The sequence below is a fragment of the Choristoneura fumiferana genome, chromosome 3 (genome assembly GCF_025370935.1).
Source record: "Choristoneura fumiferana chromosome 3, NRCan_CFum_1, whole genome shotgun sequence".
Taxonomy (NCBI): domain Eukaryota; kingdom Metazoa; phylum Arthropoda; class Insecta; order Lepidoptera; family Tortricidae; genus Choristoneura; species Choristoneura fumiferana.
The window spans coordinates 3,751,147-3,895,325 of NC_133474.1; the positions used below are offsets into that span (position 1 = coordinate 3,751,147).

Below are 144,179 nucleotides of genomic sequence, written 5' to 3' on the forward strand. Positions count from 1 at the left end.
ATCCAAAAACAATGCAATGTTTTGTCTCCGTCACAAACTACGTTTTGAAGTTTGATTATTGTTGGTGTTATGTCGCTGTATGGAATTTAAATGTAAGGAAATCGCTTTATCTATATCTGTTTCTCTACATTTTGTAGAGATCAAAATTATTTGGGTCTTTTATCTAATTACACTAAACGTGTCTAGTGCCTTTATTATTTTGTCTTTAAATTACCCTTTTGATGTCGTGAAATAATAAACATTCTCTTGGGAAATTCACATTCACCATATCAACGCATCTGACTCTACATGTACCTGCTCGCGATAACTAATTTCACAACGTGCCGCTAGATGCCACTCTCAAACTTAGTCCCCATCCTACATCGCGCTGTTAAGATTTTTCTTGATTCAATGACTTCTTTTCGAGACTCTACCTAGGTTATCGCTTCTCGGCCTTTTGGCTAAGATCAAAGTGTAGTATCTGTTCTTTTCAGCTTAATATCTGAAAGTTCCCTCACTGAGGGACCAGTATATTAAACTGATTTTTGTATCTCGACGGGATGTTCGGGGCTCGCTCCACTCCCGTCACGGGTCGGCCCGGCATTGCAGTGCCGCCGGGATCGGCCCACATAATAACTTGAAAATAGTTCACAGAGTATAAGTTCTATGTAAGCGATTAACCGAATCGTATTTCACCTCGATCGTATATATTTTAATGTATTTTAACCTTCAACATCAATTAATTAGAGTAGAGTTCCAAGCAATAAGCAAACATCGATCGCGGCGGAATGCGTCTGTCTAAGGTAAAAAACTACGCGAAAAATGGCGTCAAGTACATGATTCTATTGATGTTAGTTCGAGGTGAAATGCCATTCAGTGAATCGCTACGAAGTACAAGGAATTTATGTTTTTAAGGTAAAGAACTAACAATGCAAAATTATGGTTAAAGTTGACATGATTTTAAAAACAAAAGTTCATACATAAATATATACTACAACGTGTCTCTAGTTTCTGGAGAATGAGCAAAATCCCGAGTAGATTACCTTCTCGGGAATGTTTTATTATCATAAAATATTTTGATTAGATAAACATGTAAATATATATTTTCAGAATAAAATTAACGTACCTATGTCCCGAAGTATTAAATCGTAAATCAATCATTTCTTCTTGTACATAGGTTAGAAATAAATAACTAATCAACACGTTCTATTCATCTTTGTCCAGACGGTAGAGACACGTTGCATGTAGAAACGTGGTTATTAATAATTATAAAAAGGACCATTGCCCGGCTAACACTAACTTTTCGAACTGAGCTCCTCTTCTACTTAAATACTGAGGGGAGGCTCCAATATTCAATGTCTCTCCAGGCAGCTGTTATGTTTGTATGAATAATACGAATGTTTGTTCTCGGGTCTTGGATGTTTAATATGTATTTAAGTATGTATTTATCTATATAGGTATGTTTCCGTTGCCTAGTATCCATAGTACAAGTTTTGCTTAGCTTGGGACTAGGTCAATTTGGTGTCAAGTGTCCCATGATATTATTTATTTATTATAACATGAGTCCGAGCTTCCGAGTTGTGAAACTTCGATAGCGCAATGTAGCACATTACTCCTAGATGGCGCTAGGTGTCGCTACAATACCATTGTGTGGTTTACAAGTTAAGATAACAAGCTCGTAGTTTTACCGCCTTGGTTAAGGTTAATATCGATTATCAACATCAAGATACAAATTACACTAACAGAGTTGGTTCACGCTTACGGAGAACCATAGCAGATTTTATGATTTAAATTCCGGTTTTGTTCCGCATACCTTGATTTTAGAGAAGCTCGATATTTAGGCACAGTTGTATGCGCCATGATGATAAGGATTGTAAAGATTTAATGATATTATGATCGCAGGTAAGAGGATAAACAATCTGTTTCCTTGACTTTGACTGTACTCTACTCTAATAACGATTTTAACCAGTTTTTAATATGATGTCAGTCAATACCAGTAGTAGTATTAAATTATCAGTAGTATCAGTAGTAGTAGCCAGTATTAAATTATCGAAATAGTATGCAACCTCACTAAAATATTAATTGGCGCATGTTATACAGTCAAGCTTTTAGACTGGGTACAATAGAAAAGGGGTTTAAAACCCAGACCAGACCAGACCAGATGGCCTAGTGGTTAGAGCACCTGCCTACGAAGCTTGAGGTCCCGGGTTCGATTCCCGTGTCGGGGCAGATATTTGTATGAAAAATACGAATGTTTGTTCTCGGGTCTTGGGTGTTTAATATGTATTTAAGTATGTATCCATATCTATATAATTATATTTATCCGTTGCTTAGTACCCATAACACAAGCTTTGCTAAGCTTACTTTGGGACTAGGTCAATTGGTGTAAATTGTCCCGTGATATTTATTATTTATTTATTTATTTAATACGAAAGCTTTAACATACAACTTGAGTAAATATTTATTGTTATATACAATTGTTAAAAAAAATCTGGGATGTATTGAAAAACTAAACGCACAAACTTGATTTTGGTTTTGACTGTCAAAATGTTAAAAGTTGGTCTAACCTACTAAGGACCACCATCCCACTAAACGATAGACTAATTCTACGCGGACGGAGTCGCGGGCAATAGCTGTACGTGTATTCAAATATTTATTCTCAAACGATATGAAATATTGACGTTGTGTTACAAATAATAAGCCGAGAAGTCTCGCGCTGCAGGCGCTGGGGCCCAGCTGCGTGCGCGCGGTCACTCTAGCCGCCTGCAAAGAGATTTCATACAACTTTGCAGGCTGCTGGCCGGCAATGCGACCGTCTTTTGTTTCAACGCGCGCTCTGCGACACGCACGCGGCCCACGCACAGCAACACCGCCCGCAGCCGCCCGCCGCCAGCAGCCAGCGCGACACGCGCACACACAACAAGAACAGGGCGACCACACTAGCGTCCCTTTTGTTTTTTTTTTTTTATTTCATGTAATGTTTGAGAAAAGCACTATACATGCCTCGGCCGGAACCTGGGGTTGCCGGCCTCGCATTCCTATCCGTATGTCTATATCTACTTGGCCGGCAACCCCCTACTTCCCGGCCTCTACAGTAATGTACTATTCCATCACACTTGCTCGTCAATGATGTTATTCCAGGCGGGAGTTTTGGATTTACGTAGTTTTCCCCCCAAGGGAGTTATGACTTTAGTTTTGAAAAGTTAGTGGGTACGTCATTTTAGACTAGAGGTTTCAAGTCAGCCAACGTTTTATTTACATCTTTGAAACTTAGCTATAACCCAATTTTACAACTTAAAAATTTGCCACGCTTCATGAAACTTCGTTATTGTCATATTTAAAATTTATATCAAATGGTGATTCTCATAGCAGCCAATGTGTTAATATTGTTATTATACTACAATCAAAGTCTAAGACCAAAATGTAAGTAAGGTACATATAATTTCCATAATAGCATTCATAGATGTCGCTGCCATGCCCCCCTTACAATCCTACATCGCGCTGTTAAGATTTCTCCTGCAGGAGTTGGGTCGCCGTCCGGCGCTGAGACAGTCACTCTGGTTTCCCTTCATAACGAACAAATCTTTCGCCTTTTACTAAAGATTTCCGTGGAGGGGAACACTCAAATGAGTCTTACCCAATTTTTGATGCTCTACAATAGTAGAGCTTATCAGCACTAATATTAATATTATATTATAAATGTGATGCGGGAATTACACTTTCGCCTGCTTCGTGCCTCACGGTGCCTCGCCGCGCGCCCCGTCTCGTATCTCGGCCCGCGGCTCGCGTGATCGATGGTAAACGAGCTTTCTGTTTACACTCTCGTGGCGAACTTGTCTTTGAACTTACAACCTGCGCAGCACAAGGTTCAAACTTGAATGAAGCGAGAGCGCGAATGTAAACACCAAGCTCGCGTTCGTCGCATAATTTATTTTTTGCATTTTTTTCCTCGCAAAGTTTCACGGCACACCAGTAAGAAATAGCCAAGTGCGAGTTAGACTGGCGCGTAGAGGGTTCCGTACAGTATACCCATAATATGTATACATGATTTCACTGCGGTATACAATCGCGGCACACCTGAAAATATACACGGCACACCGGTTGACAACGTGAGAGATAGGACAACAATATATAACCTATAATTTTTTAACACGTTGGCTGCCCACCATACTTCACTTAAAGTTGCTCCCACGTCACATACTCGTACAAAAGTGATCCCAGCTGTGATGCTCACAGCATTGCCCTGTTACTGAGGTAGAAATGATAATTCCCGAAACAATACTCGGAACTGAGCTGAACTGAAATATGAGCTTTTCATCCCATATTTAGAGAAGATTACGTGATCCCGCTGGTGATGCTAATAGCAGCCAATGTGTTAATATTGTTATTATACTACTGTCTTTCACAAATCAAAGAGTAAGACCAAAATGTAAGTAAGGTACATATAATTTCCATAATAGCATTCATAGATGTCGCTGCCATGCCCCCCTTACAATCCTACATCGCGCTGTTAAGATTTCTCCTGCAGGAGTTGGGTCGCCGCCCGGCGCTGGGACCGTCACTCTGGTTTCCCTTCAAAACGAACAAATCTTTCGCCTTTTACTAAAGATTTCCGTGGAGGGGAACACTCAAATGAGTCTTACCCAATTTTTGATGCTCTACAATAGTAGAGCTTATCAACACTAATATTAATATTATATTATAAATGTGATGCGGGAATTACACTTTCGCCTGCCTCGTGCCTCACGGTGCCTCGTCTCGCGCCCCGTCTCGTACCTCGGCCCGCGGCTCGCGTGATCGATGGTAAACGAGCTTTCTGTTTACACTCTCGTGGCGAACTTGTCTTTGAACTTACAACCTGCGCAGCACAAGGTTCAAACTCGAATGAAGCGAGAGCGCGAATGTAAACACCAAGCTCGCGTTTGTCGCGAGGTCCTTTCACTCGTCTGGTCACATTCTCACTTCGTACACCTCGCCTCGCGCCTGGTCTCGCGATCGCGACTCGTACGCGGGTGTAAATGCGACAGTGTGTGTGTATGTTTGTCCGTCATTCACGTCGAAACGGAGCAACAGATTGACGTGAATTTTGGCATAGAGATAGTTTATCGGCCAGAGAGTGACATAAGCTACTTTTTATCCCGCATAAGTGCACTGTTCCCGAGGGAATAGCGCGCGATACCCAAATCCACGCAGACGAAGACGCGGGCAAAAGCTAGTAATTTATAAATTTGTCGACGCTTGATGAATTATTTCAATCGTTCTAATTCATTTTGCGAATATCATCTGAAATAAAACTTACCACAATTTAATTGGAAATGATTAATTATTAATTACATCAATTTAATCACCAACCCCCGAAAGGAGTAAAGATTTTTTGCCGCTCAGTAATTAAAATCAAAATTACAGATCTTTGAAGTCCTTATCGTCTATTTTATGATAAAAATCTGGAACTTCGTGCAGAATTCGTTTATTGCTATCTCATGGGATATAACTTGATACATACCGGGTGTGGCCTGTAATATGAGCAAATAATTAAAACATAGATCGTACTCGTCAAGCTGAACAACATTATTTCAGCGACTTTTGAAAATAACTAGTTTTTTTTTTATTCGAAGAAGCAATGTAAAGCAAAATGCTTCATGTTTGTAGTGTGACAGGCGACGTCAGTTGTGTTTTGAGATGGCCAAAGATGGCGTACATTGATAGCAGTATTTAATTTGTATGAAAAAAGGAAAATTCAAAGACTACATTATTTTTAAATGTAGCTGAACTAATGTTGTACAGTTTTACGAGGACTATCTACGTTTTAATTTGTTGCTCGTGTTACAGGCCACACCCGGTATAAGCAATTACCGGGAGAACAATAGCCTTTATTTAAATCCAAATAAACTATTTGTGTGCCAATAATTACGTCAAAATTCGTTAAGAAGTCTTTCAAAAACTCTGTCTTCAAAAACATAACTGAGATTTTATTGGTGTTAAGTCATTTGTCTAATAATACCATACCAATATAATCATAATTTAACCCCACGGCGTTCTATAGCAGAGCAGCACAGCATTCCTCATTTTTGGCGCTTTACATCTTGTAAAATTTTAAATTATTTTAGTTTCTTATGCTTATGTGATGACGGTACCTTGGCTTTCTTAATAATTTAGCTTATAATAGTAGATTATTGTCGTGGCCTGGAAGTAGGCAATTGCTGGCTGAGTATGAGTATTAAACGGACGAGCTTGCGAGTCCGTTTAACTAATACGAAGCCAGCAATTGCTATTCCAGCCGAGACTAATATAAAGCTTTTCTCAAAAATGGTGAATAATTCTGAAATAGAATAAACTTTTTCTCAAAATATATACATTTAATTTTATTCCAATATTTTTCTTATGCTTTCCCGCCTTTTTTCATTAAAAATAAACTGCAGTTTAAAAATAAACACCACTAGCTGTTTCAGACCCAATAGAAAAAGTCCGGAGTTCCAACAAAATATCTGATACCGGCCATTAGACATGGCTGTATACGACTTGTGCCAAAATTTCCATGGCCTTTTTAACTTAAAAAAAAAATGTGACTGATTGCAGGCGCGCTAATTCATTATTGTCGAGCTAGCGCGCCTGCAATCTTTTTAACTTTTTAATTTTTCGCTGACCATAAACTATGCACTTCACCTTCTGATATGTAAAGAATAATGTCAACTTTTACGGACATTTTTGAGAAAATTACACTTTCGATGTTACTTAATGTCGCGAAATAATATCAGCGCAGTAGCGCCACCTAGCTCTACATGTACTTAGAGGTAACTACCTAGTTTTACAACGTGCCGTGAGATGTCACTATCAAAATCAGTCCCCGTCCTACATCGCGCTGTTAAGATTTTTCTTGGTTTAATGACAACTTTTCGAGACACTGCCTTGGTTATCGCTTCTCGGCCTTTTGGCTAAGATCAAAGTGTAGTATCTGTTCTTTTCAGCTTAATATCTGAAAGTTCCCTCACTGAGGGACCAGTATATTAAACTGATTTTTGTATCTCGACGGGATGTTCGGGGCTCGCTCCACTCCCGTCACGGGTCGGCCCGGCATTGCAGTGCCGCCGGGATCGGCCCACAAAGTACTTTGAAAACTCTGCCTTCGAGTCAGCGGCAAGTGCCATTTTTATATGCTTGGTAGATAGAGTTGACTTTGAGCCTTATAAGACCCCCCCTTATCCAAACAGTCTGTTGACGTTGGTCGACATACCCCGTAAATAGATTCAGTTGCATTTTTTTACGCTATAAAATTACAAAAACTGTAACTATTTTTCACATTGACAAAATTTTAATTTCGTTATTGATAATTATAATTATAATTTTATTGAAAGTTATTCCATTAAATCCATTAAATAGTAAGGGCGGTTAAAAAGAATCAGTCTGTTGTGGTACATGGCGGAATGAAAAGGTTGACCAGTTTTAAAATAAATTCGTTTACACGTTGCAAGCACATATAATATACCTTTTATCAAACATGACGTGTTACAAATAATAGGCTGAGAAGTGTCGCGCTGCAGGCGCTGTGACTCGCCTGCCTGCGCGCGGTCACTAGCGGCCTGCAAAGAGATTTCATATAACTTTGCAGGCTGCTGGCCGGCAATGCGACCGTCTTTTGTTTCAACGCGCGCTCTGTGAGACGCACTCGGCCCACGCCCAGCAACACCGCCCGCAGCCGCCCGCCGCCAGCAGCCAGCGCGACACGCGCGTACACAACCAGCCTGGCGACCAGACTAGCGTCCCGCCAGCTTCATTTCTTGTTTTATTTTATTTTATTTCATGTAATGTTTGAGAAAAGCACTATACAAGTTGCCGGCCTCGCATCCCTATCTGTCTGTCCTGTCTATATCCTGCTTGGCCGGCAACCCCCTACTTCCCGAGCTCTACAGTAATGTACTATTTTGAATGACATTGTGACGGAATGACATACTCGGTCGATAAAGCACTTATACCGAGCAAGCAAAAACAGGTGGTCAACCTTTTCACTCCGCGACTGTACCATTGACTACATTTATTGTGCGATTGAGTTGTAAAAGGGCAAAACGTTAATCAAAAACACAAATCATTGGAATATACAATTATAATCTGTTCAGATAACCAAAAAGTGAAGCCATAGCAAGTTCAACTATTGGTAACAATAACAACTAAGTATTTCTTCAGCTCTTATTCCCATAGGTTATTTATTAAGTAATACAAAATTCACACAGCATTACAACCCAATTCACTGTAAAATTCAATTAATGTAAGTAACTAAATACTTACCCCACTTCCATCCATCCAGGCGCGGTCCGAATGGGGGGGGATCACAGGGAACATGACCCCCCAAAATCGTAATACGACAAATTGAAAAATCTTCAAAAAAATTTACCCCTAGCCGCGACGTAACGCTAAAATTTGCCAACGCTTTTAAATGAAACAATGAAACTATATAAAATTATAATAAAAAACATAATAAATACCACTATTAAATGTACATGTAGGTATTTTTAGTCCATTTGTGTTCAAAAGACCGTTAAACGTGTGTTACAATTCGACCGTTAATTCAAACCTTAAATTAAACGGAGTATAGTGACCCCCTCCAAAATTTCAGGCTGCGACCGCCTCTGCATCCATCGTCTCAGAAAAACTCAGACATTAGCTACAAAGTTCGACCCATCGACTTGAAAAAAGGTCAGATTCGGGTGCTGATGACAGAAGGGAGTTAAGACACTTTTAGTGCCCGAGTAAAAGATGTCGCTGTCATGCCCCCCTCACAGTCCTACATCGCGTTGTTAAGATTTTACCTGTTTGGGTTGGGTCAGCCACCCGGCAGTGATTTTGTCACTCTGGTTTCCCTTCAAAACGAATAAATCTTTCGCCTTTTACTAAAGATTTCCGTGGAGGGGAACACTCAAATGAGTCTTACTCAATTTTTAGCGCTCTACTGTGAGTGGAGCTTATATAATGTAAAAATTAACTATGGTTGCCTTAACATTTGAGTCGTTTTTACTCGTCTTAATATAAAGAAAGAGGTAAAGTTTGTGAGGATGTAGGGGACTAAACAGATTTAGATGAAATGTATACAGATAGATTGAGTCCCGGGGAAGGACATTTTTATTCCGGGAAATTGCATATTTCCCGCGGGATAGCGATAAACGAAGTACTTATACGCGGGCGGAGCCGCGGGCAAGAGCTAGTCTCAAATATAAAGAAATACATTATACAGTTAAAATTACAGATAAGAATGTTGACTATTTTCTGATGCTATAATGCCCATGAAGCAAGTTTTTATTTAGTCCTTAATTGTTTGTTATGTCGTACTTTTAACCCGGAACTTTGGGCAGAATCAGTTTATTGCTATTCCGTGGGAATTTAGCAATTACTGGGTGAAAAAATATCCTTTGTGTTAATCCAAGCAAACTATCTGTGAGGATTTTGCTGGTGTTTTATAATGAATGCGTATACCTACCAATATGATCATAATTTGATCTCACAGCGCTTCATAGTAGCACAATAAACCCACACATTTGGCGCTCTACATCTTTTAAGACAAAAAAATATTTTAGATTCTTGTTTACTCACGGTATGTGTCGCTTCCTTGATAATTTAGCCTATAAATTATATCAGCTCAGTAGCGCTACCTAGCTCTACATGTACTTACTTGTAACTAACTAATTTTGCAACGTGCCGTGAGATGTCACTCTCAAACTCAGTCCCCATCCTACATCGCGCTGTTAAGATTTTTCTTGATTCAATGACTACTTTTCGCGACTCTGCCTTGGTTATCGCTTCTCGGCCTTTTGGCTAAGATCAAAGTGTAGTATCTGTTCTTTTCAGCTTAATATCTGAAAGTTCCCTCACTGAGGGACCAGTATATTAAACTGATTTTTGTATCTCGACGGGATGTTCGGGGCTCGCTCCACTCCCGTCACGGGTCGGCCCGGCATTGCAGTGCCGCCGGGATCGGCCCACAAAGTACATTGAAAACTCTGCCTTCGAGTCAGCGGCAAGTGCCATTTTTATATGCTTGGTAGATAGAGTTGAGGCCCACAAAGTACATTGAAAATTCTTTTATTATGTCGGCACAAGTTTTGGAACTCTTCTAAGTTTACGATAGAGCCAGGTCCTATACTACGAAGTACAAAATTTGAAGTTCGTATCTTGTAGACATGGGTAATCTTAACGCGAAGTGATCTGACTCACTAGATCCAGCTCCGGTGTCGGTACCGAATCCGCTTATTGAATCCGACTCCTTTAATGACTCCGGTTCTTTCGAGCGATTATTAGTTTATCTATGGCCGATCCGGCCCGGCTCGGTTCGGTCGGTACCAAGATCAAGGTACAGAACTGAAGTACCGATTCCTTTCGTCCTTTTGATGTTGAAAAATTCTAAATTGTGTAAGCCTGCTAATATTATTTAATACGAGAGTGAGAGGGACGGTACGATGCGAGCTTCGAATTTCGAAGTAGCCCCCCAAATCTTATAGTCGCAGGTAGGTATTGAACTACGACAGCTTAAAGCATCGATTGTCAGTGTCTAAGAGTACGGACGAACCCTGCTATCGACCACTTGGTACAGTCAAGGGCAAAGATATCGTCGCGGTAAGTTACAAAAATATGTATATGTCGGCGGCCGATCGTAAAATCCGCCAGATCACGAAATTCCTAGGCATATCGTGAAATGCCGCCATTTCATGAATTGGCTAAGGGACATCCGCCATATCGTTCAAAACTCACCGTTTACCGATTTGCCTAGTGACGTTTAGGCAGATCATGAAATTCCTAGGCATATCATGAAGCGCCGCCATTTCATGATTTGGCCAGTTTAGGCAGATCATGAAATTCCTAGGCGTATCATGAACCGCCGGCATATCGGTTCTGGCACTTCGCCGGCCGCTGCCGCGGCACGCTCGCTTCGCTCGCTCGGCTCGTGCGTCGTGATCACAACTAATACTAACCACTCCTCGCTTCGCTCGTCGTACCTAAATTTTTCTATATAATTAAATAGCAACTAGTGAATACTTTATTTATCAACAAAATACTAACCTCTAAAATACAGAATCCGTTTGATTCACATAAAAAGAACGGAGCTGATGTTCAAAAGCTTCTTTTGCACTTCTATTTTGAATTCAATCACTATTTTCGGTTTAAAGATCATTTTGTTGCGACGCCGACATTTTTCATGCGCTAAACAAACACGGCCGGTCAGCTGGTCACGGCCGCCATTGCATACGCAGCGCCACCAGTGGCCAAAAAAGAAACTATTTTACGATGTGCCCGGTATAGAGCTAGGAATATCGACGAATGCGTTGCTCTAATCGATCTGCCGTATTATTTCTCAGGCACATCGTGATATGCCTGGCCAACGTTTAGGCATATCATGAAATGGCGGCGTTTCACGATATGCCTAGGAATTTCGTGATCTGGCGGATTTTACGATCGGCCGCCGACATATACACGACTTTATGCACTTAACATTAAGGCCGTGTATACATATTTTTGCAACTTTGCCCGTGTCGATATCTTTGCCCTTGACTGTACTTGGTGATGTCCTTACATGAAAAAAAGAGCGACGTGTTTCGATTTTCAACAGTAAAATACTTAGATGAGAAATAATTCGACACTAGCCTGTTGCTCGCGACTCCGTCTGCGTAGAATTCGATAATCGCTATCCCGCGGAAACTATGCAATTTTCCAAACTCAAACTATATGGATACCGAATTTCATCACAATCGGTTCAACGGTTTAGACGTGAATGAGGTAATAAACAAACAGACTTACAAACTTTCGCATTTATATGCGTTAGTTATACGACATACTTAAATCTGCATAATGGAAGTTGATCGCAATTATAGTATCGAGAAGTGGTTCGGAGCTGAACGATGGCTCTTATTTTTATTTATAGATTAAAGTACACGATGGTTAAGAATAAAATTCATTATATCCATCCATTTTACAACAGAAACTAAAACAGTGTTGAACATGAGTTTGGCACAGAAATCAGTTCACAGAAAACTATCTTTTAACTAAGCATGCTTTAGAGGTATTTCATTATTTTATGGTAAGGCTATTTCTTTTTAAGTTTTTTTCGGTACACTGACGAAGTCTATGTTCCAAAAACAAGCTTTTTATGAACTCTACCAGACCTGACTATAGTACCTGCCTTAGCTAGCGCACTCGTGTTTGTCCCGTTACAAGCATTTGACGCTAGATGGCTTTAGTAGCAGCTGCTACCGCTGTGTTATGCTAGTTTTAATATTTCAAATTTACATGTAATTATAAGAATTTTGATGCGGGTTATTATGCTAATAAAATTTATGTTCCTTTTTTATTAATAGTTCTAGTATTTATATAAGATACAAGGTTAAAATATGAATTGCAAGAACGTAATTTTTAATCGTCTCTACATTTTTGTATTGTCTAAATTTTTGAAGCTTAATCATGATACTGTTTCCTTTTTTTATATGCAATACCTATCGTTTACAATCTTAATCTGATCATCATCAATATCAACATTAACAATGTGACCCACAAATTCAGTTACAAATAAAGATGATGGATAATAGTACCATTAAAAAACTGAACTATTTTGTGTAAGAATTGTATGAATGCTAGCCTGTGCAGATATTTAGTATACGTAGATTGTTGTCATAAAAAAACACTTAGTACCCCGCATTTCTAATAGATGTCGCTGTTCCGCCTCCCTCACAGTCCTACATCGCGCTGTTAAGATTTTTCCTAGTTTGGTTGGGTCGGACGCCCAATCCTATTAACGTTACTCTGGTTTCCCTTCATTACGAATAAATCTTTCGCCTTTTACTAAAGATTTCCGTGGAGGGGAACACTCAAATGAGTCTTACCCAATTTTTGATGCTCTGCTATAAGTAGAGCTTTTAAAACTTGAAAATAATATGCGCATGAAATTTATTTAATTATGTAGCAATACTAAGGTTAATCAAATTCAATGTCATTTCAAGCAGTAGTGAGTAACATGTCGCCGTAAAAACAAACTCTATTCCTCGATGCTTTTTTCCTCCATTGGGTTACCTCTTGGTTACCTTTTTTACGTGACGTCAGTAGTGATGATGAGTCACAAAGGTTACACGAACTGCGAGATACTCGTAGCAAAAATATACAGTCAGCAGCAGAAGTAGACAAGCAAGCTGTTTATGGTGCTTGAAATGATCTAAACACTTTCGTATTGCAGAGCCGTTTGAAGATTATTTCTGAGCACCGTAACCGCTCATCCACTTCTGCTGCTGATTGTACCTAACTCAGACCTCTCTCTCCGAGTTGTTTCACTAAAACGTTCACTTCACGCCACTGAGCATACAATACATCTATAGATTACCACGTTCTCCTTTTTTCAAAATGGGTCATCTTTACTTTAATTTTTTTTTTAACTTCTGATGCTTTTGGCCAAAAACGCTTCAAGTAAAGTTTACTACTTCTTAATTCTATCACACTTATCACAAAAAAAGCACGACTGCCCTAAAAAAACTTTTAATAAAAGAAAAGAAAAAAACAACTCAGGTAGTCTTGAACTCTGTTGAACTTTAAGTTACTAAGAGAGTTCTAGACTACTAGACTTGTTTTGTTCTTTATAGTTTTTGTTAAAAGTTATTTTAAGGCAGTTATTTAGATTTTTTAAATTTATTATTTATGTCATACTTTTTGATGTTTGCTGTAAAATGGTAAGATTGGTTTTTGGAATCTTTTTGTATTTTTTATTTCAATTCCAAATTTCGAGGACCTGGGTTCGATTCCCAGTGATGGTCTTATTTTTCTGTTTTTTCTGTGCATCTATATTTCAGTTTGTATTTTCAATTTGTAAAATGGTAGCTTAAAAGTATTTTAACATGTACCTACATATTTGTATGTGCTAATTATTAGCTTTCATTTAATAGACATATTATTTTTTCGGACGCCATATTGACCCTATATGACTCCGACAGTATGACTCTTATGACTAATCTAATACTGATATGTTGCAATCCATCCAGCCGTTTAGACTACAGAAAACCAAAAGAAATATACATATAAACATACATACATAATACCGACATACATAATTATTATGGTCGAAATACATAGCCCTCCTTGCAGCCGGCTAAAAATCCCCCCCAAGCCTCGCATGAGGTCACGCATTGCATCGCATAAAAATAACCCTCATGCATCCGCCTGCACGGCGCATGCGTAATGAACACGATGCGCTCGAACGAACAACTTTTTCCTCAAAGACGATTCATGACTAGAAACTTCTGCGAAGATTCTTAATGCTACTTGAGGTATGTCTGTTTAAACCGTGGAGAAACATATATTAGGTAGCTGCCTGCTCTGCTCTACCTTTGTACATAGATGATTGTTTTGCCCAAATTCATCTTTTAGCAGATTTTAAAAAACAGTATTACAATAATTCATAAAAACTTTGTCCTTAAAGTATTAGCCAAATAAGTGCAGTGTTCGTGATAAACTTGTTTTCACGCTACCTCACTAGATGGCGTGAATAATACGAACCGAATATTAATATAATATTATAAATGCGAAAGTGTGTTTCTGTGTTTGTGTGTTTGTCCGTTTGTCCGTTGGTCCGTCTTTCACGCCGTAATGGAGCGACGGATCGACATCGACGTGATTTTTGGCATAGAGATCCGACAGCGGACGTCCTCCTGGATATGATGATGGTTTAATAGAAGTAAATAACACAATGGCTTAAAACATTGTACCAGTGTTTCCTTTAAGAAATCTATATCTTTTCTAAAACACTTTTCTTTGTGGTATGTACGCCGATTTTATGGCTCGAAACGCAGTTGAGATTTCCAGATACGATGCTGATGCCGTGTGTTTACATGCCAAATTTCATCTAAATACGTCCAGCCGTGAAGGAGTAACAAATCATTAGTAGGTTTAATAATATTGTCGAATACCGTATTAAATAACGGCAATTTATGCGCCCGCGCATGCCCATCGCCCGGCAATATGCTAAATTTATACAATGTATGGTGTAGTAGTACCCGTAACCGCGTTTCCTCAACACGCCCACTGCGTACGCGCATAGGGTGTGGTCGAAATTGACAAATGAAAGTGATATTTTCTTCGTCATTGCGTGAAGATTCTCTTGGGGTGTTCCGGCAATGTACCTTACCTGAGGATATGTTAAAATATGTTTGCAGGGCCGTCTTAGGCCATGCGGACCTTTGGGGCACACAAGAACATGGGGCACTTTTGGAAATTAAGGAAAGTGAATGACACATTTTTTTTCGGCTGTAACACATTCACAGTACACAAAATCAAATATACACAAGTTCTTCTCATCGGCAATAGATGGCGCTAGTAAGCATATTCTGCAGATTTTAATGAACATTTTAAATTATTATCTCTTAATTATATACAAATTGAATGCATTTTCAATCAACGAAATGTATTATTAACGTTGTAAATAGGTTTCAGTTGAACAGTTTTGCTGCCAACTAGCGCCATCTAGTAAATATTTAAAACAACATTTTAGTTCACAAGTTGTCCGTGTAGACGCTCTTCGGTAGCAAGTAGTAGCATGAACTCGTAGTCACTACTACAGTCAATATTAGACCTTCACTTCATTCATTAAAGTATATACTTTACCATTAATCGACTTGTAATTTCCACCTAGCTAACGGGAATATTAATTTCGTCTGTGTTTGATAAGGATCAGTACCGAATTTAAGGGTACCTATCCGTTTATTTCGCAACTAACGTTTGGCAACCTGATTCATTTCGCAACTCTTCATTTCGCAAACTCTAAAACTATAAATGTGTTTTATTTCCTCACAGTGGTCGTGAAAAGCGCAGTGTTTAGTATCGGCCAAAAGTGCAATAGATGAACTCGTATATCGAAGGCCACCCCTTCGGGAACTCGTTCATCTATTGCTTACTTTCCAGCCTCTACAACAATGAACTTATAAACAATTAGGCATTTATGAAAGTCGTCTCCGTCGCCACCCTACGACGGAAAACCACACCCTCCGGCCAGAAGTCGGAGCGCAGGAACTGCTGCTGGTGATCTGTTATAAACATCGGTATATCACCGTATGGTCGGCAGAAGAAAAAACTCAAAAAAATACACTTAGTATTTTATTTTTAACCTTTATTTTGTATAAATAAAAAAGGACTAAAAATGTTTTAAGGGTTAGAATAGATTACTAAAATTTGTTCCATGGATTTTGCTGTCAATCTTTGACGTCTGCAAGAATATATCCATTTTAAATGAACCTTTTCACACTGACTGAGGTTTCGATAAACTATTATTTGACTACAGATTATTTTGCATGACAGTTAAATTAACATTCGTTGGGAAATTTAGCATAATGTATTATTTTTCGAATGCGAATTGAGTAGATAGATTTCGTTACGTATTTAGAATATAAACCTCTTTATGTAGAATTTACCGCAGTATAATTGAGCATAAAAACAAAAAATAACTTATTAAAAGTTATCATTCAAATATTCGAATGTATTGATTTATTTTGCTACCCTTACCGAGTGCCACAAAATTCGAACGTTAATGACTGATGCGCAGACGACCTTTGACCAAGCTCAGCTCATGCGTGTTTTGTTTAGTTGAACAGTACTGCAACTTCCGGCAACGTGTCGTATTGCTTTAATTAACTAATCGACATTGCGTCGGCCCCAGAAATGCACTATTATTGCGATATTTCAATTACATCACGGAATTCACGGAGTCACTTCAAAATAATGTACTTCATCTTTCATATTTAAATTTACACCCAATTTTTACTACAGTAAAGTTGGAGTTTGAATAGCAGTGGCAATGGACATGGGGCTTTTGTAAAAAGTTTTACGGTGAAGTGAAAGTTGTGTAATTTAGTTGTTTGCTTGCTCGGTAATAATGTGGTTCTTGTTATTTGGTTCGTATTCGGTCGAATCCTTAAATAAATAAATAAAAAATAAAATAAAAAAGCCTTTTATTTCTTTGCAGTAGATTGAAAATATTATTCTAAATATTATTCTAAAGTCTATGTTAGTACCTATTTTATTTATTTACTTTTGTTAGTATTTAGTTAAAGTAATATTTCAAAAAAATTATTTATATAATATTGTGTTTATTTATTTATCTGCAAGAACCCCTCTGCAGGTAAAGGCCTCCTCCAAAGATAGCCAGTCTTCTCTAGATTGCGCTATATGAACCCAGTCAGGGCCAGCTGTTTTTTTAAGCTCATCTTCCCATCTAGCTAAAGGTCTACCTCTGTTCCTTTTGCCTTGAGGGCCTAACCATGTGGTAACCCTTTTGGTCCATCTCTGGTCTTGTAGGCGCGCTACATGTCCGGCCCACTTCCATTTTAGTGATTGCGCGTGTGTTAATCCGTCTATTCGAATCCTTACTAATACTATAAATGCAATGCCATATTTCTATCATAAACAGTTATTTTAGTTGATCTGTGATGTTTTACTTTAACTATGTATTTATAAAATACAATTAGAAAACTAAAATTGAATATAAGCTAAACTAAAACTACAAATTAGAAATGTCAAGATTTTCTCATAGTCAAAATACGACAAACGGGACTTATCACGCTATTATTACACAAGTAATAAAAGTGACCAAGTGCGGGTAGTTCGTGATACGAGTGCCGGCACTATTAGTGATCAAGTGCGGGTAGTTCGAAGAACTCGCGCTGCTAGGCAGACTTGACACCCCACACTTCAGTCTACTCGTGACCACGGCAACTGTAACGTTGCCGAAACGTCGAGGTAAATATTACTTGTGTAATAATAGCGTGATAAGTCCCGTTTGTGGTATTTTGACTATGAGTGAGAATCACGAAAGTTTAAAACGTTATGTCAAGATTTTCTGCCACAGGCATTGACCCCAAGACACTGGCCGCATTACCTCTCTGAACTATTCGATCGGTGGTATTTGGTATTTTCCCCTTATTACGTTATGAGGTTGGTGGACTGACATCGTGAGAGTTTCGGGCAACCGGTGTGTGCAAGTGGCGTGTTATCGTTAATTGTGGCGTTCTAAGGGCGAGGCCTTTGTTCAGCAGTGGACGTCTGCCGGCTGATGATGATTGTGAAACTTTATTTTATACTTTCTAAATTACATAAACTTGATTGATACAATTTGCGGGCTCCTAAGAAAAGTTGTCACGACAGACAGACAGACTTATACAACATAATTATTCAATCACTCTTTATCTTTAGAGGTGCGAAACCCTTTAAAATATTAACTAGCTACCTATATTTTGTAGCAGGGTTAATAAGTAGGTATGTGATATTAGGTTCATCATCTCAGCCTATATATGTCCCACTGCTGGGCACAGGCCTCCTCTCAGAACAAGAGGGCTTGGGCCATAGTTCCCACGCGGGCCCAGTGCGGATTGGGAACTTCACACGCACCATTGAATTGCTTCGCAGGTTTGTGCAGGTTTCCTCAAGATGTTTTCCTTCACCGCCAAGCTCGTGGTAAATTTCAAATGTAATTCCGCACATGAATTTCGAAAAACTCAGAGGTGCGAGCCGGGGTTTGAACCCACGACCCTCTGCTTGAGAGGCGATAGGTCAAACCACTAGGCCACCACGGCTTCGGATATTAGGTTCGATAGTGCAATTTATAGTGCGATCGATCCAGTTGGTATACCCAAAGTTTAAAAACTCATAGACATATTAAACTTTTAACGTGTTCTAATCTAATAGTCTGTTAGTGTAAAATAAATGTTTTAAAATGTGTATCAACCCGTATATTTACTCTACGAACCGTGTTAATTAGTAATAGTAATTAAATTAGTAAGCAAACATCAAACAAATGATACGGACTGTATGCACATCGGCTATCTAATCACACTAATCACCCCCTGTGAGAATTCCCACATTTGTTGTTATTTTTATCTCTTATCTTTAATCTAGAAGATTTTAACCCACCCTTGAATTTTGGATTTGAAGCTCTCGCTTCGCTCGGGGGAGGGGGAAATTAAATGACACCTGGACATGGGGTCATTGACTGTCAGAAATGGTGGTCCGTTGCAGCGCGGCGTCATTGATGCAAGCGCGCGACCTTGCGCCGCCGCCCGCGCCCCCACGCGTCACCGGGGGCGCGCCGGTGACGTCACGCGGCCTCGCCGCCGTCACTCCGTGTTCACGTGAACGCCACGCGCCGGCACGCATTCGTTGCGTGATCACTCGCCCCTGATTGGCTCCCGCGGCCGCGCCGACCGCTCTCATTGGCTCCCGCCGCCCCGCGCCCCGCAACTGACAGTGCCTCGTACGGCGACAGCTCGCGAAGCGGTTTATTCGTCTGCCGCTCGCTGACAGAACCGCACGGCTCCCAAGCCCCCAAGCGCGCAACGATAACTCAGTTTTGTGAATTAAAAAAGAAAGTTCCACCGCCTCGGATGTTCTTATTCTGATCACAATGTCTACTTTTATGGAAGTTTGTGGTCCTCTCTCACCGCCTTCAACGCCGCCGTTGATGGAAAATAAAGTGAGTGTCTGCGAAAACGTATTTAAACTTACCGAAAAAACTTTTACAACATTAAGTAATTTAATTTTAAAGAATTGTGTGGCGAAAAAAAATACGATGGTAATTTTGGTTGTGCCATTTGTGCAATCGAAAGTATGGTAGCGGGGCCGCGGCCACGGCGCGGTCACGCCAGCCGCGCGTGTTCGCTGCGAGTAGCGACCGTTCACTTATGTTTCTGTCTTTGTCCCACAGGTCGAGTTGCCTTTGAAGAAGGCTGCGTTGAAGCGTGCCCGCGAGTCTCCCCTGCCCGGGGGGCTGGTGACGCCTCAGCCCTCAGACTCCGAAGGAGAAGACGAGTGCAGCAAACGCTCCCGCTGCGAACTAGCCCGTCTCCTGCTGACCACGCCGCCTCCAGAGCCCTGCAGCCGGCCCTCGGTCATCATGCGCGCCCACAAAGACGGCACCTGCAGCCCCGAGCCGCTCCCGCCGCCACCCGAAGACGTTAACATATTAAAAACCCTCAAGTTCAAAATGAATCGCGGCCATAGTTATTCCTATGCTAAATATATCGCGAGTCAGTCCCAAAGTCCGCCTCCTCAACCTCTGACCCCGCCGACACCTGTGCAAGAGCCCCGTGTTCCCTCCCCGCAAGTGGAGAGCCCGAAGCGCGAGGAGCCCCGCGTGCCCGTGACGCCGACGGCCGCCACGCCTGGCTGGGTGCCGCTGGCCCCGCGGCCGACTTCGGCAGTACTAGTCCCAGGGGCTCTGCTACCGACCACGGCGCTGTGGCTGGTCGCACCGGCCCCGGCCGCCAGGCGACGCCTCTACGAGTGTTCTTACCAAGGCTGCGGGAAGAACTACTTCAAATCATCCCACCTGAAAGCCCATGCTCGTACGCACACCGGCGAGCGCCCGTTTAAATGTGCATGGCCCGGATGCGAGCGGAGATTCTCCCGGTCCGATGAGCTCTCCAGACACAAGCGCACCCACACGGGGGAGAAAAAGTTCGGGTGTCGCGTCTGTAACCGCCGCTTCATGCGCTCAGACCACCTCGCTAAGCACGTCAAACGCCACGCCAAGGAGCGCGCGCCGCCCGCGCCGGTCCTGCGGCTGCTCCCCTCGCCGACGATGGCGGTGTCAGTACCCGCCCCCGCTCACTAAAACGCGCAGCAATAATTCTGTGATTCAGATCTCATGATCGTTACCTAGTTGTAGTCCTACTCATCTTTAAGACTGTCCCGACTACTTAAGTAGTTCCTAGTTTTAAGAATGTATATGTTATAGCTGAGAAGCTTGAAGACTAATTAAAAAAAGTTTTTTACATATACTTTGTTGTTTCCTTTGAGTCCACAACACGGCACGAACTTACACAACTATTTACGATCACAACACCTGTACGATTCCGCACTTGATAAATTTAGACGCAGCTGTTTCCGAACTTTGCAATCCCACACTGTCGTACACTGCAATCCAGTGCTTTAAAGTCGGTAACTTTGTTCCCTATGTACCCTGAGCCACAAATATAGCGTGCCATGGTACCTTATGTTCTGAGTAACTTGGGTACCATAGTACCCTGAGTACCGAGTACTCCGTAGCCGCCAGCGGAGCCCGGAGGCGCGCCCGGAGGCCGACTGTCGGAGGCGGCAGCGCCGACTCGCGCCGCGGCCCCGCGCTGATAACATAACACTCACAAAACCCTTATCTCTACGACACACCTAAACTAAACACAAGTGTCTGTGTGTCCAAAATACAAATTAACATTTAATGATTAATAACGAGCAAGGCTGATTGTGTTCATTTAGTGTTATCATAAATATTAAAACGCTTGCTAATTTGGATTAATATGTTTCTTGAATTCTAGATAAATAGTACTCAAAGTTCTTGAACCAGAAGCAAGCGCAAGCGTGGCGAAAGGCGTGGTAAAAATATTGCAGTTCATTGATATGGATTTTCGTAAAGCAACACCTGAATTAATCAATACATATTTCTTTAATTTATACCTAAGTGGGTAAAATAATGGATGCAAGTGGCGAGTTGTCGTTCATTGTGGCGTTCTAAGGGGGTTCTTTGTTCGTTGATTTGGTCAGTTTAGGCATTGCAGATCATCAAATTCCTAGGCATAGGTATCATGAAACACCGCCATATCGGTTCTGGCGCTTCGCTCGCTCGGCTCGTGCGTTATGGTCACAATTCATACTAACCACTCCTCGCTTCGCTCGTCGTACCTAAATTTCTCTCTTCTTCGGCATATCACGATGTGCCCAGTATAAAGCTAGGAATACCGACGAATGCATTGCTCTAATCGATCTGCAGTATTCTTTCTCAGGCATATCGTGATATTTAACATTTCATGATATGCCTAGAAATTTCGTGATCTGGCGGATTTTACGACCAGCCACCGAAATTTTTACGTACTCATGGGTAACGTAAACGGGGCGAATATAAACTACGAAGCGACATTAAAAAGTAATTAGACGATACACACTTTTCACGTTTCCTTCCCTCTAGTCGATGTATTTTGTTTTCCTTTCATTTCGTTTTCTTTAGCTTTATGTATGTCAATTCACTTCATACACAAAATATCGATTTCAATCCAATTGAAAAACTATCAACGCAGCCCCAATTTGATGAAAGCACTCGGTACAATGATACCGGCCGGAGAAACGGCTGTTATAATGGAAATTCTAATTAAATCCCGTAATTGCATAGCCATTACATCTGATGTAATGCAAGTCTCTTGTTGCGTTGAATGTTATATGAAAAGTTATTCCAAAACTGGTGACCGGAACTCACTTGACCTTTGATACCTTAAATTACGAAAGGTCAAGCTGATATATGAAAGGGTTCATTCCTGAATAAAATACGTTATCTCCGCCATTCGTTGCTAAGCTAGAAAGTTGCTAAGTCAAGGGCTAAAATCTACGTACATACTAGCTTTTACCCGCGGCTTCGTGTAAACCGTTAGATCAGAGGGGCTACTACGAGACTCAAAAATCGAAGTTCGTATCGCACCATTGCACTTCGTAATTAGGGCCAGGTGAATTTAAATTCCGAGATTATAGGTACAAAGTTCCACGGGAATTTCCAAAAATTACATGGTAAACTCCCAGCCGTGGTAATGGCATAGATACGAAATGTTTGAAGGAATTGTCTTAATTTGACTGCTTATAATAATTAATCATCATCATCGTCATCATCCTCATCAATACACGTCTTCTTGGGCACAGTTCTCCTCTCAGAATGAGAGGGCTTGAACCATAGTTCTCAGACGGGCCCAATAAAACCTCAATCGATTCTGGGGTATAAAACTGTTGAAAAATGTGAAAGACAGTCAATTCCTATAATTATATTGCTCAAAATTGAATTAATTAATCTACTCGTATAGAAGTAGGTATGCTTATCCGTTGTCTAGTATATATAGTACAAGCTTTGCTTAGTTTGGGACTTTACTTAGCTTGGTGTCAAGTGTCCCAAGATATTTATATGTATCGTAACTGACATTGGCCCAAGCCTTAAGGCCGCCATTAAGGCGAATAATAGGATGTGAAGGGTGTCTATGGAAGTAACAAAATAAAAATAAAGACTTGTCATTAGAATGTCAAGTAATACGATAGTTAGCACTGGGGTTTAATTTTTTTAGTCTACATTTATTTATTTATTTAACATTAAAATATAAAAAATCGAATCCTATCCTCCTATAAACGTCCTATTTTGCATGCCGCAGTGGTCATGACGCCGTCACGTGACGTCGACTGTCACACCTCAGGCACGACGTTGTCACGCTCGCCGCCCGTGCTAGCAAGCAACGTCACGCTGAAAAATACCACTTTCGAGGCGATAACGTTAATCGCCGTCTTCCTAGCGTGTGCCAAACTATGCCCCACCCAATGGTGACATGCTAAACGCGATTAAATTATAAAGCAAACATATGTCGTTTCATAAAAAAATATACACAATTTAAATATGTGAAGTACCTTACGTAATAATGTTAACCATTATTAAAACAAAATAGTGCAAGTCGGCCTCCAAGCAGAGGTCACAGCAGGCAGGCAGGGCAGGGGGTTGAGAGGTCTATCGCCTCTCAAGCAGAGGGTCGTGGGTTCAAACCCCGGCTCGCACCTCTGAGATTTTCCAAATTCATGTGCGGAATTACATTTGAAATTTACCACGAGCTTTGCGGTGAAGGAAAACATCGTGAGGAAACCTGCACTAACCTGCGAAGCAATTCAATGGTGCGTGTGAAGTTCCCAATCCGCACTGGGCCCGCGTGGGAACTATGGCCCAAGCCCTCCTGTTCTGAGAGGAGGCCTGTGCCCAGCAGTGGGACGTATATAGGCTGGGATGCAAGTTGGACTCGCATACCAAGGGTTCCGTACTCGTACAAATTCGTAGCTAAGAATAGGTATCTAATCACAGACCTATAGACCTCCAAATGTTAGCAGAGCACTAGGATCAGAATGTTTGTAGTGTGGGGTCCTTGTAGATTGGTTACTGAAATAGAAAGTGACATAAATAATTAAAAGTTTTCACTTAAGTATTTTATTGGTAGTGCTACAAGAATACGTTCATACCAAATCTCAAGTTTCTAGGACAAATGGAAGCACCTTATAAGGCAGGGTTTTTTAAACTTTTTGAAGTCACGGACCACTTTCGCAATTTAAACAATTCCAGACTCCTGTCGAAAAATATTTTTGGAAATTTCCTAATAAATATGCTCACAGGCTGACCTACTGCGGACCCCTGATATACATACAACTGGATCGATGGATCCCACTTTAAGAAACGCTGCTATAAGGTTTTTTTACATCATGTTTTCTAATGACTGTATATTTTGATTATGTTGTCTTAGAAGTGTAATTTTTCACCAGAGCAATTATTTTTGTTACTTAAAATTAAAACCAAAAAACAATTAAGTACTTAAATAAATCCGCTTAGGCATGGTTCGTAAAATAATGGTATCGTTTGCTCAGTTTATTTTGATCCGAGGAAACTGTTTTATAATTAATCCGATTTATTTTGGAAAATGATTGAGTTAACCTTCAGTAAACATTCCTGTATAAGTTTTCTTATTATTTGAGATTTCATCACGCCGTGACACCGTATTGGCTCTGTGCACGACATCAGCGCCACCTATCGCCCTCAACTTTGCTGGCTCTGAGGCACGACGTTTTGAAATTTCATCGCGACATTGTGACAAAAATTTATTTTTATGTTTTTAAAGTCACACGATATATGAATTTTATAAACTATAAAACTGCAAATTAATTGTAATTGTAAACTACAAATTATCTATTTATTTATGTAGTCTTATGTAGTTAATGGTGTGTAGTATGTCTTTATAACGGCCCGAGGGTTGCCGACGTTGCTGGCTGAAAATCAGCGCTGGGGTGTTTTTAACGCTTCAGCATTATGCTGAGCCAGTGTTCGATTCACAACCGCAATGACACATACCTTTGTGTTGTTTTTTTTTACCTAATAATATTGTTGTCTTGTGTTGTGAATAAATGTATTTTCTTTCTTTCTTCTTTCTTTCAAAATCAAACCTATCACGTATTAATTTATAATACAAAATTACTGTGTGTTTGAGTGAACAAGGGGTTGTGAATTCATTTTAGTTCATTAAAATTGAACGAGGTAAGTAAAATTTATTCAAAAGGTGTGTTTTATTTTGGTTGTTGTACTTTTACTGTATAACAAAAAGATAAAGCCTCGATAAAGCTACTTTTTTATTTTATTTTTCAAATGATAGTGAACATATATAATTGTTTTTTTTTCAATCTCTTATAAAATATAAGGGTATTTTTTGACTTCTTCTGCTAACTGGGGTTGATATATAGAGATGACGAAGAAAGGGTGTATACGACCGCAACCGCCCGGCGTTAGCCTATGGTAAAGTACACGTCCGACAGCTCGACACGCTAATGCCCAATAGACGACACCCTGCTGTCATCTCTATTGCTAGTGACATAAGATTAAAGATGCCAACTACTGGGACAGCGACGAGCACTCGTGCGTTTACCTTCGTATTGCTAAAGGTGGTCAAAAATATTTGAGCACGCACTAACACGTTTGACCATATGTCGTGTGCAGATACTTTTGAACACTTGGACAGCTCTGGTTTTTATACCCCCGATCCAAAAAGAGGGGTGTTATAAGTTTGACCGCTATGTGTTTGTGTGTCTATATGTCTGTCTGTGGCACCGTAGCTCTTAAATGGGTGAACCGATTTGAATGCGTTTTTTAATTGAAAGCAGGTTTTCTGGCGATGGTTCTTAGACATGGTTTATCAAAATCGGTTCAGCCGTTTTTGAGATATTGAACTTTGAAGTGGCAAAGTCGGGTGTTTTCAACTTTTTGCTGGTTAGGTTATATGATTGTGACTTTAAAGCAAAAGTATAATATATGGTAAACGTACGAGTGCTCGTCACTTTCTAAATAGTTGGCATCTTTAATCTTACATATATGTCATTAGGAATAGAGATAATATCCCAAACTAAGCAAAGCTTGTACTATGGATACTAGGCAACGGATAAACATGCTTACATAAATAAATACATACTTAAATACATATTAAACATCCAAGACCCGAGAGCAAACATCCGTATTATTCATACAAATACCTGCCCCGGCCGGGAATCGAACCCGGGACCTTAAGCTTCGTAGTCAGGTTCTCTAACCACTTGGCCATTCGAAAATACAAATCGAAACATAACACTAACACTTGTTAAACAGTTAATTAGTTACGTGCGTAATACTTGTTTTTTATGTCTGTAACCCATAGATAACACCATATGATAGCCTGTCTTTTGTCCATGGGTTATGTTATCAATAATTAAAGTTATCAAACATTGTATATAAGGAATTTATCAATGCAAATGCTTCCCAGGTCCTTCGACGATAAAAAGCAAAAACCTCATAAACTTAAAAGATAATGGTTCCTCAAGTTCGTTCGATATTTTATAATTACGACGAAACAATATACGTGCGCGGTTCTCTGTATAAGGTAAACGTCCCAGTGCTCGACACGCTAATGCCCAATAGACGACACATGCTGTCATGACGACCGGATGGCCAAGTGGTTAGAAAACCTGACTACGAAGCTTGAGGTCCTGGGTTCGATTCCCGGCCTGGGCAGATATTTGTATGAATAAACGAATGTTTGTTCTCGGGTCTTGGATGTTTAGTATGTATTTATCTATAAAAGTATATTGTTTATCCGTTGCCTAATAGGTATCCAACTATACAAGCTTTGCTTAGTTTGGTACTAGGTCAAGTGGTGTCAAGTGTCCCATGATATATATTTATTTATTTATTTATCAGTTTGACGCCAATGTCAGTTAGTTCTTATTGTTTGTAGGCCATCGTAGCCCACAAACGAATGGACCGATTACGATACTTTTTTAGGGTTCCGGAGCCAAAATGGCAAAAACGTAACCCTTATAGTTTCGACATGTCTGTCTGTCTGTCTGGCTTTGCTCAGGGACTATCAATGCTAGAAAGCTGTAATTTTACACGAATATGCATTTTATTTCTTCTATATACCATGTTTCATAGTAACATTTAGTGCTTATGACCTACACTACCGATATCCAAATTGAAATAAGTAACGCACTTATGTTTTCTTTTTCAAAAGGATTCCCGAACTGAGTAAGTTTTTTTTTAATGTATGAATGCAGTTTTTCTTGTTACTAAAACGATGACATGGTCCCTAAGAGCAGATCTTCGTATGTCTTATACTTTCAGACTTTCCCACCCTGGCCGATCTTAATGAGCCACCCTGTATATATTGCTTAACCTAAACAAATTGGAAAAGTTTAAAAATCCCCTGATATTGTGGTTTCAAAGTTCAATATCCCATTTTTTTCAACTCGAAGCACGTGCGCCCATTTAGATATATGAGCGCGTATTTTTGATACTACCTCAAACTTTAAGGGTAGTTAGTGAAGGCATTTTATTATGTTTGAGCACAAGTTTGAGTAAAAAAAATGTACTCAAACAAAATTAATTACAAAATTAATTAGCACGCAATGTATCACTACCTGATACTGCTTTGTTGACGCGACAGCTGTCACAGAAAGTTTCTCTCTCGTATCAAATTATTGTACGCATTACATTGCTGCTCGAAAATATTTAAAAAAATAATTACGCCCAGGTGGTCACGGCACTTAAATCTTCGTCTGGTTACAGTTTGAGGTAGTATCAAAAATACACGCTGTATAGCTCGTAGGTATCTAACTTCTATTCCTATTTATTTATGTTGTCACTAACATCAACAATCCGCCCTATTTCGATCGCGGTGTTTTGCCGGCGCGCGCGCAGGGCGGGCAAAGTCCGCGGGTCACCGCGCACCGGGATCTATCAATAGATCCGTATATCTGTACGTACTTGTGGGTAATTGCTGAGTGGAGACCATTTCGGCTTCACATCATTATTTGTTTGTTCTTGTGTTCTCTATCATTTTGTAAATATGACTCGATTTAAGACGTGAGTTATCCGGGTCAATATATTTAATATGCGCACAAGGTAATTTTGAATGACGCCATTATTTTTACCTTATTTAAGACTTAAAGTTTTTTTTTAAAGCGGTCGAGCTATTGATTTTTTACTCACGATGACGGAACGGAGAAGGTATATGCGTTTTGGGTGAGATATTGTTTGAAGTGTTCGCCTTTATCTCCAGAACACGAACAGTTAGACCGAATTTCACGCGGTTTTCTGGAAAAGGCTTTTTTATACATGTCGGCGGCCAATCCTGAAATCCGCCAGATCACGAAATTCCTGGGTACATATATCATGAAAAGGCGCCATTTCATGATATGTCTAAAAGTTCGCCAGGCATATCTCGATGTGCCTGAGAAACAATACGGCAGATCGATTAGAGCAACGCATTCGTCGATATTCCTAGCTTTATCCCGGGCACATCGTGATATGCCGAAAAAAAGAAAAAAATAGGTACGATGAGCGAAGTGAGGAGTGGTTAGTATGAATTGTGACCACTGTGTGATATGGCGGCGTTTCGTGATATGCCTAGGAATTTCATGATCGGCCTAAACTGGCCAAATCATGAAAGGGCGCCGTTTCATGTTATGCCTAGGAACTTCATGATCTGCCTAAACGTCACTAGGCAAATCGTTAAACGGTGAGTTTTTAACAATATGGCGGATATCCCTTGGCCAATTTATGAAATGGCGACATTTCACGATATGCCTAGGAATTTCGTGATCTGGCGGATTTTACGATCGGCCGCCGACATACCATACCAGCCGCGGTATCTCAAATTTGCTGCTTTTTGTAGGTACGCGGCATTAGACATTATTAGTTACGCGTTGGAGTTCACGATATGTCAAACCGCTGAGCTGCCATGGCTTACACAACCCTATACAACTAAGAAAGGACTCAATCAACTCTAGATATACTTAGTTTGATACTGGACTTTTCTCTCACAACGAGCGTGTACTGGCCAAAGTCCGTAGACGTGGGCGGCGGCACTTCGCCAACATTCCTCGATACTGCCCTTTGGAAATATTAATAAAAGGTTAATAAAACGTTAGATAAACGACTGAAACACTAAGATATTATTGGATTTAAGCTATAATACATGTCGGTTAATAAATAGAATGAAGGAAACGAATCTATTTTGGAGGACGTAGGTACGCATAAAGTCCGCTATTGTTGCTAACACAGAACAAAAATATTCACTGAAACACGTATTTACTGAAAATTTAGTAATGTCAGTAACAATTCAATTTTTATTTAAACTGGGGTATACCTTAGTGAGATACGGGCTCGTCAAAGTTAAACAGACATTCGTATTGATTACTAATATTAATCATTCGATATACAATGTGTTATTTTTCACTGTCGTTACCTTCCTTTTCTGGTATAATATAAGTTTATATAAGTCACATAAATATTTACTTAAATACCCAAAAACGTTGAATTCAAAAAAATTTAAGCTCGAGCCAAAACACGTCAAAAACGTCAGCGCTAGAAACCGAAGTGTTGAGGCCCTCACGAGGAAAACGGAACCCGGTATGAAAGTAACTGGCTTACGCGGCTAAAGTATATTATTACGGACAATGTGACTACGTGTTTCTAGCCTCTGGACAAGGATCGTTTTCATTAGGGTATTTCTGGTGTACAATAAAGAGTCATTGTATTGTATTTCAAAATTATTTATGTAGCGTAGATTTTTTTATTAATGGGCCGTAAAATTTTTGACGTTTTAGATTGTTTCTAAACGTCCTGTACTACTAGATAACCTGGAAACTGTAACAGAATATTCTACCATGGCAACACAAAAACCGGCCAAGAGCGTGTCGGACACGCCCAAAATAGGGTTCCGTAGCCATTACAAAAAAATAAGTACTTAATATTTTTCTAAGGATTTCGTATTTTATAGAGAATCTTCCAAGTTTAGGTATATTTTATACCTTAGGCTACTATTTACTCATAAACTACTAATAATATACAAGCAAACTTAGCCGTTATAGTTTTCCTTGAAAGTTTGATATATCTACTACCATCCTGAATTTTTTCAAATGTTTCCACCCACCGGTTTAGATTTTAGAGGGGGGAGACGCTCGATTTTAATGAAAATTTGCACTTTAAAGTTGAATATTTCGCAAGCATATCACTGAATCGAAAAATCGTCTTAGCAAACCCCTTATGGTTTTAAAAGACCAATCTAACGATACCCCACACTATAGGGTTAGATGAGAAAAAAAAACACCCCCACTTTACGTCTATGGTACCCTAAAAAAAAAATTTTTATTTTTTATTGGATCATTTTGTAGGCATACTTTATATATAATATCCGTGCAAAATTACAGCTTTCTAGCATTGATAGTCCCTGAGCAAAGCCGCGGACGGACAGACAGACAGACATGGCGAAATTATAAGGGTTCCGTTTTTGCCATTTTGGCTCCGGAACCCTAAAAATCCCAGGGAAATAAAAAAGTAAACGCTATAGCTGCATTAATATCTGCCACAGCGGAGCGAGCAACAATACTTATGTCTTACCGCGGCCCTAGAAATAGAGTCGTATCAGATATTTAACAACCCTTTATTGTACAGGATATTGGTGCGATAACTGTACAAAGCTTCATACCAAACGCCACAGTATTAACGGAGAAATGACTGGTTTACGATTTAATACTTACTTCGGAACATACCATTTTTGTATTCATCTAATAAAATACTTTATAATATTTTGTAGAACATTCCTTAGAAGTAAGTACATAACTTTACTCGGGATATTGGTCGTTGTACAGAGAGACAGAAACGTTGTGGGGATAATAATAATAATCTTTATAACAAAGACAAAACACAAAAGACAAAAGACAAAATTGCACAAGAGAGGAAATAAACAATTACAAAGAAAAAAAACATAGGTTAAGCTTAAGCACAATTAAATAAGTTGAATCCTGACTCACAACTCACAAACTAGGCAATTAAGGAAACTTTCCGTGTTGTTGAATCGACGGGCGAAAGTTAAATTTAGTTAAAATTGTTGTTAAGTTGTTTTTGTTTTCGTCTGCGAAAAATTTGTTTATTGTTTTTCCGCGGGAACTACGCAATATTTCGGATTAAAGTCAAAGTCAAAATGTAATCCAATTTCGGCAAAAATCACTTAAAAATTTCAAAAATAAATCTACTACTCGGTTGACATTAATCAATTAAAGATTCACGCGTCTTCAAATTATAGATTGCTTTAGTTGCCCTCTTTTGTAAGATAAAAATTGAGTCGATGTCTGCAGCAGATCCCCATAAAATAAAGCCGTATAAAATGTTCCCATTAAAGTAAGCAAGTACACCAAAGCGTGCCATCGCCACATCTCCGCTGTATTTTAGAATCGAGCGTAAAAATATTGAAATCAAAACGATTTTAGATCAATTAGCTTCACAACCATTGTAATTTTTTTTTTGTTTTTGTATTAATCTGCAATCAGTCGCCAGACTATAATCAGATGAGGTGTATGAAGAATGGCGTTGTGTAAATTTAGAGACCAGTGCCTCTTGCATTACTTAAATAATGTGGTTACGTTTTAATCTTTTAACCACACTGGCATTTTGGAGCAATCCTGAAGCTAGAGGATTGGAGCGATGGGTGACTTGTAATGGTTATGTTTATGTAAGCGATGTCGCGAACAAAGGCCTACAGACAGATACAAGTATTCAAAGCGCTATGAGACGTTCGCAAAAATACTCGTAGCTTTATTTAATATTGTTAGGGCCTGTTTCACCACCTGGTGACTAACTTTAAGTGTCAGATAAAAGTAATGCCGTCTTTGTTTATTCGGACAAAACAAACAGAGACGGCATCACTGATATCCGTCACTTAAAGTTAGTCGACAAGTGGTGAAACTGCCTCTTAGTAAACAAAATCAACGTTAATCAAAAGCTACGTCTGCAAACAATTTGGGATCAAATTATGAATACGTCAAAGAAATTTTACACCCTTATTAAGCGAAATGTTGTAAATAATATGTCGTCATGTAAATAATTGACGAAACTATAATGGTTCCGTTTTTGCCATTTTGCCTCCGCAACCCTAAAAAATAAGGGGCGCTACAAAATATCTGATTTACAAAATGAGCGTTAGACGAAATAAGTTTGGGAATCTCTGATCTAAAATGACACCACACTGCATACATTTTGCTTAGGAGAGGCACAGAAAGGTCAAAGGTGGTAGGACCTTGTGCAAGGTCCGCCCGGATTGCTACCACCATCTTGCTCGCTAATCCTGCCGTGCAGCAGCAGTGTTTGCACTGTTACGTTTCGGCATGGAGAGTAAGACAGCCGGTGAAATTACTGGCACTTGAGCTATCCCATCCTAGGCCTCTAGGTTGGCAACGCATCTGCAATCCCCCTGGTATTGCAGGTGTCTATGGACGGTGGTGATCTCTTACCATCAGGAGACCACTTGCTCGTTTGCCATCCAGTCGAATAAAAAGAAACAGAAACGGAGACCTACTTTGTACGGAACCCTCTGGGGGGCTACTACGAAATTCGAAAATCAAAGTTCGTTTCGTACCGCCCTCTCACTTTCGTATAAAATAATATAAGCGTCAGCAGGAAGGCATAGTTCAAATTTCGCACTTCTAAAAGACCTGTGCACACCGACTCACACTTAGCCGGTTTTTTTAAACGAGCCTTTCGCCTTAGGGGCCTCTAATCTTTTGTAGCGCATAAGCCTCCACAACTCTGTAGCCGGCCCTCTATATCATGATCATGCAACTATGTATAGTTATATTATTTGAAACACTCATGTCTTGTGCAAGTAGCCGCGCCTCTGCACGGGGCACAGTATACCTACGTATAGCAGCGGTGAGTGCGCGCACGCAGCCGGCGCGTGGCGAGTGACGCAGCGCGCTATTCTCGATGTAAACAGTGGCAGTGGCCGTGCTACTAGCGCCATTATTAAATTAATTCATGGGTGTGTAAAGTGGATGTCACAGGTGTGATAACTTGCTTAGAATATGACGTTGGTACGAAGAGATAACATTGAAAATCATGAGCAGTGTAGGTTTGTAGGGTGCTGTTATGCAAACTCTGTACATGCTTTACGCTTATGTCTGGCAACGTAATTTAAATTTGAAAATTCAAATTAAAAGGCGATTCTTTGTATTGGGTCTCCCTATACCCAATACAAGGATTCGCATTCAAAAACTGTTATTTGATTGCAATCGCGAGCGTCAGAAGCGTTACGCAATATGGCCTCTGAATACACTAGCACAATTTTTGCTTTTTTCAGTTTTGCCTGACTAGGCTTGAGTTTTTTCCGTATCCGTTTCCATATTCAGATCCGAAATTTTGTATCATAGCAGCATTGGTTGAAACATTTCCTTATTAGCAAATTTTGGATCACAGTTCTTAGAAATCTCAAGCATCGCTCTCATCTCACAATAAGGAAGGAAGATAATATACACTTACTCCGCTGGCCACTTGTAGTGGATGTAGACGCCAAGCCTACTTATATCTTGTGCGATCTCCTTCCAGTTTTCTGCGTGTACGGGTTTCTCAAGTGGCGACCACGAATCGAAAAACAAAGCGTAGGCAGGCTTCCCACTAGGTGGACTGACGACATCGTGAGAGTTATGGACAACCGGTGGATGCAAGTGGCAAGTTGTCGTTCATGTGATGATGATGATAAGGGCACGGAGGTCCACACATCTATTCAGAGTCGTACTTGGATGAAGGAAAGAAGATACTTTGGTCATTCTTTGTTTATGGTAAAAGATATAAATTTAAACGTAAGTGTTAAGGAAAACAATTTAGTTCAAGGTAATCATTAAGACGAACTAGCATGACTGGATGACTCACAGGTTCCGAGTATCCAGCACGTTCACCGGTTACTGGTAGCTCGATTTATTTATTATGCTTTGTGGGGTAATGCATTGTTTTAGCAATGGGGAAATGTGTGCTGAATATCGGATGTTAGGATGTTCCCTTAGACCCAGTCAACGCTTTAAATAATTAATTGAGTCAGATATTACCTTGCTTATGTGCATTAAATAATGAACTACAGCGTATTATAACCAAATTTGGGTTTGCTAGTCACGCTCGCGCCCATGCAGGGGCCATAGGCGTATATAGAAGGGGGGGCCGGGTGGGCCGTGCCCACCCCAGGATGTTAACCTACCGATGCAAAATTCTATAATACTGACATCTTCACACAAAAATTCAGGCCAGTCCCCCCTGAAAAATAATCCTAGATACGTCAATGGCAGGGGCCGAGACTAACACATCTTGACTGTTGTCGCCGGCGACGTCTGTGAGAACATCAAATCAAATTATAACCACCCGCTCCACCCGCTCGAGTCTCACAGGGCAAACAATTTCAGCTCATTTAGACTCCAGTGCCTGCCAAGCACCAGCAGATGTTCCTGCCCTCCGACTTCTGGCCGGAGGGTGTGGAGTGCCGTCGTTTTAGCGAAGCCACAACGACTACATTAAAAAAAATCCAAAGTAATTTTATAAGTACTGACGTTTACATTACATGATACTGAAATCATTGGATTACTATTCCATAGTAAAACTGTTCCCCCTCCACCCTATTCAGACAGCTACACTTATTCAACCACCATTAATTTTCTTTGCCCAACTTTTACCCCTTATATAGTAGGGCAAACAAATTTTCTCACGAGGTCACCCTCTGAGGATTTGGTCGGGCAACCCCAATCCTCGACCTACATTAAGTCTCGAGTTTGGTAGTGAAATATAATATAAAGTTTTTTTTTATACATCAATCATTTATTAATACAATAACACAGTACAAATCAAAATAAAAGTAACTAAAACTACATACAAACTAAACTTATAAATAAAAAAGTTGCCAAAAACCACTGCCAGGTGGTAAGGTGCCCAGAAAGCTGGCAGCATTACCACGCTGTATGGCAATGCTTATTCTTTGTGCTAAGAAAACGCCAGCCCTCTGGTCACCCGAAGCCGCAATTAATTTGGACGACAGTAATATAAAAATTTTAGATGCACTCAAACCTCAAGGACCCATGGTTTCTACCCCAAACGGTTTAAAAATGTAGGCACTATTGATGCCTAAGTACATATTTGCGCCGCTTGAGGCATTCCGCAGAGTCTGCAGCGGCACCGGCCCTGTTGGCTGTAGATGGAAGGTGGGACGGCGCGAGTGTGTCGATGCAAGTGGCGTCCCAAACCAACGGCCGTCCCATTTTCCATGGCATGAGCGTCATGCCGTCGGGCCTCTTGCCGTCGTCGCGGACCAAGCCGGCTGGTGCTCCGGCACTGACCAAGGCCCGGCGGATGACGTCGTTAAGGGCTGCTTGCCGCGGGATGCGTCCCGTACTGCTGCGACAGGAGTCATTGGTGGCCGAGGCAGTCGACCTGCATACCGCAATGCCAGCGATGTGGGAAAAGTAATAAAAAAGTATAAAGTAATAAAAAACAAATAAACTACTACACAAAAAATAAATAAACTACTGTATATGTACCATAATATAAGACAAAGGCATGTTCTTAAATATTTAAGGAGAAGGTGTGAGCCACGTCTTTCTCAAGCTTTCCCTGAAAGATCCCACGGTGGGAGATTGCCTGATGGAGATCGGTAGCCGATTCCACAGCCTAGCTATGCTATGTTTTGGAAGAAGTAGGAGGGCAGGCTAAAAGGAGATTGGTACTCGACTATCCTATGTTTTTGACTGTAGGCGAAAAAATAAAGGTTTGTAAATCATTTGAAGAAAACAATATACGAAACAGTGCCTACTAGCTGTTGCCCGTGACTCCATCTACGAAGAATTAGTTTATCGCTATCCCGCGGGATCTATGCAATTTTCCGGGATAAAAACCATTCTCTGACCTTTCCAGGGTCTGAACTAACTTTATACCGAATTTCTTCTCAATTGGTTCAGCGGTTTAAAAGTTAACAGGTAACAGACAAACATACAGACAGTAGTAGTAAGGATAAGTAAGGATAGATTGCAGAAAACCTAAAAAAGTCAATGGTATCTAAAGTAACATAGGAAATTTCCATAATATCTGGTATAGGAAAGTATGCAACCTATCCAGGCGAGTAACTTGAGGAAAATTAATCATGTACCAAGGTGGAACCTTTTCATAATCAATTTCGTTATGATTTCTTTGGCAAAAAAAGAGACTAGCCCGCAAACTATCTGTATCTATACAAAATTTCGTTTAAATCGGTTATGCGGTTTAGACGTGTCTATGTAGACAGACTTACAAACTTTCGCATTTATAATACGAATAGGACAGGATATCAACATGGCATGTAGTACAAGGTGCCACCCTTGTGGTACAGTCCAAGAAATATTGTTTGCTATGTAATGTACAGTCAAGGAAATTAAATTACTATACCCAGGGTGGAATCTTTGTGCTACTAATGTCATATTGACATTCCATACATCTGCTAAAGAAATCATGACATAAGATTATGAAAGGTTCCACCATGGGCACAGACCATGGGACTTAAATTAATTTCCTTGCCTTGACTGTACTTAGTGAAACTTACAGATGGTCAATTCATATCATAATATTTCCTGCTATGCGTGATTCAGTTTCATCGACTGTACTTGTCTAGTTATGGTTCCGTAGCCAAAATGGCAAAAACTGAACCCTTATAGTTTCGCCATGTCTGTCTGTCTGTCTGTCCGTCCGTCCGCGGCTTTGCTCCGAGACAATCAATGCTAGAAAGCTTAATTTGCACAGATATAATGTAGTACTTAACTATAAAATCTACTATTGGGTACATTACATTACATTAAATAAATCAGGATGGTAGTAAGTGTATCAAATTTATAAAAGGAAAACTATAACGGCTAAGGTTGCTTGAGAATTATTAGTGGTTTAAGAGTAAATAGCGGCCTAAGGTATAAAATATACCTAAACTTGGAAAATTCCGTACACAATACGAAATCCTTAGTAATATATTACTTGTTTTTAAATCGTCCTAATGTTGTTGTGTTGCTCAAATCCACATTGCAACGTTAGGTACCTATTTTAACACTAATTTATTTCGCACCGCGCCTGCGCGTGCAGGATGCGATAATGCTATCAACTTACGAATGCAGAAAAACATACCCTTTGTTTACACGGAATGTTTTGTGCTAATACTTTTGTTATTGCCATTTTTTTCGTTTATTATTGTCGTAACAGTTCGTATTTATTATGCCTTGTAGCATAATCTGAAGCTCGCGATCGCAATCAAATGACAGTTTTTGTTTGCGAAATCTGTCATTTGGTTGCAATCGCGAGCTTCAGGAACGTTAGACAATCAAAGTCAAAGTCAAAATATCTTTATTCAATTTAGGCTATAACAAGCACTTATGAATGTCAAAAAAAATCTACCACCGCTTCGGAAAAACCTCTGCTGAGAAGAATCCGGCAAGAAACTCAACGAGGTATAAGTATATATATTTTTTAAAACAGATTTACAATATTATTAAATGATATGTATACATCACAAGTATTTAACACAACTTTATTTTTAACACAACTTTATTTTTAACCTACTGTGTTCGCTATTTGAAGGGATCGCTAATGCGGATCGGAACTATTTCCAAATATCCCTGTCCATGATATAATCATTAACTTTATAATACGCCTTTGATATTAATGTCTTCTTGACAATAGATCTGAATTTTGTATCCGTTTCATTTATAATATTTTTTGGAATTTTATTATAAAAACGTATGCAATTTCCCACAAAAGACTTTTTGGTTTTAGCCAGTCTGTAAGATGGAACTTTAAGCTTCCCTGTGTTTCTAGTAGCCTTTGGCTTATCGACGTTAGTGGGAAAATCACATATGTTCTTCTTAACATACATGATTATTTCAAAAACATAAAGCGACAATAGGTACGTTCCCGGTGATTGCTGGCCGCTTCCAACCGTAGTTACTGCGGGGCTACTCCGAAATTCGAAAATCGAAGTTCGCGTCGTTCCGGCCCCTTGGAGTAGGCCCTCCGGTGGTCTATTACTTTGTCCAATAGTGGATGCCCTATGCCTGATGTGATGATGTAGATACTTCTTAAAATCTTCCTCTTAGAACGAGGCATTTAGACGCTAACAGCAACAAACGATAGAAATAAAATAAGTTTATTTTTTACGAGCTTTTATTTAGTTTCACTAGTCCCGTTGTCTGTCTATCTGCCCGTAATCAAATCTTGCAAGTTAAATTCGACCAACTTACAGTAGTTGGATTGACTTAAAAATTGGTATAAGTACTTATCTATATAAGTTGCGTGATAGTACAATAATCTAGTAGTGACAGTCCAGCCAGGATCGTCTCCACACACAGGAGGACGGAACTCTTCAAAGATTAATGGCATCGACTTGAAATTTGGTAAGCAAATGTAGTTTGGGTGACAATATAAGTCAAGTAACTAAAAGTACAGTCAGCAAAAAGTCTTGTATTAAAAATATTTTTTTACCAAAAACTTATTTATTAATAATCTTTAGAATAGCGTTAAATAAATTGTTCGCAGAAAGTCCCGGGCAACAGCTAGTAAAGTGTATGTTAATAATTCAAATTTTAATATGAGCTTTTTCACTGACTGTACCTACTAACATTGTCATCCAAGCTACATGTGTACCAAATTTCAAGTCAACCCACCCCTGGAAGTGGATCAAAATTAACTTGTCAGATTTGAAGCTAACAAAAAAAAATGACAATCAAGTTTTAAGTGTAGCTAGCGGCCATGACTGATTAACGCATTCACTGCCACCGACGCATATATGCGTTTTCGGAACTTCGCCCAGTGCCGCAGTCATAATTATTCATACATTTTGAACGCAAATGTGCGTCGGTGGCACCTGTGGAAGTCAGGTGGCAGTGACTGCGTTAAAAGTATGATCTATACCTATCTATCTATCCTGTACGCCTATACCTATGTATCTATCTATGTATCTGTAGTATAATGTATGTACCCCAGTACAGATCCACCAAAGGTACTTGAGGTAGATAAGGAATATGCCAATATTCTAGTTCAGTCCGCCTTTGTACTTAGCACTTTCTTTTTTATGTTACATTTTTCTATTTCCTTTTTGTACAATAAAGAGTACTTATAAACAAACATTCTAAGAAATTCCCATCGGATACGCAGTTCTATCACGAGAATGAATCTATTGGAGCAATTAAGTTAGTATTAACACTAAACAACGATTCATAATCCTATATTGTCAACCTATTTCTATTTACCTACATTGTATTATCTAAGCTGGGCGGAACGCCTGACGAGGCCATGTTGCATTTATTGTGTAATATTTCTGCTTTAACAGTTTTGTTTACGTCTTTCATGTGATAATGGCAGAAACAGTTAGTGTTATAATATAAATGTTTATTAAATTACCGTTGACGCATGCAGTTGTAATAATTTGACCTGCCTACACATTGCCCGGAAGCAGTTATTCTACTAATCCTATCCTACGTAATATATCCTACTAATATTATAAATGTGAAAGTTTGTGAGTGAGTGAGTGGGTGAGTATGTTTGTTACTTCTTCACGCTGAAACGGCTGGACGGATTTGAATGAAATTTGGCGAAAAGTTAGTTTATAACCGGATTAAAACATAGGATACTTTTTATCCCGATGTTCCCAAGGGATAGGGATAAAATCTCGAACTACTAACCGCTGGGCTTAGAGTCATGCAATTTGGTATGTAGATATCTGGAATAATCCACAGGCTACTTTTTATATCGATATTTTCACGGGATAGGGATAAAATCTCGAAATAACAACCGCTGGGTTTAGTCATGGAATTTGGCATGGGTGTTTTAATTTAAGATCAATGAAAACCACGATCTAATTTTAGGGAATTCCCACGAGAATTTAATAAAATCCCGGAATTTCAATTCAACTGCTGTATCCAATGATATACGCGTGCGAAGCCGCGGGTAAACGCTAGTACCAGTGTATTTTAAGTCAGATGTGTAGAGAATAACCTAACTAGAACCTATAACTAACAAGAAGTTGGAAAACACAACTTTGTTGACTAGACTCAAATGGTTCCAACGGAAGATTAGCGTCGGATGCAAGGTTGACAACACCCAGACAGATACAGTTTGTCTGCAGGATACAATCTGTATAAGAACATAAGGAACCTACCTAATATAATGGGTAATTAAAATTGCATAAATGCTTGTATACTGGGCTATGTTTAATTAGCATATAGATCAACGGTTTTATACTAATGCGCCAGAGCATCGCAATAGTGCGTAATTCCAATTTACTTTGGACAAATATATTTACCCACTCAAGCTCTATGGAAAATTTGATTATTTATCATGTAGAATTGTAGAGGTACAAACATACATAGTTTATTTGTGGACTTTGCCACTGAGTTTATTTTCTGTTTACCATATGTGTGAATCACTTTTCAAAAATGCTACTGTTTTATGTACATTTAAGACTATAGTCTTTATGCAATGTAATTTAAGTATTATCTATCTATCTATTTTAATACCTTTAAACAAGCTATTCTTGTTTATACATATATATATTTCGGGGATCTCGGAAACGGCTCCAACGATTTCGATGAAATTTGGTATGTAGGGGTTTTCGGGGATGACAAATCGATCTAGCTTGGTCTTATCTCTGGGAAAACGCTTGCTAACGAGTTTTATCCCGAGCGAAGCTCGGTCGCTCAGGTACTATAATTCTAAAACCGTATAGGTACATCCCTTTGCCTTTGTTTTAAAAAGCCATGGTGGCTCTTAAGCAGATGATTGTGGGTTCAAACCCGGACTTGCACCTCTGAATTTTCCAAATTCATGTTCGAAATTACATTTGAAAGGACCATGCGTCAAAATGGACCGAGAACCAACAGAGCTGAGAGTTAGGTCATTAAAAAGGTCTGCTTATCTACTTTATGTCGTTCTATGGGCATAAAGCTGAATTCCATTGCATAACTGAGATATACATATTTTAGTCAGAGTAAATATCTGTGAGAAACTGTTTTTCTTCTTGCTTGTATGAAATCTTGGAGAACAATGTTAAGGCTACAAACATATTTTTATTTTACACCACTTGTACACGAGCAAATCTGTCTTAATTACCCTCCAGGATTTCCAGGTAAAACATAGGTTCTCATAGATATTTACTCTGAATAAAACTTGAATATCTCAGCTTTGCAATGGACGTAAAGACCTATTTAATGACATAATTCTCAGCTCTGTTGGTTTTTGGTACACTTCCCATACAAAGTTGCTCACGGTCCTTTACAGCGAAAGAAAACACCAGAACACAAGAAGAAACAGCCTATAGCACGGGCTTCTTCTCAGAATAATAAGGCTTGGGCCGAGTTCCCACGCTGGCCCAGTGCGGATTTCCAACTTCACACACACCATGATCGCCTCGTAGGTGATGCTGGTTCTTTATCATACGAGTAAAGCTAGTGGTTTTCGAATGTACCTAATTTCGCTTATGAATTTCAAGAAAATTCAAACTCCAAAAAATTCAGACTCCAAAAAAATAACAAAAAATGGAACCGACTAAAAAACGTTTGAAAACATTTTTCTAGGTACGTACTAGCTCGAAGTCGGTGCTTCAGCACGAGCCAGCAGGAGGGATTGAAACCCATAGTATGTAGTCGGTTCCATTTTTTGTTATTTTTAATTTTTTTGGAGTCGGTTTTACTTTTTTGTTACAAAATTTCTTTATATTTATCATTTTTTAGTGATTCGTAGCCAAACTACATCTCACAACGATTCCACTAAGCCCAAACACGGCTTAGTTACGTTGTTTTATAACAGAGTTCCGTTGCCTACCTTCCGGCTTCAGCATCAGATCAGTTTGTAAGACTCATTAACTTAAAGCTTACTAATTACTTAGCTTTGACGAGTTCCATTCGTCATCTACGGTCTTCTTCATCAGGTCCAGTTTACCAAATGATTTTGTGAATGATTTTTTTACTTTCTGAATGTAAATAATCGCCATAGGTGTGCCTTTAAAATTTAAAGTTTGCCCTCGATTTCCCTAGGATATCATCATCAGATCTTATCTTGGTGACAATGGAACCACTTCAGAAGAGTACTTTTTCGAATAAAAAAAGAATTTTGAAAATCGGTTCACAATTGTCTGAAAAATCGATGAAAATACATAAAAAAAATACAAACATTGGAACTAGAACCTCCCCTTTTTTGAAGTCAGGTAAAAAAGGGGGTCAATGGGAGCCCGATTTTGACCCACGATCCTCTGCTTGAGAGACCATATATGTATTTCCGGTAGGCGTTCTCAAACAGCTCTCATGTACTTACTCGCATCGAGTACACGTATTCGAACTAACGTACAGCGCGTACAGCAAATAGTTTCATAGAAACGCTTGGATAGCAACGAGTATGTTTACATCTGCACAGAAAACTACAGAACATTCTCTGAAAATTTGGCTCAATGCCCTTCACTACCAGTATTTAAATTACAAGAAAAGTATGTCAAAAAAGACCTTTTTGGGTCCACTCCAAAATACCTGTATAAACTATGTGTAAAAACCCCTTTCGTTGGAGTGGCATCGTTTGTGTGTCAATGTTGTGTTGGTGACGTTACATGACGCGCACGCGGCGGCCGCGTGGCCGTCACGCCCCCACCGGCGCCCGCGCAGCGCACGTAATTAACATTCTGAACGCCGGCCAACACCCAGTCTGGGGGGTTACTACGAAAATCGAAGTTCGTATCGTACCGTCCCCCTCACTCTCGTATTGAACAACATAAGCGTCAGCGGGGCGGCAAGAGACGAAGTTTGAATTTTGCACTTCGTGGTATGGGGCTTGTTGCTATTGCCAAATTGTTGCGTTTCAAGGGTCATCGGTAGTTTCCGAAATTTAATACGATTCCATTGGAATGATCGGGTTATTTCCAACGCTGTTGCTTCACTTGTTCAATTTACTAAATAACTAATTCATTAAACCAGGGTTTCTCAAAGTGGGGTACGCGAACCCCTAGGGGTTCGCTATTCGACGGTAGGGGGTTCGCGACAAGGTTTACTTGATGGTGGCTGCAAGACTGGCAAGATGATTAAGATTGGTTTTTGGAGTCTTTTTGTATTTTTTATTTCAACTCCAAATTTGTTACTCATTTGTTTGTTATTTGTTGTTGTTTGTTTCAGTTTGTATTTTCGTTGGCAAGATGATTCTTACCTATATTTGTTACCTTTTATTGAAATAAATAATATACATTATATTATGATGATGATTGAAATAAAAATAAACTTAGTTTCTCCAACAGCCAATTTTATTACAATCTTTGGGGGGGGGGGGGAGTTAGGGGTTCGCTGTTGTCTAGAAACTTTAACAGGGGTACGTGGAGCCATAAGTTTGAGAAACCCTGCATTAAACCACTCTTTGCTTTGTTCTGAGGATGAACTGGTTGAGTTACTGTGGTGGTGGTGATAATAGGGTTTGTGTGATTTGTGTGTGTTCTAAAAAATGCGTTATTGGTAAAAAAAACACATTTTTAATAATACAAGCTTTTTTAGCTGACTGTACTTTTTGTTGACTGCACTTGTATTGTCACCCAAACTACATTTGCATACCAAATTTCAAATCGATGCCATTAACCGTTGAAGAGTTCCGTCTTGTGGAGACGATCCTGGTCAGACTACCAGGATGTCACTACCAGATTATTATATTGTCACGCAATTTACACAAGTATACCAAATTTCAAGTTAATCCAACTACTAGAAGTTGGTCAAATTTAACTTGCAAGATTTAATTATACACAGACAAACAGACCGACAATGGGACAGGTGAAACTAAATAAAAGCTTCTAAAAAGGTATTTCCATGTAAATTGCCGTGGAAACAAAACCTATTGAAGACTTATGGTTGTCATAGAAACTTGAAATTTGGTATGAAGTTAGCTCCTAAATTTTAATTTTTATGTGTTCATCTGCCTGTCAGTATAGCCATCTAATATACACACTTACGAGTATATTGCAATCGCTTAGAAGGGGGACTCAGCTAACACTGGACATTCTTAGATACCTGAAAATTAGTACGGAACCCTCGGTGCGCGAGTCCACCTCACGCTTCGCCGGTTTTTTAACTAGCTGTTGTTGTCCCCATTTTGCTCGTTGCAGTGTGGAAGTTACTAGTTGTCGTACTTTCAATCCTTATTGACGCCAAGTTTACTCGTTTCTAAATTTAGTTTCAAATACTCAACAACGGCGTTGAGTTTCCGTTCTTTATGCTCCTGATCCCAATGACATTGTTTGTTAACACTTCAAAATATTAGGAAGTTGTATGGCATGTTTTCTTGTTCATAAAGTTCATAAAGAACTGAAATTTATCTGATCTGGTCACTGACGTGACGACTCTAATATAATATCACAGTATAGCTGTTATACTGTGATAATATCATCTCTTCCAGTTTGTATCTTTATAGTATTTTATGCAACTGTATCGTAATAGGGGTCCTTAAAGCACGAGTGTGGGTTGTATGAAACGAGGCGTAGCCGATCCAGATTCCTGTATCGTAATGACCATTACGATACAGCCGTGTTCATAATAGAATCCAATGTCGTAATGCTGGTCATTACCTATGGTTTTTGAACGCATAGATAATTGAGGATTTACTATATGGGTGTAGATAAAATTATTTAAACCATAAACATAACAATTTACGAGTATATTATGTGTTGTGATGGTCCCAAAGGAAGACCAGCGCCGTTCGCACGGGCCACATTATGCTGATTTGGGACCATTTCGTGACCATAATACGTATTTTTTTAGTTTTCTTCTATGTATTTTGTGTAATTATAATTAAATAAATGAATAAATGTCACGGGACAATTCACACCAATTGACCTAGTCCCAAAGTAAGCTTAGCAAAGCTTGTGTTATGGGTACTAAGCAACGGATAAATATAATTATATAGATAGATACATACTTAAATACATATTAAACACCCAAGACCCGAGAACAAACATTCGTATTTTTCATACAAATATCTGCCCCGACACGGGAATCGAACCCCAGGTCAGGTTCTCTAACCACTAGGCCATTTGGTCGTCCAATTGCCACGAATAAATATTTTCTTTCTTTTCTTTGCTTATTTATTGACATATAAGTACGTATGACCAGATGTTGGCTTAGACAGTACTTCAGATGCAGCAATGACAAGGTGACCCTTCGGCCACAAAATCGTAAGGCGGCTTCAGTGTCGCCCTCAACACTATTACCGGGAAGCGTGGAATCCAATGCAATTACGGCGCTCACAGCTGAGATCAAATTGCTGCGCCAGGACATGAGCGAGATGAAAGGTCACCTAAAATGTCTCTCTGAATCTGTTTCAAAGTGCTGCTCAAGTCTAAATGATTTTGAATCTAGACTAGTGACGGTGGAAACCAAGATGAAAAAATTAGAGGAACAGGAACTGGACTTTTGTCTCCTAAAACAGAGAGTGGTTCAGCTTGAGGACCAGCTGCATAACCAAGAGCAACGGACACTCCAAAATGACATTGAAATAGTGGGTGTAAAGGAATTACCCAAAGAGAATGCAGTCCACATCATCCTATGTATTGCGGCGAAGATAGGGTTAGACTTAAAAACTGAGGATTTAGACTTCGTGAACAGGGTAGGCCCTCGTCGTCTGCCGAGTGATACTCATATTTCGGAAAAACACTAAGCCTCGGCCTCTGGTTGTACGCTTTCTACGACGCACGAAGCGTAACGCTTTTTTAAAAGCTGCTAGATCCAGGCGTAACTTGTCTTCCACTGATATTGAGGTAGCGGGTCCGACACAGAAGTTGTTCTTTAATGAGAGGCTTACAAAAGCAAACCGCATGTTATTTCGAGACGCCCGGACCCACTCAAGCAGAGTGGGATATAAATTCTGTTGGACGAGAAATGGTTCAATCTTTGTTCGCAAACGAGAGGGCAGTGCGGCGATACAGATTTGCAGCGTTGGTGAGCTTGATCGGCGCCTTGGTCCCGTCTCGAGCGTCGATGCTGAGAATTTTAATGTCGACGCAGGAACGGGGGCGGATGAGTCTCGAAGCGTCTTCGTCGGCGAAACGGAAATATCCCAAAATCCTCAACCCCAGTAGATATTATGTTCCTCGCATGCAGTTCCACTTGCACTTACAGTTTCTCATATTGTCAAGCTGCTTTTACCTAACACAATTATTTAACACTCTCACACTATATAAACTTCACAACACTCACATTTCACACACCGCAAGTAAAATGAAACAGGTATGTTTTCTAAACACTGTGCACTTCTGGCACGCTTTGGCCTTACATGACTTTTCCATCTATCCAGATGGCGTTACTTGAATTAGAGGACGAACTTGAAAATGACTTAACTATTGAGTGCCACACGCTCGATATCTTAGAGAACTGCCAACAGTATCTAACTCCCAATCATAACTTTAAAGTGGCAGCCTTAAATATAAGAAGCATACGACGGAACTTTGACTCATTTTTAGTTACATTTAAAAGATTGAATATTGTTTATGATGTGATCATTCTTTCCGAATGTTGGTTGGCTGAGGGATCAATTATTGATCAGCTTCCGGGTTATCAAGTGTTTCACACTAAAAAATTTTTTAACAAATGTGGTGGAGTCGTGGCGTACGTTAAAGAAACACTACCAGTTAGGTGCACTGAACCATCTATTGATGATGCTAACTGTCTTGCAATAAATATAGGAGGCCAAATCGAAGTCTTGGGTATTTACCGCTCCCCATCTTTTGCTAATCTAAGTAGGTTCCTAGATTCATTGGACATTTTTCTAAATGAAGATCGTTCCAGGCAAATTATAATTGCTGGGGATCTTAATATTGACATCGCCGATCAGTCCACGGCAGGCACTAGTTCAGACTACATGCATTTTATGGCAGCGCATGGACTGTTGCCTGCGATTACGAAACCAACTAGGTTCGAGGCTTGTTTGGATCATGTTTTTATAAAGACCAATGATGAAGCGGTGGGTATTGTTTGTAAATGCTCTGTTACTGATCATGACATTGTCATGGCTGGCTTATTATGTTCTGGTCTGGGTGGTCACAGGATGAACAGGTGGGTGCTCAAAACGGACTTTAAAAAAGTCGCACGGGAGCTTGGAATGGTAGATTGGAGCTCAGTAACCGGTAGTAGCGATGTTAATAGCGCTACGAACAATTTTAATGCTATTTTAAGCTCAGCGATTAAAAATAACACTAAAAGGGTCAAAATCAGCCGCAGTAAATTTAACATCAAACCTTGGGTCACTGCTGGTGTTATCAGATGTATGAAACATAGAGATAAACTCCATAGAGATGCTAGAGCCTCACCTAGCGACCAGGTTTTGCATAAAATTTACACTCGATACAGAAATTATTGCGGTAATTTGTTATATAACTTAAAAACAGCTTATCAGAATAAACAAATAAACGAGAACAAGGAAAAACCTAAAAAACTTTGGAAAACCATTAAAGATATATGTCAGACTCCGGGTAAAAGTAATAAGTGTAACGAACTCACAAAAATTGGAAAAGATGTCCGAGAATCACTGGATAAGTGCAACTTGTACTTTACAACTGCTGGTGCTAATCTGGCTGATCAAGTTTTGACCAGGTTAACCGAAACCCAGAGCACGTTAGCTCACAAATTTGCTCCTACCTATACTGCCCAGTACTCTCTTTTCTTCCAGCCGACAGATGTTTATGAGGTGGCTAAATTAATTAGACAACTGAAATCTGATAGCGCATCTGGATATGACGGTGTCAGGCCTTTGTTAATCAAGGAGGTTGGGGATGCCATCCTGGAGCCATTCGTTTTCGTCTGTAACCTTAGCTTGGAGCAGGGGTGTTTCCCTGATTGTTGGAAACTGGCTGTGGTGTCTCCGATTTATAAAAGTGGTTCCAAAGATATGCCAACTAATTATAGACCAATTTCGCTACTCACAGTGTTATCTAAAATTTTGGAAAAGATTGTAAACATTCGTCTGATAAAATTTTTAGAGAATAACGCGTTAATCTCTGAGCGACAGTTTGGATTTAGATTGGGCAAATCAACAGAAGATGCAGCACTAGCTCTTACTAATTATATCTCGGGGAATCTGGACGCGGGTAAATGCTGCATTGGCGTGTTTCTGGACTTGGCTAAGGCCTTCGATACCGTATCGATTGCAATCCTGCTAAGGAAACTGGAGGCTCTGGGGATCCGGGGTACGTGTCTTGATTGGTTTACTAGCTACCTTAGCAACAGAAAGCAGGTGGTAAAAATCGATGAGCATACAAGTAGTGCTGCACCCATTTGCTTTGGCGTGCCACAGGGCAGTATTTTAGGGCCCACGCTCTTCGTCATATACATCAATGATCTTCTCCAACTATCCGTTCCCAGCTCTGAGATCATTTGTTACGCCGATGACACTGTTGTTTTGTTTAGTGGTAACACATGGGGGGAAACGTACTCGTCAGCCGAGGAGGGCCTGTCTAGAGTAGCAAGCTGGTTAGACAGAAATCTTCTCACTTTAAATGTCGATAAGAGCTGCTATGTGCCCTTTTCAAAAAAGGCTGTTTTCCCTACCCCTGCCCTTTTTGATCTTAAGATTCATTCCTGCAGTAGTAACAAACCGAACTGCACATGTGGTGCTATTGGTAAGCAGAACTCTGTGAAATACTTGGGTCTTATTGTGGACGAACACCTATCTTTTAAGCCTCATATAGCGGCCTTATCTAGGAAAGTTAGGAAGTTCATCTACTTGTTTAAACGGCTGCGTGATTGCACGCCTCTGGATATTTTACGAATAGTCTACCTTGCGCTGTGCCAGTCTGTAATACAATACTGTGTCGCAGTCTGGGGCAGCGCGGGTAAGACGGCACTACTTGAACTTGAACGTGCGCAACGTGCAGTCATCAAAGTCATGCTGAAAAAGCCTTTTCGTTTTCCTACTGATGCTCTTTATAGGGAAACAGGGTTTCTTAGAGTTAGGCAGCTGTTTATCCTTAATGCAGTCACTCGAGTCCACAGGAATATCTCTGGGTCTTCACAAAAAGACCTCATGAAACGCCGAATCTACCGGGTTCCGGTACCCTTCGTTAGATCGGCACACGCAAAACGCGCTGCATTTTTTTGCACATCCGTTTGTGTACAATGCTGTGTGTAGGGTCTGTGATTTAAAATCGCGTACCATGCACTCGGTAAAATCTATTGTAAAAAAATGGTTTGCCTCTCTCTCATACAACGATACCGAAGACATTTTACGCTCATGTAGTTAGTGGGGTCGTAAGTAGTACCTAATCCTATTCCACTAGTTCTCGCACACTAACTGCGGAAAACACATTCCTTGTCGCCAAACACATACACACACATGCACACACACACACACACACACACACACACACACACACTCACACGCATCGCACGCACACACACACGCGCACACACACACACACATTAACACACACATTTCGTTTTTATTTTTATTTTTATTTGTAATGTTCCTCTGCTTGCGTTTCTTTCCTTTTTGTTTTATATTCATTAATTATAACATTTTTGTAAGTAAGTTTAAAACCTATAATAGTGTAACAAAGAAAATTGGTAAATTTGTAAACCGACTCAGTTGAGTGCCAAGATACAGGCTCAGCCTAGTTTGGTACTCACCAGATATATCTGGTATATTGTAATAGTGGTCATTTTTAGATAAATAAAAATTATTCTTATTCTTATTCTTATTCTTATTCTTAGATTTCTAAAATCAACGCTATCAACCAAACCTGACAAAATTTGATTGATTCCTAAAAAATCACATGTACCTATTTAAATTTTTAGACATCATCGTGCCGTGTGAATAGTCGCCGTGTGTGTTAGATATAGTTTTGTAAACACCTGAAACATGACTAAGTGGTTGCAACGATAACGCATCGCATGCGTCATTACTAACCAAGAATGGCGTACTTACGTTCATACACCACTGATTAAGACAACAATGCAATGAAAAAAAAACCGGCCAAGAGCGTGTCGGACACGCCCAAAATAGGGTTCCGTAGCCATTACGAAAAAAATAAGTAATATTTTTGTAATGATTTCGTATAAAATAAAGTTTAGGTAATTTTAATACCTAAGGCTGCTATTTACTTTTAAACTACTGGTTTTAAAATACCTATCCAACGATACCCCACACTATAGGGTTGGATGAGAAAAAACTTTACGCCTATGGGAGGTACACTAAAAAAAAATTTTTTTTTATTTTTTTATTGTACCATTTTGTCGGTATAGTTCTTATATATATCCTTGAAAAATTACAGCTTTCTAGCATTGATAGTCCCTGAGCAAAGCCGCGGACGGACAGACGGACAGACAGACAGACAGACAGACAGACAGACAGACCGACAGACAGACATGGCGAAACTATAAGGGTTCCGTTTTTGCCATTTTCGCTACGGAACCCTAAAAACAATACAGAGTACTAAAACTCATTAACATGTATATTGCCAGGTAATTAAGTAACTAATCGGACCTATCATAATGGAATCGTAGATGATAAGGTGACCTGACAGAGGGAAGAATGAGGATATGAATATGACAGATGTAACAGAGAAGAACCAAAACATACTTATCCAGAACATAGTTATGGTTAGGGAACATTGTAATGGGTGACAAACATAAAGAAGGTGTAATAAACGGTTAAGTATTGAATGAAAGTGTGAACATGTCAGTGTAATAACAGCGTTTGATAGTTTCTGCGATATCATTCAGGTTTGTAAACTATAGACAAACCATTGACATTAGTGATCTTTTCAATAAGGTTTTGTCTAGTTTTCAATTCAGCGTGGGTATTATTCCCTGTAAACAGTAGTGAGATTTCACCGAGAGGATTTTTAATGACTTAAAACCTGGGGATTACCTAGTTACCTAACTGACCTTTCCTTCTCCAATGACTCATCAATGTTAACGACCAGAGCAAACAAGACTATCGTTTTGATAGCTGTTGATTGTTGATTGTCTTTTATTTACTATGCCTGACCCTCCTGATCTTAGTAGCGTGAGTGATTCATGGTTTCACCTGATTTGCAAATTAGATTAGGTAATAATGTTTACTATGTTCCTTATCTTATTCATCAGTATCGAGTCGTTTCGATTATAGACCTACGAAGGTATGTTTACTAACAATTTGCAAACTGTCAATTGGAAATCGATTAGAGTCTGTCTATCATGAACGGGGTGTTTTCCTGATTCATTCGAAATTTCGTGTCATTGGCTTTTCATTTGATGTTAAATTTATCTTTGTGTGTCCCGTCAATAGTGTGCTGTTGATCTGTATGTGTCGTATGTAGTGTTGTTATGTTGTCATCTGTTTTATTGCCAGTGTGTTTTGTATGTTGTTTTGAGTCTGCCCGTGCGATCCGCACTGGGCGCTGTGCGCTCGCGTCGCCGCCTTTTATAGCCTCGGTCGAACGATAACACACGCCGATAACAAACTCAGTACCACGTTACTCCTTTCACACTCGAAATTGCACTCTAATCTAGTGAATAGAAATAAAAATTCAATGTTGTTTTCTATGACGAAATCGAATTTAACGGGTGTTTTACTCAGCTGGCTCCGTCCATCCAGATAAAGAAACGATAGGTAATCTACATCAACACCCAATTCACGAGGATCTCACGTGCTGCACTTATGTGCGTGGAAAAACCCGGCAGGGGTTTTCTAGGCTCTTACCGCGTTGTAAACAAGGTTTGTGTTGGCTTGCGCGGGAGTTACGAGTGCTGACGTCTCGAGCACGCCGCGCCTGCGTGGCCGCCTGACGCGCCCACCAATACGTCCGTGATCCTATTTATAATTTAATAAAACGTCCGATCGACTGTACAACGGTGGCTAATTATTTAACTAGGGGGATTTAGGAGTTAACAATTCGAACGTAGAGTACGTGATGATTTGTACAGATAAATACACAACGTATTTCAATCGCGAAAAGTCGGATCTCAATAGGAATATGACGGCACCCGCATATGGAACTTTATTACCTATTTAGTGTCAAAACAGTAGTATGATGGGTACTGTAGGTAATTGAGAGAGCACGATAAATCCGAACTTTTCCGATTAAATGCGATGGAAAACCATCATGGACACATGAATGGTACAGATGTATCTGTACCGGGTAAACTCTGTTTTTGTTAGCTTTTAGCATTAACATTAATATAAATACCTACCTAAAATACGAAAACACGCGTTTTTTCAGAGATAGGGCCAAGCTAGATATTCTCTGTGTAACAGCGTCCCCCACGCTGTACAAGATTATTTACTAGAAGTGTACTATGCTTTAATTAGTTGCCTTGTGTTGTTGCTTGTTGTGTAACCTTGTACGCATAGCTTGGGGCACGCACAATTATGTTGTCTCTGAAAACACTCTGTCAAAAATGTAGCAACTTATAAGTATAAGTAAGATCAAATCTTGTTGGTCGAATTTCATCCACTTGTAGGAATCGAACTGATTCCAAATTCGCAGACACTTAGGTGGTTGACAGTAAAAGTGGAAATGGGCAGGCCACACCAGAAGAGGAAGGGAAAAATGATGCAGACTAGTAACAGAATGGTACCCAAGAGAAGGCCAGTGAAAGAGAGGTAGACCGCAAAAAAGATGGACATTGAATAAGAACTTGGAATAGAACAGCGAGAAATAAACATAAAAGGAGAAGACTAGAGGAGGCCCTTACCGAAGGGCAACTGAACTTACAAAGGAAGAGCAAGTCACAAATAATGAAATTTACTTACTCAAATTCTGGAAAAGCTTAGTGATAAAAAAAACAGGTAAAGTTAACTGTCTCTCGTATTAACAAAGGTTCTATAGAACTATGTAAGTATGACGCAATGAGAAAAACGTAATTACCTGACATACTCGTTGTGGTCAAGTGACTGGTCAGTAATTGTGCAAACCACATAGTTTTATTGGGTGGTTTTACAACTACGTGACACGTGACCGTACGTATTCAATTAATACTGTTTTCTGTGGGAATTTCATGACGAATATGTGTTCAAAAACCGACTCATATCGTTAATGTTTAGCACCTATAGCATGCAGGTAAGTAATAAATAAACTAGCTCTTAACTTTTTCAGGATGCCAAACCTCAAGAGAAAACAGAACCTACATATTGGTTCCGAGCCTTGAAGCAATTACCCCCAAAGGGGTAAAAATATTTCGCGGGAGTAACGAATAAGACGCCATCAGAAATTGTGGGTACAAATGCGACTTAAGGTTCACATTGCACTTGTTTTAAGGGATAAATATGACAACTACCTGCCGGTTTCAGGGCAATGTACAAAAAAAGGAAATACTGCCTTTTAGGATTACTTTGTTGTTCGTCTGAGTACGTCAGTCTGTGACCACTGTTTTTTTCAAAAATAGGGAAGGTATTAAGTCGGAAACATTATCAAATACTTTGGGCTATTTGCCTCTTGGAGCTGTTAAAAAAATCTAAGCCCACGTGGTAAGTAAACACAATCTTTTGAAAGTCTATGTATTGTTATACAAAAATCGTGTGATCAGTCTCTATTCAAGGTAATTTTCGTTGATATAAAATGAAGCACAGCACCAACCGTAAGGCTGGGGATTTTTTTGCTAACTTTTAAATTTGTTAGTGTTTTTGCTTCCTTTTGACTTTTAAATTTCTTCAAACGATCCTTACGTGGAAGATTAATTTGTTGAATGCTCAGTTTACATTTTTAACAGCTTTCGTCACCAGAGTTTCAGTGAATAGAAAGAAGTCATCTTTGTATGCTGTCATAAGCCTAAAGATAAGTTTATGAGCTCGTTCTGATAACTCGCTATTCCTGAATTCTGTCGCTATGCCAAGTGGGCACACGCATACGTGCTCATTTTATCGTTTCTATAAACACATTTTAAGGCAATTCAAAATCGTATATAACTAGCCTTTACCAGCGGATTGGCTTGTTTAAATACCATTAGATGCCGCAATTGAATTTAAATTCTGGGATTTGAAAATAGCTTTCACGCAAGCGGAAAGAAGAAAATTGTATACTTACTAATTGTATTAATTTACTTGAGGTAGAGGTAGAGTTTCTTAGAAAATGTCAAAGAAAAAATACAGGTATAATACATATTATACATTTATTTCTGAAGTACCTGAGCAACCGCCCTTCGCTCGATCTAATACTCACAGACACACCTTTTCACTAGTAGATTTTTTTTGGGATTCATAAATGCTTCATCCCAGCCTATATACGTCCCACTGCTGGGCACAGGCCTCCTCTCAGAACAAGAGGGCTTGGGCCATAGTTCCCACGCGGGCCCAGTGCGGATTGGGAACTTCGCACGCACCATTGAATTGCTTCGCAGGTTTGTGCAGGTTTCCTCACGATGTTTTCCTTCACCGTAAAGCTCGTGGTAAATTTCAAATGTAATTCCGCACATGAATTTCGAAAAACTCAGAGGTGCGAGCCGGGGTTTGAACCCACGATCCTCTAAAATCCTCGATAAATGCTTGTTAAGCCTGAATTGAATAAAGATATTCTGACTTTCGTCTTTTGTCTTTTCGACTTTTTTCAGATAGTTCGAGACTTGAATTTAAAAATGCGCGCTATTGCGAGCTCATTAGCTCCAAAAAATCGACGTTGTTACTACTGCCACTACTATGAATCGCCGAAATGTACGCACGTAACTTCCGAACGACTTTTCTTTTTGACTGGAACGGGGGCAAAGCCGCGGGCAACAGCTAGTACGTATTAAAATCCTGGAATTCCAATTCAACTGACTGTTCGATTTAGGACGTCTTGTAGGCTTTTTTAAAATCTCGATTTAAGGCTTTAACTGACTGTTTTTGTATGGATCCGACAGGACTTAAGACCACTTCACAATTAGGCACGGTTCGGTCGCACGTGCAGCGTGCAATGACGGCCTCACGGTCCCACCGAAAGACCAGCGCCAGCTCTTGAGCCGGCATTATGCTGAGGTGGGTCCGTTCCGTTTTTTTTTTCTCTTTCTTTTATGTAATTATTCTGTCACTGTTCCGAATAAATGTATTTTCTTTCTTTCTTCTTTCTTTCTTTCTTTCTTCACTTAAACCTAGATTAAAAAGCCTGCAAGCGGACGTTAATGCATTATGTTATTGTGTTAACGCGTCTATTTTTCATAAAATACTTTTCAAGTTTCCAAATACCAAAATCCTAACTGGATTACATGTTCGAGATACTATTATAGCAATTACTGATAGCGCCAGCTAATGTAATCCATACTAATATTATAAATGCGAGTGTGTGTGTGTTTTTGTGTATGTTTGTCCGCCTTTCATAGGCTACTTTTTATCCCGGTAAAATGCACAGTTCCCGAGGGAACGCGCGATAACCGAATTCCACGCGGGCGAAGCCGCGGGCAAAAGCTAGTATTAATCTACATCTTAATTTACACGCACATAAAAGGATAAACAATTGAAGGTAGTGGAAAATTCTCGATTAAAATGTAGTGTTCATACAAACGTACTATAGGAACATACCGTTCGACACCCACAGGCCTGACTCACGCGCATGACCATTTGGCATTGACTTTACAAAAACAATTGAACGGCATTGTTTGGTCTTACTGTAATTTTAAAGTAAAGAATGAACAACTGCTTTGCAATGCAAGGCAGTGTTTTGGGTGTGGTTTGTAAACATATAATGATATGAAGCATACATACAATGAGGAGTGGTGCCCACAAAATTTGCTTGTGATAAACGTAGTACTTGCGTAAAAAATACGACAACATCAATGACGATGAAGCAGAGAGCACCTAGCATATTGCTAAAGCCTATTTTTTTCTGACAAGAATCGAGACCTAGAAACCGATTTTAAGTCACATCACTTGAAATATCATTCGCAAGTGATTAAAAATCAGTATTTTGCAAAAACTAACACCTCAAATAAGCAACCTGAGATATGTATGCATAGGAAAAATTCGTGTCTAAATTCCTGTCCAGCGGTGGTGTAGGGGTTATAGCACGCAGCACGGATTGCTGAGGACCTGGGTTCGATTCCCAGCGCTGGTCTCTTTTTCTGGTTTTTCTGTGCATCCATGTCTCGGTTTGTATTTTCGATAACACCTCAAATCAATTTGTCGTCTACGTAACTTGTAAATGGTATTTTGGAGTTACGTGATTTCAAAAACTTATTGCACCGCAACACAACAACAAATGCATGAATCCTCTTAAGTCATCGACCTTCATTTTGAAACCCAAGCTGGCTGAAAAACCAGTACACCTTCCGTCTTAAAAAAATCGAATTTGGAACGCGTGACGTTCGCACGCAGGGCGTGGTCCTTTGTAGCGTAGCAGAGGCGAGCCGCTATAAACTTAATACGCGTCGCATGCCTGCCACGCGCGGTCCGCGTGGCTTTGTTTTGCTGCGATACCGTGTTTGATTACCTACAACTGAACACATATTTACGTCGTGCACAATGTCGTTATCAGCTTGTAGCTAGGCGTGTGAGAAGTTCCGTTTATCACGACGGGATTAATTAGAGCAATGATAACGACGATTAAAAATAAACACTAGGTACGGGTGTGGAAAATTTATAATTTCTCTTAATTACTGTTGTATGCGTCATCCAACATCACGCGTGGTTAGCGTGAATGATCCAGATAAGACTGTGTTGGCGGATGATAGTTTTGTTATTGTGAATGACGCGCTACTTTTTAAAACTGTACGAGTATTTTCAGTCACATCTAAGAACGATACTAAAAAAAATCTTAAATGTCATAAGTACAACATACATAGCCCTATTTTCTCGCTTTGAAAATTGCTTCCAATTTCAAAAAACCCCTCCAGAGAGGTCCGGAGCCGGCGACGATCCGCCGCCGACTGGCTGAATTAAAACTTTGGAGCCACCACGTTGGCTCGCCGTTGATAAAACCAACCATCCAAGCAAGACCTCCCCCACACTTCTCACAACTCCACATCAACGCGAAAATAGGGGCTTGCTTGAAGAACTAGAGCTCTAGTTACGATGGTATTTAGATTATGCGCTTACGCAAATGGCTCCTACCACATTGAGATTGGCGAATGTCAACAATGATAACAAGTCTGCGCCGTGCCTGGGGTCGTGGTACTTACTTAGGTATGTAATACTCCTTACTCTTATGAAAACTGCTACACAGTTATAACTAAGGTAAGGTACTGATGCAATATGTTTTCAGATTTATCTATTGTTTGCGGTGTATATTTAGTACTATGCGAAAGCATTAAGTTGTTGTTTTGAGATACGCAAGTCTCGTAGTCGTTTACGATGTTCACGCGTCTAGCGAGTGGGCTTCCCCTTGATATTAGCAGAGGTAACTCGTAAAGCCCTTTGTTCTTCTATTTGTCTATTTCTATCAGTATGAATCAGGGTGTTTAAAAAACTAACCCGAATATTAAAACAGTAGATGGTTGTGGTCAGCTGGCCTACTACGAAACTCGAACTTCGTGTCGTGCGTTCCCTCTGACACTTACACTATTTAATACGAGAGCGAGAGGGACCGCACGACACGAACTTCGAGTTTCGAGTTTCGTAGTAGCCCTGCAGTCAGGACTGGATTCACGGTTAATTACATTAGATATACCTACTTGTCCACCTAAGACACCTGAAGCCTAGTGCTCTAGTGGTTGACTGGCCTCTCAAGCAGGGAAGGTGGGTTAAATCCGGGCTTGCTCCTTTTTACCCGACTGACCGGAGGGTTATGTTTTTTCGAGCGTATGTATGTATGTCCATTTCTTTGGTCCTTGCTGCGTTGCTGCAGCCTAAACGGCTGGACAGATTTCAACATACGAGGTATAATTGGATTCGTCATAACTGTCGGAGTGCTATAGGCTATATAAAATTGCAATATGGCGTCTGCGAAATAATAATAATAATAAAATATGGCGGAGGAGAAAAAGTATATTGTAACAATATGGGTATCAAATGAAAGCTAATAAATAGCCCGTTCTAAATATATATGGGTTATAATACTTTTAATGTACCATTTTCACAAAAATATCAAAAAATATAAAATAAAACATTACGGATTAAATATAAGAATGAGATGACTAATTTAATAAGAAATATCAGTGAATTATCATTGTCATTATGTTTTTAATAAGTATTCTGGCACTGTAGCCACTGTAGTTTATCTCGATATTTGATTTCCCACGCTCAGCTTTTCACTTTCGGAAAGTTTATTGTGTCCAAGTAATTGTTCTTAGAATATTGCGAATTCTTATTACTAATAAAATTAGTCTATGATACGATGAAGCAACTTTGGTGGAAAATCGGATGATTATACTAAAACAAATGCTCGACCACGTTACCTAGCATAGGTACAGTCGAGACCAAAAATATGGACTTCAAAAATATGTTTCACAGCGTCTTATTCCGACGTAATAAGGCCGTAGTAACATAATTCTGAGTGGTTCGAATAGCTACATATTTTTGTATGCAAAGAACAGAAAAAAACGCTGGCCAAGCAAATTCAGGCCCCATACACGAAGTGCAAAATTCGAAGTTCGTATCTTGCCGTCCCGCTGACACTTATATTATTTAATACGAGAGTGAGAGGGACGGTAGGATACGAACTTCGATTTTCGAATTTCGTAGTAGCCCCACAGTCGTCACTAAACCGCTACCTTTTAAAGTCGCACTATCACGCTGATAGCACTCGAGTGAGATAGCCGCGATATGTAACACTTACACCACCAGTGAGCTAAGGTTATCTCGGGGCCAACATTATTTACTTATTTTTCGCATATGTTTACTTATTTTATGTTAGGGTACGAATGGGAGCTGCGGGAATGGTTTTTTCGTTTTGCTAGAACTTTCTGGCAGTTTTTTCTTCATTTTCTGACACATTTTTAACTGCGCCTTGTTAATAAAATAACTAATAAAGTAGAGTCATTTCACCACAGTCCCTCCCTGTGATGTGATACTTGCCATGATAGATAGCTGTAATGTTGGAAGTTGTTATTTTTTATAAACAACAGTATTTTTCACTAAGATAATTTTACTGGCCGTTTTCTGTCAGTTTTATTTTCTTTTAGAATTTTTTTATGAACAACATTATTTTTCACTTGGATAATTTTATACTGGCCGTTTTCTGACAGTTTTATTTTCTTTTAAAAATGGCAAAGGACAACTGACAAGAAAATAACGAGTGCAGAGTTAAAAATGAAATAGATTTATACTGATTTAGCAAAACAAACGAACAATTTGTTGTAATAATTAAAGTATTTGAAAATTAATGCAAAAAAGTAATTTTAAAATCTAGTCTATATATTTTTGTAAATAAAAAAAGGCTGTCGGGGTGTCTGAGGTTTTCAGTAGGTATATCATTTAACACCTTGTTTTAATATCTTTGTTTAGAACCCTTCAATTAAACCAACGCGTTTGACGTGATGATGTGATCATTGTTTTATTCTAAGTTGCGTTAAAATAAAGGTCACATTGCTTGTTCTCAATAGGTACCTATTTAATTAAAACAATACATAACGGAGTTAATTAAACATGAAACTAAGTGCAAGATATCCGGGTGCACGTTGACTTAAATTTCATCATGCTTCGAGCTTTAGTTTTGACATAGTAAGTAATGTATGAGATACATTGTGGTCCCTGAAAAAGAGTTCAAGATAAAAGTAAAATTCAACCTATGGCTTTTGAACCAAAGGACCGCGGGTTGGGAATTTATGTGCGCAATCACAATTGAAATGACATAAAACCACCATTATTTCTAAAGTATAGGTGGAGCTGATTGATTTAGTTCTAGTTTTTTTTTTTTTATACGACTGGATGGCAAACGAGCAAGTGGGTCTCCTGATGGTAAGAGATCACCACCGCCCATAAACATCTGCAAACCAGGGAAATTGCAGATGCGTTGCCAACCTAGAGGCCTAAGATGGGATACCTCAAGTGCCAGTAATTTCACCGGCTGTCTTACTCTCCACGCCGAAACACAACAGTGCAAGCACTGCTGCTTCACGGCAGGATTAGCGAGCAAGATGGTGGTAGCAATCCGGGCGGACCTTGCACAAGGTCCTACCACCTGCAAAAGACAGAAGAAGAAAGAAGAAGAAGAGAAGAAGCAGAAGAGAAGTTTTGACATATTTTATATTATTTCATTGTTAATTATAATTTTTGAACCGAACTGACTTATTAGTTTATAAGTTGTATACTATGATTGGTTTTTATGGAGTCTTTTTGTATTTTTTATTTAAACTCCAAATTTGTTACTTTTACGACAAAAAAAACAATCATAATTTGATTGCTTAGTAGCGACATCTCTTGTCTGGGTGAGCGGTTAGTTCCAAAAGAATGTGACGTCTCTCGACGAAACATAGATGTCGCTAGTGCTGCTGCTTAAGTAGCATAGTAGAAATAAGCAACCTGAGATATGTATGCATAGGAAAAATTCGTGTCAAACTTTATACGAAATAAGTTTAAAATGAACTAAAAGAATTTCCTTGCTCACCCGCGACCTTACGATAGCTAAGCTTATGCAAAATATGCGTGTTCATGCAGTTCCTCCACCTCCACACTGTAAGAACACACACAAATCACACAAACCCATCTATCACCACCACCACACTACACTGACGCGTTTCGAATTCAACCAGAGCTCATCTTCAGAGTGACACAACCGTACACCATGCTACCAGTTGTTAGACAATGAAACATTAGGTTAAGTAATATTATTTTATCTAACATTAGGCAAACTGGAAATAGGCTTGTTTTGCGTGTACAACCGAATTTTTGCAATATGTAAAACAAAATCACAGAAATAAATAGCAATAAAGTCCAATTGTTTCAAAATATTATTCAACGATAAATGTTTGGAATTCTAAAAATGCGTCAAAAAAAACAGTGATTATCAGTCTTTATGTCATGTGGCCTAAGAGTGGTATGATTACGACAAGACTCATACACTCTTCAAGTACATGCGCACCACGACGCGATGTATGCTCGCCAAGTGGATCTTGAATTCGTCAGTGAGTCACATCGGCCCATTAGCTCAGTTGGTTAGAGCGTCGTGCTAATAACGCGAAGGTCGCGGGTTCGATCCCCTCATGGGCCACGTACATTTTTGATTTTTTATTTCATTTTGCTTTTTTCGTTCTTTTATGTTAGAGGAGATCTAAAGCAGTGGAAGGGTTATGTAATATCGAGCAAACTAAATGAGGCTATAAACGTAATTTAATATATACTAAACTTAATTAAGTAACTGAATCGTAAAAAAGTAACTTTTAATTTAATTTTTCAAAAACATAATTGCAACATGGTGGTTGTTAGCGCACAAAGTTATTATTAGGTACTGAAAATAACCAATTTCTAACAAAAAAACTGGTTTCAACGAAGACACATCACCATATTATGTTTCCCGAGAGCAACAATAGGTATCTCTCATATTTAAAAAAGTTCCTTCGATTTCTTCAAATTTTACGCTGATGACAATGATACACTCACCTGCATTAATGTTTGACACAGTGGAGCGTGCAAAAATATCTGACACGTCTTACCGGCGCTTGAAATAGAGTATTCGTATCACAGATATTTATGCACTCTTTGTTATGTCAGATATTTGTGCTGGTCACTGCAACCTAACTGCAACAACTAAAGCTTACCATTTCATACAGAAAAAAAATAGTCCAACCGTTTAAGAAGTACTTAGTTAGGGGAACATAAAGTAAGTGACCCGGAATACTTCCATTAATTTACGAGTAAGCAACGCATAAAACTACAATAGTACATTACTGTAGAGGCCGGGAAGTAGGGGGTTGCCGGCCAAGCAGATATAGACGGATAGGGATGCGAGGCCGGCAACCCACGTAACCCACCCACTGAATCGCCTCAACGTTGGGGAGGCCCGGTATGTACTTGTAGCTCGGCGGCGGAATGGCCTAGTGACACCCCCCTGCTTTAGTGTAAGTTTTCGGTTATAAAATACGTCTCGATCGCGTTCGCGTTAAAATCTCAATTTGTATGGACACACGAACAGTGCAAACGTTCCGCTAGAGGCGCTGTTCGTGTTTCCATATAAATTGAGATTTTAACGCGAACGCAATCGAGACGTATTTTGTAACCGAAAATTTACACTAAGGGTCGCCGTGTTGTGTACGTGCGTGTCGCGCTGGCTGCTGGCGGCGGGCGGCTGCGGGCGGTGTTGCTGGGCGTGGGCCGCGTGCGTGTCGCAGAGTGCGCGTTGAAACAAAAGACGGTCGCATTGCCGGCCAGCGGCCTGTAAAGTTGTATGAAATCTCTTTGCAGGCCGCTTTAGAGTGACCGCGCGTACGCAGCTGAGCCGCAGCGCCTGCAGCGCAATACTTCTCGGCCTATTATTTGTAACACAACGTCAATATTTCATGTCATGTTTGAGAAAAAGAAAATCTTATACATTATTACAAGCATTAGCAATAAACGCAATACAAGCAATAAACAACTCCTCATTCTATCAATATTGCAATAGACTCAATAACTTCATTTCCATATCGCTTTATTGTTGTGGGGGTCTACTATCAGGGCAGGGGTCGCGGCCCCAGATAAGTTACCGGTTCGCAGCGGTACCGCTGGGAGAATTGCCCCCCGATGACTGGGCCATTTGGTTGTGGATCCTGGTTTCCGGCCATTACCAGGGTACTAGATAATCGGGGTGTTACATGTTTGAAGCCAATATCTTTCTGTCTCTCTGTCTGTGGTGTCTTAGCTCTCAAACTGACTGATTTCGATGTGGTTTTACGTGAAAGCTAGTTTATTTGCGATGGTAGCTATATTTCGTTAAAATCGGTTCATTTGGGATCATAATTAATCTTTTTCACCACTTCTTTCTATCATACGATATAAGACGAAGGGTGACGAAGGTAGAAAGAGATGGTGATTCCGATTGCGAAAGTCAGCGCTTTAGACAATACGGCCTCTGGTGGCTACTACGAAATTTGTAAATCGAAGTTCGTGTCGTACCCTTCCTATCACTCTCGTTTTAAATGATATAAGCATAAGCGGGACGGCAAGATACGAAGTTCATATTTTGCACTTCGTAAGCTCTGGTTCTACATCAGTTCTATATTTGGTTCTATAAACAAACAAACAAAGCACTTGCACACCGAAATAGCAACAAAGGCCCGGCCCGCGCCTATAAATATGGGGGCCAATGACGTCAGGAGGGGCTGCAAAGGGCGAAGACCTTTGGAGCGGGACATAAAACCAGCAGCTCCCACGCGGCAATCCATGAACTCATGTGCTAAATTCACTTGTAATGAAGTATACCGTCAGTGCAAGTTGTTTACTTGAATCTACAGAGGGGCTACTACGAAACTCGCAAATTGAAGTTCGTATCGCACCGTTCCTTTCACTCGCGTATTAAATGACATAAGCGTCAGCGAGACGGCAACATACGAAGTTCGAGTTTTGCACTTCGTGGTATAAAGTCAGTGTCTCTGACCATGGAGCTTTAAAAGTATGGTTCGATTCTCCTCGTACTACTGAGCTACTTTTGTTCTGCAACTTCTTAAAAACATCGAGTATTTTTTTTTTCACCTCACTAGTTCGAAAAACATTTCTTTATCCTTTGAAATCTGCGTGGAAAGTCGCTTTTTATCCTCTTGGCTGGAAAGAGTTTTTGAAATTCGAACGTTATCGCGAACACCCGTTGAAAATACATATCGACTGCTTACTTTCACAACCTCGTATCTGGCCACAAAATTGCTTTAGAATCATCTTTATGTTAAGTACCTACGATAGTGTTTATTTGTTGTTTACAATTCGGGTAGATACGAGGTTGAGGAAGTAAGCGTTGAATATTGAATGTGTTCACAAAGTTCGTCATACATTGTTGAAGTAATATTTAAATCTGTTAACCCTTAATTTGGCACCGAGAAGAATACTGGACATTCTAAAAAAATAAATCTACACGTAATATTAAAACATGGAGTTTTTTTTTAAGTAGCATAAATTAATTAAATGCTAATATTATTTCACCAAAAAATGTATCAAGCCGGTGGGAACGCTAAGTGTTCGTCAGTGGCCGCCAAGATGCAGAGGAGGAAGGTCGCGTCTAGCGGGCTCCCGGTAAGTGGTTTTTTTTTTCTTGGTTTTGTATGAAATTGTTATGAGTTATTGCCATTGTGATATTAAGTAATAATTAAAAAACATATTTCACTATAGTTGACATTAAGAACACGTTCTGTTTGTGTGTTTAACGTTTGCAAAGTATAACGTCCATTATACTTCCCGTTGCCAACTACGCAACGTTTTAACTTGCTTTTGCTACGTCCAGCATTCTTCCCGTTGCCAACTGCACAACGTTTTAACTTGCTTTTGCTATGTCCAGCATACTTCCCAATGCCAATGATGTAGTTTTTTTATAAACTTCTGTCATGTCCAGTATAATACACTTTGCCAAATATGAGTAAAGTGAAATAAAAACTACTTTTATAAGTTTAACCGGTATATGTGTGTGTCTGTGTGTAGGTCTTGTCTGTCTGTCTATGGCAACGTAGCTCTTAAACGAGTGAACCGATGTGAACTGATTGAATGTGTTTTTTTTTAATTTGAAAACAAGTTTTCTAGCGGTCATTCTTAGCAAGATTTCAAAATCGGTTAAGCCATTTTTGAAATTTTTGGCTTTGAAATGACCGAAAAAGCTACCTGTAAGTTTTGTAGTTATAGAAATGAGTAATTAATTATTAAATCGTTTGGTCTCAGGTCATCCACAACTTTTCGAGAGGCCGAAAACTTGTCGGATTGATTCCACGAGTCAATGCAATATCAGATATAGACAGTTCTAGTTCAGATGAAGAAGAAATATCACAGTTGAGAAGAAATAGCACTTCTCCAGACGCTCCTACTATTAATTCCTCATTGGAACGACTCAATTTACTTGGAGAAGATTCTGACAAAGATATAGTTAGATACAAACCAAAGTAATAACTGTGAAGTAAATCTTCTATCACCTATAATACGAGAGGTTATACCACTTAATGGGGAAATAAATTACGAGAATATACCCAGTCTGTCGTCTATTCCATTATTGGCATCTCCTGCTAAACCTTCCGCATCACATGTGTTAATAAAAAAAAATACCTCGTTGAGTTTCTTGCCGGATTCTTCTCAACAGAGGTTTTTCCGAACCGGTGGTAGGTTTTTTTTGACATTCATAAGTGCTTGTTATAGCCTAAATTGAATAAAGATATTTTGACATTGACTTTGACTTTGAACACCTGCCATTCGAGAACCTTTTGACCCCATCGGCCATCAGTCCTGCGAGCAATGTGCCCCGCCCATTGCCACTTCAGTTTCGTAATTCTTCGGGCTATGTCGGTAACCTTAGTTCTACTGCGGATATCATCATTTCTGATTCTATCCCGCAGAGAAACCCCGAGCATAGCCCTCTCCATAGCCCTTTGAGTGACTTTGAGCTTCCTCATGAGGCCCATCGTTAGCGCCCACGTCTCAGATCCGTATGTCATCACTGGCAACACACACTGGTCAAAGACTTTTGACTTCAAACACTGCGGTAATTTGGATGAAAAGACACTGCGAAGCCTCCCGAACGCTGCCCAGCCGAGTCGGATTCGACGAGTGATCTCTTTCTCGAAGTTGGACCTACCTAACTGGACCGTTTGTCCTAGGTATACATACTCGTCAACAACTTCGAGCGCAGAGCCTCCGACTATTACGGGAGTTGGCACAACATGGACATTAGACATGACTTTTGTCTTGCCCATGTTCATTCTCAGGCCAACTCGGTCCTCCATGGTCTCAGCCATGACTACAATATCGTCGGCGAATCGAAGGTGAGTGAAGTACTCGCCATTAATGTTGATGCCTCGTCCTTTCCAGTCCAAAACCTTAAAAGCATCCTCCAATGCAGCGGTGAACAGTTTCGGAGAGATCACATCTCCTTGTCTGACTCCCCGCTGCAGAGGAATAGGCTTCGTGCTCTGGTCCTGTAGTCGGACGGACATAGTGGCGTTTTCGTACAGACACTTCAACACTTCGATATACCGGTAGTCAACTTGGCACCGCTGGAGAGCCTGCAGCACAGCCCAAGTCTCGATCGAATCGAAGGCTTTCTCGTAGTCCACAAATGCAAGGCAAAGGGGGAGGTTATACTCTTCGGTCTTCTGTATAACCTGCCGCAACGCATGTATGTGGTCTACGGTACTATAGCCTTTTCGGAAGCCGGCTTGTTCTGGAGGCTGAAAGTAATGTAGTCTTTGTTATTAATTACAAGAGCGGTATGATAAGTTACTTAGACTTTTTTTTGGGAATGAAGGCGTCTTTTTTTTCAATTATTTCCATTGAGAGTATGATTATTTTCAAAGTAGAAGTATACTAAATTTATTATCATTCCGCTATTGTAAATAAAAGATTTGTCTATTGTAATCATTTTAAAAGACTGACTTTTGACTTGGTTCAAAAAGTATTGAAGAAGATTTATAGGTTTAGTATAAAAATGATCTCATGATAGTGATACTTGTTTGTCAGTCTTGATTGTCAGAAAATTGTTAATATTTTAAATTTTTTGTATTTTTTTCTCGACAGAAAATTTTAAAATAAGCTGAATGTAATAATTGTAAGTTTGTTGATTGTTTAAATAGATTTTCTATTAATATTTTTACATTTTGTATACTTTTGTTTCATTAAAAACAAATAATCGGAAAACTACATATCTTTGGCAATGGCCAGTATACTAGACATTGAAACAATTGTCCTGTCCTCTGCCCAGTTGGCAACGTCCAGTATACTTGACATACGTTTTTCTGAAAACTATTGACATTTGTTTTTTTTTACTATTTTTACCGTGTATATGACAACATAATTACCCCAAAAAACTATAATTCTAACCTTATTTCGATATTTTTATTCCTTGCCAAATTAAGGGTTAAGACGGCCAGTTTAGCTTGATCTTTATAAACACCTGTCTTAACTTCTAAAACGCCGTAGTGGTATGAGAGTAGGGAAGGGAAGGAGGTCAGTGTTAGTTGGTCGGATTCAGCACAGTACGTTCTATTAATTAATCTGTTATTACTAAACATTTATTTGGTAATAATTAAGCTCATTTCAGTTTTCTGGAATTATTCCAAATGAATCTATAATTACAAAAAAAATACAGAACAAAGAAGAAGAAAAAAGATATCAAATGATGAAAAGTGATTCGGAAACGCCCTCGAATAAAAGCACAATGAGTTCTGAAACGTGGTTTGTCATAAATTATTTCATTAATATAAACACGTTAGTGTTTTCATTCTTGTTATTATTGTTGTTATTTTATTTATTATTCCAAAAAAATTATAGGTAACATTTTATTAAAATTTCAAAATTCCCTCTTTTTATGGAGACAAGAACGTGATGTATTTTGAGATATTTCCATGAAATGGGAATTCTGCGATTTAGAAATATCCACTGGCAAAAGCTAGCTAGCATAACCTGAAACTGATTTATAAGAGTGTTCAATTTATTTTCTTCCATCTACCTACTATTTTTCTCGCTGTCGTGAGGTGAAAAATTGTGTGTAGCGCTCGGCTGTAAAGTTTGTTTAGCATCTCGTGCCTTTGAAACCCTCGACTACGCTCAGGATTCTTCTTTTGAACCACTCGATTCGCTCGTGGTTCAATCCTAGAATCCTTCGCTTGCTCGGGTTTCAATATAAGCACACGTGCCAAACAGTTACTTTCCAGCCTTGCATACCAAATAACTATTTTCATAATACAGATTAAACGTATTTTTCAATATATGCAATACAATAATAAATTGTCAGCTTGTTAATAAATGTTTATCTTAAAGGTATATCAAATTTTACATTATACGATATAAAAAGTGTTAGTTTACCGTAATTATTTAGGAAACAAAACCAGACTGCCTTAAAAAAGAACTATACTTATCTAAATCAAAAGGAATGAAGCAAGCCTAGTAGTCTAAAACTGTGTTGGGTAACTTAATTTTTTTTAGGCAGCCGGGATTTACTTTTTTTATATTTTTTTGTGAAAATGGTAGCTTAAAATTGTTACAACATTATACATATATAAAAGTTTAGCCAGGTTTTTTAAGTCTACTCACGATATATTTTTGATTTTCTGAATTTGACATAAAATATTTTTGAGTCATTAAACTGAGCATCTTATTATAATACGTCCAGAACAATAAAATGATTGCAACTTTATATCCTAATATTTAACAGTTGACATTCTATATTTCCGTGTACGTAATAACGTAGCCAGATGTTTTTAACGATTGTGTTATTGTCAGTTTATTTTGATACTAACCTCCGATCCTAAATTATAGTTGCTATCGAATATAGGCCAAGGGCTTAAAATAACCCGCCGATTATAGCTGACCCTTGCCGAGAGAATAAACATGAACAATGTAACGTAACTCAGTTACCCTATTGGGTCAGAAAAAAAACAGAATTGTGAATCGAACCCACACGAAGGTTTCCGTAATAGTACATTGTGTCTTAAGGGCGGTAAATAAGGAATTACGAACGAGAGTCTATTAGAAGCCCGAAGTCGAAGACTGAGGGCTTTAATGAGTCGATGTTCATAATTCTAGTACCGTCCGTGCGACATACAATGTTTTTCATAACATACATGCACACGCACGTTGCGGCGCATGCTGCGGGAGGTAGAGGGCGGCGCCATATATCGGCGGTATCGCCAATATTTGGAAGAATTATATTTTTTCTTTTACAAATATAAAATTTTACTCTCAAATGTCGCACGGGCGGTAATAGAATTACGAACATCGACTCATTAAAGCCCCGTCTTCGACTTCGGGCTTGTATAGACTCGTTCGTAATTCCTTATTTACCGCCCTTAAGACACAATGTACTAAAGCAGTGTCTTTATTTTAAGAGACATCAAAGATGTCAAGAATGGTAAAGATGAGGTACACTTATTACGATAGAAGCTTTCTTGATGCGCTGCTTTAAGGTAGGTGTTGTTTTGCTCCGGGTTGCCTACACAAAAATCTCACCCCTCGTTCTGATAGATATAGATACTGAAAAGAATGAGGGCTATCGCGTATGAGTTCGCCGCTAGAGGCGCTAGTGTAGCGTGAGGTCTCCGAAATGTCAAATCTCATAGTTTTTGGGTGAGCTACGCGAGTTTATTTATAACTAGATGAAAACCCGGCTTCGCTCGGATAAAATGTAGACTCATAATAATATGTTTGAAATAAATGTTTTGCCACTGTAAAGACTGTCGTACTTATCGAAAAATCTGAAGTATATTCCCAGCCTTAATATTATCACAACCGGCACGTGGTGCTAACCCCGACCCGACTTCGATATATTTAGATGGGAAAACATTAGAGGAAGTATCATCATTTCGGTACCTGGGCAGCGTCATCCGTGACGACAATCGACTCGAGACTGAAATTTCCTCTCGAATTGCAAAGGCGGCGGCGTCTTTTGGATCGCTTCGTGGTAGAGTTTGGGACTCGCATGACCTCCGCTTGCGCACGAAAATATCTGTGTATAAAGCGATCATTCTGCCAATCTTGCTATATGCCACAGAAACTTGGTGCCTTTATAAAGGTGACATAAAGCGTCTCGATGCCTTTCATATGAAGTGCTTAAGATCTATACTTCGCATTAAGTGGCAGGACCGAGTCCCAAACACTGAAATCCTCAGGCGAACCAATCTCAATGGCATTGAGTCTTTGTTGATTAAAGGACAGCTAAGGTGGTGCGGACACCTTGTGCGTATGAAAGATGGTAGACTCCCTAAGGCCGTCTTTTACTCTCAATTAAAAGAAGGAAAGCGGACTCCGGGAGGCCAGTTCTTGCGTTACAGGGACGTCCTAAAGCGCCACCTTACCGCATGTAACATCCCATGCGAGAGTTGGGAAGATCTCGCGAAGCAGAGACTGGAATGGCGCAGCTCTGTAAATAAGGCTGTTGCAAATTTTGAGACGCATCGCTTGGAACACCTGGATGCCAAACGTCTTACTATAAAGACCCGCCCGAGACCTTCCTACACTTACACGTATAATGATAGTGGTCAATTACATTGCGCGCCCTGTAATAGGACCTTTAAGACTAAGTTTGGCTTTGCCAGCCATATTCGGGCACATAATAAACAATTCTAAAGGTTCGCCTTTGTCGGACACGACATGGAGGACATCATCATCATTATCACAAACGTACTTTCACAGCTAACCTACGTATCGGTGTATTTCACCAGTAGATAGTTCTGCTAAATCTTATTTGCCCAAATAACTATGATGTCTCTGTCTCATAATCAATAAATTAAACCTAAAGGGCCCCATATACGGTACGATTCGTCTGTACGATCGATCTGATAAAAATCGATGAATCGTACCGTGTGTGGGGCCCTTAAAAGGTCACAATGGAGAACGAAATGCAAACCTGTGATACCTGTGACACGTGATGACGTGACACTAACGCCACTTTGATGTGATGTCTTTGATTGACATGTTTACTTCGCAACGCCATTATATACTTAGTAATTTATTCAAGTTTATATTGAAAATACTCGATAATCCGAATTTTCCGCCTACAAGTTGTCGACTCGGATTGACTAATTTTTTACGCTCTTCAATTTGATGTGCATTTCGTTCGAGTCTACCGTACCCCTTGACGAAATTATTAATATAGATTAGAATAATTTTGTGAATATTTTGCATTACCTGAAATTAATTATGGCAATTATGCGTTACGGGGCAATGTATGTCTGTGTTTTGAGACAGTTTTGGTTTTCGGAAACTTTTGTCCTCCCTTTTTTTCCGAACAAAACGGGACTACGCAACACTATGGTTGCTCGATATTTTTATGGTAAGTACGGTTTTAAGGTATATTCAATATGATTTTAATCTAAACTTTGTTTTCACGCCCGTAATAAACGGGACTACGCAACACTATGGTTGCTCGATATTTTTATGGTAAGTACGGTTTTAAGGTGTATTCAATATGATTTTAATTTAAACTTTGTTTTCACGCCCGTAATAAACGGGACTACGCAACGCAACACTATGGTTGCTCGATATTTTTATGGTAAGTAGGTACGGTTTTAAGGTGTATTCAATATGATTTTAATCTAAACTTTGTTTTCACGCCCGTAATAACAGACTTTGAAAGACTAACTTAAAAACCTTACGCAACAGTGGCGCCATCTAAAAAGACGAAAAACGATAGCCCTCATTGACCAAGTGCGCGTCGGCTCAAGCGCAGTTTAGTGCAGGGGATGAGGGCAGATGTTGTTGGATATTTGAAAAAAAATGCTGTTTGTACACTCACCTGCATTAATATCTGTAACAGCGGAGCGTGCAAAAATATCCGACACGTTCTACCGGCTCTAGAAATAGTCATATTTTAGGGTACCTCCCATAGACGTAAAGTGGGGGTGTTTTTTTTTTCTTATCCAACCCTATAGTGTGGGGTATCGTTGGATAGGTCTTTTAAAAACATTAGGGGTTTTCTAAGACGATGCAGTGATTTGTTTGCGAAGTATTCAACTTTAAAGTGCAAATTTTCATTAAAATAGGGCGTCCCCCCCCTCTAAAATCTAAACCGGTGGGTGGAAAAATTTGAAAAAATTCGCAGTTGTAGTAAGTATATCAAACTTACAAGGAAAACTATAACGGCTAAGTTTGCTTGAGAATTATTAGTAGTTTAAGAGTAAATAGCAGCAGATTCCGTATAAAATACGAAAGCCTTAGAAAAATATTACTTAATTTTTTCGTAATGGCTATGGAACCCTATTTTGGGCGTGTCCGACACGCTCTTGGCCGGTTTTTAGATATTGCTATATGCATGTCAGAAAGATATTTGTGGAAAATATTTTTTTTGCTGGCTGTACTGTACATCTTCTTGACTATAGTTGCAATGTCGTCTAAACTACATTTAACGTTCCACCACATTTGTCGTAAAAACTATCTGCGTAATTAGGAAACAAGCGTTGAAACATCTTTACCATTGAGATGGCACTCTTTCCCGGCCCGGATAATACCGACATGGAAATACCGACCCTGTTTTTCGAGTACACGCCCATAGAAGCTCATGTCAGTTTCTATGGGCGTGTACACGAAAAAACAGGGTCAGTATTTTCATGTCGGTATTATCCGGGCCGGGAAAGAGTGTCACCCTTACCATTCAAGGATCTTATACATTTAAAACCTAATCGTGTAATTATGTGCAAAAGCATTCCTGATAGCATATCACCCGTTATCAATATTGTGATGACTGCGCTATCAGATCAGTGACGTAGCGTCAAAATAAGTCGCACGCGCACGCCGCATGATGGAAAAATGTAGCTAATCATTGTGCAATGTCGAATGATTGAGGTAGGTATGATTAGGTGGGTAAATAAGAAGGGGTTGTTTGCAATAGCGTGATAATTAACGTCCAAAAACGTAGTGTAATTTCTTCTGTGAAAAAGAATATGTCAATCTAAAAGAACATTTCTAACATTTGCTGACTGTATACTATGTATTACGTGTCTGCGGTGGAACCCAGAAGATGGGTTATTGGTGATTGGTGGTGGTATTTGTAATATAAAAACTACATATCCGGACTTCATAGCCCTCTTGTTCTGAGAGGAGGCCTGTGCCCAGCAGTGGGACGTATATAGGCTGGGATGAGATGATGAGATGATGATATCCGGACTTCAAGTCAATTCGATCATTAGACCCATTAAGAGAAAGGAGATTGATAATACTTTTGTATGGATTGCTGAAATTCATGTCATTATTTAAAGTTATCGTTTATAGTCGTTCAGTCATGCTAGTTTTTTTTAGGTAATACTCGTAGCTACGTAGAAAATAGTATTAAGATATATTTGAAGGGACTTGAATTTCTTACGCAACTTTTATTAGAATAACAATCATATACAATTTTTAACCAAACGCGTCCTTTACGGACTTTGTTCGTTGTTATCGGCCCTTTAAGAAAGCATTGTGTAAAACTATCTTAAAAGTATGCGTATTGCATTGACATCTAAGTACCTTTCGGCACCAGACTGGCTGTTTAGAACAAAACGCGCGGCGCATCAATCATCATCATCATCAATATTACTTTGACACAACCCCTGTCGCGGACGTCAACAAACTATAGCAAAAGGTTCACAAAGCCGCGCTGTGAACTAATTTTGTGAGCCTTTTTGATGTAAGAAACATATACATAGATGTTGATGGCGCATTGTATGTTTTCCTTATCCGGTATCTCTTCTACTTCTCTTCTTTTTCAACCTTTCACCACCCAATGCTGAGTGTAGGTCTCTTCTAATGCACGTTCTTCCCGGTTTTACGCCTTTCACATCCAGTCCTTTCCGGCCACTCTAACAAGGTCCTCGGTCCAACGCATCGGTTGCCTGCCTACATTTCTATGCCCTACTCTAGGCCTCCACTCAAGCACCCGACTACCCCACCTGTTGTCCTGTCTACGGCATATATGGCCCGCCCACTTCCATTTTCTGCTAGCGATCACATGAGCTATGCCGACCAATTTCGTTCTCTTCCGGATCTCTGTTCCTGATTCGATCACGTAGAGAGATACCTAACATAGCCCGTTCCATGGCTCTTTGGGTGACTTGACTTGGTGATTATCCGGTATAGTCTGATCTAAAACATGAAAAAAGTCTTCCATTTCGGGTATAGAAGCAAATTATATTAATTTCGATGTTTACCGACGTATTCGACCCCGTTGAATAAAAAAAAACCGACTGTCAATCAATTCTCCTTTTCCCCTTCCGAAGCTTTTCTTATGTTTCTTTTTTTAGTAGTAATTTTACAAGAAAAAGATTAAAAGCACATTGTTAATTAAAGAAATCTTTAACTTTACTACTTATCAGTACATTTAAATGAATAAGCGATGGCAGTGAAATTAAAAAAATGTAATAAGAGAAACATGTCGTGGAACAAGATTACTTTTGACTTCATTGCTCTTTCATTCATTTTATATTATTTCATTTATTTCATAAACAATACAGTTATTGTGTTTGAAATTTACATAATTTACATACAATTAAAATTGAATAACTTATAAAATAATAATCATTTTTCTAGTCACCAGCCTAAACAATTAGTTATATTATATCTGTATTTCCCTTGTCTCGTAACTATGTTGCCGAACACCGTCACATGATGTTATTGTTCTGGTCGCTGGGCTGTTACACAAGAAGGGAGCGGTCGCTATCGCACCACGCCCGGGACCTTGGCGATAAGATAGCGTGCACGTTGCGGCGGGGCCACAGGTCCCACGCCTGCTTTGAGCTACGAACTGGGGTTAAAGATCCCACACCTGCTTTGAGCTAAGAAATGGGGTCAAAGATCCCACACCTGCTTTGGGCTAAGAACTGGGGTTAAAGATCCCACAACTGCTTTGAGCTAAGAACTGGGATCAAAGGTCCCACATCTGCTTTGAGCTAAGAACTGGGGCCAAAGATCCCACACCTAATTTGAGCTAAGAACTGGCATCAAAGATCGCACACCTGCTTTAAGCTAAGAACGGGGTCAAAGACCCCACACCTAATTTGAGCTAAGATCTGGGATAAAAGATCCCACACCTGCTTTGAGCTAAGAACTGGGGACAAAGATCCCACACCTAATTTGAGCTAAGATCTGGGATCAAATGTCCCACATCTGCTTTGAGCTAAGAACTGGGGCCAAAGATCCCACACCTAATTTGAGCTAAGAACTGGCATCAAAGATCGCACACCTGCTTTAAGCTAAGAACGGGGGTCAAAGATCCCACACCTAATTTGAGCTAAGAACTGGGATCAAAGATCCCACACCTGCTTTAAGCTAAGAAAGAACGGGGGTCAGAGATCCCACACTTGCTTAGAGCTAAGAACTGGGATAAAAGATCCCACACCTGCTTTAAGCTAAGAACGGGGGTCAAAGGACCACGCAGAATCCACGCCTTCATCAGCAATCAAAGCTTAATGGTTGGTACGCATCTGGATGCGTAAACCATTTCTAGTGTTCTTGGGGTTTTACGCATTCACAAACTTGCTTTGAGCTCAGAACTAGGGGTTGAAAATCCCTGGAACCACGCAGCTCCCGCACCTTTATCATCAGTGTAAAGCTCGATGGCAGAATGCATAAACCATTCCTAGAGTTATCGGGTCAAAGATCACCGGAACCACGCAGGTCCGACGTATTTCGCCATGCTCATAATGCTCTTTATATTGTTCGTAACATTTCAGATTTGACACAAGTTTTGGATATCCCACTAATATTATAAATGCGAAAGTTTGTAAGTCTGTTCGTTTGTTTGTTTATTTGTTACTGCATCACGTCTTAACTATTGAACCGATTTAGAAGTAATTCAGTATACAGATAGTTTGAGACCCGGAGAAGGACATAGGACATAGGTTTATCCCGGAAAACTGCACAGATAAAATAATTCTATGCGGACGAAATCGCAGGCAAGTTTGACATAAAAGTAAAGATGAGAAGTATTGGAACAATGACGAGCATTCGTACGTTTACCTAGTATCATTCAGATTTATTAATAAACTAGCTGTTTCCCGCGACTCCGGCCGCGTAGAATTCGTATATATCGCTATCCCGCGGGGACTATGCAATTTACCAGGATAAAAACTATCCTTTGTCCATCTAATTTTATCTAAATCAGTTCAGCGGTTTGAGATGAGGTTGTTTTGACTGCCTAGCAGCTTAGAAAAGATACCTGCCATCAAAAGGTTCACTTCTTATCCATAATTATCATAAATAGTTGCCAAATAAAATACCTGTGATTGTTGACTTATCCCGATTAGTTTATCTAGAATGGTGGCTTTTCTGCGACTTTTATCCCATTTGGCTTAAAATTTTCAACGGTTTTATAGTAACCTATTATCACTAAGGCCCTGGTTTCTCAGGCCCGTCACACGCGACCGCCGGTATCTGGATGTGCATCGCACCACACGAATTAACGGTGCCTATACCCGGTGACATTTGAAAGAAGAAAGAAGAAAGAAAATACATTTATTCACAACACAAGACACAACAATAGTATTAAGTACAAATAGACAACACGTAGGAAAGTATGTGTCATTGCGGTTGTGAATCGGACACTGGCTCAGCATAATGCTGAAGCGTTAATAATAAACACCCCAGCGCTGATTTTCAGCCAGCACCCTTGGTGACCCTCGGACCGCTACAAAGATATACTACACAGTTTAATTACTATACATAAGACTACATAAATAGAAAATTTGTAAACAATGAAACATATTAATTATTTTATGGCTTTGAAAGACATTAACATTAGTACATAAACATAATTATTATAACTATTATACACTCACTTGCCAAATATACAACACCGTTAGGTACGCGAGCTAAAAGGAAAATTTCAGAGAAACCACCCCCAAACATTCCCGCACAAAACATTTGGTTGTGGTCAGAGAAACCATGACCTTACGGACAGGACACTCCACTCTTAGTACCAGCCTACCTAGAAGGTAGGGCCAGAACTCGGCGATATGTGGGACGTGCGCAAAGTGGTTGTCGTGTGTTGAGTAGTCAGTGCGGTCAAACATAACGTGAGCGGAGTGGCCAGAGAAGCAGTTCAGGTTATTCCAAAAGAGACTGCGCTAGATGGCCTGGACGGGGGCAGGTGCGCGTATATTTTGTCAAGAATGACCTCTTGATATGCTACTTCAATGAGAGGACCCTGGCTATGGTGACACTCAGGTCCTTTACGGTGCCTAAATAAAGCACCGTCTGAACACAAAATCGGAGTACCGATCCTAGTCTCTCCTACTTCATGAAGATGTCCCGTGTTTTCCCTGTATTCGCCAACAATCTCTTTTAAGAGGACCAAGAGAACCAGGCGCGCGGCGCCCTTAACACCATCCAACCTAATCTGAACTCTATTGGATATGCTTGACCATAGTAATGTGAGGCAACTCACGTTGGTTATCCATTTCATCATCATCAGCCAGAAGACGTCCATTGCTGAACAAACACTTGCATCCACCGGTTTCCCGCAATTTTCACAATGTCGTCAGTGCACCTGGTGGGAGGCCTGCCAACGCTTCGTCCTCGGTTCGTGGTCGCCACTCGTGTACTTTTCTTCCCCAACGGTTATCTATTTTTCGAGCAATGTGGCCCGCCCATTGCCACTTCTACTTACATATTTTCCCAGCTATGTCGGTGTTTCCAGTTATGTATAATTATTTCCCTACTTTATATTTTTTTACTTTTGTATTTACTAAACGGTTATATAGTTAACTAAAGCTTCAGGTACCTAAACTAACAGTATCAAATATCATCATCAGCCAGACATCAGCAGAACGTCCACTGTTGAAAAGGCCTCCCTTAGAACACCATACTGAACGACAACTCGCCACTTGCATCCACCGGTTGCCTACAACTCTCGCAATGTCGTCCGTGCACCTAGTGGGAGGCCGGCCAACGCGTTAAACAAACAGTAATTGTGTCAAAAGTGTTCTTTGAAATTCTTTATATTGACGTATCTTTTACTTGTGAACCGATTCGTTAATCCAAGAAAACTACCTACCTATAATAGGTCAATGAAAACCACATCCATGTCGCGTAAAGCCATTCCTGGGATGGGGGCGAGCAAACGCACAAACAAACCGACAAACAAACGATAATTTAAAAAATCATTGTTTTGGGGTTTGCATTTGCGCTTATAAATATTTACCACATACCTAACAGTTTCTCGGAAATATTTCCAATGTAGGTACAGTACTGACAGATATCGGCCAGTCACAGTTTTTTTTTCTGTATACCCTGAAATCAATAAAATTTAAAATACTGATAAGTAGGGTAGACCGGGGACAATTGAAACACGTTATGATTGAAACATCTCAATTTTCTCGAATACTGTAGTACCTACGAACGGTACGCGGCGCTTGAACGTGGCTCGGACTGGTCGGAATCTGTCTTCAGTAGCGCGCGCGCCGGCGAGCGACATAGTCGTGTTGGGGATCCTTTTTCGATTTTCGGGCTCAAAAGTAAGTATTTACATCGTCTTTCCTTTTGTTATACCTAATAAATCTTCTTTATTTGTGTATATACTTAAATGGTGTCTTATTCTGTAGTTATTAATTAGTATTTATATTTAATTTGACTGGTAAAAATGACGATGTAAGTTACTTAATTTTGACCTTGAAGTAGAAAGTGTCGAATGGGTACATTTGAAACAACTGGTCTGGTGACGGTTGAAACGTTTCAATCGTCCTGTTGCTTCAAACGTCCCCAACTTTACTTTACATATTTACTACCAGCTTTTATTACCTGACTGGGGGAAGCAAAAAGAAGGGTAGTCTGGTTAAGTCTAGGTATGTAAGTATGTATGTATGTCAATACATATGCATGTATATATGTGACCGAAAATCAGATGTTCTAAAAATCGTCTGAGCAAACCCCTAATGGTTTTAAAAGATCTATCCAACGATACCCCACACTATAGGGTTGGATGAGAAAAAAAAATCACCCCCACTACGTCTATGGGAGGTACCCTAAAAAAATTTTTTTTACAATTTTTAATTGTACTATTTTGTCGGCATAGTTTATCTATATATCCTTGCAAAATAACAGCTATCTAGCATTGATAGTCCCTGAGCAAAACCGCGGACGAACAGACAGACATGGGGAAACTAAGGGTTCCGTTTTTGCCATTTTGGCTCCGGAACCCTAAAAAAGGATGAATAAATATCTAAAATAACGTTATTTTGAAATGTTGTAGATCTCCTTCGGTCTAATTAATTTCTCACTTTTATCAAGGTGGTTAAACTGAAAGTTATGATTGAAACATTGTAATGATTGAAACAGTTGTTTTTGTATGACAATAACTTTTTGTTGTTTAAGATACTATTTTGCAATTATAATGTTATATCAAAGTAGAAATATATTTATCGTAAAAAGTATTATAACATAAGATGGTTAAAATAACTGAAGGGAACTTAGACATAAAAATATTGGTGATTACATAAACCAAATATTTATTATAGTATAACTTTAAAAAAACACATTTTATGTTAACAAATGATTAACGATCTCACTAATTACGTTTAATAGTAGTAAAAACTGTAGAGGCTGAGTAAAGATATTTCCTTGTTTTGATATTATATTAGTGTTTCAATTGTCCCTACACACTGGTTCAATCGTCCTTAGTACTAGGTCAATTGAACCACTCTGCCCCGTCTTCTTTATGCACTTATTTTAGGTTTCCTATATGAGCTGGAGCCTTATTGTGTGTTTTAATTAGGAGCCTGATAGTCTATCTTTAGACAAATACCAGTAACATCTTTGTAAATACAATAGATATTTAATTACACCAGGCTAAGTGAAAATTGTTTCAACTGTCCCCGGTCTACCCTACCAGGATAGGCAGCGCGTCTCCGTGTACCTAACTCACATGAAAATGTCCAACTTAAGATGAACCCTATTTATTATGGCCGACCATATTGTTGTCAGCTCATCTTACGTTGGAAAATAATTTCTACAGAATATAATTACTCAAAACATTAATAGATAACCGAAGTTTTCGCGAAATCAACAACGATTCTTCGAAAAGTGTTGGACAAAATTCTTTAAATTGACATATCTTTTTTATTTGTAAACCGATTCGAATGAAATAAACACTAAATGTTAATCCAAGGCAAGGACTACACATCAATGAAAACCGCATCCTTCTACGTTTAGTGGTTTCTGAGATTAGCGTGTGCAAACGCACAGGCAAACAGACAATAATTCTAGGTTCTATTGCGCTCCCTAGCCCCTATAGGTCCCTAGTAACAGTTTTTCTCAAATATTTCCAATGTACAGACACCGACTTTCTACAGATATGTATAGATATTATATGTATAGAAGATAGATAAGATAGATATAGAAGAATAGATGGGTTATTATTGTAACTTTATTGTTTACTACGGTAGAATGATAGTGGTATGTTTTGATAGACTAATCACAACCGAGCCTTCCGGCTGGTTAAACATAGTAAATAGTACTAAACATTGAGAGCGGCGTGGAAAAATTAAACACATTAGTAATAACCTAAATATTTTTAAACTGATAATGATTATGTAGCGCAAAACTGCGTAAATGTGAAAGAGTGCTCGAAAGGGTTCGTATATATGTACTTTGTGGTATAAACGTACTTACCCTCTGCAGATCACTGATCTTTCGTTTTTTCGTGTCATTTAATTATTTATGATTTGCACCTACTCTTGTCCCCTTGAGGGATCTACAATCCAAGCTCTCTCATTCGAAGAGACCATAATCTGAAACACTGTCACGTGTCTAATTTTATTTTTTACGATTTGCACCTGCCCTTACGCCCCTGCAAGGGATTTACAACTCCAACAATTTCATTCGGAGAACCTTCAGCTAGTCGCAGCAATAGCTTAGGCCCTGGTTTCTCTGACCACCCGCCACCGGCGACCGGTGACCGACGCGAGTCCGCGACCGATGACTGAAAGAAAGAAAGAAAGAAAAAAAACATTTATTGCCACAAAACACATTAAATAAGATTTCGTACAAAGTAAAAGTTCGAATGTTCTATTCGGGAATGTTTCAGGGCGGCGGGTAGGTCGACACCGTCGGTGACGTTTCAAAGAAACCACCCTCACACATTCCCGAACTAAACATTCGAACGTTTCCGGTCGCGGACACGCGTCGGTCACCGGTCGCCGGTCAGACTTATCAGGGCCTCTTTGAATCTCATTCTCGTGGCTCATTTGTCGATTTTCCTTCTCTTAGTGGGGCATTGCGCTTCGGGTATGTACTATGAAGAGACGACGACACGATGACCTAATATATCTCACCTAATTCGAGTATCCCGGTCACTGCGTTAGGGATAGTACAAAACGGGTCATCTATGTACGATACGTAAATACTGCGTATCTGCTAATATTTACTTTTATAGGGGGTGGTTTCACGTTGCTTTTTGCCTCATATCTTATATCAAGGAATTGGGAAATAGGCTACGTGGAAATGCACGCTCCCCAACGATTGATATCCATTTTTTATCAATATGTTTAAATAAAACTGAACGCAGATGCTTCATTCCACATTTGAAGGGCATGAGCCAGTCAGTCTGGACCATATTTTTATATATTCAGATAATGGACAACTTTCAAACCTTTATAGGATTTTAATTATCTAGTTTAAATGAGATAGTAATTTGGGGTGCCACTCGATGGATATAACAACAATTGATATAATGCGACAGTTGATATAATTTTCATTTGATATAAAATGCAATTTATCTTAAAAACTAAACTTGTTTCTATTGTTATTAATTCGATTTGATGTACTTTGGGTTAGGTTAGGTTAGGTTTATTTTATAAAAAAGTTCAGTGAAGTTCCTATCTTTGGAAATTATATCAAATGTTGTTAAACCGATCATTACACACCCAGTAGGTACTTTATCACCATTGATTGTTATCTTAATTACGTGTAATTTTTGTCGTATGTTTTGTCACATTGCCTCTAAAAAAAACATTAATACATTTGATATTTTTAAAACCGTGGTGGCGTATTGTGCGACCTACAGCCTTTCAAGCAGCCGATCGTTCGAACCCGGCTCGCACCTCTGAGTTTTCCAAAATGTATGCACAAACCTGCGAAGCAATTCAATGGTGTATGATGTGAACTAATCCGCATTGGGTCCGTGTGGGAATTACAGTCCAAGCACTCTCATTGTAAGAGACCCGTGCCCAGCAGTGGGTCATATAAGCTGGGATGATAATGATGATGATGATGATTATTATTATAGAGAAGGATGGCCCGCTCCTCCTATAGATGTCACAAAAAGCACTTAAGGGACTGCATGCGAGAGTGAGCAGCAACATTCTCTGATGCCAACTATGAAGTCGAGACACCTTCGAAAATCGAAGTTCGTATCGTACCGTCCCTTTTACTCTCGTATTAAATAGTATTAGTGTCAGAGAGACCGAATGATACGAACTTCGATTTGATTCGAGCACTGCAGAAACCACCACAACTACTATTTTCCCAGGAAAGTCCTCATGAAGGTTTGCAACCATTACGGCCACTTAGAAGATACCTAGGGTTGTCATACGTCTCGTATGGTATACAGGACTGTCACCGTAATTGAACATCCCGTCCCGTATTACTACATGTCCGTATTTGTCCCGTATTTCGAGTCGACAAAATGAAGCGTGTAACCGGCTAATCGGTCAGTCGGAAAAACAAAAGAGTATCAATAATTTAGAATTTAGAATTTTGTTATTTTGTAAGCGGCCAGTTGCGCACCGCGGAGGTTTGCCATGTTGCAAGCGGGCGCGCGGCCCACCCGACCGGCCGTGGAGAAATGCGAATAAGGATATTTCTACTTTTATGATAAAGAAAGATTCAGAAGAGGAAAATTTTGTCGCTGAGTTGACCACAGCAAATAAAGTTGTACGTCATCACCAATCCTTTAATTCGTTGTATTGTGCTACCAAATTAAATGCACTGATATATCCAGACTTATAATTTGCTACTAAGCAAACTACTGCCAGAACTAAGGCTAAATATATCGGCTTTGCATATGATATTTACGAGTTTTGGGCATCGAAGGAGAAATCGTCCCGTATTATTGGTTCCTAGAATTTATGGCAACCCTAAAGATGCCAAGTATTAATTGATTTAATGCATTAATTTTATCAAAAGCCGTGCATGTTTAATCTATGATTATCAGAAACATTATATTTTTTATCAAAGAATGCAGTTGTTGTGTGAGGTTCAAAAATGATTAAGAATTATCTGTTAAAGTTATGTCCCACTGGCAAGTTTCTATATACCTTTTTTTTTGCAGAGCTGTTTGAGTTTTCTAACTAAAAAAAAAAAACAATTTTAAGTCATTCTTTGAGATTAAATCGGAAGGTAAACGACGGAGTGCCCGACGTGCTAATGCCCAAGTAGTAGCAGTATAGTCTTATTCTAAGGTGGTGGTACTGATTGATGGAACCAAATAAATCTTTCTTTCTTTTCTTTCTTTCAATAAGTAGATGTCATTCTGCTGTCACCTCTGTTGCTAATGAACATAAAATTACAGATGTCAACTATAGGGACGGCACAAAGTATATAATATAAAGGGACGGTGGCGAGCTCTCGAACATTGACCTTATTTACTAATTTAGCCAGCTCGTTTCTATTGGTTTGTGCTAGTTCAGGGTAAAAACTTAAATTTTTGTAATTGATATTGAAATTCATATTAAATGTTGATTTTCAGTATACTTATTCGGATCTCTCGCGCCCTCGCGGGTGTACGTGACAGTAGTCGTGCGCGCCCATACTCGGCCGCGACCTTCGGTAGGCGCGTAAACAAAAGTTCTCGATTTATTTCTTACTTTTCGATTTACACTATCCTGTAACGTGGGAGTTATGGGTATAAAGCATCAAGTACACTCTCAGTAAACCTAATGCACTCTCTACCTACAGGTGCACTAAGGAAACTGTTCCTGAACTTTATTCACCCATGGAATGCAGGGTGAATAAAGTTAACTTCGCCAAACTCCAAATTATACTTTATTGAAAATATGAATAAATTTTGCTTAGAGTATAGTTAATGCACCCAGGTGTACTAAGGTGCATCTAGTAAACTAAGGCATATGCCTGTATACCTACATGCGAAAGTGAGTATGTATGTTTGTTTGTTACATTTATTTAATGTTATCATCAAATCGTGATGATATTTGGTATGGAGATAGGTAGACCCTAAGGACATAGGGTAGTTTTATCCCGGAAATTCGTATTCTTTGCAGACGAAGTCGCGGGTTACAGTTAGTCGTATCGTAGACGTAACTAGTTTATTCCCTCGGTTTGGCTTCCGTCGCAGAGCTAGAGCAGAGAAAAAACAGTTATTTTTCTTTGTCTACGTTATTTTCAGCTTCTGTGCTAGCGCTAGGAAGTTGCTATTTTGCGTGAGTATTTTACCACTAATGTTACTTAATCATAATCAGTAATACTATAATCAAATGTTAACCACGTTGACAAAGTGGTAAAACGAAGTTTTTAGAAAAATATTTTAATTTGGATTTTTTTTTAATTTAATAATCTGTCAAGAGAACCGATTTTATTTTTATTTTAACTAACTCATATATGACAGTTTACAATCTCACTAGGTTGATTGATAAACAAACCGTTCATACATTTGACCGGTGTCATGTCATGTTTACATACAGCAACAGCTGAGCAACAGATAGCCGAACGAGTTGAATCGTGACTCACCGTAGAACTTTGTCACATTCATTGTCACAATAATTTATCTCGCTAGGTATTGTACATTCATTACTTATCATTTGTTGTCAAAATGTTTAATGTCACATGGGGGGTGACAATACCGCTTGTACCTACTGTTGGTGATACCCACGACTTTTATTTATCACTAGTGTACTGTTGTAAACTCTTTTGTGCTCGTTCGCTTTAGAACTGGCAACCAGTTCTATTTTCAATATTTAAAATTTGGAATAGCGAACGGATGCAAGGGGGGTCGAATTGACTTGTATTCCAGCAGCGAATGTGAATGGTCGATAATAAAATTACAAAAGATATCCTTACTCTTTCATTGAACAGTATTAGCATCATATTAGTCCCCAGAGTACCTTCCTAAATATAACATCATATACAGGACGTGTGAAGCTCAATCAACCCCATTATTTCTGTATTTGTAATATTCCTCCCGGGCTGATCCTGTGGAGAATGAGGGTTTTGACAGAGGCGAAATATCGCTAGATGGCGTTAGTATCGTGAGATTCGTTTGACGTTTGCTCGTGATTGGTTAAAAAACTAAATGAGCCAATCACAAGCAAACGTCAAACGTCAATGAAGCTCACGATACTAACGCCATCTAGCGATATTTCGCCTCTGTGAAAGCCCTCATTGGTAACTCTTTTGTTAATTAAGTACTTATCTCCATATCCTTAGATAAAATATACATTTTCAAATAAAGTTGGCTATTGTAGTAATTTATCGTAGGTAGGAGAGTTTAGAGCTTATGTCAAATAACTTTATAGTTACTAATACTATAAAGGCGAAATTAACTGTGTGTCTATCCGTTAGCTCTTCACATTTAATCGCCGAATTGATTTATGTACATGAATTTAGTATCGATGTAGTATAATGCTCTGGAAAAGATATATATAGAGAAAGAGAGAGAGAGAGAGACATTTATTTACACATATTCGATACTTACACAGAAAAAACACGTTAGGAAAAAAATTTTTTTTAAAAAAACCATGAAATAGTATAAATTGGATAGGATAGTTCTTATCCCAAAAATATTAGAGTAGTTACAATAGCATACTATTTTAAAACGAATGGTCATAAAATTACTTTCGCGATACGATTCGTTTGCTTTGTATAGGTACCTACATTTTATAATTTCACTTAGCATAGTAGTTAAATGTTGTTGTTGTTGTAACTCTTTATTGTACATAAAACATATGAAAATTACAATTAACAAGAGAAAGAGATGTACAAAGGCGAACTTATCCCTTAAAGGGATCTCTTTCAGTTAACCTTTGAACGAAACGAACGAACGAACTTTGTTATAATAAACTATATTATTATTATTATTATTCCCCTCAATGGCGGCTTAGGCCAATGTCAGTTAAAGTAAAGATAAATATATTCTTCCTCTTCACGTTGTACGGTGATTGTAGTTTTTGCAACTTGATAGCAAAATTCCAGAAACCATGCGGAGACAACTTGCGCATTAAAATATGTCAGACACGAGAGCAATATAGAATTTTGTGATCACTATTCACTGTTAAGGTTAATCGCCGCATAAAACACTATCAAAATTATACTTCAACTAGCCAAAAAAGCAGAAATACCAAAATTAGATATCATCTACATCCGCCATGTTCGAATGCTACAAATCGAATCCTAATAAACTACATATTTAGTTTAGTAGATTTAAATAATCTATGTACAATGCATAATATTTTATAAGTATTACTAAGCTATGTAAAAGGGACATACGTGTAAAAAATCAAAAGTGCAGGTATTTTCGGAAGAAAAAAATAAAGAGTTTCTGTGACAGTAGTTGACGCTGTACCGTGAGGTCCGTTCCACAAACTTTGATATTTGCGTCACGTTTTTATATTCAGTAAATTTATTTCCTGCGACTAATTCGCTTATCGCGGAAAACGGAAAATTTTAAATTTCCCAGGATAAAAACTATCTTAAGTCCTTCTCAAGGTTTGAATTTATGTCCATAGCAAATTTCATCTAAATCATTTCCATAACAATGAGGGCTATCGTTTTTTGTCTCACTAGATGGCGCACTGTTGCGTGAGGTTTTTAAGTGTGGCTTTCAGAGTCTGTTATTACGGGCGTTAAAACAAAGTTTAGATTAAAATCATATTTAAAACACCTTAAAACCGTACCATAAAAATATCCAGCCACCACAGTGTTGCTAAGTCCCGTTTTGTTCGGAAAAAAAGAGAGGACAAAAGTTTCCGAAAGACAAAACTGTCTCAAAACACAGACATTCATTGCCCCGTAACGCATAATTGCCATAATTAATTTCAGGTAATGCAAAATATTCACAAAAAAAATCTAATTATAAATAAACCCGCGTAGCTCACCCAAAAACTATGAGATTTGACATTTCGGAGACCTCACGCTACACTAGCGCCTCTAGCGGCGAATTCATTCGCGATAGCCCTCATTGGTTAAATATCTTAATGAGCCAATCGCAAGCAAGACTGAAACGTCAATCAGACCAATAGGTCTCCCATGTCAATAGGACCTCACGATACTAACGCCATCTAGCGATATTTGACTGCCAAAAACAATCATTAAAACATTTATCCCTCAAACGTGACGGCATAATTTTCAGAAAGCAGGCAGCGTACTGCGTTGAATGACCAGACTCTATAATACGAGTATATATAATATATATAATAATAAGCCTCTTTTATTCCTTAATACAATTTAAACGATACAATTTTAAAATAAATTTGCAATTTCACAATTTTCATTTGGTAATTAAATACTAGATAATAATTAATTTGATAATATAAATTCAAAATAAATTATTTGACTTATTAATAAAACAATACAATGTATAATTTCAATTTCTCGGTTGGTATATAAAAGATTAGACAATTATTAATTTGGTAATTAGTGTAAAATTTATAAAATTTATTTAATTATTTGAATTATTAATTATTAGTCTAAGTTACAATTAATACATTTATAGCATGCAATTCAATTACAATATTTTATTAAGGACCTCACTACAGAGTAAAGGCCTCCTCCATTTTTCTCCACACGATTCTATCCGTCGCCCTTTCCTCCCAGTTACTTCCCGCTGTTTTCAGTATCTCGTCGAGCCATCTCTCCACTGGTCTGCCTCTCTTTCTCTTGCCTAGTGGTCCTTTCCAAGTAGTTAACTTTTTTGTCCATTTTTCATCGTCCATACGTGCGACGTGACCAGCCCATTTCCACTTTAGTTTTTTGCAGTGTTGTAAAGCGTCTATAACTTTTGTTGTATTTCTTATGTCTGTATTTGTCCTTTTATGCTTTAATTTTATTTTTAAAACGCTTCGTTCCATGGCTCTTTGGGTTGTCAAGATCTTATTTTTGGTCTGGTTATTGAATATCCATGTTTGTGATGCATAAGAGAGAGATGGCAAGATACAGGAGTCAAGAACTTTTTTCTTCAATCTCATCGGAATATTTGATTTAAGAACTTCCTTTAAGCTCCAAAATTTGTTCCAGGCCATGTTTATTCGTCTAGTTAGTTCGTCTCGATGTCTAGTTTTCCTGAAAGATATTTGTTTACCTAGGTATATATATTCATCGACATAATCTAGTGGAGCGTTGTTGACAGTTATGGGGGTTCTTTTTTGTTTTTTTTTTTTTTTTTTGGTTGTACGAAGTGCTAATTCGAACTTTGTATCATGCCGTCCCGCTGGCGCTAATACTATTTAATACGAGAGCGATAGGGACGGCGCGATACGAACTTCGATTTTAGAACTTCGCAGTATCCCCAAGACTCAATGGTCGAAATAGCAGCCTGTCTTCGGATCTTTAGTAGTTTTTCCCAGGTTAAGATGATAAATTCTGTTTCTTCACCATTCCCACGAATATTGTCCCTCGTAGGCATGATCGCCAAGTAAAATTATGCCGTTATTACGTATCTTATCCGCTACAGCTCAATATTTACTAACATGTTGATATTTTGTCGTAGCTATTTCATCAGCCTGATGACGAATCGCGTCTGTGACGAAATGCACGCATTTACTAATCATTTATGTACCATCAGCCAAATAAGTGGTCTATCAATTTTTAAACAAATTCCTATCAAATAAATATGTCGCTAAAGTAGAAGTTTTAAAGTTGATGGACACGTCTATTGGCATTATTGTTTTATGACATGCAAACGATAGATTACTAATGTATTACAATACAAGGTGTCTATATTCTGGAATATTTTAGCATATGGTATGCATTTAAACTCTTCCAGCTTAGGGACCTTTTCAGCTAACCTGGATAAGAGAAGACAATTTAAAAAAATAGGCAAACGTCAACATTATTTACGGTGATAAGAAAAACAGAACTACTTGAAAATTCTACAAATATATTGAAAATTATATATATTACATTAAATCATAACTAGTTATAAACAGATACTTAATTTAACAGACATATTTTTTTTATAGTAAGTATAGGTACCTAAACTACTTTATGTTATGACCCTGTATCATGAAGTGGCAGTCATGGATTTGTCAATAGGCCCTATAGGCCGCGGCCTATACATATAGGGGTGGCAGCGCCAGCGTCCTAGAGGCGGTTGATTTCAGAGGATAAAGTCCAATATAAACTACACTCACAAAAAATAAAAAGCCGGGAATACACACAGATTAGTAGCTTGCATGTTAGTTAATGGCATGTAGAAGTAACCGGCACACAGTGAATACATTTGCAAGTTAAACTTGCATGCATTTGGGGTGTCTTTCTATTCGCTACAGGCGCTGTCGCATGCGTTCACTCATGCCGGTTTCGCAGCCCCCCGCGACCCCTCCCTTATTGCATGTTAGTAGATCAAATTGCTTGCATGCCAGATACAGGCATGCCAGTTAGAACAATACAATAGCTGCAGGGCTACTACGAAACTCTAAGTTCGTCTGACACTTATACTATTTAATACGAGAGCGAGAGGGACGGTACGATTCGAAATTCGAGTTTCGTAGTAGCCCTGCTGGCACGTACAAGGAGCTGTTATGCAAGTGTGCCAGCTAAAGGCGTGTGTATTCCCGGCTTCAATCCGGCACTGTGGAGTGGATAAGGATTTAGACTGTCGAGCAGCTCGGATTTGTGCTTGATGAGCATAAATATAAGGAGCTGACTGCCAACCTTGGGTAAGCCTATGTCCAACAGTGGACGTCCCACGGCTAAGATGATGATAAGGATGACTGCCAACCTTCAGTAACGGAGTGACAATTGAAAAAGAAGAACCAGTTTTGGTCGCTAGCCTGGGTGCAAGAAAAGGAAGATGAATATAGTGTCTGTCATACAAATGCTACGTAGCTTTCAGTCTACTCGTGATCACGGCCACTGTAATGTGGTCGAAACGTCGAAGTAAATATTAATCGTGTGCTTAGCGTGATAAGTCCGTTTGTGGTATAAACACGTTACTCTTTTCAATCAAGTGACTCACTTCGCGCACTTCTAATCTGTTATTTTGCAAAGATTTTAGCTGTAAATATTTTGTAGTTTACGAGTACTTGACGCATGTTAAGACAGCGTGGCGCCTCTCGGAAACGTCTAGACGTTTCTGTTTACAGTCTGTAGCGACTCCTAGCGCCATCTAGTGTACAATACAAACTCCGACCATGTTCTACATCGCGCTATCGAAATTTTTCAACGCGGTCGCATATATACAAGCTCCGACGCTCTTCCTTCGGACTTCGGTCCCCAGGCATAACACCTGCCTGGAGAGAGATCTCTCTATTGGAGCTCCCCCCACAAGTCTATCTTCGTGCGCTACAGTCAGGTGGAGTCATTATACTGACACGCGGCGAACACCTATATAGATCATGATCGATTGATCACATGACACGTGCTAGTGTCGTGGCAACTTGATGTTCATGGAATGATCGAATTTTGGTACGCAACGACGGTGACGTATATATGCAGCTTTTGACTGCCACTGTCTGCGAATTCGTTTATCGCTATCTCGCGGGTACTATGTAATTTTCCGGGATAATAATTATCCTCCGTCCTTTTCGAGGTCTTGAACTATCGTTCAGCGATTTAAGCTCGAAGAGATAACAGACAGGACAAACAGACAGAGATATAGAGTTACTTTCGCATTTATAAATTAATAAAGTTCAAACACCGAAATTCAAAATATATAATGTACTAGCCGTTGCCCGCGACTCCGTCTGCGAAGAATTCTTTTATCGCTATCCCGCGGGAACTATACAATTTTCTGGATTAAAAACTATCCTGTTTCCTTCCCAAGGTCTAAAACTATCTTCATACCAAATTATCTAAATCGGTTCAAACGAGACTTTAGTAAAATAATAATTAGATTGGTTAAAAAAACTAAAAACTGGTTTCAATGGTAAACTAAATCGTAAATCTGACTGACTGCTCTATCATCACACCCTGGATACCCTTCTTGGCCAAAGTACATTCTTGGTCCTGCTATTATTCTACAACCCCAAACACGGTTAGGCTACGTTTTACGTTGTTCTGTCTCGGAGTTTTAGTGCCCGCATTACCGTTCCCTCATCAAAGTTTGAATATTAGCATTTTGGTTATAAAAATTAATGTGATTACATTGTAATCCAACTTACATATAGGTATGTACCTACTTACTACTTATACCCACTTTCAAGTCAATCTAACCACTATAAGTGGATCAAAATGAACTGCAAGATTTGACCCACACAAAAAAAAACAGACAGGGCAGGTTAAATAAAAGCTTGTAAAAACTAACGCACTGTAAAACTAAGATACAAATTTGTACAAAAAATAAACATAATAAATAATGAAAAATAAGAATACAAAAAAATTAACTAAAATTTCACAGAAGGCAGTGCATTCATCATCTCACATAACCTCGAACATGCATTATACACGTTGTTAACTATATGTTGCCTTAGAAATCAATATGAGAATCGTATTTTAACCACGCATTAAAAGTGACACACAAGTGTAAATAGGTATAGCCCGGGAGTGTGTCAAATTTAACTCGTATATATATCAAACCCCCGTCTACACCACAACACTAAATGCCAAGAGTCATCCACTGCAGCCAAGTGCAAGTTCGCGCAGAATCTATGCAAGTTCAAGGCTCGTCCCCCTCTCCCGACCTCCCCTTGCCACCCCCTCTGACGTCAACGCCATTCATACCCCACCCACCCCCGCTCGATATTGTGGGCTCGGTGGAGAAGCCGGGATTCACACGTAGAGGTATCTATAATTTAGGAAAAAGCGGGAATATTCTAGAACAGGCAAAAACTTGCCCAAGTTTTTACATTTTTGTTGTTGTTGATCATTATATTGTTAGGGCGTGTTCTGGAATTTACTTCATCATCGTTATCATTATCTTTTTCTGGAATTTACTTATCATTATCTAAAAGGCCACAAGCAAATCAGATGACCAATTCCTACATACTTACCTTTTTTTAATAACACGTTGTACTTATATTATTTTTATTCACTTCAAGTTATAAATAATATATTCATCATCAGGTGGAAGATTTCCACTGTAGAACAAAGGCCTCCCCCTTAGAGCGCCACAATGAACGACATCTCGCTACTGTAGGTATCCACCGATAGCCCGCAAACTCTTGCGAGTCAGTCCACCTAGGGAGGCCTGCCAACGCTTCGTCTTTCGATTCATCGTTTGATGACACACCCATTTCTACGTCAAGTTGCATATTCCTCGACCTATGTCGGAGATTTTAGTTCTTTAGTGAATATCTGTATTCCGGATTCTATCGCGCACAGAAACTCTGGGCATAGCTCTCCCCATAGCTCGTTGCGTGACTTGGAAAATCCAAGAGGCCAAAAGTCAAGGACCACGTCTTAAAGACGTAGGTCATGACTGGCAACACACTGTTTGAAGACTCTGGTCTTCAGGCACTACGGAATTTTGAAAGAAAAAATATCACTAAGTTTCTCGATCGCTGCCCACCCGAGTTAAATTCTTCGTGCGATGTCTTTGTCTGTATTTGACAATTCCTCCAAGGTACTTAATTAAAGTGCCATTTTTAAGAAGATCTTTCTCGCACTGTATATTTAATAGATTCATTTTTTTAGTGGGTGGAAAAATTTGAAAAAATTCAGGATGGTAGTAAGTAAGTATATCAAACTTTAAAGGAAAACTATAACGGCTAAGTTTGCTTGAGAATTATTAGTAGTTTTACTCTTAAATAGCAGCCTAAGGTATAAAATATACCTAAACTTGGATGATTCCGTATAAAATACGAAATCCTAAGAAAAATATGACTTAATTTTTTCGTAATGGCTACGGAACCCTATTTCGGACGTGTCCGACACGCTCTTGGCCGGTTTTTTATTTAGTAGACTTGGCATGGCCTAGAGCTTGTCACTATCGCTCGGTCTGAACAGTGCTTAAGACTGAGACGTAGGCAGAAAAAGCCGAGAGAGATAATCTCCCAAAAATACACAATTCTGAAACCAAGATAATATAATTGACGAGTTTTTTCCTCTACTCGATATTATTTGTTTCACGACCCAACTGAAATATAAAAGTTGTTTGATTTCTCTTTATTTTTCTGGCATGGCTTAACCTCCGTCTTGTAGATATTATTAAAATGGATTATTCCCGAGAATTTAATAATGAACCCAAATACTACTAAGAGGCTTGTTAAATGCTTTATTATGTTTCGACGTCAATTATCCAAGTCTTTGTCTTACTTTTGTGGTTTTACTATTCTTCAAATTTGCGCATGTTGCTTCACCCAAGAGGAAAGTGGTATTTATTTGCTGGAATATGACGTCAATACATTGATTCGTTTTTAGTCTTACCCCAAAAAATACAGATTTCGATAACTGACGTGTGTTGAACGCCTTTTTTAAGATTTTCTAGGACAGCCGAGCGTATTCTGTGTTCAATGCGTGGGCTGCCAGGGGAGCTACTACGAAATTCAAAAATCGAAGTTCGTATCGTACCGTCACTCTCACTCTCATATTATATAACATTAGCGTCAGCGGGACGGCAAGATACGAAGTTCGAATTTTGCACTTCGTAGTACCTATAGGGCCAGGCAATTTAACTATCGTGCGGCGATCATCTTAACAGATAAACGCTTGATAGATAAACGCTGGTCGCGCCCCCTGGTCCCAAGGGCGGATCCACCGTTGTGGGCACCATGGGCATGCCCACAACCCTAATAGACTGGTGATGACACCTTTCACGGTCTATTGATATTCAGTTTGTGGGACTGTACTCATGATTTCCTTAACAAAAGTATAGGATGTCGAGTTTTTGTTTTGTTTGATTGAGTTTCGAGTTTCGTAGTAGCCCTGTTGGAATCAAATGGTTCGACTGTACATGAATCAGTTTGCCGACTGTACGTTCATCAAATTAATCAAAGAAAAGAACTTTGATTGAGATACAAATCTGATCTCCATAGTTACTTGAAAACCATTCGAGCTCTTTCATGTTTCCTAGTAATCAGAGTTAACCTTAAAGATGGGATCGACAATTACCCCCGCCCCGCAGGAGGGGGGAGTTGACGTTGACATTGCGAATTCACGGCTAAGGGGTGGTAGGGGGTGGACGGGGGGTTTGACTCGAATCGAGTAAATGTCAATACAATATGAATATCACAAATATGAAAGAGATAGTTAAGCTCCTTTAGATGACTACACACACAATGCAATGACATTAGTATATTACTAAAGATTTATAGTAAGTATAATGCTTTTCCATCGTCTTTTATTTGACACTATATTACAATAATTAATTGACTGACACTTCGGGTGCCTTTGAATTTATTTTGAAGAAACAAGGTATTGCGAAGGGAAAACACTTAAAATTGACTCAATACAGGGTATTAAATAAATAAAAAACTGGCAAACGGAGTGATTTTTCATAATAGTAAATGTGGTCAAAAATGTTTAGAATGACAATAACTATCATCTCTTCAAAACTTAAAACCCCTACATCCGACTGCCAAACAACCTGTATTATGCACTAGCCCTAGCCCAATGATATCTTTCTTAATACCTATTTCTTGTTAATCATCAAAACTTTGTCACCTCTCGAGTTAACTATAACTAGCTATTATATCAAGGAAGGCAGTAAGAAAGTTGAATCATCTTACTGGCGTCCACAAGGAATCTTCTTGCAATCAGTTTACCCAGACTTTGCTCATGGAAAATTGTCTTGAGACAGAGCCAAACCTATTCATCTTGATAAGAGTTTAAAGAAAGAAAGGAAAAGAATGACGACATTGAATTATATATAACCAAATTTAATATATATATATATATATATAAACAACACTCACAAATAAAACATACACAAATAATACAAAAAATAAATTACATAAGTACATGAGTTGAGAGTGAAACGGCTGCGCATTATGCTGAGTCGCGACTGTGGCTTTAGACGCCTGCAGCGCTGATTCAAGTGGGTAAGCTAAATTTTCTTCTTGCATTAATTGCTAATTGATTTTATATTCGATGTAAGTTTCAGACATTTCCAGTTCTACCAGTCGACAAACCAAGTCATCTAGACTAGATCAATCCCTTCTAAGGTTCCACAGACAGCAACATGAATCAGCTCCCTTGCCCCTAAAACAACGCCGCAAATGCGCAAAAAACTCGGCAGTCTCCGTACCCATAGACTAGCGTCATCCCCCCTCTGGCGTGGGCGTCTGACGTCAGCACCCACCCTCCTTCAACTTGACATTCGCTATCGATCGACGCAAACGCAATGCCGTGTTTACTAGGAGCACGCGAGCGTGAATGGCCGTCGCGGCCCAAGGAAATGGCGCAGTTGACGTCCGAAGATTTTGTTTTTTTTTTTATTTGTTTGATAATAGATAATATAGAAAAATCATACCATGACACTGGCAGCCAAGGATACCATACTATACCCAGTCCGCCAGAAGAAAAAATGGAACAGGAAACCCCGCAAAGAAAGCAAAAAAAATCAAGAATGGAACCCATGTCGAGTATTGTCGAGGGGTCTACTATGTTTTTTACGAGCTTACTGTTGCTAATTTCTTACCGCAGATTACCACAGAATAGGGTTTTTTTGAAAACTGGTTATTTTAATACTGATCTACGTGATATAAAACAGCTTTGCAAAGTTAAGGCTGAGCCTTGAGTTGTCATTATCAGTTATACTTCGATATTTATATCGATGCCCGGCTGCCCAGCCCAAAACATTTGACCTAGTAAGCTGAAATTTTGTATCGGTTCTCTCTATGTGATGTTTACAAGGAATAAGGGCGAAGCTTAATTTAATTCCCACGAGACGGAAAGAAGGTGTGGTTGTGGTCGTAAATTCGTAATTCGATGAGCTAAAACCAATTACCGCTGTAGTTGTGAAGAAGAAAGTTTAAGATTATCTATAGCATACATTAATAGCCGGATTAATTCCACGTCCCCTTCTCACGAACCAAATATAGTAATATAAACAATTTTATCTACATGCATATCATAACTTCCCTATTATATGTTCAGAAACGACTATCAAATGGCCTTTATTAAGAAACCTGGTATCTGCGGGTGCATCTTAATGTTCACATTAAAGTACAGTGCATCTTAATGTTGACATTAAAGTATCGGTAATACTTTTTTTAACAATGCATATCTGTACATATTGTAGAAAACTTATGACATGCAAGTAGGTAATAATTATTATTCAATGTCAAAGTCAAAGTCAAAGTCAAAATACAGGCCATATCTGAACATATTATAGAAAACTTATGATATGCATGTAGATAAAGTTATGTATGCGGCTATACATAATTAGGCATTATGCACCAGCCACATAAATAACTATTTTTATAAGTAGAGCACGTGTAACATACCTCTAATATTTAATGTGCCTTCCTCTCTGATATGGTTAATAACCTAACCAACAAAAAGTTGGAAAACCCCCAACATTGTCACTTCAAAGTTCAATATCTTAAAAACGGCTGAACCAAAAAAAAATCACACTCATATCGGTTCAGCCGTTTAAGAGCTACGGTGCCACAGACAGACACACAGCGGTCAAACTTATAACACCCCTCTTTTTGCGTCGGAGGTTAAAAATATTACACAAGTGCCAAAACACCAACCCACTTTAATTTCATGCATAACTTAACAATGGCATCTATATACGTTAATGTTAAAAATAGTTTGTTACATTGAAGCCAAATTTGTTTCTATTATGCCGGCTGTGGCTCTATACGCAAATAAGCATAAACATTATCCGTATTTTGATTTATCTAGTCTATCTTTTCATGCCCACCGTTATAGGTATACATCAAATGAAGCGTCAAATGATTTTTATGATGTAGAGTTTAATTAAACCAAAGACATATCGAAAATACAAACTGAGACATGAGAGACTGAACTTACCCCGTAAAGGGATCTCTTCCAGTATTTTGAAATGGGTCCATGTCATCATCATCATCATCATCACAGTCAACCATCATCAATCATCATCATCATCATCACCATCCATCACCATCATCGCTATCATCATCATCACACCACAATCTCCGTCATTTCATTATCACCATCATCATCATTTTTGAGAAAATCCATCCTGCCATCCTGGCCTCGTATCATTGATGGCCGAACCGACTCGTCCAGGATGGCTTACCTACTTACTGGACTCTGCACTGCAGTAATGTACTATTACTTTCCCCACACTGCGTAATCTTCTGCGTAATACCAATCGTAATTCAGTGAAGCCAATTTCGGCTAAATATAATATAACCACCCACGCTAACCGATCGTGGGATTCCGCCCTACATTTGGGTTAAACCTCCCTTCCAGTATGAGAGCTAAGAGTTATATGGGGCGAGTCTTAGTGGCACGAGATATAAATCAAAACATAAAGGTCAGTTTTTGTGAACTAAAAGAATTTCTTTGCTCACCCGCGATCAAGTTTATGCAAAATATGCGTGTTCATGCAGTTCCTCCACCTCCACACTGTAAGAACACACACAAATCACACAAACCCATCTATAACCACCACCACACTACACTGACGCGTTTCGAACTTAACCAGAGCTCATCTTCAGAGCAACACAACCGTACACCATGCTACTAGATCTTAGGCAGATGTTTGCGGGTGAGCAAAGAAATTCTTTTAGTTCATTGATATGGACCTCCGCAAAGTAACGCCTGATTGAGTCTAACATCTGGTATAGCATGGTGTACGGTTGTGTTGCTCTGAAGATGAGCTCTGGTTGAGTTCGAAACGCGTCAGTATAGTGTGGTGGAGGTGATAGATGGGTTTATGTGATTTGTCTATGTTTTTACAGTGTGGAGCTGGAGGAACTGCATGAACATGCATATTTTGCATAAACTTAACTATCATTAGGCCGCGGGTGAGCAAAGAAATTATTTTAGTTCATTAATATGGACCTCCGCAAATTAAAGCCTGATTCAATAAATTACTTTTTAAGTAATTACTGGAATTAATTTGGAAGTATTTACTGGAATGAGAACATGTACTTCCTGTTTATTTTTTTGTTATTCATGATATGTAATAACAACGGTACAGGGATCGTATAAACAAACAACAAACGAATACGTCAAAATAATTACCTATCGCTGATGGCTACACCTTTACGGTTTCACATTATACAATTTAACTCTAAACTACTTAATTGTCTCTCCACACTATGCTGAGCACGACCGTTCTTTATTCCAAAACAGTCGAATATACATCACCCAAACATAGCTATTTTATATACGTGGCCGCAGTATAGCGAGCTATTAGACTCAAATTCATGCATATGTAGGAATACTGTTCGAAGTATAGGACCAGATAGAGGTTCGGCGAGCTTTTTCGCCCATAATGTCACATTATTAAGTAAGTACATGATCTTAACCGAACAAGACACGAGCGAAAAGTCTACAAAAGTACGTGAAGTTACTATGTTTCTTGCCCTAACGACCAGCCCTGATCGTCGTCGGCTCTCCGCCTACGTAGCTAAGCAAAAATTTGCTATGGCCGCATCGTGGGCGAGCTCCCGCTGGATGCGGGTCGAATCCGCCATTTGTTTGTAAATAAATAATTCCTGTTGCGCATAAAAGGATTTATTTTGGATTTTTATAAAATGTACACATTGTTTTTTTAAGAACGATGTTATAATAATGCAGTCTTAAGTCTACTAACTTGAAGCGTCCATCCCTTATTTCATTATTTAACTGATTATAGGAAGGAACATTGCTGATGCTAGAGCATACAGACCGAAGCTATGTTTAAAAAAAGCAACAAAATACTTCGAGAAAAGGTATATAGTTAATGCCCAGAGACCTTATTGTCTAAAATACATTTGAAGCACGAGCTCGTGGAAACTGTCTCTCAAAACAAAAAATATTTATCCAATCGATGAATGCATCTACATAAAATTTATAAATGACACTACTTAGTACCTAGTTTTTTTAAAGCCACAGAAAGAAATAATTTTATTTTTGATTTTATTTTTATTTTTAATATTACTAACTTTAATATTACTAGTCGATTATATCCAGTTTTTGGGTAGGTAATATTAATATCCGTTGTCTTATTTTTTTAAATAAACTCTAAAAAAGTTATGCCCCCAGATTTGCTTACTTATACCTATGCGACGAAACCAAGCGCTGGCCTTGTAATACTATCAAGTAAAAAATTCGAACTTCACGTCTTGCCGTCCCGCTCATACCTCGCATTTGAGACGCGAGTGAGTGAGACTGTACGACACAAACTGCGGATTTCGTCTTGGTTCGAAGTGATGACGCAGGTCCCACGCCTTTAGCGCAGCGTTAGCTTTAGCAAAAGAAAGGCGAGTCTTGGCCCTATAGATCTCGCTGCCAAGCTTGAAAGCTAACCACGTTTAGTCGTTTACGTAAGAAAAGATTAAAGTCGTTAAGTATACTTAAATTTTCTAATTTGAAAAAAAAACTTGAAAAAAAAGATAGATCAAATCTCAAGAATTCAAGAGATACAGGGATTCATTTTTAGTATGTACACATAGATTATTTGAAGACTTCAGTTTCTATGACATTAAATAACCAGGTGCACAGATATTTCCGACGCTTAGAGGGAGCTTCAGGTTCACAGTCAATGACGTAACATTGAGCGGGGTTGGGCCGACCTTCGTGCGACCTTGCGACCCCGACCTTAGCCCGTGACGTCACGGCGAGAGTTGCCAGCTGTCCGAGAAATGCGGGAATGTGTGTGAATTTTATCTTATCTTTGGGCCGGCTATTCCTACGGTAGGTACTTTAAATAACGGGTTCTTTTAGTTTGAAAAAGCACTCAAACTGGAGACAGACTTTTTAAATCAAACCAGTAAAAATAGCACGGAAATAATTGTATTGTTACGAAATTATTATATATAGTAAATTAAATTAAATTATTATTATATAGTCTAAATTAAATTTTATGTAACATGCTTATATATATATCGAAAGCTAAAGTTTCAGAAACAGTCAGTTCATTAGTCTAGCTTTTAGGACGATAATGTAAAAAAAAGATTTAATTAAAATGAAAAAGGGATCAAACATTTTTTTTACTTGAAATAACCAATAATCATACCTAATCAAAATACCATAAACAGGACTTATCACGCTAAAACACACGAGTAATATTTACCTCGACGTTTCGACCACATTACATATCAATGCTAGAAAGCTATAATTTTGCACGGATATATATGTAAACAATGCCGACAAAATGGTTCAATAAAAAATTCGAAAACAATTTTTTTTAGGGTACCTCCCATAGACATAAAGTGGGGGTGATTTTTTTTTCTCATCCAACCTTAGTGTGGGGTATCGTTGGATAGGTCCTAACCATTAAGACGATTTTTCGATTCATTGATTTGTTTGCGAAATATTCAACTTTTAAGTGCAAATTTTCATGAAAATCGAGCGTCCCCCCCCCTCCTCTAAAATCTAAACCGGTGGTTGGAAACATTTGAAAAAATTCAGGATGGTAGTAAGTATATCAAACTATCAAGGAAAACTATAACGGCTAAGTTTGCTTCAGAATTATAAGTAGTTTAAGAGTAAATAGCAGCCTGGGGTATAAAATATACCTAAACTTGGAAGATTCCGTATAAAATACGGAATCCTTAGAAAAATATTACTTAATTTTTTCGTAATACCTACGGAACCCTATTTTGGGCGTGTCCGGCACGCTCTTGGCCGGTTTTTTTTTAATTACTACTAATACATCAAAGCTGGTAGGGGAGGGGGCTTGTATGCCAAGACCGGGTGGTCACCGAGGGAGGAAAGGATTGAAAATTTGTAACTTTAATATAATTTTCAATCTCGCAGCTCGTGCAGTAACTCGCCCTGTAACTCGTTAAATTATTAGCACTTTCTTTGTTAGGTAATTAGTGAGATTAGTGTTCTAATTCTATATTTTTAATCTATTTTTTTTAATTGTAGGCTGTGGGTTAATAACCCTCCAGTAATATTGATTAACATGTATGAGGTTCATCACCCAGCATTTTCGAAGAATCCAGTTAATTTTTTTGAAGTAGCTCGCGAATTCTACGGGAATTTATGAACATAACTCTGGCAACTCCAAGCCGAATGGAAGCCAGTTTAAAAATGGAAGCGTTCTTTTTTAAATGCGGGCTTGTTAACGGCCAGATACCAGAGACTTTGTTACGGTGTTCGTTGTTCTTTAAATAGGTTAATTGAAACTGCACATTTACGCGCAGTGTTAAATTTTTATGTATTAAATATTATAAATTATAGCTGTTACCCGTGGCTCTGTCTGAGACGAATTTATTTATCGCGATCCCGCGGGAAATATGCATTTTTTTAGTATATAAACTATTCTATATCATTCCCAGGTTCTCAAACTAAAGGTAGCCTGCACTACAGTAAGGACTGTAGTGCAGGCTATGCATAAGATTTGTTAGCAATTTGGGGTAGGTACCTACCTCGTAGCACTAGTTCGTTCGTAACTCGAAACTCGTGTCGTGCGGTCCCTCTGACACTTATACTATTTAATACGAGAGCGAGAGGGACGGCACGATACGAACTTTGAGTTTCGAGTTTCGTAGTAGCCCGGCTGTTTCCCAAAGCTTACAAGTCTAATAATATTAGTGTTTTGTCTCGTAAATTGAATGAAAAAAATGAAACAACACACATAATATTTGACTAATATGCTTCGATAAAGATGGGCCTGGAGGTTTCTAATTAATAAAACCGTTGGGCCGACCCGTTGCTTTTATGCCTGTCTTCCTGTCGCTTGCCAACATCTTAAATTACTAAGTTAGTAAAAGCTATGTCTAATCTACTAAATAAGCCTTGTGTAATGTATTTGGAACTTAAGTACCACTTACTTAAATTACTTTTTGGCACCATTACGTATCTGATAACTATTGCCAATAAATCATAATAATGGTTTACTTAGATAGATTGCTTATCGAGAGCCTAGGACGGTGCTGACCTGCTGTTATGTCGTTCTTTCGTAGGCACGGCAAAAAGTTGTATGGACATTGGACGGTTGTGTAGCTCTGATGATGAGCTCTGGTAGAGTTCGAAACGCGTCGGTGTGGTGGTGGTGGTGATAGTTAGGTTTGTGTGATGTGTGTGTTCTTACAGCGTGGAGGAGGAGCTGCATGAACATACATTTGTTGCATAGACGTCGATATCGTAATATATACAGTGTGTTACCAGCAGTCAGGCATTTTTAAGGGACGTTAAAGTAACATATTTCTATAGCTTAACCATGACATTATTTAATTTAATTAATATACTAAAATTCAATTCAATGAATCTGTCATTTGAGCCGTGGTGGCCTAGCGGTTTGACCTATCGCCTCTCAAGCAGAGGGTCGTGGGTCCAAACCCCGGCTGGCACCTCTGAGTTTTTCGAAATTCATGTGCGAAATTCCATTTGAAATTTACCACGAGCTTTACGGTGAAGGAAAACATCGTGAGGAAACCTGCACAAACCTGCGAAGCATTTCAATGGTGTGTGTGAAGTTTCCAATCCGCACTGGGCCCGTGTGGGAACTACGGCCCAAGCCCTCCTATTCTGAGAGGCCTGTGCCCAGCAGTGGGACGTATATAGGCTGGGATGACTAAAATTCAGACTTTGTTAACTTTCTAACAAAATTATAACTGCCAGCAATGTACAGCAAAGTAAATTGACAAGTAATAATCAAAGTATCTGTCGGTGTCATTGACACTTGTCAATTTACCTTGCTGTACATTGCTGGCAATTATAACGTTTGTTAGAAAGTTAACAAAGTCTGAGTTTTAGTTTATTAATTAAATTAATGTCATGGTTAAGTTACAGAAATAACGTTATTTTAACCTCCCTTAAAAAAAGCCTGGCTGCCGGTTAAACACTGTATAGGTAGTTCATTGATATATATGGACCTCCGCAAAGTAACGCCTGATTCAAATAAAAAGTGCATATTTAGGGTAGTTCCAAATTAAATATAAATAATTGAGTTAAATACTTGTAATGTACGTCATTACAATTCAATAGAATCTGACAATCCTGTAGACACTTCCAGCCTACTAATATAAACACCGGGCTGCCTAAGGCTTTGTGTGTGATAACTATTATTCTTTTTTGATTCCTTTTAGATGATAATTGCAACAACAGGGACATATATAATCAAGTGTGCCCACGATAGGGTGTCTTCAATATGTAGAAAATTGACAGATTCTATTGAATTGTACTTTATAGGACCAAATCAGGTGAAATTTGGTACGATGGTGTAATCCTATAATCCAAACATAGACGTGCAAAGTAAATAAATATTTTTTTTAAATAAGGGTCATTTTCGGGGGACAAATTAGGACATAAAAAAAAAGTTTTGCAATCCTTACTGTGTCATATATCAAATGAAATGGCTCGTTATGAGGATCTCAAATATATTTTTTTATTATTGTAAAATAAATAGTTTTGATTTTATTCATGAAAGAAGACGAAAATTGACCATTCCTCACCCTGATCTCCGAAACTACTGAGCCTAAAACTTTGAGAAAAATACAAAATAAAATATAGTTCATTTCTTGTACATTATATGCAATACGTTCACGTACGGAAACTTCACTAAAACACCACTAGATAGCGCTAGTAGTAGTTAACTCGCGTCTTACTGTGAGCATTTCAAATGTGATATTTGTATTAATATAAAAAACACCGTAAAATATTTATAAAAAAAATAGAGGAAAACATTTGACTTTGACACTGTACAGAATCCTCTCCACGCGAGATCAACTCGCATTTGGCCGGTTCTTTTTTTTTACCTTGAGTGTTGTTTAACTCTTTTTTGTACATAAACCACATAAAAATAACAGTTCTCTCCCTCTTTGACATTCACCCCCACCCATCTACCATTCCAAACACCTCCATTGTTTGTCCCACCGGCTGTCAGAGGCAGTGGTCGCGTGCCTCTGACGTCACAGCTTGCGCACGGGGTGGCCCACTCGCTACTCGTGCGCAGCGTGACGTCACTGGATCACGTGCATTGAGGGTTCATCTCACAAACCGCTCACTACATTATCCTACTATCCATACTAATATTATAAATGCGAATGTGTGTTTGTATGTTTGTACGTCTTTCACGTCGAAACGGAGCGACGGATCGATGTGATTTTTGGCATGGAGATAGTTTATAGGCCAGAGAGTGACATAGGCTACTTTTAATCACGGAAAAATGCACAGTTCCCGAGGAAACAGCGTGCGATAACCGAATTCCACGCGGGAGAAGCCGCGGGCAAAAGCTAGTTTATTATAAATTCGAAAGTTTGGAGGCAACTGAAACACGTACCTGGGTGGAACCTTAGTGTGACTAATGTAATGTTGACATCCCGTACATTTGCCAAAGAAATCATAGCGAAATTGATTATGAAAAGGTTCCACCTTGGTACCTGATTGAGTTTCCTCGACTTTACATGTGTGTGCATTTGTTATTCTTTCACGCTATAACGCCTGTTCGGATGTGGGTAACATTTAGGGGCTGTTTCGCCACCCATTCATTAATTTTATTTGACGGTTAAACGTGATGCCGTCTCCGTCTATTCGAACATAACAAACAGAGACGGCAACACATTTATCCGTCAAATAAATTTAATCGACGGATGGTGAAACTGGGAGTTAGTATACAGATAATATCTGGAATAACGTACAGGATAATTTTTATCCCGAAATTCCCGAGGGATAAAATCTTAAAACCTTAAACTTAGCCATAGTAAAATGATAGAACGAGTTGACTTTGCGAGTTTGTTTCCTCAACTCATTGATGTGTTTCAGGGAGTTTATCAAATCGCTAAACTAGACATATTTGGTGAAATTATAAAACGCGTTGCCTTTTTGGCTGATTCCGTGACTAAACTGATTCAGGGATTTGATCAAGTAACTGATTTTTTCCAGGCAAATGATAAAATGGATTCGCCATTTTATTATCCTGCGTGATTCAAATTGGCCATCCCTTAGAGATTTGTTCAAATTACCTAATGCGATGTAAAAAGCTGTCGTCAAACTGAACAACATTAGTTCAGCGACTTTTAAAAATAATTAGTTTGCTTTTTGTAAAGTACACTAAACTTTATTCGAAGAAGAAAAGAGAAAAGAACTGATTGCACAAAAGGAGAATAAATGAAATTAAAATGTCAAAATCCTGCTATAGCTGTGTGCAATCATTCACTTCAACTCTCGTGGCACTACATATAGTCGATACCCAAGTCATGTGCATTTTGGTTCTATTTTTTTTTTATATTGGCGAGGTACTTTCCGCATTTGTATCGTAAATAACTATTTTATAATGTCTTAAACTTTCGTGATTTTCACTCAGAGTCAAAATACCAAGCACAGGACATGTAATGTTGCCGAAACGTCGAGGTAAATATTACTCGTGCGTGTGTGTCAGTGTGATAAGTCCTGTGCGTGGTATTTTGACTATAACTATTTAGTCTCCGAAAAGAAGTTTCATCAAGTATTACGACCAACAGGCAACATAGGTAAATATTTTGTGGTCTTATGAACACCTAACGCCATCTATGATTATAGATTGCAACTAATTTGAGAGCAGAACTTTATGTTTCACAGCCAGGGCAAAAGCTTCTTCTCTTTTGCAGCACGCTTGCGACTCATTCTTAACATATCAATTTCACAAAAAAAATTGATGTACAAAAAACAGGTGGTTATTTCAATCAACTCCTCGCTTCAATTTATTTCGTGTAAGTACAAATTTTTTGACCATTAAGTGGCGCATATTGCGTACCTAAATAACCTTGACTTGTTATCAAAATTTGAGCTTATTTAAAACTATTCACTGGTTTAAGTTTTGTCACTAAAATTATGTAATATTCATTCAAATTCAACTAGCAACAAGAAAACAAATAAATACGTACTTTTCTCTTGTATTGCCGTCGACAATTGCCGTGTTTTTCTAAAAAAGGAAAGCTATAATTACACGTCGTATTTTAGTTGTTTGAGTTCTTTCATATATTCGTCAGCAGATTCATCCGGCCCATTAGCTCAGTTGGTTAGAGCGTCGTGCTAATAACGCGAAGGTCGCGGGTTCGATCCCCTCATGGGCCATTGTATTTTTGCATTTTTCTGTAACAAATATTGTTTAAATAATAGAAAAATCCATTTTGATCTAATTATTTCAGCTTACATAATTTATTATTACACAATATTTATTTTATATCGTATTCTTTTGCCTCTCATCTACTATAAAAAGGAACAATTTTATGAATCCACAATCTTAGTTTCAATAAACGTAATTTTAACTATTTGCCAACTTTAATCTTAGATAAGCAATGCTTTTTCATATTTATTAGATAATGAACATTGCGTACCTATACATATTTGTCTAACAACCGTACTTTGTCGCTTTACTCGAATTTGATTGTGTGTGCGTGTGTGTGAGTGTGTGTGTGTGTGTGTCTGTATATGTGCGTGTGGATATGTGTGTTAAGAAATTACTTTCAGAAGTTCCTCAATGTCCTCATAGCAGAGATATTTAATATTTAATTTCACAATGAGGGCTATCGTTTTTTGTCTCACTAGATGGCGCACTGTTGCGTGAGGTTTTTAAGTGTGGCTTTCAAAGTCTGTTATTACGGGCGTGAAAGCAAAGTTAAGATTAAAATCATATTTAATACACCTTAAAACCGTACCATAAAAATGTCGAGCATGCCACATGCATAGTCCCCGTTTTGTTCGGAAAAAAGGGAGGACAAAGGTTTCCGAAAGACAAAACTGTCTCAAAACAAAGACATTCATTGCCCCCGAACGCATATTTGCCATAATAATAATTAATAATAATAATTTCAGATATTACAAAATATTCACACAATTATTCTAATTATAAATAAACCCGCGTAGCTCACTCAAAAACTATGAGATTTGACATTTCGGAGACCTCACGCTACACTAGCGCCTCTAGCGGCGAATTCATACGCGATAGCCCTCATTGTGGCTCACTCTTTGAAAGTGTACAGTCGCCTGGATTAATAATTAGGCATTAAAACACTGTAAGATAGAGAGAAAACCTCACTCGTGTTTTAATGCCTTTCATTATGCATCATAGTTGGTATCAGTCACATAAATAACTACATACATATTATATCTCGTCGCTTAATTCTTCAGATATAAATTAACCAGGTAGTCCTTTAAGCCTACAAGACAGCATTATATCTTCGAATTAAGCGACTCATATAATATTGATCGTATGAGGGCTATCGCGTATGAATTCGCAGCTAGAGGCGCTAGTGTAGCGTGAGGTCTCCGAAATGTCAAATCTTATAGTTTTTGGGTGAGACGCGGGTTTATTTAGGTAATAATTAGAATAATTTTGTGAATATTTTGCAATATCTGAAATTAATTATGGCAAATATGCGTTCCGGGGCAATGAATGTCTGTGTTTTGATACAGTTTTGTCTTTCGGAAACCTTTGTCCTCCCTTTTTTCCGAACAAAACAGGGACTATGCAACACTGTGGCATGCTCGATATTTTTATGGTACGGTTTTAAGGTGTATTAAATATTATTTTAATCTTCACGCCCGTAATAACAGACTTTGAAAGCCATACTTAAAAACCTCACGCAACAGTGCGCCATCTAGTGAGACAAAAAACGATAGCCCTCATTACACTAGTGAAGTTCGTTTGATAATATTATACACAACAAATTGTGTCAGATATTGGTACTGGTGACTATACTTATTATATCTATCTATTTTTAGTATTTAAAAAAACAACAATCAAACACTTAAAACAAACAATTAAAACAACATCAAGAACATAGGCAACGTCAGCATAGGCTGACATAGTCACATTTGGTGTGCTAAAGCCTCGTTAAAATATCAGAAAACAACATCACAACAGCACTCTATCGCGTCGGAACCACGGCTCAAGCCCTCTCATTATGAGAGGAGGCCTGTGCCCAGCTGTGGGTCGTGTATAGGCTGAGACGATGAATGCAACTTTTGCTTATTTGATAATGTTTAGAGACTTTTAATCAATTGGATTTTTTAAAGGATTTTTAGGGCTCTAATTTTTGCAGACAAATAGCGCTGACTTTTCCTAATAAGTACAATACATAGTTATATAAAAACCGGTTAAGTGTGCGTCGGACACTGGCATAGTTGTTTGCATGTTGCATAGTTGTTAGCTTGGGACACCCCAAGCTAATTTTTGCGCCCCGGTGCCAAAGCTATAGCTGGGGGTGTCCCAGCTATAAAATTTGGATATGAAACTCGAAAACTAAAAACAGTTCATCATCATACTCCCAGCCTATATACGTCCTACTGCTGGGCACAGGCCTCCTCTCAGAATGAGAGGGCTTGGGCAGTAGTTCCCACGCAGGCCCAGTGCAGATTGGGAACTTCACACACACCATTGAATTGCTTCGCAGGTTTGTGCAGGTTTCCTCACGAAGTTTTCCTTCACCGCAAAGCTCGTGGTAAATTTCAAATGGGTTTGAACCCAGGATACTCTGCTTGAGAGGCCATAGGTCAAACCACTCGGCCACCACGGCTTAAAACTAAAAACATTGATTTTCTTATAATAAAAATGATAACAATTAAGATGGTAAGCGAGTAATTTGAATCAAAACTTTAAGTATACCCAAGCTCAATCGTGAAGGTTGCGCAAATATTCAGGATAATATTTAAGTTGTGAATTATTGATTAGTAGTTCAATGTATCCATTCCCTCATTACATTCATTACATTGCGGGCCGCAGCACTCCGCCAACAAGCAGCCAGCTGGGCGCGGGTATGCTGACGCGGCCGGCCGAGCCGCCGCGCCGCGCCAGCCTCCTGCGCCGCCTAAGGCTACTGAACCGAGGGCTACTTCGACGCCGAACAGGCCCTTGAGCACTAAAGTGGACGAGGAGGGGTTCATATTGGTGCAGAAGAAAAGCAAGGCTCGCAAGAAACCTTGTAAGAGTCTGTGTGGCTCTGCTGAACCGGATCCAGGCTCCGGGCTGAGGGCGGCCACACCGAATACGGCACTGTATGTGTCGCGTCTGCATCACACCGTCGCAGTCGCAGATGTGGTGGAATACATCCGCCGGAAGAGCGGATACACGCTGAGGGTGTTCCAGCTGCAGTCGCGCCACTACGTGCACTTCAGCTCGTTTGTGGTGCGCGTGCCGCGGCTGCTGATGGGGACCATCGCGAGTGCTGCCTTCTGGCCGAAAGACGTCGTGTTCCGGCGGTACCGGGGCACCATGCCGCAGATGAATGCGACGTCGGGGACGGTGACTCAACGGGGTCACGCCGTTTTGTCACCAAATTAGTTTTAAATATTGATTATAAATATGTATGTTAGTCTGTAAGGTATTTATTGTATGGGCCAAGTTGCCCGAAATAAATGAATTTATTATTATTATTACATAGCCACGATTTCACGATCGGAACCAGTTATAACCGCTATATTTAATATAAAAATACGACAAATCCTCACTCTACTTAGGTACTTACTACTGCTTGAAAGAAGCTCGTATCTCAAATCTATACGTAAACCAAATTGAACCTTGAAATATATTTACTAAAGTTAATTTAGCATGATTATTGATTTAAGATGCGAGGTTTTTTAAGCAGTGACGAAATGTACTACAATGGCATGCTATTCTCAAATACACGTGTAATTTGTTTTTACATCCGCAAAGGCTAAGCCAGCTTCATTGGAAAACACACCCAACTACAAACAAAATAAAGCCCACTTTGCGTGGGTTTCTCGTTAAAGGTGATTCTAAACAAATTCAACTCGCCAGCTAATAATAAATACAAGTGAAACACCGTCCATTTTACCAAGACCCCCCGCGCGCTTGACAATCTTCAACAAATACCTCAGTCAAAGGTCACATCAGGTGTTTTCTAAAATGGCCGATTTCGATCATGTTTGTAAATAATGCTTCGAACCGGTTAATACCGCTTTTATTTCTGTTTGTCGAATCAAACTACCCTTGACTTTGACACTAGTTTTTTAACAGGAAGTTCTACATATTTGTATTTAATTAGTTATTTGTTCGCAAGGTCGCAAGAATTATGCAAAGTGACTTCCCGAGGTCTCTCCTTGTTTTGTATCGTTCAAGGATTTCACGATGTATAAAGTTGTTGTGGAATTATATCGCTTCTCGACGTCATAGTCGGCTGTGGCGCCAGAATGCTGCCGTCAAAATGTTGGTACAGTCGGAAAATGCATGTGTAGCTGGTTTCAGACGAGGCATTTAATTATATATAATTTTTTCCTTCGATATTGTAAGGAAGGTCGGTAAAGTATGCGAATGAATACTTTCATCGTACATTCTAGCTAATTGGGGCAAGAACACACGTATACTATTCAGTCGATAGATTTGCGCTCCGATCCGGAGAAATGTTTCGAGGTAGATTATTTTATTTCTTTTTAGTTAAAACCTATGCCGTTAGTTCCAAGTGAAGCTAATATAAGTCAATCTAACAGGAGGTGGGTCAATTATATTTGATTTGATTACACACAGACACAGACAACGGGACAGGTAAATAAATTTTATAAAAAAATAAAACAATAAAAAAATATTATGCATTTAATATTATAACAGTATCCCATTTACATTATCTTACAATAATTACAGAGTAAGTGCAAAAATAGGCACTTTTAAAGCGAGATATTCAATCAAAACAAAACAGTCTGCTTCATACAAATTGAAGCTGTCAAAGGTATATAATGTTATTGGAGTAAAGCAAAACCAAAGACGAAATATCTTTTGACTTCATCTTGTCGGATACGGCATTATTATGGCAATAGTAAAAAAAAGATGTACCGCTTCTATTTTTTATAATATTATGCGTTTTTATCTAGAGTACAATTTCTCAATGAAATCTAAGATATTTAAAACGAAAACGTAAAAAAAAAACTAAGATTTCGTCGAGCAAATGTATACTCCCGATAAAATCGAATACACAGTAAAATTTTCTAAAAAAAATGTGTTTCGACGCTGTAATGTACCATTGCAATAAATCGGTCCTCTGCCGTTTGGGCAAAATATTTTTCGCAAATGTTTCACTTGGCAAAAGTTTCATTTCTCAAGTATCAAATTTCACCGAAACCATATTATTTTCGGAACTTTCATAAAACAAGCCTAATCTAACCTACTGTGCTCTATAAACCATAAGACAATATTCTGAGCTTTTTTTTTGTTTCGGAGAAATTTGATACTTAGGAAATGAAACATTTCCCAAATGAAACGAAGTTTTGTGCGAAACGGCAGTACACGCAATGAATCACTGTGACAGACTAGTATCATGAGGTCTGTGATACTAACGCCATCTAGCGATATTCCGCCTGTCAAGAAACCCTCCTTGCGCGGTTTTCTCGCATGTAGACACGGCTTTGTGACATAAATAATATTGAAAATAGCCTGAATGACTTCGACAAAAGTATGGTTCGGCCGTACCTTTGTTTTTGTTTTGCTCGACTTGGCGGGGGCATTGCCAAGTTCCCAGATATGCGTCATGCATTTAGCCTTGGCGATCGGAGTACCCTAGTTGTATTATTGTCCGGGTGGCAAAATGTCTTGGTCTGTAAAACGCCCTCACTGCTATAAGCCATAGCAGACGGAATGACTTGGCTGTAAAACGACTTAATGTCATAATGATTTAGTAGGTAAATGGTCTGGTCTGGTCTCGTAAATCTAGTTAATACAATCAAGACCTTACGCAATTGCGTCATTCTGCCTACTTGTGCATTTCCAGACCTAGACGTTTTGCAAACTAAGTCTTCCTGAAACTAAGACAATTTTTTAACCATGGCATTATATAGACAAGTTATTTTGCATACTTGGTCAGTGTAAACTGAGACGTTTTGAGTGCCAAGGCTAAATGCAAGTAATGCCTTCAGTACCGAACCAATATTTGTATTGATAAACAGATCTCACGAATAAATTAACACTAAATAAACACGACTTACAAAATAAACCCCATAGCGGTGTGAAATGCATGTTTCATATCTACATTACTTTGTATAGGCAATATACAAATAAGTTCAGCACATTGTTTGCCTTAAAATCAGTACAATTATTAACAAATTTATCGTCAATTTTTCAATGCTTACTATACGAAGATTTTTTGCATTGATCAAGTATTTAGGGCAGTTACAGACTAGCGTTTTGTTCTGCGCGCATACGTTGTCGTTTTTGGCATAAGCGCTTACACGCGCGCTACATTATATCGAATACGCGTGTATGCGGTCTTTCGCGCGTGTTTGGTCTAAAGGACATATTCTCGCTCGCGCTCATACGAGCTTATATGCGCGTCAACGCTCGAAGGAAACAAAACCGCACCTGTGCGCGCGTACACGCGCTTTAAAAAAGGAGATTATACGCCCTTATAAAACATTTATATCATTTATTTTCACAAAAAGTATTGCTTATAACAGCTACCACTAACGCCATCTAGCGTCGAGCGGAAGCACTAAACGGGACTGGAACTAACATCTTCCTACTGATCGGTTAAGGCTACGTTTGCACAAGATACGCGAGAATGTGTGGCGAGGATTGTGTTTTTCATGAACCAATAGAAACGTGTCATTAAATTATCTTCGCTCCACACATCTCTAGTGGAGACGCAGCCTAAGCCTCGCAATGAATATTATTCAGGGCAGATTAAGTCAGATCATATAAACATAAAGTTTGTTCAATTGTCTATGACGAGCCAGCGGTGCGTGGTGCTTTCAATCTGCTGCTGTAGCAAGGGTGTGCGTACACGCAGCTTTATTTCTAGGGAGCCACCTGCCGGCCGCCGACCATCCATCAGCTGGAAATTAAATAAAAAAATACACATATTTAATGCATTATGCTGTTTATATTTGCTTTAAAAACTTTTGAAAAGTTACTAATACGTACAGTGCATAAATATCAGATACGACTCTACTTCTAAGGCCGGAAGGACGTGTCAGATATTCATGCAAGCTTCGCTGTGGCAGATATTAATGCAGGTGACAAATTCAAAGTCAAAATATCTTTATTCAATTTAGGCTATAACAAGCACTTATGAATGTCAAAAAAAATCTACCACCTGACTTTTCACTATACTTGGGGGCTGTCTCACTACCCATTGATTAATTTTATTTGACGGATAAATGTGATGCCGTCTCCGTCTATTCAAACAAAACAAACAGAGATGGCATCACATTTATCCGTCAAATAAAATTAATCAATGGATGCCGAAACAGGGGGTAAATCATAAATTATTATTTTATTTTATCTTAATCATTGCGAGATATAACGCCATCTAGCGTGAACTAATCGCATTCAAGTTATTTGGGAGTTTTGTTCTATTTTACGGAGCTCTATGTTTTGAAGTAAAACCTTGAGTCTTAACTCCTCCAAATATATGAAATTAGACGATATAGTTGAAAACAAATAATTGAAGACCAAGTTCGTATCGTACCGTCCCTCTTACTCTCGTATTCAATAATATTAGCGTTAGCGGAACGGCAAGATACGAAGTTCAAATATTGTAATTCAATACAATTCAATTTTGTAATTTTGTAGGCCCAGATCAGAAAAGATCGAATATCAAAGAAGATCGGAAGTTGTAACTCAAGCTCGAAGTTTTTTTTTTGTGTTTATCTTACCTGGAAAGCCTCGTGTATGGTGACCTGGGTCTCCAAAGGCGCCAGTTTGACGGTGGCGGTGCCGAGTAGGGAGTCCCTCGAGAACCATCCGCTGCAACAGAGAAGGGCGTGAGCGCCGCACGAGCCGCAGCTGCGGCGCGCGCGTTACTAGGCGTCCGGGAGATGGCGTTAGTAGACTACGGGCGATCGAGTTGGTTGGTGCCCAGAGATGGCGGTAGTAGACGACCGGGAGATGGCGATAGTGGACAACTGGGAGATGCGTGAGTTGAGCGAGTTTGTACTATTTTATATTTTAGTAAAATTGCAGTGATCTTTATTGACGTTTACACACACACACGCACGGACGCGCGCGCACGCACACACACAAACCTTTGGTAGGGCTTCCGGCAATTCAGGAAAATTGATTTAAAGCGGCTAAGTCCACTCGGTCGGTGGGCAAGGTATTAGTCCATATGGGCGTGCTCGATTCCAGGGAAGGCAGTTGGCAGTTGGCAGTTTGCTGTGCAGCATCCATGAGGCTTTACAGCCAAGTACTTACCCCCTGGAATAGACTTCAAACTTGATGCCGTGCCGTTTGAACACCCGCAGGCAGGGCCGCGCGCCGCGGTGAATGGCCAGCGGGAACACGGCGTTGTATTCGGGATTATTCGTGTCTTTGACTTGCGATGTGCGGTCTGATACCGGCGCATCCTGGAATAGAGGAGAAAATATTTTTAAAACAGTCTTCAGAATTCTTTATATACACCGAAAAAGTTTTTTTATGAAAAGAAGTTATTAGTGAATTTTTGCTGGATCTTATCGCTAGCGCCATCTATGAGTATGTTTCTGAACTAAAATAGAGCAGCGCTACTTTTAGTACTTTTCTTACTTCCCTTCTTGGATCACCATAACGCCTGAACATGACAAGAGACAACGCTTAAGAGCCCCTACATCGATATATCGGTAGCTTAGTAACGAATATTATCTTATATAAACAGCCGTGAAACATTAAAAAAATATTATTGAAGAAAACGAGACCAAATCATTCCTGCAAGCATTTCTCTCACTCACTCGCGCATTTTGAATCTGACTAAATATTTTTAAATGCCAACAAATCAATATCGATTGACACTGACGCCATCTCTTGACTTGGCTATTTATAAGGTCAATTGGTGTCAAGTGTCCCATGATATTTATTTATTTATAGTGACCAACCCAATATTTATATTAAATGATATTGTAACGGATTACTCACGTCTTAAATCGAGTTTAGCTCGACATGTTTCGGGCTAATTCGTAGCCCTTCTTCATAGGAGCACGCGACTCGGCGGCTGTCGCAACACGCGCGCTACGCGCCGCCGCTCTGCTCGCGCGACTGACTCGATTAAACTTCTTCTGACTGATTCGGCTAACTCGATTTAAGACGTGAGTAATCCGTTACAATGTCATATGAGTGAGTCTCACGGTAGTTTCATGTTCAAAAACCAATAATTTAGTTTAAAATTTAATGATTTCACTTAAAATGTAGGTTTTTAAAATGTATACTTACTTGAGGATAAGGAAAATCGAATTTAACGTAAGTATCAACTTCCTTGGGATTTGGTACGTTATACGATATACCCCTCACGATAGTGAGCTCTAAGTCGTTCTCGTTAAGGTCTGTGTTGCATTGTACTACGGCGAACTGCCGTGACTCGAAGTGAACCTTGGGCGGGGCTTGATTCAAACTGAAAAGAAAAAAAATATTATTAAAATATTTGAAATTACATTTTAATTAGATTAGAGATTTACTTAGCCCACTGTTGCTGAGAGGAGGCCTGTACCCAGCAGTGGAACGTTTATAGGCTGGGAAAAAGATAGTGATGATGATGATGATGATGATTATGGTGAAATACTTATAAAATATTTTTGGAGAAGGAATAATACCAATTTTCTGTGAAACAAAATATCGCTAGATGGCGCTAGTATCGTGAAGTTTGAGGAGCGACTCCACACTTGTTTTTTTTTAGAGGGAGGAAAACTAGCAAGCGGGTCATCTGATAGGAAATTAACAATTGATCACCACTGCCTTTGAATACCAACAACTCAAGGAAAGTCACTGGTCTGTTGCCGGCCTTTATAGGATGTATAAACCCTTTGCAACCCGTGAAGTCCGCGTCTCAGCAACTCCCACGCCCTCCGGCCAGGTGGAGTGACGATCTATTTTATTTATTAATTTTTTATTCGACTGGGTGGCAAACGAGCAAGTGGGTCTCCTGATGGTAAGAGATCACCACCGCCCATAAACATCTGCAACACCAGGGTATTGCGGATGCGTTGCCAACCTAACCGATCTGCGAAAAGCTGCTGGTAGAAGCTGGATGCTTCTAGCCTCGACAGGGCGCAGCTCTCACTGGGGGCTACTATATTGCTGAATGATTGATAAACCATTTTTAAAGTCCCTTCAAACCTAGTGCTCACCTCTTGGCCACCACAATAACGTCCAAGTCCTGCTTGACGCGCACGGCGTGGTTTTCAAATCTGTTCATCTCTGCTATGTTGCCCATCGCTCGGTAGTGGTCTCGGTTTGTCTGTTCAACAATAGTTAATTATGTGACTGATACATTATGAAATGTTTTAATGCCTAATAATAATGTACAGTCGTATACATAATTTTATCTACATGCATATCATAAGTTTTCGAGTTAATTGGTTCTTTAGGCAGACATAAAACTCGATTGAATGAAATTACAAGTCGACTAATTCGATTATCGCAACCAAAGATGATTTTTGTTTTTTTAAGATGTTCGAAATTTGAATGTAATTAATGTGTCCCTTATCGGCACTATAATGTAAACAAGATGCAACCACAGATAGAAGTTTCTCAATGTAGGCCATTTGCTTATCGTCTCTGAACATATTACAGGGAAGTTATGATATGGATGTAGATAAATAACTTAATGTCATACACAGAGTTCTGTGGCCGTATTGTTTAACGCCCGAGCGCTCGTCATCGCATTCACAAATTCTTTCTAACCTCATCCAAGTCCCTGTGACAGAAGTGGTAATGAATAATGTTATGATTGCGTCCATTTCCGTCCGTTTGATTTTTTAAAAACTAAAACGACCTTTATTTTCAACCCCTGACAAAAAGAGTAGTGTTCTATATAAGTTTAACAGGTGTATCTGTGTGTCAGTCAGTAGCGTTGTAGCTTACAAATGTATAAAGCACTTTCAGTGTATTTTTCTTCTAAACAGTCTACTTTGGTCTGTGTACAATCAATAACAGAGCTATCGATACATATTGTTGTAACTTTGGCCGTATGGATATTTCTGTAGTTGACTGACTATACCATCAGCCAAAAAGCGGTCTATCAATTTTTAAACAAGTTCCTATCAAATGAATATGTCGCGAAAGTCGAACTTTCAAGTTGACAGACACACGTCTATTGGCATTATTGTTTTGTGACATGCAACCGATTATCAACTTTAGGGTGGTAGACCACATATTATGCTGATGGTACCACAGTAAAGCTCGTCAGTCACCTGGCAGAGTTTGAGTTGGCTCATCAGCTGCTGCTGTATCCTGGTGAGTACGTCGTCATCAGAGCCCGTCATTGGACTCGCGGGGGAGTCGTCGGGAGGCGTGCAGTCCTCCGCCGTCACTACGTCGAAACTATGGAAAGGTATGGAAATATATGTTTCACCATACTTAAAGAAGTGCCTTATTTCTTAAATGTTATGTCGAATGAATTGTTCAGTGGGTCAATAACTTTTTCACACCTCTCCTTCAGCAAAGTAACCTTTCCTCCCTGACGAGAGGGAGCAAAGTGCAACTTTTCTGTTCAAGGCTTTTCCAAGTGTTTTATTGCAAATGCCATTTTTCGAAGTTGATAATTGTAAAGCCACGCCATTTTCTATGCTGCTTGTTCTTTAATAATATTTTAAATTTGTTTTTCAAGTTTCTTAATGCTCGGTGTGAAAAGTTCTATGAGCCACTCGGGAGCAAAATTATTTTCATCTTGGGCGTTAACACTTGAAGCCCTCATTACGCTCAGGATTCTTCCTTAGAATCCCTCGCAGAATCCTTCGCTACATTCTGGATTAAATTTACGCCCTCGCCGTAAATACACCATTTTTCTCCCTTGTGACACAAATAACTATTTATTGATTTTGTACTTAATAAAAGTATGATTTTATGGGGTAGAAATCCACTAAAAGTTAGGGGTTATGACAGTTTTAAGGCAATTCCTTCATGGTCATGGCTCATCGCCTAAGCATCCCAATAGTATACATTCCAAACATTTTTCTAATAAAGTTGTGACGAGTAAATCTTTTCTTTCTTTCTTTTTAAGTTATGAGACAGAATAAATTACATCGAAAATACAAACTGACATGGATGCACAGAAAATCCAGAAAACCTGCTGGACTCCAGCAGTGGTGTAGGGGTTATAGCACGCAGCACGGAATGCTGAGGCCCTGGGTTCGATTCCCAGTGCTGGTCTCTTTTTCTGGTTTTTCTGTGCATCCATGTCTCAGTTTGTATTTTCAATATGGTTTCACGGGATACCCGTAAAAGTAACAAATTTGGAGTTGAAATAAAAAATACAAAAAGACTCCAAAAAAACCAATCATAGAATAAATTACACTAAAAAGTTGACTGACCCGAGGATGTGTTACATCGGAGAGAAATCGAATCGGATTACTTAACAGACAGTATATAAAAAAATGTGGGTATAGTGTTTGAAAAAAATAAAATGAGTCCTTGCGGATTTACAATGACTAATTTAAGTTTGTTGGTCCAACATCTGGTAGCTTGTTGTATTGCTCTGAGGATGAAATCTGGTTGAGTTCGAAACGCGTCAGCGTAGTGTGGTGGTGGTGATAGTCGGGTTTGTGTAATTTGTGTTTGTTCTTACAGCCCAGCGTGGAGGTGGAGCAGCTGCATGAACACACATTTGTTGCATAGACGTTTAGACGTAGCTATCATAAGGTCGCGGGCGAGCAAAGTAATTGTTTTTGTTCATTGATATGGACCTCCGCAAAGTAACGCCTGATTCAATAAGTTATTTAAAACTAACTAGATAGAAACTAACAGGAGCAGACACCGTGGCGAAATAGTTTCAAAATTAAATTTTGATTTTTGGTACAATCAGCGTAACGTGGATTACTCACGTGTGTTCAAGCTGCTTCTTAGCCTGCGGAGGCAGTGGGAGAGATTTCAGATCGACGGCAAGTCCGCCTTTTGCAGCGTCTATCACTGCGTCGAAACCTTTGGCCGCGCGGAGGTATTCCCTAGCTTGTTCTATGTTACCTGCAAAATTAGAAATAACATAAAATACAAATAAACAAAATTAAAAAGAAAAACAAGAAAAAAAACCTTTTGGTATGGAAAAAAAATCTCAAATTAGATTTTTTATTATTTTCTGGGCCCCAGTACTCGTGTTTTCAAGATGAATCCAATGACGTATCATAATAACAGAGAAACGGACATGTGTAACATACAGATATACAGATCAAACACATCTCTTCTTTTGGGATTCGCTGCAGTGTAAAGTCTGGTAATACATTTCAACGTCGATAATCTTTAAATGTTAAAATTTCATTTACAATAAATGCTTATTAATTTCCTTTCCTTTCCTTTACCATTCTTAATTATCAACATGCGTGCATAATTAACATTGCAAGCAAACAAATGCAAGCATCTATAAAGATCCGTCGCGAAGCAGGAGGAATTTAGTACAATGACCTTTCACTATGTGTCTCTGTTGCTCGCACGTAAATATTTGCCGTCGCGCTCGCACAGATGAATTTGTAAGCATGCGACGTCAAATATTCACGCGCGACACATAGTGAAAGGTCATTGTACGAAATTCCTCTGCTCCGCGACCGGACTTTAGACACTTTCGATCCGTTTCTTACTCTTTAGAACTCACCAGCCTTCTTGGCTTTGAGGGCGGCTTCCCTAAACTCTTTCTGTCGGTGCAGCAGCAACACTAGTTGTTTGTCGTATCGCGTCGCCTTCTGGGAGGCGGCTGGCTGCGCGGGCGCGGGGCGAGAAGCGGGGGCGGAGGCGGGAGCGGGCGGTGTCGGCGCCTGAAACAATACGTTGACTCACACATCCCAGCGTATATAGAATCCCACTGCTGGGCACATGCCTTCGGCTTGAGCCGTAGTTCCTTCCTGTGCGGACTGCTATGATCATATCTCTCATTAATCGCATGAGGCGATACCACCTCTAATGTTTCAGATTTAATAAGCTCTACCAGAAGCAGAGCATCAAAAATTGAGTAAGACTCATTTGAGTGTTCCCCTCCACGGAAATCTTTAGTAAAAGGCGAAAGATTTATTCGTTTTGAAGGGAAACCAGAGTAACTAAAATGGTGAAGGGCGTCCGACCCAATCAAACTAGAAAAAATCTCAACAGCGCGATGCAGGATGGTCAGCAGGGCGTGACAGCGACATCTATTGGACATTTATGGAACTAAGGGAGTTTTTTAGTTTTTTTTTACAAGCTAACTAACGGTAAAGTCGACAGGGGCAGTTCATAGTGTTTGTAGTGTTTCCTTTTTTTTCGTGGCAATAAACAATGTTTCTTTTCTCAAAAATGTCCGTAAAAGTTGACATTATTCTTTACATATCAGAAGGTGAAGTGCATAGTTTATGGTCAGCGAAAAATTAAAAAGTTAAAACGATTGCAGGCGCGCTAGCTCGACAATAATGAATTAGCGCGCCTGCAATTAGTCACATTTTTTTTTAAAGTTAAAAAGGCCATGGAAATGTTTGCACAAGTCGTATACAGCCAAGTCTAATAATGGCCGGTATCAGATATTTTGTTGGAACTCCGGACTTTTTCTATTGGGTCTGAAATAGCTTGTGGTGTTTTCGGTGGAAAAATACACCTGCAGTTTATTTTTAATGAAAAAAGGCGGGAAAGCATAAGAAAAATATTGGAATAAAATTAAATTTTATAATAGGTATATTTTGAGAAAAAATTTATTCTATTTCAGAATTATTCACCATTTTTGAGAAAAGCTTTATATTAGTCTCGGCTGGAATAGCAATTGCTGGCTTCGTATTAGTTAAACGGACTCGCAAGCTCGTCCGTTTAATACTCATACTCAGCCAGCAATTGCCTACTTCCAGGCCACGACAATAATCTACTATTCATTTCGTCTCCACGCTTCCTTACAGTCTAATCGTATCGTGTGAGAAAGATTACCAATCGAACGATGCAATCTTGATTTGTTAGATTATTTTCCCATAATCATTTTTTCTTTGCAGCAAAATTTATTTTCGCGTTTTTACACGAATTTTATTTTTACAAGCTTGGTTTTTTTCATGAAGCTTATTTTCACATTCGCGTTCTTTTTGTGTCGCATTTTTCCCCAGTCGCGTTTTTCCCCAATCCCAATCGGTACCTTCGGGCCGATGCAAAACTAACATAACCTAAACCTACCTATGAGCCGTTAAGCCTGGTTGTGTGGTTTAGTAGTGGGGTACATAAGACTCGGTGGGAAACAGGAGCTCTGTGATACCAGGGCTCCATCGACACTGTTTGTGTCGATTGGCATTGGGGAAAAATGCGACTGAAAAAAACGCGAATGTGAAAATAAGCTTCATTAAAAAAGCAGACTTGGAAATATTGCCTTCGTGTAAAAACGCTTTGCAATTGCAATTTTGGTGCAAAGAGAAAATGATTATAAGAAAATAATCTAACAAGTAAAAAAATATCTGAAAATCGCTCCATAGACGCCACGAGATGCCGACTTGGCGCCTATGGCACGATTTTCAGCCGTCGCGTTTTGCCGACTGTGGCGTTCAAAAGGTTAAAGGAATTATACGTACCCCATCAGTGGGTATAGGCCCGTACCCGGCGAGCGGGGGCAACTCGTCCACAGGCACGGGGCGGCCGGCGGCGTGCAGTTTGATGGCGTCCTGGTATTGCTTCACTATGCGGCCCATTCGACGAGCGCGCGACGAATTGCCCTGCTCCTTCGCTTTCGCCTCTTGTTCCTTGAAATTTAAATAAAACAATATAATTGTAATGTTTGTTACCTCAGTATTCGGTCATTGACCGGTATGAAAAAATTATCCAGTGCGTTCAGTAACTACTCACTCGAAGCTAATTTTGCTGAGAACTTAGCGCCATCTAGGATCGAGTTAAAGAACTACGTTTTACAAGCTTTTATTTGACTTGCTTCAAATCACTCCGGTAGTCGGATAGCCTTGAAATCTGGTATGCATAAGTATGTAGGATTTTAAAATGCGAGGAAAAATATCTTTTAACAAAATCTTATTTCCTTGTGCGGTCACGATCGTTAATTTGAGACCCACTTAAGATCGAATATCATTCATTTCGTATGACAATTTCACGAAATAGGTCTCAAATTAACGCTCGTGACCGTACATGCTTGCATAATTTTTATTTTTATTATTATGTACCTGGAAACCAGCCAGCCTCTGTCTCAAAGCTTCCTCCATGGTGGTAGCCGTGATGAGAGCCGGTGCCTCCGTCGGGGGAGGCTCTGGCGGCGATTCTAGAATGAGAATTATCGATGTTAAGGACAACTTTGATACGAGCCACGAGATGGCGCGGACGGCGGCGCAGGGATCCATTTCTCGCCGAAACAGTCAGCACTAAAGTTACACGGCAGAACGAATGAGCGGAGAAAACGATTGCCTCGCCGTTGAACAATTTTCGATACAAAACCACTAATGAATATCAATCTTTCTAAACCATGTCATGTTAATTCTCCATTTTGTCACTAGATGGCGCTAGTGCCACTAAACAAATATCGTCACTACTTTGACTAAAACTCTTATCGGAATCAGCAGCTCGCTCACATTCATTTCCTCCCCTCCCCTGTACGCAGCGACCACCATAGTAAACTGGTTCACCGCTTTCAGGCCCAACTTATACCTTTGGAAACCTAAATAAAATACTGACCAGTAGCCCCCTGAATCTGTTCCTCCCCCCTCTGCGGCCGCATCCCCGCAGCGATCATGTTCAGATCCATCTCCTCCCCTCCCCTGTCCGCAGCGACCACCAAGACAAACTGCTTCACCACCTCTAGGGGTATTTGAGATCAAACCTATACCTCTGGAAACCTAAATAAAATACTAACCAGTAGCCCCCTGCATCTGTTCCTCCCCCCTTTGCGACCGCACCCCCGCAGCGACCATGTCAGGCGTCGGCAATTCGCTCAGATCCATCTCCTCCCCTCCCCTGTACGCAGCGACCACCATGTCGAACTGTTTCACCACCTTCAAGTACTCCAAGGCTAAAGGCTTGTCGCCCGCGTGTTTTGAAGCCAAGGCAGCGGCTTTGAATTCTTGCTGACGTTCTGTTGATTTGAATAAAAAAAAAATGTTCTATAATCCCAGTTTGATAGGGCTAACACAATGAGGACTATCGTTTTTTGTCTCACTAGATGGCGCACTGTTGCGTGAGGTTTTTAAGTATGGTTTTGAAAGTCTGTTATTACGGGCGTGAAAACAAAGTTTAGATTAAAATGATATTTAATACACCTTAAAACCGTACCATAATAAATATCGAGCATGCCAGTGTTGCATAGTCCCCGTTATGTTCGGAAAAAAGGGAGGACAAAGGTTTCCGAAAGACAAAACTGTCTCATAACACAGACATTCATTGCCCCGGAACGCATATTTGCCATAATTAATTTCAGATATTGCAAAATATTCACAAAATTATTCTAATTATAAATAAACCCGCGTAGCTCGCCCAAAAGCTATGAGATTTGACATTTCGGAGACCTCACGCTACACTAGCGCCTCTAGCGGCGAATTCATACGCGATAGCCCTCATTGCTAGAAACACACAGTTAGTATCGAGAGGTCTGTTTGACGTTACAGTCCTGCTTGCGATCGGCTCATTTAGACCGCTTTCACATATAGGCGTTTTTGTCGCGCGACTGAAGCGCTCTGCACAGCGAATCCCTTCACATTGAATGAATGAATGAATGAATATTTATTCACAGAACATATGGTACATATACATAAGGTAGGTACAGTATTATTAGCGATCCGTAATATGTTCGGCCATCAGGCATGTGAAAATTAGTCTAGAAAGGAATTAACCCTTGAATTTACAAGATATGATATTAAAAAAACAGTAGATTAAAGTGTCAAAATAGCACATTTCAAGTATATTTGAAATACAATTGGGTAGAACATCATTTTAATTGTCATATTATTATGTTTTTATCATTATACTCGTAATTACAATAAATTTCAAAGTTTTATATATTTAAATGTCAGATCAAAATTTATAGCAAAAAAATTCATCAATGCTGTAAAAGCAGGCATTACATAAGAATTTGTACAATTTTGCCTTAAATTCGGTATTGGATAATGTTTTATATGTAGCAGGAATTTTAATATAAAATACAGCGGCTGTAGTACGAGTCGCGCTACTGCAGGGCGACTTGGAAGCGCTACAGTCGCGCGACAAAAACGCCTGTATGTGAAAGCGCCCTAAGTTATTTAACATTATTTATTTCGATACAAACGCGCAATTAAAAAACGCGGTGTGCAAAGGCCCTTAGCATTCTGTGTTGTGTTTGTATAATAATATCTTAAACAGCACTCATAATTTTACTCACTGAGTATGATCTGCAAGCCCTGCTGCCTGGCGGGGTTGGCCTCTACGGGGGGTGGTGGGGGCGGCTCCCGCGGCTCGGGAGTGCTGGGCTCGTGGGCACGCGGGGGCGGGGTAGGGGGGTCGTCCGGGGGGAGGGATACTGCGCGGGGGGACCTGCGGACTGTACCCGAGTTTATGAGTAACAATATCAACAAATGCATAAAATGCACCATGTTAGGCTGCGGCACCACTGAGGCGGAGACGAGCGGAGCTGAGAGACGACGTGTAGGGATCGACCAATCCCTAACACGTCTGATGATAATGAGGCGGAGACGAGATGTGAATTCAACTAATATGATTGGTCGATCCGTACACGTCTCTCAGCTCCAATCGTCTTCGCTTCAGTGGAGCCGCAGCCTTACCCGAGACGTCTATATCCACCTGAGCCGCAAGCGAGTGCTGATATCAAGCCGAGGGTAAAATGAGTTATATGACCAAGTGTTCACTCTGCTTTCTGCTCATTCTGCTTTTGGCTCTTGACACTAACGCCATCTAGCGCACATTTCGTCTGTCTAGAAATCCTCTTTTGACCAATGACTCTCCTTGAGTTGTAGGTACTCATGGGCGGTGGTGATCATTTCCCATCAGATGACCGGTACGCTCAAATACCTTCCTCTCAAAACCTCTCAAAAACCGGCCAAGTGCGAGTCGGACTCGCACACGTAGGATTCAAAAAAATAATTTTGTTTAATTTAATTATGTATTTATTTTTAAAGTGATTATACAACTAAAGATTCTGTGGATATTTCAAGCGTCTACCTGTTGCCGTTATTAATATCAAGCAAAAAACGGCAAAACAATCACATTTGTTGTATGGGAGCCTCCCTTAAATCATCATCATCATCATCATCATCATCATCCCAGCCTATATACGTCCCACTGCTGGGCACAGGCCTCCTCTCAGAACAAGAGGGCTTGGGCCGTAGTTCCCACGCGGGCCCAGTGCGGATTGGAAACTTCACACGCACCATTGAATTGCTTCGCAGGTTTGTGCAGGTTTCCTCACGATGTTTTCCTTCACCGCAAAGCTCGTGGTAAATTTCAAATGTAATTCCGCACATGAATTTCGAAAAACTCCGAGGTGCGAGCCGGGGTTTGAACCCACGACCCTCTGCTTGAGAGACGAGAGGCCACCACGGCACTAAAACGGCGGCTCCCTTAATTATTTATTTTATTCTGTTGTTGTTATAGCGGCCACAGTACATAATCTTTGAAAATCTCAAGTGTCTAACTATTACGACTCAAGAGATAGAACCCTGTGACAGACGGACAAACAGACAGACTGACAGCGGGATCTGAGTAATAGGGTTCCGTTGGCACCTTTTGGGACGGAGCCCTAAAAATCATTTTTCTCACCTGGGGCTCTCTGGTACGGAGGGCGCGGTTCTAAGCGGAGGCCGAGGGGCTTCCGGCGGCGCAGGCACGGGCTCCCCGGGCGGCGCGGCGCCGACGGCCACCGGCGGCGGGATGTCGTCGTTGCTGATGCTTTTGCCGGCCTTCGCTTGCTTCAGCAAGTCGTTTAGGGTCTTCAGGCCTCTGCCGAACCTGGAATCAGGAAGAGCCAAGTTCAGTGAAGATCAGATAGCTAAAAAGAGCGTTATTTGCCACACCAGGGGTCGGTTTCGCAGATCATTCGAAAGTGGTGTAGTACGCACACAATTAAATATAGCTCTGTGCCGTTCGGGTTTCAGACAAGCGTTTTATTTGTGTTAGCTGGTTTCTGGAATTGCGGTTTTGTTTTATTTCTCAACGCGCGTTCGGTTTAATCTAGCGCGATATAAAATTACCGCATACGCGCACCACATTACATTCAAGTCTCATCAGTTTTAATAATGCATAAGTTATGCTAAAACACAAAGCATATGGTTTTAAAATTAGCACAGATCAGCTCCCTAAAGCATACCAGGGGTTAGATACAAAACACTATGTTACGTAAGAATATCCCACTACTCTGCATCATGTCACGACCGTAATAGGACCGTGTCAGGAACGGAATGTCAAACACACATGACACGCGACGGCGACCGTTGCCTGGTTACGAAACGTGCTAATGAGTAGTGTCAGTCCCAAACTTAGCAATACATAGAAAATTGTTAATGTCTGCCACGTGATTTTAATTTAATGATAGTTTTATATTTTCAAGTTATTATGTGGGCCGATCCCGGCGGCACTGCAATGCCGGGCCGACCCGTGACGGGAGTGGAGCGAGCCCCGAACATCCCGTCGAGATACAAAAATCAGTTTAATATACTGGTCCCTCAGTGAGGGAACTTTCAGATATTAAGCTGAAAAGAACAGATACTACACTTTGATCTTAGCCAAAAGGCCGAGAAGCGATAACCAAGGAGGGGTCTCGAAAAGTTGTCATTAAACCAGGAAAAATCTTAACAGCGCGATGTAGGATGGGGACTGAGTTTGATAGCGACATCTAGCGGCACATTGTGAAACTAATACTTCAAGTGATTACATACAAGTATTTAGATGGAGCTACTGCACTGATACGGTAACTGAATTCACCAGTTATATGGTTTACGAATGGAGCTAGTGCCTTGAACGCATATAAGCGTTTTGCTGTCACTCAGTGCCTCGAACGCTATTGTGAGTTCATATAACTAAATAGGTACAGTAATGTAAAATCACTATGAACACTATTTAAAGGCACTTGGTGAACGTGTAGTGAATGCTTATATATGTGTTTGAAGCATCTGGCAAAAGATCGAACCCCAATAGTGTGTCCAGTATAGGCTCCTGAATATAGGGACGTCCCGCGCAAATCGTGACGCCTAGCAACAATACTCCCCCCTAGCTTTGTTCTTCTCAGCGACCATGTAGTTAAGTGATCCTGTCCTGCAGCAGGCTGACGGTACTAATTAATTGTGCATGATAGAACTCACCTCCTGGCGCGACTACTCTCCCCACTGGCCTTCGCGTTTCTCTCAGCGACGGTGTAGTTAGTGATTCTGTCCTGCAGCAGACTGATGGTGCTGCTGTCAGTGCTGGCGGGCGGCGGGGGCGCAGCGCGGGGCCCGGGGGGCGCGGGGGCCGCCTCGTCCAACCCCAGCTCGTTTAGCTCGCTGAGAAGCTCTGGGTCGTCTTCATCAGCTGAAGTTTAATTTGTGACATTGTACTACGCTAGTTGACGCGGGTTGCACGGAGCGGGCGGGCGCCTATTGGCTAATAGTATGAGCAGCGCCAACCAGGCCGCTACCGGCGCAAATCCGATACTCAATTCAACGAAATTATTAGAGCCGTTTCCGATATCCCCAAAATAAATAAATATACAAATAAATAAACATTCTTTCAAAGATAACATAAAAACTATATTTGATTTAAGTGGGCACATTTTTGTTCACACGGTAGAAAATTCTGTTACATTTATCTAGCAGAAGTACAGGATTTCTTAAAAAATGATCGAAAATGTTATCAAATTATACAGCCCATTCATAAAAAAGTGTGAACACGAAAATGAAAGTGGTTGAAACTTGAAACACTTGAATAATGAATGACCCTCCTTTCACACAAAATAGGCGTACATAGACGTCGAGTTGCGGAGAACAGCCCGCTTACACCTATAACCTAAGATTACATGAGCCTACCTGAGACATCTTCATCCGAAGGCACATCTTGCAAGCTCGCGGCTATCATGGCATCCAGTTTGGCAGCTAGCACTGGCACAGGCTTCCTGGGTCGCTGCCGTGCGCTGCCGCCGATGGCAGCCAGTTCAGCCTCCAGGTCAATGTCATCGTCCGACATGTCCATTGGCTCATCGTCATCATCCACATCAGGCATGTCTAGGAGGCCAAACTTAGAAAGAAAAAAGAAATTTAACTATGACATTAGAAAAAAATTATCTCATCATCAAACTCACGGATTCAGAAGGCGTAACTTCTATAAACTTAAATCATTTAATTATTGGGATGCACCAAAAAAAATAACCTATAGTTTTTATTTTATTTTTGGAAAGAATAGGATATTTTAAGATACCATTTACGAAATACGCTGGATGACGTCACAGTGAGACAGCCACATTCCATTGCCTAGAAAAATTCAGGTTGTACATAACATAATCTGTGGCATCACAATTTGACAATAATTCAAGCATGGCTTAGGGTCCTAAATGAACCATGACAAATTCCTATGTTTGTTTAATGATGTGATAGTAAATAGATATTTTTTTTTAAATCTGGTATTTAAATTCTTTTATATTTACTTGTAACATAGTAATTTAATAATTTAATTTGTAAAAATACATTGGAAATACTCGTATACATTTCGGACTTTACGATAAATGACAACTGTTTAAAGCCAGGTGCGCATCATGTGATTAAAGTTCTATCTTTTGTCACTCTTTGCTATTATAAGCAGGACAGCAACATTTCAAACTGTCAATTTGCTTAAGAGTGTAGACCTGCTTTATAACTGCCTTTGTGACGAGACACTGCAGGGGTCAAATGAGGGTCATTACTTACTTTTATTTAATTCAGTTTATCACATTTTTGGAATCTGATTTCTGAAAACGCTTCACAAAGCCTATTTCTCCAAATGGTTTTCGATTTATTATATGTTGTCAAAAATTGGGACATCCCAATTTGATTTAATGTGATTTTTTTGAATAAATATTTATTGTGTCATTAATAATAGCTCAACTATACAAGTTGTTAATTCAATAACTGAAAACCTGAAATTCATTTTATACTGTGTCCAGTCTAAAAGTTACAAGCGCAATATAATCGCATATGTCTTGGTGAATTGTAGATTTAAATATTTTGCACTATTAATGGTATTTGTAAAATTATGGATAATACTAGGTAACTTAAGTAAATAAAAATACCTAGTTGTTGCCTGTTCAACTCAATGGTCAGTATATTGATTAACAACTTTTATGAAAGCAGAGAAAGCGAAATAGCTACTTAACATGTTGAACGCCATGGCGGACATTGTGTGTCCATCAGCATATATATTTCAGCATGTATATTTCTGCTGGGGCCAGACCATAAATCGAGAATCATCTAAAAAACGTTAGGGTGCCTTTTTTGCAAATATTAACAAGATGTAACTTAAAAATTATAGGCCACTTACAGAAACAGGCCGCCTGTGATAACACCCAACCATCATTCTTAGCACGGGGGTCCGCGCGGGTCACACGTCACACCATGTCTGCCGCGGCCCACTGGACTACGCATGGGTTTTAGGCTGGCGTTCAACGTGTTAAAATGTTTCATTAAAGTAAATATTTACATTAATTTCAAATACATAACAGTAAATCACAACTTAATTTAAAGATCTTTATATGAATGAGAATACTGTTATGATTATGAATTAACTAAGATACCAAACAAACATCGAACAATGCAGCCTTTGTACGGGAAGTTTCTGTACTTGACAAAGCATTGTAATTGGACTCTAATAAGACCTTTACTGCTAACAAATCTAGATTGAAACTACAATTTCTAAAAATAAAGATGTTGCTTTGATCCTTAATAGTCCTATTGTCGCAATAAACTGTTATAAAACGTATAATCCGAAGGACAAACAATTTTCAATGACTCACCTGCGCCAAGTTGGTTTTCTTGCCGGAACTAGGTTTCTGGGGTTTCCGAAACATTTTTGCTTACAACAAATACGATTTACAAGTTGAGTGTGCTAATGTTAAAAGATTTCTCTTTGTTCTTGAAGTCCTATTAGCTTATTTTTCTTGAGATTTTGAAACGGAAAAATACGTATGACGGACGTCTGACCGTGTTCTGTCAAATTAACACTTTTGACAGTTTTGACATCAATAAGAAATGCTCAAAAACTAAGGTAAAGATTAAATTTTTTACAAAAATTCATATTGAAATGTACATGTTCATTCCACTATAAAAATATGACCAATCATGAAAAAATATATGTTATTCTAAATCAAGACAAATGGATCACAAACAACATTCCACACTTGCATACAGGAAAGAGCTCATTCTGAACATTCTAATTTTTTATTTGATTTTTTTTTCATTTAATAATTTGATTTTTCTTTAGAATAATTCTAACTAATATTTTAAATATTTTACTCCTTTGTATACATTTTTAACATTATGCTTTGTAATCGGGATGTTTACAGTCAAGGCCATGGTCAATAAAAAAAGTCAAAATGGTGTTGCCGCTATAAAGTAAACTAGTGGTTTGAAGGTAAACAGCTGAAAAATTCTAAATTCAATCTCATGCGATAAACATAATAACTAACTTTATTTCGTTAAATCTTTTTGTTGTAACAATAAACAGATTAGTTTTTTTTAAAGGTTCAAAAAGAAAAACACAATAATTGCTGTAGTCTAACTTTTTATTTGGATATAGGGGTAAATAGCCGGTACATCAAAACTTTTTGAGTAAAATTAAGATTTGCCCATAGCAACATAATTCATTGCGAGAGTGACGTATGAACGGCCGAAAACGAAAAGCCTCTGTGTGCCGTTGTTATCTTCTAACATTTCTGAAGAATGGAGACAAACGGCCAGGCTAATGGGCCTAAATCTAAAAAGGAAAAAAATGGCGATACGAAGGACAACTTATGGTAACGGTTCACTGTTATATTTGCGTCCATCTGAGTCCCCCATATAGGGGATCTAATGTGTCACACCTACGTGATGTCAATTCTCATACCTGAGAAATGTGTGACCTAGCTGCAACGTCTTACCTTTGTTTGTAAAACAACTGTGGAATCTTTTCACATTGCATCGATATTCGTCCATTTCTCTCCCGTCCTACATATATCCAACTGTAATATTAAGTACTTTGACATTCCACATGAAACTTGCGTGCATCCAAGTGAGATGAGCTTTGATCGAATATTTTAATGTTCCAGGTCTGCGATTTTAGAAGAAGTCCAGAATCAGGGCAACACAAAACTACCTTCAAATAAAAATGTTCTAGTTTTGGGTAATAATGAGACTGGTAAAACAACCCTTATTGCAAAGTTACAAGGAGTAGAGGACCCTAAGAAAGGGTCGGCACTCGAATATGCGTATATAGACGTTAGAGATGAATATCGCGATGGTAAGTTTACATAACTTCTAAATAACATCTTGGTGCATCTGATTAATTTCCGTGCAAGCAAAGTTATAATTTGTGCAGTCTATACGATGATCCGAGATTTCAGCTGAGATGACAGTCATATTTGTAAACAGATGTGCAAATCCATTCATAACCTATTTTAGTGTTGAGACTTATGTCAGTTTGATAAATATTATTCGAAATGCAGTATTAGCAATTGAGGTAAAAAAGTTTTTTTTTTATTTGTTTATTAACACAGCAATTAAACTCATACATTATCTGATTAAGGCTGATAGCGGATTGAAGATAAAAAAAAAAAAAAAAAAAAGTTGACTTAAGTTTCCTACATTTATTTTTAACCCCTGTTAAAAAGCAAAACATGCATTTCATAAGTATCAATCAGCAGTTGTTCTGAGATATCGTACTTTGAATGGAAAATGTTGGAAATGTAACAGCTTTTTCTTCTTTTAGCTCTTAAAAACCATGATGAAAATAATAATGTAGGAAGTATTATGGTATGCCAAATTACTGTTTTAATTCACCAAGACGAGTGATGGAAAAGTGCCTGTCATTCCTCTTATATTATGAATGCATGATAATGACAATTTAGGACCCATTTGCAAGTCGAAAAAGTTTATTGGCAGTATACAGATGTCATTGAAGTATTTTTTTTATAATAATTATTATGGTATATTAAGTCAGATTTGACCCACCTCCAGTGGGTGTTTAATAATATGTATTTAAGTATATATTTATTTAAGTACATTTATGTGCTGCCTATTTCCCATAACACTTTGGGACTAGATCAATTGTTGTCAATTGTCCTGGAAATTTATTTATTTACTATCATTTATTTATTGAGTTTTGTTTTAATCCTGTAAATTTATCTACTGTTCTAACAGAACAAGACTTGCTCATTATATTAACAAATAAATATCCCACATCTTCATCAGATCAAACACGCCTCAGCGTGTGGGTCCTGGATGGCGACCCAGGGCACACAAATCTTCTCAAGTTCGCCCTCAGTGAGGAGACGTTCCCCCACTCTCTGGTCATCTTCACGGTGGCCATGACCACTCCTTGGGGCATACTGGAGCAGCTGCAGAACTGGGCTGCGGTGCTCGGGGACCACATAGACAAATTGGATCTCACACCTGGTGAGTTCTTTAATTGAGTGAAGACACAGTTGTTGTATATTTGACAATATTGGTGAATAGAATATTGACACCTGTTTAACTTCAACTTTAGTCTTTTTAATGAGAAGCAGCTACTTTTGATTAGCAAGGTGTATAGCATAATTATATTAATTGCGTTTGTCCTGATTTCATAGTTCCAAAATGTGGGTTATAGCACAGAACAAGTAATAGTACAAGTACAGAAGCTTCACTGCCGTACAAATGTGATGTTTAGGCATAAGAATCGTGCCTACTTTATGCTTCTCTATCTATCGCATAACTAGTGTTCACTCGTACGCGGCATGTGTAACGCTAGGGTTGCTATGCCCGGAATACACTAGTGAAGGTTAGAAATGTCATCATCATCAGATGTCATTTAAGCATAGCTGCACAATTAACAATGAAGTTAAATGAAATTTACTGCATATGAACTAAGGTACAGAAGATTAGATATTGCTTAACGTTGCTTACTAAGAGGCTTAATAAATAAAAATAAACAAAAAAACCTCACCAAATCTCTTAATTAGGGTTTTCACAGAGGCGAAATATCGCTAGATGGCGTTAGTATCGTGAGGTGCGTTTGACGTTTGCTTGCGAGTTGCGATTGGTTCATTTAGTTATTTTAACCAATCATGAGCAAACATCAAACGGATCTCATGATACTCTGTGAAAACCCCCATTAGGGGGTTATCTGAAATACACCACTCAATCCGGTTTGTTATATTAGATACTACAAACATGTCTAAAACAAACCTAAACTGATATGAACTGAAACAATTAATTTGCTCACTCCAGTGGCGGGGTAGAGCAGATCGGCACCTCGGGCAGTTTTGTATGTACAGTTGAGGAAACTGAAAACACATATGTACCGGGGTGGAACCTTTTTGTAATCAATTTTGCTATGATTTCTTTGTAAAATTTATGGGATGTCAACATGACATAAGTAGCATAAAGGTTCCTCCCTGGTACGCGATTCAGTTACCTCGACAGTAAGTAGCTAGGTACAAGTGTAGGTAGTTATTTATTAATATGTCTTTAAAGAGGGAGATTTTGTGAGCCTTCTTTGGATGTATGAGTGAGTTGTCATTGGCATCCCTTGGTGCTTGGCACCGACCGCGACCTTATGATAGCCACATTTATCCTCCTGCGGCCCACCATACAACAAAATATGACATCGAAATTTAAAACTTAATGACGCATAGATAAAGTTGAAGTTATTTTTTTGTAGGGATTTCTTTTTATGTGGGTCCGACTTTAATTTCATCATCATTTTTTAGAAAAAAGTAAAACCTGTTTTGTTGCCATATTATTGACTTTCTTAATACGAATTAAAAATCAGTATTTGTAGGCGTTTATAACAATGAATTAAATTGTGATTGTTCTTTTAAACTCCATAAAATCCTATATAACTCCATAAATATAACAGATAACCTCAGCTCTCTCTAATTAATTCTTATCAGTTATCTTATCATAACAGGTTGCTCTATTAATGCATAGTCTAACGTAGTTAGTGAGTCATGCGTTGCATCCTTTTAGGTAGCGTGAGCTAGTTATAAAGATTAAGGTGCTAACAGTCGCTAAACATTTTCATAGGGTGTTATTTGAAAAGGTACCCTGTGTTTATACATTGACACGACTGTGCGAGCGAATATATTGACATGAGAGAAATATAGGAATAAATGGATTTTTAAGACGATTTTTTCGAGTTTTTTTTTAAATAGCCTATAACTGCTGGGCAAAGGCCTCCCCTTTCTCCTTCCACTCGTCTCTGGCTTCGGCAAAATGTTGCCAGTCCGGCTGGAATCGCTCCAAATATCTTGAATTTTTTCGAGTTTATTAATTTAAATTAATATATATAAACGAAATTACCTCTGTTTTTGTCTGCTTTAAGCAAATAGACAGTCCCGAAAACTCCATTGAAAACGTTAGAGTAATTTATAAGATTCTTAAAATAAATAAATGTACAGGAATCTCTCGTTTAAAGGTATATTAGAATAGATGTTTTGTTTTTTTCCTAAAACATAATGGAAATTCTGAGTGATGTGATTTCATTTGCCAAAAATACTCAAGTACCAAAAAAACATTATAGATTATCATATCGTTTTTATCATTTGCATATACACCTTATTAACATTCAATAATATCCTATAATGACCATGAAACTATTAACCAATCAGAACAGGTGACTAGAGTTACAAATGAATAGATGATAAAAGGCTGTCACTGCTTATTTATACCAGACCAACCTTGTAATACATAGCTTACATAATATTTAATATAAGGACAAAGACGTATTATTATAATAATATATATATTTTTAGCTAGCCTATTTTTGTGTCCCACTTCTGGGCAAAGGCCTCTCCTCTCTTGCTCCTCTCCTGCCTGCCTACAAAGGCGAGCTCCCGCCATCCCACATTATAGGCATCTAAGTCGTCCCTCCATTGCCTCTTCGGTCTGCCTCTATTACGGTATCCCTCACTAGGAACCCATTCCGTAATTAGCCCAACGTAAACAAAACGTTTAAACGTATATAACGTATATAAAATTAAGTTTTAAAATTCTGGTAAGTAATCAAAACTGGACGTAGATCTTATCATGTTAAAGGTAACTGTGTAACTAACTTAACCAAATACCGTTAGGTTTATCCTAAAATTAGTATGCACCGTCGTGTGTGGTGGACCTTAATAAACTCCAGTATTCTGTCAACGAAAGCGATATAAAAACGAACTCTGAATTAAACGCAAGCTGTCGAATTCGAATCAGGTCAGACATTATCAGAGATAGAATTGTCGAGTGTAACAGAACCTGTTCAATATTTCATATGATAACATATAGGTACCAGGCAGGTTCCCAGAGTCTGTAGTCATGCATATTTATATAGATTTGAGGCAGCTTTTATCCGCGACTTCGCGAAATTCCAGCATTTTTACTATACTTGACAAGCTTGTGATACTCGGTGGAATCCTGTCGCAATCAATTTACCGCATTTATTAAACAAAATCTTGATAAGGACAGCAGAGGCTCTCCATGACAGGGTTCCACCGACTGCCACATACGATCTTGTCAAGGTATAATATCCCATGAGGATCCCCAAAAATTACATTGACACTTTTGTTCCTTTTTTGGTTTATTTTTTGTGAATTTTTGTCACCTTCCGTGAAGTCGCCAAGCGGTCACAGCGGAAGACCAGCGTTGACCTCTACGGCCAACACCATGCTGAGCTGAGACCGCTTTGCGATATCGCAAATACCTACTACTACGTACTTAATACTTGTTTTTGTTTGTTTTTGTGTAATTAGCGAAGTGCGAATAATTTTTTCTATTTCTAAACGTGCTAGTGGGCCTATTTTAAACGTATTCGAAAAGTATGAGACTATTCTCATGATTTTCGATGCAAAGAATATATTTTTGCCTTACACGTTGCTATTACGACACGGTGTAATTTTGTTCGTAGGGTTAACCTTTAAAGTTAAGGAGCTATAAAAGTTGAGCTTTTCATCCTACTAATACTATAACCTAATATAATATTATAACTTATAATATTAGTAGGATGAAAAGCTGAACTGACATTCACATAGATACGTAACAGCTTATCTTCATCTTATAGCGGGGACCCCACGTTTCCGACCGTGACTCACGAATTACGTCAGGGCTCGCGTAACATTTAATCAATGCCACTTATATATGCAATAAAGCGGTTTGTCAACTAAACTTAGCATGGTGCGTTTAATAGCCCCCGGCGGTTGAACTTGGTGCTGCATACGATATGAAGCGCCGTGCTAGCCCTGTTTGAGAAGAATTTATGGTTTACATTACAGTGGTGTAGAGTAAACGTTTTTGTTAGACAACTCGATGAGAGTTGGGTGTCCTCGGATACAACTCTTCGGAGTTAAGTCGAGTTTAGACTTGCAAGAAAAATTGTGCAAGTTGCATTACATTGCGAGGCCGTGAAGCCAACGAGTTTGTAGTGGTCAATCGAGCGCCGCCATGTAAATGCAACTTGCACGATTTTTCTTGCAAGTCTAAACTCGGCTTTAGTGTACCTGTCATTACTGACGTCATGTACAAATTTAGGCAACTCAGTGGGAATCGAGTTGTGATAACGCCACACCGCTGGGGTCTGTTTCGCTTGCAGTGGAAAATGAGCATTAGTATTATGCTGCGTTTTCACAAGAGATGTGAGAGGAATATTGTGTTTTTCATTAACCAATAGAAACGCTTCATTTACCTATCCTCGCACAGCACCGATCTGGTGGAAACAGCTGAGCGGAGCGAGGTGAGGTAAATGAAGCGCTCCTATTGGTTCATGAAAAACACATTCTCACACAGTATGTCCCTGTCTAACATGTGAGAGGGACACCAATAGTTGCCGGCCACAAATGGCAGTGAAAATATGGCCCGTCTAGGAGCCCCTTTAGTGGATTCAGCGTGTTGGCAGCATTGGCCAAACGGTTAAGTTTTTGTCAAGTTGATGCTGTTTCTTCACGCATAGTTTTCTCTGGACCAGTTGTATCCATAAAAACGCGACAATATTTTGATTATTTTCGCGTTTTACACGAGGCGATAAAGCAATTTTACTTGGCATCAATTAGCGATTTCTCTGAATTCATTTACTAAAGCGAAGTTTTAATTGCTTCATTCGTAAATGCTAATGCGACACGATTCGTTTGAATCGGTTCGGTTATAGCTCCGATTTTGGACTCGGCGCGTGCTGGAAGTCCGGAATTATGGCAATTATGCTAATTAGTTTTAATAACAGTATTCGTCACATATGTCACTTTTGTGTTAGTGATAAAAAATGATTTATGAGCCGTTTAAATTAAAGTACGAAAAGGTGATTCCCGAAAAAAGTCTTCTAAAGATCCACCTCCCATCACTTGCGTTTTATTAGACATCTGAAATTTATGATGTCTATTGCCGCAAATAATAAAAATTAAACAAAAAATTAAGGAAGGTCCTAAAAACATAAAATGAGCCCATTTAGAAGGAGAGCTCTGTTTGACGTACATAATTTGTACGGAAGCAATTCGCAACGAACGCGTTCAAATTCGAAAACTCGAAGAGAGGGCTACCAGATGAGCCGCTCAGCTAGGAGAGTTTTAATTTGGCATTTCGGAGTTTCGATGCTAAGAGAGATCTAAGTAAGCAAGCAAGCAGATTTTTACAAGCTTTTGTTTACATTTTAGTCGGGTTAAAATTTTGGAAGTCAACCCACTTCGGGAGGTCCGATTGACTCGGATTGACTTCAAATATTTTAGCAAAAATAGCTTTATTAAAAATATTTTTTTAAATAACTTATTTACAAATTTCCATCACTCAGGGGTGTATTGAGCCAATTTCTGCTGCATAGGGGTGGCGGCGCGATGCTGCGGCGCAAACTAGCGCTGCCTACCCTGGAATTGCCCCAAAGCACCCCTACGACTTGCATACTACGGAAGTAACACACAGTGCCGGATATATATTTTTTATGAGTGTAGGCCACTTTACCTCCGTACCTTTCTATATAAAATAATAATTTTCTTGTCCTGTGCTGCAGCCCTTATACGGCCGATACGGCCTAGTGACAAATCCAGGACTGCACTTATATATACATACTTTTGATTCCAGAACAAAGGTTACAGAGTAAAAAACAGCAGCAACAAAAATGGCAGCGGTATACGGAGCCCGGCGACGAGATGGAGCAAGCGGCGTCTTCGCCCATGAAACGGTCGTCGAGGAATCTCTCCGACGACCTCGACAGCGAAGACGAGGATAACCCGCTGCCGGAGGCTGTACTGACCACTAACCTTGGATTGGATATAGTGGTTGTTGTCACTAAGGTAAGGATACTATTAACAAGTCGCTGAGTTAAACCCTTCTTTAAAGTTCTTCAGTTTTAGCTTCAAAGTCCTGTTCAAAATGTTCAAACCAATTTGTTGTTTGGTTGATCTGTTACTGTTAGATCGGTAGTGTAAAAATGCAGTGTCTTTGGCAGGCTAGTCGGCGCTGTTATCGTGGGGGGGTGCGTTTGACAATTTTGACATTTGTGTCACATTTGTGATTGGTTAAATAACTAAATGAGCCAATCGCAAGCAAGACTGTAACATCAAACGGACCTCTCGATATTAACGCCATCTAGTGGTATTTCACCTGTCAAGAAATCATCATAAAACCCTTAATTCATTCTGTATTATCAGTGAGGTTAACATCTTTGAATTTATCATCATCATCTCAGCCCTAGGACGTCCACTGTTGGACATACATAGGCCTCCCCCATAGACCTCCAGTTGCTTCGGTTGGCAGCAGCTTGCATCCACCGTGAACCCGCGGCTTTAACCAGGTCATCCGTCCATCTCGTTAGTTGACGTCCTACTCTTCTTAGTATGAGAGAGCAATATATACTGTTTTTTTTTCAAACGACAGAATGTAGCGCTCATTTCAATGAAACATGTTTTGCCCTCAGACTGACTACATGAGCACCTTAGAAAAAGAGCACGACTACCGCGACGAGCACTTCGACTTCATGCAGCAGTGGATCCGGCGGTTCTGCCTGCAATACGGCGCCGCTCTGTTCTACACGAGCGCCAAGGAAGACAAAAACTGCGATCTCCTGTACAAATACCTCACGCATAGGATATACGGGCTGCCTTTCCGGACTCCCGCGCTTATCGTGGAGAAGGATGCAGTGTTGATGTGAGTGTCTTTGTGTTTTATCTGATTTTGAAAGGGACAAAAGGGGGGGGGGAGTTATTTATTTGAAAACAGGTGGAAGAGATGGTAATATATACATTTGGTAAACTCTAAATGCTATGCTTTATCTGAGAGCATACAAAAATCTATGTGGAATACCGGGAACAAGAGTAAAAGTAATTAAAAAAACATAGATCGTTCTCGTCAAGCTGAACGACATTACTTCAGTAACTTTTAAAAATACCAATTGTTTTTTATTTCTGTTGCACTTTGAAGTTTATTTGATGAAGCAAATTTTTTGAAATTTGTAGCGTGATAGGTATCGTCGATTAGGCTCTAGACGTTGATTGATAATATTATTTAATTACTATCAAGAAGGGAAAATCAAAAGATTCCATTATTTTTCAAAGTGATTGAACAAAGATTGATACTGTTTGAGTAGTAGAATCTACGATTTAATATTTTGTTCCTGTTAAAGGCCCCACCCTGTAGATCTTCCGTTCGTTTAAACCATCAGCAGATACACAACCAATGGGGTATTTGATACCATTCCACCATTTAATTTATGGCAGCTTTTTGATTCATATTTTCTCAATGTGTTGGTATGCTTTATTTCAGACCCGCCGGATGGGATAGCATGAAGAAAATTAGCATATTATACGAAAACATGCAGAGTTGTAAGCCAGACGACTATTATAGGGATATAATTGTGCAGCCACCAGCCACGCGGAAGGTAAAGTGATAAATATAACTTCAAGTGATAGTGTCTGTTGACTTTGATCCCTTTATCAACTTTGCTATACCTACCCACGGGAGCAAAGAAGAAATAAAGAGTGTACGTGTGTGTATGTGCTGCAGCAGTAATCAGAGCATGTTTTTTTCGCTTCTTTCGTGAGCATATGACGTATCTTTACTTAGAAAAGAAATGAAAGTGTTTATTTGAAAAATAAACTAGATTTCGCCTGTAACGCGGGGAACCGGTTTAAACTGTACAATAGAATTAATTTTGATATTAAATGGCTCAGTTAGGAAACATATATATATTTCCTGATGCTATTTCAACACAAAAAATAAGTAATATTGTGCTTAAATATATACAAAACCTTGTGGTAAAGATAATAAAAAGTCAGATAATATTTGTTGTTGAATCCAATGGAAAGTTTTGATGTAGTTACAAAATTACGATTTTTTCCCCACAAGATTTCGTGACGTTTTCCTGACGTCAAGAAATTTGGGATGTTTTATGATCTCGTCCTTAGTGTTAATAATTTCTTGACAAAATTTCTTGTCAATTTCATGACGGGACACTTTTTTGAGAAATACCCGTAAAGCTTACTTACAAGGGAATCACGATATGGTAGTTAAACCGCATACAGACATAAAGGTAACAAGGTGCTTAATTTATCTAATATTGCTTCAGTTTCGTCGTAACTGTCGTCGTAAGCTCGTAAATGCAGTCGTTTCAAATTATTTTTGCTTCATTTATTCGTAATAGACCCGCGTCATAACCGCTAAATGGTGCAATCGCTGTTGTAGAGCTTGTCTAAGCGTCCCTCGCTGAACAAAATCAGCTCATTATAACTATCTAGGCAGCAAATCTTTACAATAACCGCCTGAGTCTAACGGGGAACAACTTTTTGGTGTCCTGTCGTGTCACCAAGTAACTTAGTTTTAGTGCTAGATTTAGTCTTATTTCTGTAAAGTGGTGGTGCTTATGGATCCAAAATAAATCTCTCTTTATTTCTTACTTTTAAATCCCCGTTAGACTCAGGCGGCGGAAGAACTAATTTAGTTGAGTGAGGCTCTAACCTTGGCTAAGTCCCTATGGCGTGCATTGAGGGTAGGCAGCGCTGGTGTTGCCTACCGAGCTGCGGGAGGGTGGCGTGCTTCAGGTGCAAAGTATCAGCTACCCTGGAATGAGAGCTACCGTTTTCGCGCTCACCAGTTGGCGCCACTGTTGACAAAGGTCCTGCCTGAAGTATAGTGTTTAGTTTGTTATTACGAGCGTTGAAACAAAATTTACATTTAAATCATATTTTATACCTTAGAACAGTACCATAAAAACATCGAGCATGCCACAGTGTTGCGTAGTCCCGTTTTGTTCGGCAAAAAGGGAGGACATAGGTTTCCGAAAGGCAAAACAGTCTCGAAACACTGACATTCATTGCCCCCTAACCGTTAGGGCCTAACGCTATTATAAATAAACCCGCGTAGCTTACCCAAAAACAGTGACATTTGACATTTCGGAGACCTCTCGCTACACTAGCGCCTCTAGCGGCGAATTCATACGCGATAGCCTCATTGACCCACTCCGCCAATGCTAAGAGGTAAAACGTTGTTTTACAGAGCGGGGCGAGTCGCGAAGCGGAAGTGAACGCGGAGGATGAACAAGCGTTCTTGCAGCGGCAACTGGCCGCGCTGCAGGCCGGCGCGCCCGCGCCGCGCGCAGACTCGCCCATGCGCGCCGCGCAGCGGGCCACTGCGCAGGTACCTAATGAACTATCTAACCTATACAGTGGTGGTCATGTAATTAAGAACGATTTGAAGTTCCAGATTATTTTTAACTAAATCATGTCATGTGTAGTCGTGGTTCCTTCTTAGAAGTAACTAGTTACGTTATGAAACAGCCACATGAATAGAGCAAACGGGATTAAGAATAAAGAATAAAATTGCTGTAATTTTTTTACAAATTTTGTGTTTATTTTCTTTAGTAACAAATTAAAATAGTAATGAAGCTGGACAAATAATTAAGAACGATTTATTGAACTGTTCGAAAGTTTTTTTATTTGAAACTTAGATTAACTAAATCACACTAACGTGAAGTTTGTACACTAAAAAAGCAATGTAATACATTTTAACTAAAATTAATAGTTAGTAGCATGTCCACGGCTTTTTATTACTGCCTTACACCGGCGAGGCATTGAATCTATCAATTTTTGACATTTCGCGAGAGAGATAGAGTTCCATTCGTCTAAGAATACGTCATACAGTTCTCTTAAATTGCCACACTGTCGATTTGAAACCTTTTTCTTGACTTCGCACCAAAGATGCTCTATTGGGTTAAGATCGGGGCTGTTGGCTGGCTAATCTAAGACAGAAACTGATTGCGATGTGAGGAATTCCTTAACGGTACAAGCAGTATGCTTGGGATCATTGTCGTGCTGGAATGTCCAAATAACCGGAAGCACGCCTTCTGCATATGGTAACATTGTTTCTTCCAGTATGTTTTTGTATCTAAATTGATCCATGTTTCCTTCTATCAGCCTAACAGGTCCAACACCATGTCCAGAAAAACATCCCCAAATTTTTACATTTCCCCCGCCATGCTTTAAAGTCACTTTTGTGTACTTTGGGTCGAATGCTTTATTTGGAGGCCGTCTTACATATCGTTTGCCATCAGAACATACCCTATTTATTTTTGTCTCGTCAGAAAAAAGAACGTTTTTCCACTGTCTGACTGTCCTGTTTTCATATCTTCTTGCAAATGCAAGCCGGGCTTGCCTATGACACCGTTTCAACATAGGCACCTTCCTTGCTATCCTTCCGTGCAACTTTTCTTCTACCAAACGCCTTCGAATAGTGCGTGCCGAGATTGCTGAAGGGTTGTTTTCGCCAAAATATTCTTTTCTCAACTCATTAGACCCTTTAAAAGGATTTTGTTTTGCCAAACGAACGATATTTCGATCATCTCGACGAGATGACTTTCTTTGTTTAGGTACACGCGGAACATTTGAAGTAGTTTGATACGTGGCAAAATGCTTTATGGCGTGGAAAACCATAGTTTTTGAACATTGCAGATGATCGGCTATGTGTTTATACGACCAATTCTTGTCGCGAAGTTTTAGTATTACTTCTCTTGTAGATTTATCACAACTTTTATTTTTCCCCATTGTTTTTATATGAAGCAATCGCCTTTAAGACTATTGCGGCACTAAATGGCGCCAAAGTTATTCGAATAATAACCTAAAACCACAAAGCGGCGGTCCGTTCTCTATTTAAATTTGAATAAAAAATAAACTATTCAGCGTTCTTAATTATATGACCAGCCAGTAAGTAGTAATACTAGGTTTAGATGTAATGTATAAAGTTTATCTATTTATTTTTTAGCCAATTATATGTATAAATGAATTTACCGCTAGTACGGAAAAGTTTTACGATACCGAGAGAAGTACAAAAATATACATGCAGTTAGTAACACTTGTCAGTTTGAAAAAATCTTCTCTATAAAAAATCGTTCTTAATTATATGACCACAACTGTATATATATTATTTCTAATAACGTCTATATTATTTTGCAGAACATTGTTATTCAATTATTATTTTCGTTATTAAATCCAAATTGTTAAAAGTTATTTCGCGTGATGATTAATTCATATAATATTAATTCGCATAACTGTATACTCATAATGTTATTGTGCACTGCGCGTACTGTAAATTGGCATAACGATGAGTTGGCATAAATTTGATAAGCATAACGTTTCTGTGCGTTATGTTTGTTAAAAGTATTACATAATTAGATTTGAAAATTGAACTACTGTGTGAATATAGTATGTGTGGGTTTATGAAACGAGGCGTAGCCGAGTTTCATAATAGGGTCACATAAGTGTTTTAAGGCCTAATTACGTACAGTTGCATACAATATTTTATCTATATCCATTTATTAAATTCTCTATCATGTGTTCAAGAACCATTGAGAATGACCTGCATTAACGAGAGCTAAGTAGCTATGTCTGCCCCAAGAGCTGCGCCCGCTGCACTTTTTTAATGTCATTCATAACCGCCAATCGCGCGCACTCGAAATAACACCTTAATTTTCGTGACATAAGTTTGCATGTAACGAAAATTGAAATGTTCTTAAGTACATCATATGTTTTTGATTTGCCTTAGTAGACGCACGCACTTGCAACTTAGCGATGGGACACTTTTGCAACTTGAATTTGTAGGTGACAGTGTATCTAGAGTATTCTAAATGGATGATTCCACATTATCAACAGCTGGACGGGGCCAAAATCGGCATGGGCCCCGGCACGCCGGGCAACGAGGGCGTGCTCGCCAACTTCTTCAACTCGCTGCTGTACAAGAAGACGGGCTCGCCGGTGGGCCGCGCGGCGGACCCGTCCCCCGCGGCGGCGGCCGCCCGCAGCGACGCGGCCGCCGAGCTGGACCGCCTCACGCGCGCCAAGCCGCGCCCGCCGCCGCCGCCGCCGCTCGACCTCAACTCATCCTCCGAGTGCTAGCTCGCAGCGGTGACGGTGAGTCAATGTCATTTATTGAAATCGCGATCAAGTGCGGGTAGTTCGAGATACGGGTGCCAGTACGGTTCTCTACCGTTTGTTCGAATTTCTTGAAATATTATATCGTTATAACGTTTTAAACTTTCGTGATTTTCACTCATAGGCAAAATACCACGCACAGTCTACCCGTGACCACGGCCACTGTAGTGTTGCTGAAACGTCGAGGTAAATATTACTCGTGTGTGTTAGCGTAATAAGTCCTGTGCGTGGTATTTTGACTATATTATATAGTTTTAACTAATTTCATTTCTCATAAAATATTTTTTTTTAAAACAGTTTTTTTTAGAATTGATATTAAACTATCATTAGCCTATATTATATTTCTTCATTCTATAAGATAATATAAA

The 144,179-nt window shown here is 39.2% G+C and overlaps 4 protein-coding genes and 11 non-coding genes across 15 annotated transcripts in view; 11 read left to right on the forward strand and 4 right to left on the reverse strand.

Moving 5' to 3' along the window:
• Positions 1-420: 420 nt before the first annotated feature.
• LOC141426945 (U2 spliceosomal RNA) lies at positions 421-613 on the forward strand. The gene has a single exon (XR_012451280.1). It is a non-coding gene; the product is annotated as a U2 spliceosomal RNA (small nuclear RNA).
• Positions 614-3,531: 2,918 nt separating this feature from the next.
• Positions 3,532-3,647, forward strand: LOC141426946 (U5 spliceosomal RNA). The gene has a single exon (XR_012451281.1). It is a non-coding gene; the product is annotated as a U5 spliceosomal RNA (small nuclear RNA).
• An 890-nt stretch (positions 3,648-4,537) lies between these two features.
• LOC141426947 (U5 spliceosomal RNA) lies at positions 4,538-4,653 on the forward strand. Its single transcript, XR_012451282.1, has one exon. It is a non-coding gene; the product is annotated as a U5 spliceosomal RNA (small nuclear RNA).
• Positions 4,654-6,891: 2,238 nt separating this feature from the next.
• On the forward strand, positions 6,892-7,084 carry LOC141426952 (U2 spliceosomal RNA). The gene has a single exon (XR_012451287.1). It is a non-coding gene; the product is annotated as a U2 spliceosomal RNA (small nuclear RNA).
• A 1,733-nt stretch (positions 7,085-8,817) lies between these two features.
• Positions 8,818-8,934, forward strand: LOC141426950 (U5 spliceosomal RNA). Its single transcript, XR_012451285.1, has one exon. It is a non-coding gene; the product is annotated as a U5 spliceosomal RNA (small nuclear RNA).
• An 826-nt stretch (positions 8,935-9,760) lies between these two features.
• On the forward strand, positions 9,761-9,953 carry LOC141426953 (U2 spliceosomal RNA). Its single transcript, XR_012451288.1, has one exon. It is a non-coding gene; the product is annotated as a U2 spliceosomal RNA (small nuclear RNA).
• A 2,798-nt stretch (positions 9,954-12,751) lies between these two features.
• Positions 12,752-12,868, forward strand: LOC141426948 (U5 spliceosomal RNA). Its single transcript, XR_012451283.1, has one exon. It is a non-coding gene; the product is annotated as a U5 spliceosomal RNA (small nuclear RNA).
• A 5,673-nt stretch (positions 12,869-18,541) lies between these two features.
• cbt (Kruppel like transcription factor cabut) lies at positions 18,542-20,759 on the forward strand. Its single transcript, XM_074085235.1, has 2 exons — positions 18,542-19,453; positions 19,685-20,759. Exons 1-2 carry the CDS (start codon positions 19,385-19,387, stop codon positions 20,591-20,593), a joined length of 978 nt encoding a protein of 325 aa, XP_073941336.1. The 5' UTR covers positions 18,542-19,384; the 3' UTR covers positions 20,594-20,759.
• A 14,019-nt stretch (positions 20,760-34,778) lies between these two features.
• LOC141445709 (uncharacterized) lies at positions 34,779-62,463 on the reverse strand. The gene is made up of 3 exons (XM_074111599.1): positions 62,386-62,463; positions 52,731-52,756; positions 34,779-35,296 (listed from the first exon to the last, which is right to left on the reverse strand). Exons 1-3 carry the CDS (start codon positions 62,461-62,463, stop codon positions 34,981-34,983), a joined length of 420 nt encoding a protein of 139 aa, XP_073967700.1. The 3' UTR covers positions 34,779-34,980.
• TRNAI-AAU (transfer RNA isoleucine (anticodon AAU)) lies at positions 60,841-60,914 on the forward strand. The gene has a single exon. It is a non-coding gene; the product is annotated as a tRNA-Ile (tRNA).
• A 42,980-nt stretch (positions 62,464-105,443) lies between the features above and the next one.
• TRNAI-AAU (transfer RNA isoleucine (anticodon AAU)) lies at positions 105,444-105,517 on the forward strand. The gene has a single exon. It is a non-coding gene; the product is annotated as a tRNA-Ile (tRNA).
• Positions 105,518-109,980: 4,463 nt separating this feature from the next.
• LOC141426390 (coiled-coil and C2 domain-containing protein 1-like) lies at positions 109,981-129,432 on the reverse strand. Its single transcript, XM_074085258.1, is given in 17 exon segments — positions 109,981-112,221; positions 113,045-113,135; positions 113,583-113,734; positions 114,573-114,750; positions 115,484-115,593; positions 116,549-116,678; positions 118,178-118,316; positions 118,939-119,098; positions 120,851-121,018; positions 121,448-121,542; positions 122,131-122,349; positions 123,628-123,786; positions 125,022-125,106; positions 125,108-125,210; positions 126,560-126,767; positions 127,262-127,469; positions 129,217-129,432. Coding segments are annotated over 17 exon segments (2,379 nt in total). The 5' UTR covers positions 129,271-129,432; the 3' UTR covers positions 109,981-112,101.
• Positions 119,261-119,377, reverse strand: LOC141426949 (U5 spliceosomal RNA). Its single transcript, XR_012451284.1, has one exon. It is a non-coding gene; the product is annotated as a U5 spliceosomal RNA (small nuclear RNA).
• On the reverse strand, positions 125,811-126,003 carry LOC141426951 (U2 spliceosomal RNA). The gene has a single exon (XR_012451286.1). It is a non-coding gene; the product is annotated as a U2 spliceosomal RNA (small nuclear RNA).
• Positions 129,433-130,069: 637 nt separating the features above from the next.
• Dlic (dynein light intermediate chain) overlaps positions 130,070-144,179 on the forward strand; it is a 21,189-nt gene continuing 7,079 nt past the window's right edge. The window contains exons 1-8 of the mRNA XM_074085260.1: positions 130,070-130,215; positions 130,507-130,697; positions 131,648-131,851; positions 137,477-137,688; positions 138,312-138,541; positions 139,157-139,271; positions 140,885-141,025; positions 143,533-143,790. Of these exons, the coding sequence (XP_073941361.1) occupies positions 130,142-130,215; positions 130,507-130,697; positions 131,648-131,851; positions 137,477-137,688; positions 138,312-138,541; positions 139,157-139,271; positions 140,885-141,025; positions 143,533-143,775 (1,410 nt within the window). The 5' untranslated portion in view covers positions 130,070-130,141 and the 3' untranslated portion in view covers positions 143,776-143,790. The remainder of the gene's footprint in view (positions 130,216-130,506; positions 130,698-131,647; positions 131,852-137,476; positions 137,689-138,311; positions 138,542-139,156; positions 139,272-140,884; positions 141,026-143,532; positions 143,791-144,179) is intronic.

Bases quoted from the DNA above. Each gene is read 5' to 3' on its own strand.
- cbt (XM_074085235.1), top strand. From the start codon at position 19,385: ATGTCTACTTTTATGGAAGTTTGTGGTCCTCTCTCACCGCCTTCAACG. The intron at 19,454-19,684 runs GTGAGTGTCTGC...TTTGTCCCACAG, and splicing joins CGCCGTTGATGGAAAATAAA to GTCGAGTTGCCTTTGAAGAA.
- LOC141445709 (XM_074111599.1), bottom strand. From the start codon at position 62,463: ATGGCCGGAAACCAGGATCCACAACCAAATGGCCCAGTCATCGGGGGG. The intron at 52,757-62,385 runs GTAACTTATCTG...ATTACTGACCAG, and splicing joins AGCGGTACCGCTGCGAACCG to TCACTTGACCACAACGAGTA. The intron at 35,297-52,730 runs GTAATTACGTTT...TGCGGTATGCAG, and splicing joins GACCACAACGAGTATGTCAG to GTCGACTGCCTCGGCCACCA.